Raw genomic sequence first — 144179 nt, forward strand, 5'->3', positions numbered from 1 at the left:
CCTGATATTCATGAATGTATATTCACTAAACTTTATTTTTATTTTTTTTAACTTGGGTTGGTTTGTCGTTGTTTTGACATTTTAAAAATGTAGGAAGCACCGTGCGGATGAGAGGATGAGAGGATGAAAGAAGGAGGGAAGGAAAGAGAGAGAGTGGCTAGACTCCATGTCTGTCTGTGTTTCTGGTGTTTTCCCTCCCTCCACCATGACTCTTCTCTCTCTCTCTTTTTTTTTGTCTCTGGGAGTGTCAATCCAATCCACCCATCAAACTCTGCTCTATATCTCCCTCAGTCTTTCATCCGCTCCTCGACGGTTTGTTGAGTCAACACATGCGGCAGCTACCGCAACTCGGCCGTCAAGACTTTGTTGTCCTTGTTTCGCGTTTTGTGCCCCGTTTCTTCTCCAGGATCATCACCAGTCACCGCTACTGCCAGACATTCAGCCCGGCTCGGCACAACTAACCCTCGAACAACCTTGCACATATTTAAATGAACATCCTATCTCTCAGATAATTAAGAAAACGGAATGGTATAAATAACAAATGTGGATGATGACACAAAGAACAGAAAAATGAATAAAACGGAAACACATGGAAGAAAATATAGAGGATAGAATGATGCACTGTAACAAATGTACTGTGCTGTACTACTGTTGTACTGTAGTAAACATAGTAAAACCATGTCCATGAGATAAAACCACAGTAGTTTTAATATTACTGTAAAAATCACAGTAGATGAAGGGTTACTGTAAAGAAAATCACAGTAACAGAATAGTACTGTAAATAGTACTTTGGATTTTGTCATACGTTTCACTCTTTATGTTTATGGGTTCTTAGCTCATAATTGTGACTTTTTACTCATAGAGACTTTTTATCGGACCATTACTTTGTATACGTCACTGTTACCCCGTTAAGCTTCTGTGTGCGATTGGACAATGACCGTTTGGTTGTGGGCTTTTCGAAGGATCAAAGAGGATCAAAAGAGCAGAGTTCAACAGTCTTCTATTGGGTCAATCACATCGCTGCAAAACTGGAAACGAATCGTGCGGCTACGGCTCCTGCATTTCTGACAGAATACCCCCCTCCATGGCTTATCAGTAGCACTTTGGTCACTTGCATGAGACTTTGTCTTGTGCTTGTGTTAATTTTGTTGCATTTGTGAATGTGTGTGTGGGCGTCATCTATGTTGATTGCTTTTTTTTGACTGAGAGGGTAAGTGACAGCGAAAACATCTCGAAGGAAGCAAGTAAAGAAGGAAGGAAAGAAGGAAATAAGTAAGATTGAAGGAAAGAAGAGAGTAAAGGACGAAGTAAAGAAATAAGCAAACAAGGAAGTAAAGGAGGAAGTAAAAGAGGAAGTAAGGATTTGAACCTGGAATTAAACCCAGAAATAAACAAGGAAGTAAAGGAGGAAGTAAACAAGGAAATAAACTGGAAGTAAAGGAGGAAGTAAACAAGGAAGTTAGGAAGTAAAACCTTGACGTAAACAAAGAAGTAAACCCAAAAGTATGGTAGTAAACAAGGAAGTAAAGGAGGAAGTAAAGAACGAAGTAAAGAAGTAAACAAGGAAGTACAAAGGAAGGAAAGAAGGAAGTAAGGACATATAAATATCAAGATATTCCAATAATATGAATTAAATAAATTTTAAAATTCCATTTTATCATTTCAAAAAAATCTGTCAATTAAATCAGACAAACTGTCTGAGACCCATTAAGTATAGACCTCCTGCATCATGTATCATGTATAAAGAATCAGCCTGATGTAGCAAATAGGCTCCACCGTCGTTTATTGGGTTGATTAAACAGTTAAATAAAGAAGTTGTTTTCTTTGAGAAACAGATGTCGGATCCTCTCTGGATTCTCAGAGGGAGGAAGTAAAAAGAGGAAGGACAGAGCAGACACCAGCGTTCAGCAGGAGGTCGACAGCGTCGTCCTCACCTCTAATTTAAGAGAGTAACAGAGTAATTACACACCAATTTTACCTCCACCTCCTCTCCTCAATGCTGCGACTCCTCCCAGACTCCCTCCTCCTCCTCCTCCTCCTCCTCCTCACCTCACCACACGCCTCCAGGTTTCTGAACCTTAACTTTTAAATTCTCACCGGAACCCTGAAACACACCAGTTAGAATAATAAAAAACAGAATATATAAAAAATAAATATATTAAATGTACAGAAATATTTACCGTTGTTGCACCAACTTTTTCACAAAGAATACGATCAACTTAAAGCGCAGACATGGTGGAGGTTGAATGTCATGACTCTAGTGGGAGTACTGCTCTTAAAAAAAACAAGTATTACACAAAAATAATATTATAATATAATACAATGTTACTAAGAAATAAAGAAAAGTTTCGAAATTAGGATGGCAGGAAGTTTATTAAAAAGATAAACTTTGTCCAAGGAGGACAAATAAAGGTCTGATTAAGAGAAGGAAAGGATGAAGGATCCCCAGAATCTCCTTGAGCCGAACTCGTCTGTTGAAACTTTGCACTATAAACTAAAAGAGACGCTCAAACGATATTGATCGCGGGAGCGGATGGGCCGAAAACAACAAGAGATTGTCATGGAAAGAGGGAAGAATCGGGAGGCGTGTTGCTTATTTTAACTTTTTAAATCTGCCTCCCGTTCGCTCAATTTCCCGAGACGGCCGAGGTAATTTAAATCGATTCCAAGTCCTTCAATTACAGACACACTGACAACAGTTTGGAGAGAGGGAAATGGATTTTTCTGCCCGCGCGCGAGCCAAGGCCAAATCTGAGGACCTCAGCGTTGAGGAGGCGCACCCACTCCTACGTTCCTCACGCGCTTTTGACGATTTAATCTTCACGTCGCCGTGTTGCCTTTCCTTCGTAAAAGCTGTCATATTTTTTTATTTTTTTTTATGATTTCGGAGAGAGAGGTGAGGCTGCAGAGAGGTGAGGCTCGCGCTCTGCGTTTGTTTGATCCCGCGACACGTTTTTGGAACTTATTCGTAAACGCTCGAAGTCACACTGCTCACGAGCACAGACACATCGATATATTGACGCACAAATGCAGCGCAGAATGGACACACACATGCACACAAACACACAGGCCTCGTGGTCCTTATCTGTCCGCCTCCTGCTCGACTGACGCACAGGCAGAAAATTGTAAATATTGAGCAACCTCTTGTCCCTGAAAGATGCAGTGCAACAGCCAGAGGCGGTTCACACCACTATCGCTTTTTTTTTTTTATGAACTAATACGTTCGTAGTTGTTGCTTCCAAATTACCCAATAAATATCCAATACTTCCTTGGAGACGGCCTTGACCCTGTTATCTGAAAGCATGCTTCTCACCAGCACGTCCCCCTCCCCCCACCCCAACACGCTTAAACACTGAAAGCAGCCTCACAAAGTGGCAATTACCGTTCTGACATCAATTCAGAGGCACATAAAAAAAAAGAAAAGAAAAAAAAACTGCCGTGTTGTGAGAAAGCAAAGTGAACAATTACAGAGACAAATAAAGTGAGCCGGTGAAAAATAAAACTCCCGCGGCATAATAATTCAGCTTAATTAAAGAGGCAGCCCATCCGGAGGGTCATTTAGAACAACCCCCCCTCCTTCCCCCTCCCGCGCCCCGCTCTGTCACGTCCGGAGGTATTAGCCGAGTTAAAAGCAGCGGGGCTGCGCAGATAGAAGTCTTCAGCCTGACCTCCAAAGCTTCTCTCCCCCCTCTCATCTATATTTATATGAAGGAGCGGCACTAATTTTGCCCAGTAAATCAGTGTGCACATTTGGTTGTGACCTCCAGCTTGACACTGAATTAAACAATATCAGGGCCCGAGAAGCCCGCTTTAACAAGCCTTAAATTCCTCCGTCCAATCCATCAGCGGGGATATTTCTGACACACGGAGGGAAGAGCATGAAATAAGGCAATTATTGAACCCTTCAGCCCATTTTTACGGCTCGGCTGGATTGGCTGGCTGGCGCGGTTGCGGTGCTGAGCCGCAGACCATCCTCTGGGTTCGCCTCTCGAGATGACTCTTAGCGATAGGGATGCTAGAAATTAATACACCGCAAATACATTTAAGCAGTTAGCGGACAATTTCCCCCCTAATACCACTTGGTGAAAACACAGCATGTCACTCCTACTGTAACTATAAGGACTGGGAGCGTGTAGCACACAGGAGCCCTTCTGGAGTCCTTCTGACTTTGTCCGGTACGAAAACAAGTTGCTGGCTGTGGTCTGAGAATCGACTTTCTGTGAGTGTTCGTCCCTGGTGCATACAGGACGAAGACGAAGAAGAAGAAGAAGAAGAAGTAGAAGGAGAAGAAGTGTGCGTGCGCGTCTTTCGCGGAGGTGGCAGTCGATCGTGTGAGTCTGGGTGTCCTCTCCGATTGCCTGACAGATAATCCATCACACAGTCAGTGTGTCTGACAGGAAGAGGTCTCAGTCAACTCTGAGGCCCAGTGCAGCGCTCACACAGGGGCCCCGCGAAGGACAGACGCTCCTTTCAAGTCTCTCCCGGGACAACGCACAGTTGAGTTTCATTAGAGGACAGAAAGTGGGTGATTTGAGGAGTTTAAGCATGTGTGTGTGTGTGTGTGTGTGTGCGCGCATCCGAGGACAAACAGCAGGAAAAAGACATAGGTCTTCAACAGGGGGTCCGTGACCAAATTGTTGGTTGATTAGACATTTTCTTTTTTTTTTTTTTTACCCACAAATTTACATTTCTTTAAATATACATTAACACAAATCCAACATATTTTAGTAAAAGGATAAATGGAGGCAGAAGACTTCATCTTTCATTCGGCACTTCACTCACTCTTCACTGATGAAGGAACTGTCTCAGTGTTTCACACAGAGCGCCACGCTAGCCCAGACCTGTCAATCTAAGCTTCCTGTACACAGCAGGGACACGCCCCCTATCGCTGCTGAGCCAATCACGAGGCCGCACATTACACGCTGACTCTGTCAGGTTCCTTGCAATTGGCTGAGAGCTCCCAGGTGAAATCCCAGACGGATGCTGCAATATTAGCATAAGAGAAGCTAACAGGGTATGATATATATATATATATATATATATCGGTATGTTTATGTTTACGATAGTTGCACATATTTGAAATAAAAAAAATTAATACTTGAATATCTTAATATTACATTCCAAATAATAATAATGTATATTTATAAATAGCACTAGGCTGAGTTTAAAGTAGAACACATATAGTAGGTAGAGGGTAACTACTTAAGCTCTCCATCAGTTTGGGGTCCTTGGCCTGAAAAAGACCCCTGGTTTAAAACATATAATATGCTGAAACTGATTTATTTATTTTTTTTTTTTTTGCAGATTCCATCAACATGAACGAGTTCTCGGTGAAAATTAATGTAACATATAAAAGGATCACTTCATTAATTAAAAAGTTTCAAAGTTAGTTGAGATTATGAATGTGTTGTTCAGGAGTGTTTGAGTAGCTCCGCTCGGCTCATTAAATCAATCTTGACATTTTCATTTTACAGCTCAACAGCTTTTTCATTTTATAATGTGTGACAGTATATAATAAGGAGATGCCTTTTATTCCATCATGTCTCAGTACAAAAGAGCTCCATCAAATCCTTGGATATCGGTTCCCCGGGAGGAAAATGAAGCGCCAGTTATTTGGAGGATCAGCTCTTTTCTGTCGCGTCTCAACCAAAACTTTTGACTTAACCCAGCAGGTCTACTGTAGTGCTGAGGACTGGCTGAGTCTGTTTAGTGAAATTACAGAAGTCATTTTAGGAAGCCAGAGAAAAAGAAGACGTTTAAAGAAAGAAAAATGAACACCGACATGTCACAGACTGAAGGAAAAACACCTGACAGTGAACCGAAGCAAATTAAATTTAGTTAAAATAACCATCAGGTCCGTTCTTTAACTGAATAAAATACTTTGTGGATTTTGTGCCTGATCCAGATCTTGTCATAATTAATGCTGCTTTTGTAACTCATTAGTTGTTTTTGCATTTTTCTAACCAGTAAAAATGTCAAGTGTTATGTTTTATATATGCATTTTTTTTTTTTTTTAGATCCTATATAAACAGAAGAATAGACTGGCCCGGCATAATGCACACAATCATGTGGGAAAAGCTGGACTGTGTTGTGGCTCCAAGGCACAGGACTGTGCAAACTGCTGAGTGTCCGCTCTCCCCGCGGACTTCACATTCATCCTGCAAAAAGTTACTTCCTCCACAAATACCGGCAGAGTGGCCAGAGGCGTCGCATACGAGTCCTTCTCGCTTTCCACGGGCAGCGAGGTGAACAAATACAAGGACGCCGTCTGAAAACATTTCTCTTTAATCTCTGTAATCATGTACACAGTGATCACACCGTCCTTCAGATGCCATGACGACATACATTCACGATTATTAAAAAAGGAAAAAAAAAAAAAAAAGAGGTAAGGACGATTATTTTTATTTGTTTTTCTTCTATTTAGTTTTCACAGCACTTCAATGTAAGACATGATTCCCAGAGGGGGCACATCATCTGCCCCTGTAGAGACGAAAATAAGGCTTTCTATGAGGTGATGACGTTAACAGGCCGACTGATCGGCAACTTGCCCCGGACTGGATTCACAGTTTACCGACGCGCTCCTGTCGAATCCTGCATTTAACTTCGCGCCGAGGCTGGATATGAACATGGAAAACATGTCTCCCAGTTAATATCAGAGAATACGAGAGAAAACTGGGTGGGGGGGGGGGGGGGGGCGCTTTAGACTTAGAAAAAGGAATGCACACGAGTGTCGCGTCTCCATCCGAGCTCTCTCAGATGCTCTGCGCTGACTTCCATGATGTAAAGTAAATAACGATTCTGAAAATATGAGCCGTTTTCGCCCCGATTAGTATTAATGACAAAAAATTATTAAAGAAATTAAAAGCAGCTACAATTTGCACTGCACAGAGGAAACGGGAGTAAAGGATTCAGAAAGGTGTTATAGCTGCTTATATATAACAGCTCGGTGATTTGCATTTAAAGGAAGTAAAAAATGTAGGATGGGGTTAAGCAAAAAAAAGAAAAAAGAATAAAGGCCTATGAGAGGAAAGGCGTCCGGAGGTGTGGATTTGTAGTGGAAGGCTGATGGTGATGATCTGTGGCTGTGACGCACAGCGTGGCATAGAAGGGGGACGGACGGATGGCGGTGAGGTCGCTATTTCTTGATGGCGGCCACGGCCTTCCTGGCGGCGTCATCCAGGTCGTCGGCTGCGGTGATGGGCAGGCCGCTCTCGGCCAGAATCCTCTTCGCCTCGTGGACGTTGGTCCCTGTCGAGACAAGACGAGGGAAAACACCGTCAAGACAGGAGACAGCGGGAATTACAAACAGGGTTGAAGCGGGGTCTGCCATCTGCACCGATGTTACAAACCAACGCTGTGTGAAAGACGCGGGGTTCCTCTGGAGGAATCAATCCACGCACACAGATGGATGGAGTTATGGGTCAGCGGTGCAACATTCGACTGTTGATCCGAGAGCGGCTTTGACTGGGAGCGACGGGCAAAAGGGCAATTTGTGTTTGTGTTGGTGTTTGTGTGTGTGTGTGTGCTTGTGCTCCCCCTCCGCCACCGGGCTGTGGCGAGGTCGGGGGTAGCAGGTGCTGGGTGATGCGGTTGTAGCCGCGGTCCTGGTAGACCCGCAAACAAGCAGAGAGAAACACACAAACACAAACACACACCCGGAGACATCCTGCACAGCCCTGAGGCTCTACAGGATAAACTGCCCCCTCCCTCCACCTCCCCTCAGAGCTCAGCCAAATGCAAGCCTGACAAGCCTGTCACAACACAGGGCAGGGGGCGCCACAGTGGACGGAAGGACTCACAGGGTGGAGAGGAGGGAAGAACGAGAAAGAGAGAGGGCAAGAGAGCAAAAGGTCGAATGAAGCCGAGTCGCCGCCGACACTGTTACGACAACTAAAACCGGCTGCTCACGTGGCATTTAGTGTATGGTTTGGATTTTCCATTCAGAAAAGGACATTTAATAAAAAATAACGATAATAAAAAATGGGGGGTTCTTTGATTTTCATTTTAAAATTAAAAAAATTTTTTGTCAGTATTCGAGAAGGAAGGGATAAATAAAACTTTAGAAAACGGTCGGTTTTCATTTTCTGCTTCTAAAAACAACAACAGCAAAAAAAAATAAAACCGTTACACAGAAACAAAAAAGCAACTGGAAGTTGTAGTTTTCAAAGTAAGAGCACATCCTCCTCCTCCTCCTCCCTCTTTTATTGTTTCTAAAAACAACGCACTGATCCATGTCCATCAACTTCTGTTATGCGGCGCCGTCCTCATGCGTGCTCTTACTTCGAAACCGTCGACTTCCAGTCGCACAATATGAAAAAACAGGCATGTTTTTTTTTTTTTAAAGTTTTGTTTATCCATTCTCAATAAAGAAAAATACCTTGAATTGCAATTTAAATTTTTGGAATTTAAAACAAAACTTACACAACCACTCATTTTTTATTATTTCAATGTTCTTTTCTGAACGGAAAATCCAATGACCAAAACATAAACAGACCGACGTCACACACTAAAGAAAAATCTGTCTGATCTGGTATAAGACATTCTCTGATCTATCTGTTCTGTTGACTCATTATTAACCTCCTGAGACCCAAACATCTGTTTGGAATACAAAATTAGACCATAACCATTAAGATCTTTAGGTATTTGGGATTAGTAAAACCTAAAAAGTATATAAAAAGAAATTAAGCATTATCTTTCAATAAATTATGTGGACACAGGGATTATTTCACCGTGTATGACAATTTAAATCACTATTATGTACCAAAATATAAAACTGTTTATTTTAATGCAAAAGCAGAATTTGAAACGACGAAATCCCAACGTCCTCAAACGTGTACTTGTGAATTTATTAGATCTGCATGTCATATCAAACTAGAAAAGTTACTAAACGTAAATAAACAAGTGTATTGACCCTTCACTACCAGTACATGGCAGACAAAAGTGTCTCCTTATGAGGACAGCAGGTCTAAATGAAGCAGAATGAACTGCCACAAACCGAAGACATAATGTCCCCATGTGAGGACGCAGAGTCTCAGTTAATGTAGATTAATGTTTTCCTTTCTAATTGCTTCAATTCTGGTAATTTATCATTCAGTTTTTTTCAGAATCTCTCCATTTGTGTTCTGCTGCCGCCCTGATAATCAATAGTTTATCCTAACTGTGTGAAAACAGTTTTTTTTTGTTTAAATGAGTCTTTCCTGAATGTAATCTTTAAATCTGAATATCTTTAGGACAAAAAGCCCATTTGGGAACTTTGTTGACTCATGATGTTTACTTTGCAGACTCTCTGCAGACTCAACGATTTAGTGTAATCTAATTTAAAAAGGTGTGCTGCTCTCGCAGCTTCTCCATTAGCATCCGTCTGTATTCACCGGACGTTAAATGAGTGGAGGCGCGAGTGTGTTTGTGTCAGGCGCTTACAGGCTGACCTTAGCTCTCCCGGTCCGCCGTGTAATTAAGACCGCATGATACGTGAATTCTCCGGAGGCCCGGCCACCCTGATCAATAGACCTTTCATGAGGAATTCTATTACCAGCGCCACTTAACGCCTAATATTTCATCTCTTTCGTCCAGCTGTACGATAAGTCATCAGCGCGGGCGCGTGCTCCAAACAATCAATCGTGCAACGCAATTAATTAGAATAAGAGCAGGAAGAGGCCTCGCTTTGGCACACAAACAGGGGATGGTGCGTCTGAAGTCGTTCCCTCGTTAAATAGCAGAGGGTAGTCGGTGCGCGTGTGTCGACTGGCGATGCTGTCAATCACAAAGAGGAGAGTGGGCCAGTGACTTTGCAACCGACGGGCTGATCCATACTGTTACACTGACGGACGATTAAAACGAATCTGAAGCGACGCGAGATAAAGCCGGAGAAGGCGGAGGGACCACGCGGGGCCCACGGCGTATACATAATGCAACGCCTATTCCGAAAAGACAAATAAGCCTGTGGAATGAAATGAAGTAAACAACACATGCATTTTTTTGGCTGCTTTATTTCCGAGCCATAAATATTCATGAGCGGCAGCAACAGCACGCGCCGCGTACGCTGCACCCGCGTCATCCGTGTAATGTGCGAGGGTGGAATCGCACATCTGTGGGAGTGACAAAGGAGGAATGTGCATGTGTGTGGGTGTTCTTTGGACGTGTGTGTGTGTGTGTGTGTGTGTGTGAAAGAGCTGACTTCCACTGTGAGCTGCAGGGAGCAGTGACGATTCACAGCAACAATAGCAGGGACTCAACTCGGCTGCATATGGCACCGCTAAGTGTGTGTGAAGTGTGTGTGTGTGTGTGTGTGTGTGTGTGTGTGTGAGTATGCTAAGTACATGAATGTGTGTGTTCACCTGCAGCCACTAGGTGCTGCCAGAGACCTACTCACAGTCTGGACAGGGACCTACAGTAGACACACACAGCATCATGTATAAAGCACGCACAGATACACATCACCACGTATATTTAAATGTATTTCATTGTAAACACGGTTGTTTTTTCGTGTACTTTAAATAGCAGAATTATACACCCGGGTTTGAAGAGCTTATTTAGCAGTTTCAGCGAGTTGTTAATTACTGCAAAATGTGAAACGTCTGGATTGTAAAACACTCGCTGCTCTGAACTTTTGTTTCCGCGAACGAGGAGCTGCTGGAAATTCAACCCTGTCACGGTTTTAACAGACTAGACGACAGCCCGGCTGAAAAAAAAAAAACAGCAAAACAACACAAAAGGCCGGCGCGGCACGTGTGATACGTCGCCACCTCGCAGCACACTTCCAGCGGCTCCGCGCTCCAATTAGCCAGTTCACTTGTGACTATTGCGAAAGCGTCACTTTAATCTGCGAGTCAATTACGGGCCGGCACGTTTGGGCAGGATAATAAGGTTTGGGGCCGAGCCAGAAGGACTTGTGTTGATGCTGCAGATCTTTAAATTGTGACTAATTCTGCCTTAACAAGCCGCGTTTAGTGAAGCTGACATCTGATGAGACGGAGGCTGCCGAAAAGACTCAGACATACGGAGGACGTTTATAGTTGTAAATGCCTCGCTGTGTCAAGGACATGAGAGAAGATGAGCTCCAGTAAGAGGTAACAAAAATAAAAAATAAAAAGACGTCCATTCACAAGGCTACTTGGTGTCAGTATTCAAATGTTTTTTTTTAGTGCAAACAGATGCACAAATGGCTTCCTGTCCTATGTGGTGTCAACGTGTCTACAGTAAAAGAGCCTGTTACCGTGTAATTATTACATTCGGCTATAATGACCAATCAGAAAAAGACGACACCGTGTCCATTTAAGTGATTTTTCACAATGTTTCTGACGGAAACAGAAAGGTGAAACATAGCACTTTAGAAAAGGTCTTTACTGAAAGTTATAATAAGCTTAATTGTTATGGCAACGAAAACATCTTTTATATTTGTGTGATTTACATTTGTTTCACAGTGCAAAGTTAAAAAGTCATTGGATGAATGCAGTTTGGAACAGGTGAAGGAGAATTCCTCATGGACCTTAAGTATCTTTGGCCTTTTTCGTGTTCAAGCTTCATCACTAAAAACTAGATCAGGCATAACATTATGACCTTATATTGTATAGGTCTCTCCGAGTCTGGTGTCTGGCAATAGGTTGTTGTTAGTGGAGGGCATGGGGGTCGTACAGGTTAAGGGGAGGGGCCTCTGTGGATCATCTCACAGACCCGTTCTTGTCACCATGCCATGGCTATGGGGTGGGTGGTACATGTCTAAGTAACACATACACCAAGGGCCTTCAACACTTTTTATATGTATCTTTTTAGTTTTCCCCAACAATTCCCCCCCTCAGACCTCCTACTGTTACACATGTTTGAAATAAAAAAAAGAATAATTATTTGAATATCTTAATGTTGAATGCAAAATGATAATAATAATGTATATTCATAAATAGCACTAGGCCGAGTTTAATATAGAACACATATAGTAGGTAGGGGGTCCCTACTTAATCTCTCCATCAGTCCTTGGCTTAAGAAACATTGAAGACCCCTGCCCTACATGAATGCCAGGACCGAAAGTTTCCCAACAGAACACTGAATTGTCACAAGATGGTCAATGTTATTTAGTTCTCCTGTCAGTGGTCATAATGTTATGGCTGATCGGTGTATACACCAGTTACGTCACATAACTTGTGTAAAAACATCTTTCTATCAGTGAATGTCATCATTCTGGTTCTGCCTTTGATTGTTAATCCTCATAATAATCAGCTCTAAACAGTGGGAGCTCCCCCCTCCTCCTCCCAAAAAAAAAATGATGAGGCCCGCTCCTGCGTGTCAAACATCAAATGCCTCTCATTTGAACACTGGGCAGAGCACTCCTCAACCATGCAGATGCTTCTTCCTTTGATGTGCTAGCCAACCATTAATCAGAGCGTTCGTGCCTCATTCGCGGTCTAGACTTGTTGTCTAAGAAAAAAAAAAAAAAAACACGCCGCGGCTGAGTATATCAGATCGAAAACGCATCTTAGACAGTGACGGCTTCATCCGGTCTATTACGTGTTCATCCGTGCCGACTCTCGCAGGCAGCCTCGCCGTGTTAACAAAAAAAACATCAGCCTATTTTGAATGTCTGCTCCTTTCTCGTCCGACCGAGCAAATGTTTCCCTTCAAAGACAGAAAGTCTGACCTGCTCAGATGTTACTGCAGACTTCCATATGCATGTGCTGCATGTTTGTGTGTGTGTGATGGTTTATGAGCAGCAGATGGCTGTAAGGGCTGAACGAGCCCTCTCAACCTTACTACAGGACATCTCTTTTTTAATTAAACGGGAGGTAAAATTTAAGGAGAAAGCAGCCTCCACTCCGTGACAGACAATTGGGGAATGGCTCAGCAGATCAATAGGCTGGGGAACAGAGTTAAGCGATTGCAGTCACCTTTTTTTCCCCCCTGCACCCTGAGGACTATTTAAGAGGATTTCTTTTTCCATAGCGGCAGACAACATCCTCACGGAGAAATACAATATGTCTATGTTCACTCTGTAGCCAAAGAGGGCAGTATAGCACTTCCTCAGGTGCGTCCTCGTATCCATACCTAAGATATGTGCACATGTGTGTTATATGCTCAATCTGATGCATGAACATAAACACCACAAGCAAACTGAACTCTCTATCAGCCCACATCAAATGCCCCATACACCCCCTACCAACTAATAAAATCCTATCAGCATCGAGACCACATGGCCCCTCTGCTCCACATGTGGGAATACATAACTCTCCACCAGTGCAATCAACCCTGGCCTTTTAAAAGAGCCTTTCCAATTAAAAGTGTGCCTGTTAATCCATTCTGATCCCGTTGAAGAGCGCTGGGCCGTTCTCGCTGCCCTGCAGTCGGCCTAGCAAGCTGAGCTGATTGATTCTGAACCAATCCTCTCCACGAGACCGCAGCCCAGGATGTAATGACCCACGACTAAAGCTTGAATTAGGCCCGGGCCAGGAAAAACACGGTCGGACCCTCCACCAGAAGTAACCTTGCGGTCTGTCTGTTAGTTAGGCTGAATCAAGCCGTTCGGCATGAGGATGTCTGGTGACTAAATAAGGACCTATTCTGATCGTCAGTCCCGTCACCTACGTGTCAACAAATCTGAGCAGTAGCGTTCGCTCTCCTCGCTGTCGCATGGAAGACTCTAATGAACTCTATGTTTAGCCGTGTGCTCAATCAGCGGAAGGTGTAAATTACACATATGTGCATCTTACACCTTTAGTATCTGAACTGGCACCGATGTTTATTTCTCTTCTTGTTAACTTGATTTGTGTTTTGATGCAGATGGAGTTTGAAACCAAACGCGTCTTTTGGAGGTAATATTACATATGTGTAGGAATTACACTCACCGGCCACTTTATTAGGTACACCTCGCTAGTAAAGGGTTGGATCCCCTTTTTCCTTCGGAACTGTCTTAATTTTTCGTGGCATACTTTCAACAAGGTGTTGGAAACATTCCTCAGAGAGTTTGGTCCATATTGACATGATAGCAGCATCATCATCTGATTACATGAGATCTGGTGACTGTGGAGGCCGTTGGAGTACAGTGAACTCATCGTCATGTTCAAGAAACCAGCCCGTCTGAGACCGACAACCACACCACGTTCAAAGTCACTTAAATCCCCTTTGTTCTCCATTCTGATGCTCTGTTTGAACTTCAGCGAGTTGTCTCGATCACCTCTACACGCCTAAATACACTGAACTGCAGCCATGTGATTGGCTGATTAACTATTTGTGTTAACAAGCAATTGAACAGGTGTACCTAATAAAGTGGCCAGTGAGCGTGTATCTTTGTCTTTAGGAGGAGCGCCATAAAATGACGGCGAAATACTTAACGCTTTATTTTTCTCTGAACAGTCGATGCCCATACTCTGCTACAGTTCCTCTACACACAGTCGGGTTCTCGAAAAAGCTTATGTGCCCTGACCTACAAACTATATTAGCAGAGTGTGTGCAGATGTACAGCGCAAAGTGCTACGGACTAACACACACACACACGCACGCACGCACGCACGCACGCACGCACGCACGCACGCACGCACGCACGCACGCACACACACACACACACACACGTGCACCTGCTCTGTGCTCTGGACACACCACTCAGCAGGATCTTGACAATTAAGCTAACCACCAACTGGCCCCGTGCCTCTGAGGAGTCACCGCAGTCATCCCACACACACAAACACACAACTGAGCAGGTTTCATTAGCATATACAGGTGAGAGGTGAGCCAATCAGTGGTGTCTCTAATGTTGCTCCGGCTGCCACTAATGACAGGTGCGGCAGAATGTGACACGCGTGAGAAATGCACCGCTGCTTTTACCGAGACTCTGGGCCACGATAAAGATGGACGGGGACACAGGGGCTCCAATGCATAAAACAAACTGGTGGGATATTTCACGAAAAAAAAGCATTTAATGCATGATGTGCTCTGTCAAGGGAGACGTTGTATTCATCAACATGAGTGACAAGTGACAGAGGTGTGAACTTGCATATTGCAGCTTTAAGCCTCGTGTCATTATCGAGCATCATGAAATCCTCATTAAGGTCAAGTGCTTCCATTATGGCCTAGATGCAGATCATCAGTGTGTGTTTCTGTGTTTGTGTGTGTGTGTGTGTGTCTGTGTGTTTGTGCATTGTGCGAGTGGCGGATTTCAGCTGGGACCGGCCTACTAAGAGGGTCAAAGAAACACAGATTTCTCTGGGTGAGCGAGAGTGCGCTCTACCTTCGAGCCTGACCACGAGCGGCACCTTCAGCTCCAGCTCTCGACAGGCTTTGGTGATTCCATTGGCGATGATGGCGCAGTTGACGATTCCCCCAAAGATGTTCACGAGTATGGCTTCCACCTGAAGAAAGGGAAATAGCGGGGAAACGATTAAAACAAGCGGCGAGGAAACTTGTCAACAGCAAGATGAATAAATAACAAGGGGATCGTGGCATATCTTCATCATCACTGGCAGGTGCTAGAACTGAAAAGTAAGAGATTAAACTGAGCCCTGAAATGCGTTTGGAAGTGATGCTGTGGGGAAAAGACTCACATTTGTAAGATTCCAGTAACTGGCAGATCCTTTGCAACCATCTCGTAATGAGAAGTGCACGTCTCTGATAGAGATGTAAAACGCTCTCAGATCAAAAACAACTGTTGCCCGATAACGGCGGAGCGGTCTCTTAGCCAGCGTTGTGGACAGTAGACTAGGTTATAAACCCTGAGGCTAAGCACCAGAAGAAATGTAACATTGTCACAGAGGAGCAATACATTGTTTGAACCTAAAAGGGCAACAGCAGAAAAAAGACACTACGGTGAGGCCAAATAATAAAGTCACATTTGAATAGGAAGTAGAGGCACGACAAACAGTTAGCTGAGCTGTTCGTCATGTTAAGTCTTTAAAACCGATGAGATGTGTTGCATAATGTACCGGATACAGGAATAAAAGACAATCAAGCACACACACTGTGGCCAGAAAATGCAAAACTGAATTCCCCACTTACTAGAGAAGCGGCTCCCTACCTGTGGTTCACGGCCACCCAAAGGGGGGCGCCAGAGATCACAGGAGAGGGGGGAACCAAAACTTGTCTGATCTTAGCTCACCATCAGTTTTAACCCGTTTCACCAGTCACCAGTTTTTAACCAGTATTGTGTCTGTCTATATACATGTACACTAGGCAGGTATTCTGACACTGGTACAAAAACATCAACATTAAGAGAAAAAAAAAATGTTGATGTAGGATATTGTCAGGTTTGAGCACTCAATTGAGTTCACCCACCAATGGAACGAGAGTAACACAGCTTTCCTTCTCTAAACTAACATCACTAGCCAGTCAGAAATAGCGTGTGAGTGGGTGTTGGAAAACGTGGTTGAGATCCAGCTGGAGCTGATGCTGCATTCAAGGCAACTTGTGAAAAAAAAAAAACAAACAAAAAAAACAGCTCCGAGTTGTCAAACTCAGGAAATTACTGCGTCCAAAATAAAACATATCTGCAAGCCGTGCACGTAAGATGCGCACTATCCCTCAGACGGTTCTTCTAGCGGCTCCGTTTACCTTCTTCTTCTTCTGCGACCGACTTTATTGGATGTTTTTGTTTCGGTGTCACAGCGCAGTGGTTGTGGAGCATGCGCACACGCATTATCCGATTGAAAACTTTACCATGTATACAGTTACCGTATACATGCCGGAGAAAATCAAATTCCAATCGCATTACCTGGGTGTCTTCAATCAGAGTAAAGTGTTTACATGCACTTAAGTTCTCCTGTTATAATCCGATTTTAAGGCAATAATTTGTTTTTTTCACTTGCATGTAAACGCACCAACTGTGAAACCGGCGTTTTTTCATCGAAGATGGAAAGTAAATTTACGAAGCTAACAGAACTGCAAACAAAGGACTTAAAAAATAGTAATAATAATAATGATAATAACCAATATTAAATGTTAGGATGTAAATTTGCAAGTTAGAGTTAGATTATGATCTGAAGTTGTTTGTGTATAAATTGAAACGGAATTAAATAGTTACTTTGCTTATCGAATAATTCTCCAAGGACAAAAAGGTTGGGAACCACTATCATAGAGGCCCCTAAGTTGCCATCCTGTGCTGACACAATTCCCTAACATCTATCAACTTCTGAGTTTTGAACATATGGTCTCATCATTTCTACAATGTTTACTTCATGTGGGTCAAAATGGAGGCATTTCAACTTTCTTACGAAATGAGCATATAGCTGATATCGCCAAGAAGCAAGGCGGCTAGCATGTGTGCGTGTGTGTATGTGTGTGTTTGCATGTGTGCATGTGTGCGATTACACTAGCAGTCGAGCACTTGGTAATTACCCTGGCTAGCTCAGTGGTAAAGTAGACTGAGAGCACACAGGATTAATCCTCCATGTTTGTTTATAATCACTGCTAATCTGTTAGCGCTGATTTGGATGAGCAGCTTGTGGGGGTGGGTGTGTGCACGCGCGCCTGTTGTGGATGTGTACGTTTTCAGCGTGGTTTAATGATGTTTACAGGGAAAGAAGATCAAGGACTTGGATAGCTATCAGAGCGACAGCCACGGCATTGTCCTCTACATGCTATCCAAATGAGCATCTTCTTATCAACAGCACAAAGTGACACAAGACCAAGAGAGAGAGCTCCAAAGTAAACACAGATGTAGCTGGTAGACTCCACAGAGACTCTGGTCCGCACTGAGAGCCGTTTCATGCTGATCACGCAGGGACGTGGCCAGAAATGTGGGGGAAAAGCGGCAAACTGTAGCTTTCAATTGGGGAAAAAAAGGAGAGAAAAAAAAGATGTTTCAACGGACGACAAAGAATCAAACGAATGAATCATGGCCTTCAGATTACACAAGTAATAATACATAATGAGGTGTTACATTTTGTCAGAAATAATGGAAGAGGTCAGGGCAAAAAAAGGCAGTCCATTTTTTTTTCCTAAAATACTAGAGTGCATTATCTTCCTTAAAAGATGGTCACTTAGCAAAAAAAAAAAAAAAAAAAAAATCAAATTATCTTTTTTATGAACTTCCACTGAAATGAGTTTAAACCAGGTTTGGCTCATTTCATTAGAGAGCTACAGCAGTGTGAGCCGACAGCTACATGTGATATTTGTTCGGAGCTCCATCAGACTATCCTTGTCCAAACTTATATTTTAAACGTCTGATAGAAGGAGTATTTCTGATATGAAAGTCATTATTTGGGAAATTCTTTATCCTCCTGAGACCCTGCGTCCTCATATGTGGACATTAAGTTTTTCATCATGGGACAAAACCTCATCAAATGCTACGGTTGGAACTTGTTTATTTATGATTATCAACTTTTCTAGTTTGATATGACGCACAGATTTAACGCATTCTGTCAACAGTAACGAGCTTCAACGTCGTTAATTAGCAAGTGCTCATTTGAGGACGTTGGAATTTCATTGTTTGCAATTCTGTCTTTGCTCAGCCATGTACATGTATTAAAATAAAGTGTTTTAGATTCTGTTGCACATTGGCGACTTTATTGTGTTATACAGTGAAATAATCTTCGTGTCCACACACGAGGACATTGCTTATTTTTCAAAAACGACTTCCTGTTCAAAGATGATGGTTACTTGTTTTTACGTATCCGGTCCTACTAATCCCAAATATCTTGGAGAAATTAAAAATGCATTGCAAAAGAAAAAGAAAAAAAGCTCAGGTCTCATGAGGATAAATTACGGTAGAAAACAAACGTTGTTTTGCAGTGTATCCTGCAAAACCGTACCTTTCATATGTTGCCATTTTAAAGGAACTCTCCATGTAGTATTTTAATTAGTTAGAGAAAAAACTCTCTTAAGCTTTGTTTGAAGTTGCGCATCACTTCTAGCTCCAGAGTCGACATCATAGCCTACAACGTCACCTCTCCAAATATGTAACTATGCATCGCAGACGGCAATTGTTGTGGTTGGTCCAAATGGTAGTTCCTTGTTTTAGTTGTCTTTATTGAACTGCTGAACCACACTTGCAGTATTAACTTCAACTCCCACATGAGTTGCTAAGTTCCACTCTCCACTGTGTGACCTACAGAATGAACCTGAATACAGCTGAGCTGACTAGTCGCAGACCATCATTTTAGTTTAATTACAGAACAGCTATAAACCAAGCATAAGCAAATTCAAAGCAGCAGACGCCACCACATCCTCACCCATTCTTTCACATGGGTCCAGCAAGTCACCCCAAGAAGACTGACCCATGTGAACCTCAGGGAATCCACACTGTTCATCAGTGTCTCTCGGACTGATACTGCAGTACTGGCAGGAATCTGCTTTTCAGTTTCTGGATGACCCATGAGTATCTTAAACTTGGGTCACCAGGCTCACAGCCAGATATTTACAAACCATTAGTTCTGGATGTCTTGTACCCCAGCCAAAAACTTTGCTTGTGGAATCTTGAAAGAGCTCCAAAAGCATTTACATCCAATACCAGTTAACAACAACGTAATTGTAACCTGTCATCAACTGTGTAGGTAGGTTGTAGCACTAGGAGGAAGCAATGCACCTAACCTAAGCTGGTTTTCCAACTGCCAAACAAAAGAAGGTGTTAGGCTGCAGCAGGTGCATGTTAGCGTTTACATGCTAATGTTTCTGTTTTGGCTCAGATAAGTGGTACAGATGGGGTGGCAGTCAGGTAATAAATAGCTGGACAAAATAATCCTCGGCCTATTCCTGCCTGGAAGACATTCACAGGCAGCTCAAGCAGCCTATAAAAAAATATAAGTGACAGGTAGTTCTGGGAAAGTGTAGGGACTGGGTATCTGCGAGTACATATAGAATATATTCTATATTCTGCCTCAGGGCACGTATGAGTGTGTGCTGGTGGGGTGTATGGGAGAGGAGAGGCAACACTGCTGCTACCAGCATGAATTTGTATGATGTCTTTTTTTTTCTTTTAACTATAAATATACCTGCAGATTACATATGATGTACATTAACAGTGGTGCTGGAATAGTAGGGACCAAATCCCTAAATTAATCTTTAGCATGACACCAGGAAACATGACAACAAACACTATATAATAGACTACTTCATGAGCAGAGGTTTATTTGAATTAATAGAATGTGTAAATTAGGGTTTTTTTGGGGGGAGGGAGAAACATCACACTGTGTATTTTAGCCCGTTTGGCGTCTCTTCTCTTACACCAGACTTACAAACACTATCTGTATTGCCACTGGGGGGCAGCAGAGATTTAGACGCCTTTCACAGCTCACTAGAGAAGGCTCTATTCTCACCCTATCTGCAGCCCATTTTTCAACTCTGTCTCTATTGGGAAGAACCATATTTCTTCCATTCATGCGTCTCCTATTGACACCGGTGTATATTAATGATACACGGGACATGATTTATGCTGCTTGACGCACAAGTAAATGCAGTTTACAGAAATATGGATGCGGTGAGGACTGAGTTGCCCTTTGCTGCAAGTTTGTTTTATTTATTTTTTTTCTCCGTTTTAGTTTACAAGAAAGTATACTCCCTATTGAACACTACCCTGCCTGTGCAAAGAGACAACTGTAAAGGTTTTCTGCCTGTTTCAGGGAGAGGTTACAGATCCAGAGCTTTAACAACAACTATCCACCACACTATCAGTTGTGGTTAAATACAGCACTGTGTGCACAGAGAGACGCCGCCTTAAACTAAAACATTGAGACACAAGTAGAACGACAAGCACGTGTGCATTTTACTTGTTTTCCATCGCGCAAACTCTCCTGAAAGAGGTCAATCAGCCACGAAATCCTGTAAACGTATGCTGCGGTCAAGTATAATGTTCCTTTGTGATAGACTGAACTCTAGATGTAAAATGCTCTGCTTCATTTTAGCAGGGTAAGGACCCATATGGCGTTACAAAACCACAATAACGAACCGGGCAAAAGAATGCGAGCCAAATTCAGGGTCAGTCCCCCTGGCTCGATGCCCTCTCCAATCAAAGGTCTAACACTTCTCCGCTCCATTCAGGCTCTCAGCGTCTCAGACATTCAGCTTTAAGGTATGAAATAGCGCCGCGCACTTCAATCTGTCGAAAATCTTCAACATCGCACTCTGGAGCGTTTTACCTCCTGTTACAGAACTACAGTCTCCTTCCTTTAAGGCATCCATTTCAGGTGAGCTAAGTTGGCAGCGGGGTGGCTTTCTTTCATCAGAGCTCAGCATAAAGGCATCAGGAATAATGTAGCAGCTCAGTCTTTTTAAGGGATCTTTGTGTGTTCTTTCAGACAGTGTTACAGCCTGAGCTCGTGCCTTCTTACCTGGGAGCCGGCGAAATGATTCAAATTTTAGAAAATGGGATCATTGCTGTCGGCATGCCAATACCCTGCCAAGGCTCTTTTCTTTTTCCTTTTCTTTTTCTTTTTTTGCGTCAAAGTCAGAAAAAGGGCCTTCACAGGAGAAACAGGCTTTTCTGGCTGCTATTATACGGCCCACTAACTGCATTTAGGACAAGAAAGAAATGTAACCCAGACAATTTGACATGCCCACGTGGACCTTCGTTGTACTCCTCATGTCTGCTTTCATGAAACGTGCAGTGGATACACTTTTTTTCCCCCACAAAACACGTCTGCGCCATTATATTGGACGCAGGCATGTTTCTTAACGTAATCACACTATAAATAAATCTGGAATACTGGAAACAATAACACATTTTTAGAAAGTTTTCATCCTCACTTCCGCTACTGATGAGCAGCAAACAAACAAACAAAACAACACGTACTTTTCTCCTCCAAATTTCAACCCACAGGGAATAAAGGCATTGTATTCCTCCTCATTCGGCGAGGCTCCTTGTTACGAGTTGTGCATGTGTTGCTAAATTATCACTCAAATACACATTTCCGTGCCCGTACCCCTGTTAAGCGCTGCTAATCTCTCTGCAGGAAAGAAAAGGGAAGGAATCTTGCTTTTCTTTGTTACCAGCAAGCAGACAGGCGTAGAAAAAGGCAGGGCTGGAGATGGGTGTGTGTGTCTCTCTGTGGCCTATTAAGGACTATTGTTCTGTCTTATCTACTGGAGACAGCCTGTACTGTCACCGCCTGCTCTGGCAGGACTTGTTTATTTGTTTTCGATCTGCTGGGGGCCCAGCGCTCGGCCCCGGGGCCACAGGTTAACATGCATGTCTTCCAAATCCAGCCAAGCCCGCTGGCTCTAATGACACATCTTGGAGTTACCAGACACCAGCGCGCCAGGAAGGATTATTCCGTTTCTGTTCATGTTTGAAATAAGATACGAGTGAATTACCTTAGATGGTCAGTAGGTTATTAAGAATTTCTTAGCTACCCAAAATTTACCCAACCCAGGCGATCCGAAGGGCAGGGGAGAAACTGAAGCGTGACCAAATTCAAAACATTTTTCCCTGCATGAAGGAACAATTTTTTCCAATAAAAATAACGAAAATTAAAAAATAACAATACCATCGACAATACGGCTTTCAGACAAAGGCAAGATTTTCTGTGAAAAATTAAATTGCTCCTACAATGGTACTTTAATTAGACTCTCAGAAGCAGGATATGTTTGTATAGACAAAGGAAAGTGTGCTCTTTGTCATACATATAAGGAAGGTCAAATAAGCAATGCAAGGAAAACCTCTCCACACGGCCGTCTTTCAAAGAACCATTGATACTTGGAGCATCAGTTCTGTCGAGCCGAGGATCTGCTTTGCCTCCGCAAATACAGTCCGAGAGAATATACGGAACGAGAACGCGGGAGCGACACAAAGAGAGACGGGGGGAAGAGAGGGTCTTGAAGTCAGAGAGTGAGGTGAAGTGAAACAGATGGAAGAAGAGAGATGGAGAAGAAAAGAGATGCGGAGAGGTGATGGGAAGTGGTGCAGGCCCTGGCTCCTATTGAAGGCTTGGATTGGCCCTGGCAAGGAGGGATAAGAGGGAAATAATTATCCGGCCTGCTGAAGCATGACAGCCCCTTCTTGGGACTGCAGAGAGACAGACAGAGCATTATGTCAAAGATTGGCCATGTCACTGGCAGAGACACCTTTTGACAGACAGCGACGTCTGAAGTTTCGCTAGACGGTAAAACCTCACGCAACAGGCAGCCGGATACCTGTCCGATTGATCCACGGTGGACACGAGTTTCCACCTGGAGGACACGAAGACAGTATTACAAAACCCTAGTCTATCTGATCCCGTTTTTTTTTTGTGCCTGTGGAATTGAATGCATTTGCATTGAATTGATGTTTTTTTTAAAAAAAAAATATGTTAATCACAATTCTGTAGATAGACAGACAATTTGCTTTGGGCACGTTATCCTAATTAACTTTTCAGACAACGAACTCCAGCCTGGACACCGCTCTGCATCTGCAATATGTGAGCTCCATCATCACACCCACCGGCGTATCTGTCCCGTCCAAGTGTACTTTAGGAGCACTCCAACCACCAGCGGGTTAAGGGTAGAAACCAATCAAAGCGAAGATGACTTTGCTTTCAGACATAAGAGGTTTGCAGGGAGGTACGGGGGGAAAGAGGGAGGGAAACGACAACAGGTAAAATCTGCCCGGCAGAACCCATGTTACCAGAGAATGGATCCTGGAGATGGACTTTACTTTGCCATGTCTCGTGCATGAGGGGTGGGCTTAAGGGATGGGACTCAACCCTTCTGACCTTATCCTCACAGTATTTTTCCAGTGCCTTTCAATCGGTTGAACATTGGTTCTGTAGAAGGCAAGCAAGGCTCATTTTCATGCATATACAATGAATCAATCTTCTCTACAGGCTTACTACAACAAGAGATCATTGCATTCACAGATTTGTACAAGATGTCTGACAGCGAAAACCAAACCAAAAACACTACTACTTTTTTTTTACTTTTTATTTTTTATCAAGTCTGTTCCAGCCTGGGCCAGTTGGTGTTGACAGTGGAGAGAAATCAAAGAGCATGTGGCGTTTAATGATTGTAATCATTTGCCTTCTGATTCAGTCGCTGCCAAGCATTCCCATTAAAATTAATTTAAACGTCTTTGACAGGTGTGAGTGGCGCAAACAGTACTCATTAAACAAAAGCGGCCTAATGTGACCAACAAAAATAGTGCAAAATCCAGTACGTGTTGCCACCGAGAGGATTATTTTTAAGTTCTTCCATTTTACGTCCCCTCACTGAATATTTAGTTTTTGATTTTCTTTTTCTCCGAAACTACCGGAGAAATCAGCGTGGAAGCTGTGATACATCTCATTTTCAGTTTTTACAACCGTCTTCCAACAGTTTCTGTTCTCGTGAGACTGGCGGTGGGTGACTGGTTGGGGGTGCCGCTGTGTGATTACCACTCTAGTTACTGTGTAAGGTAATATATCAGTCTAGCTGATCATGCCAACAGGAAAAAAAATGTGTGAATGACCTCTGGGAAAACCATCGTAGAGATTTTTCCCTATAGTATGGAGGGCCAATGTGAATTATATGAAAATGCCATTCTTTAGACCAGCGGGTCTTCAATGTTTATCAGGCCAAGGACCCCCAAACTGATTGAGAGATTAAGTAGTGACCCACTACCTACTATACAGTGGGGGAAATAAGTATTTGATCCCCTGCTGAATTTGTAAGTTTGCCCACTTCCATAGAAATGATCAGACTCTGGTTTTTATGGTTGTTTACTGGTTATGGGTATAGACAGAATATCAATCGAAAATGCATAAAAAACACACAAACTAAAAGTTATAAATTGTTATGTATTTTATTAAGGGAAATAAGTATTTGATCCCCAACAATTCACTTAGAATTCAGGCTCCTACAGATTGGCTGGTGCGCATGTGGCACACAGCTGTGCTCAGTCAACTAATTACCAATACTCCTGATCTTAACTCGTCATGTATATAAAGCACACCTGCTCTAAGAATCAGTTTCTTACATTCCAACTTCTACAGCACCATGGGCAAGACCAAAGAGCTGTCAAAAGATGTCAGGGACAAGATTGTAGACCTGCACAAGGCTGGTATAGGTTACAAAACCATCAGCAAAAGGCTTGGTGAGAAGGTGACAACTATTGGTGCCATTATTCGCAAGTGGAAGACCCATAAAAGGACCATCAACTGTCCTCGGTCTGGAGCTCCCCGCAAAATCTCGCCTCATGGAGTGAGGATGATGATGAGAAAGGTGAGGGAGCAGCCTAAAACAACACGGCAGGAGCTTGTTAATGATCTGGAAGCAGTTGGGACCTCCGTCACCAAGAAAACAGTTGGCAACACACTGCGCCGTTATGGATTGAACTCTTGCAGTGCCCGCAAGGTCCCCCTGCTCAAGAAGGCACATGTACAGGCCCGCCAGTTTGCCAGTGAACATCTAAATGACTCAGAGAAGGCTTGGGAGAAAGTGCTGTGGTCTGACGAAACCAAAGTTGAGCTATTTGGCATTAACTCGACCCGCCGTGTTTGGAGGATGAAAAAACGTGAGTATGACCCAAAGAACACCATACCCACGGTTAAGCATGGAGGTGGAAACATCATGTTTTGGGGCTGTTTTTCAGCAAAGGGTACAGGGCAACTTCACCGCATTATGGGGCCAATGAATGCAGCCATGTACTGTAACATCTTGGACAAAAACCTTCTTTCCTCAGCAAGAACACTGAAGATGCCTCGTGGGTGGGTTTTCCAACATGACAATGACCCAAAACATACTGTCAGGACAACAAAGGAGTGGCTCAAGAAGAAGCATATTAAGGTCATGGAGTGGCCTAGTCAGTCTCCAGACCTTAACTCGATCGAAAACCTGTGGAGGGAGCTGAAGCTCCGAGTTTCCAAGAGGCAGCCAAGAAACTTGAAGGATTTAGAGACTCTCTGTAAAGATGAATGGGCCAAAATCCCTCCTGCGCTGTGTGCAAACCTGGTGACCAACTACAAGAAACGTCTCATCGCTGTGCTTGCCAACAAAGGTTTCTCTACAAAGTACTGACTTGTGTTGTGCTTGGGGATCAAATACTTATTTCCCTTAATAAAAATACATAACAATTTATAACTTTTAGATTGTGTGTTTTTTATGCATTTTCGACTGATATTCTGTCTATACCCATAACCAGTAAACAACCATAAAAACCAGAGTCTGATCATTTCTATGGAAGTGGGCAAACTTACAAATTCAGCAGGGGATCAAATACTTATTTCCCCCACTGTATGTGCTCTATATTAAACTCATTATTATCATTTTGTATCCAAATAATATTTTTTTTATTGTGAACATTAGTAGCAATAGTCCAGCCGTGTAACTTTGCTAAAAGATGTTGGATTTGAAGAAAGACATTTAAAAATTGTGGGGGAAAATTTAAAAAAATACATATGAGAAATGTCTAATCAACCAAACATTTTGCGACTCCCCTGCAGTACCTCCGCAGACCCCCTGTTGAACACCTGTGCTTTAGACACACCATAGACGAGTGAAGAAGACCTGCTTAGATAGACTGTAGCTGTATTTTATTACTAAAACTCTGTGGTTTGTAATTCCTTGTTCTTGTACTGATTTTCATCTAGCAGCCAGACAGCCCTCTAGGTTTACATGCTGCATATTTTGGAACATATTTTGAAGTCTCTCACTGACAAAAGCAAGTTATTATTATTAGTTATTTTTTTAACTGTACAAAGACGTTAGTTATTTTAGAGTTATGTGCAAAGCTGAACCCTGAAATCATCTATGGACACCATAGATAAAGATAAAAACACAATATAAAATGCAGCAGCGATGTAGATGGATAGGGTGACATGTGCAAAAAATGTTTACCACCAACGAATCAGACATAACATGGTGAGGAGTTTGACAAAAAAAAAAAAGTTTGCTGTGGAAAAGTTCCAAGAACGTACTGTGAAGACATCCAAGTCACCATTTACATACGACTATTCATTGACAAAAGACGAGCTTTCATCTCGGCCCAGTTTGAATTTTAGACCAAGCTTTTGTCGCCTCAAGCGAAATGGAATATGTTAGTGAAGATTTCTTTGGTAAATCAGTAAATCTCAGCCATGCCGCTGTTTTACAGTCTCGGCTCTATTTTTCAGTAAAGCTACAGTATTTAATTTGTATCATGCTGCAGCACTAATAATGTACATATTTCATATATACCCCCCCACCCCTTAATGTCAGCAGGAAACTGTGTGAGCACTTGTGTTTTTGTAATGCACATTCCTCAAAGGCTGGAAGGTGTCTCTGAAGGTCAGCTCTACAAAATACACTTTGCCAGACTGCACACTTCCCTTTGTCATGGAGATGGATGCAGGGTGTGCACAGCGTTGGCTTGGAGGAACAGTAGGAACACACTTTTTTGATGAGAGATATGAAGGGCCTGTTAAGGGCCTGTTACTTGGAAAGCGGTGGGTAGTTCAAATGAAGCAGGTGCTGAGCGTGCTTTCAGTGTGCTACTCGCCGCTTGTGTTCACATTCTTTTATGTCACCAACAAATCCCTTTAAAGAACTTCTCAGGGAGTCTCACTGATGGATTGCCAGAGCGCTTTAAGCGACATCCTAAAGAAATAAACACTGCTGGGCAGAAAAATATAAAAACTGTTTGTTTTCTTCCTGTCCCATTTAAGGTGGCCTGTAAAACTGGAAAGCATTGTATGAAACCTTATACCAAAACTAATGGTGACGGCTTTATTTCTGAATGCAGGGGGGCACGGCGATCTTTAAAGAACACATTAATGGCCAATCACATGGCTACAGTTCAGTGCATTTAGGCATGTAGAGGAGATCAAAACAACTCGCTGGAGTCCAAGACCAGCAGGATAATGCACCATGTCACAAAGCTCATATCAATCCATTTAAAATGCTGTATTTTTAGTTGATACATTAACACTAGCTCTACTGGAAGATGTTTTACTTGCAAGAACACGGTCCTTTACTGTTATATTCCTACATTAATGGCATATCGCCTTTATAGGACGAAGTGGCGATAAATCAAAATACACATTAAGCTATTTCAATCATTTAATCTATATTCGTAGTTTATTTCAACACAGACTAATGATTTTCTTGTTAGGCTGCAATAAGACAAACATAAAGCTTACTGCTGTGCTCACGTGGTCAGTGAAGTGAAGGCAATCCAGATGAATGTATAAATATTTTTAACGACTCCCGAGCGGCTTTTTAAGAGATGCTTTATTTCGTTTTTAGTCAAGACATCAAACAGAAACTGTAAAATTTTAAGGGTTTGGAAACTGAAGGGAATGGGGTCGCGTCTTAGATAGCACTTAAAAGAAGATTGGCTAGATAAACATGAAGGCAAATTAAAGAATAACTTAAATATTTCCATTTAATATGTTTGATTAAAACTATATTCGACGATCTCTGTGTCCGATTGTGACATTTTACGCGACAGTTTTCAGAATTTTTAACATAATTTTTTTTCCCCATCATACTGAAGGTTACACAGATGAAAACTGGACACAAGGAGGAATGAGAACAGGTAGAATGAGAAAACAAAAAGGAAAGAGAAGCGATACGCGGCAACCGAGAGATGCCATGCATGACGCAGAGGAGAGACACCAACCTCTGCGGTGGACGGGAGGTTTGTCAGATGTCAGTGAGGGATGTAGAACTCGTCTCCTGCTGCTCACCTCAGGGTATCACAATGCCCCTGAACCCCACACACACATTTACCGGCAAGTGAGCGCGCACACACACACACCGAGGCGCACAGACAAACCCTTTTGCTGTGAATTGGGACTCAACAATTGGGAGCCAATGCGGGAGAGAAGTATTATTCATCCCTGGAGGGTGTCATGTCACCGCTGACAGGCAGACATAAATATTCCTCAACCCTTTCGCCAAGGGTTAATGGCTGTCCATCAGGTAGCAATGACACACAGAGGGTTGTGCGGGCCTTGAGTAGACACACACAGCATAAGCACTTTCATTGGAATAGCAAGGTCACTTAGAGATAGGGGAAAAAACATGGCAGGACTAGTGGCCACACGAGGCATGCACGGACACTCAGATTAAAACACAACACCGACCGCCCACGCAAAACACATGCAACTTTGCATTTGAGTGCAGCCCACACAGACTTTGTTGCCAAGACAAACTACAGCCTTCCTTCAGAAGTTGAGTGCGGTTCGGTGTCTGACTGCGTTGCTCAGTGCTCCGCTCAGAGCGAGAATTATTTTATTAAACTGAAGAAACGCATAATAGTTGGGGAATGGCATGCATAATCACCTCGGAGACCGGGTACAACAAACCAGCAGCTGAATATAAAAGAGCCAACATTTCCCACTTTGTTCCTAATGCCGCACGGCCAATCAAAATTAATTTATTCTAATGTATGCACACAGAAGGTCAATTATCCAAATGATTCCAGTTCAGATCGCACCTGATCTTGGGAGCCAATGAGCCATCGAAAGGGCAGATGGGTGTGCTTTGCAAGGCAAATCATCGCCCCAGCCCTCCTTTTTTTGTCACCTCCCCACCATTTACTTGTCTAAATGCGCTGGCCGTCCGCTCACCTTTAGTGAAGTGCACCTCACTAATGGGTAAACAACTTAACGTTTAACTGGTGAAGGAGGAGGCAGGTCACATAACAGGATACCAACGTATACTGTGGGAACACACTTCAACAGGGGCTCCGTGATCCCTAAGGGGTCGCAAAATCTTTGGTTGATTAGACATTTTTTATGTATTTTTGTCATTTTCACCCACAAATTTGAATTGCTTTAAATACATTAACATGAATCCGACATATTTTAGTGAAGGGATAAGGGATAGCTTAATATTGAAAGCAAAACGATGATAAATAATGTACATTCATAAACAGGACTAGGCCGAGTTTAATATATAACAAGTTAAAACAAGGCCAATGTTTAAAAGTAATACCAAAAAAAAAGTCAAATGGAGAGAAATGATAACAAGAAAAACATTCATTAAAAGCTGCACCCTTCAGCAAAATTTGTTCAGAAGAATGATTTTCTGGTTAATAATTCAGATTTAGATTCAACTTTATTGTTATTACACATGACATGTACCACCCACGTAGACCCGACCAGGGACCCCGGCCCCATAGCAATGACAGGATGCAGCCTGACATAGGACCAACTAAAAAAAAAAAAAAAAAAAAAGCAAAACATGCAAAACAGCACTAACAGCATTCTGTTACCAGACACCACAGGACACCCTCAGAAGGCCCATGTCTGTCCTCTGATGAGGCACAACTGTATTGGTAGATGGTCATAATGTTAAGCTTGATCCGTGTATACAGTATATATGAATTTAAGTGAAATCAAAATAGAGCAGTGCACACAATGACTACTGACAGGACTAAGAGCAATGACAGAAACAATGTGCCAGACGGTGCTATGCATATGCACAGGAAAATATCTAACAATGTGAAGTTGCATTAATTGGTCTCTAATTGCTCTCTGATTGGTCCCCCCCATACATTGCACAGAACTATAGCAACACAATGCAAACGTTTTCTAAGAATACATGAGAATGTGCAGTACCTTCGGGACTCATTAAAGCAGGGAGAGAATGCAACTGCGGTCAATTAAGCAATGAGGAGATGATTATTGTGTGTTCATCACGTGCAATGACCCCCATTATTACATAACTTACGGCCAGCAAAACAAAAACTGGAATAAACTAAGGTAAAAGTTAGTGTAAACCCACAGAGAGAGAGGGGGAGAGGGTGACAAAGATCAGACACTCCTTCCTACAAACCCACTGATTTGTAGTTCATTCTCGTCACTGACCAAATTGTGGCAGTTATTGAATGGCACTGTCTGTTTCTCCACGCCGCCGCGCTTCGCCCCAAATGAGTAATTTAGAAATTGATAGACAATTCGCAACCCCATTCCAGTCTTCTCCGGTCTTCAGGCTTTCAGGCTTTCACCCAGCCCCTTCCCGTGGGTCCTGCGAGGTCTCGGTGCGGCGGGTGCTAAATTGCCAGAAACGTCTAAACCCGGTCAAAAACAGATGGGCACAATCAGGGTTTAATTTGCAAAAAGCCCGACACGGATACGTACGCTGATTGGACACGTAAGCGTCACATTATTTGGTGCTGAACCGAGAGCTGCTGCATGAAAACGTTCCCTGTCCTCGAGACCTATTAAATAGAGAAGTGGTCTGCTCGCGTATGCAGATGCGAGGGGGTTTTGGGGGGTTGTCTCACAGGTGAGGGGAAGCGGAGGGGGGGTTAAGAAATGGCTCCGTGGCTGACATTTTGCCCTGCAGACTCTTGACGGAGCTCAGGAGAACAGAGCAGCATATCAATTAGCCATTAAGGGTTTGCTCAGGTATTAGAGGGATCAGAGAAACCAATAAAAGCCTCAGGAGGAAAGGAAGAAGCTGCCTAGATTCCCGATCGATGGAGGTCTCGTCTAGAAACTTGCTCCATGTCAGGAAGGCAATATAAGGGGGACAAATAATGTGACCTTTGAACTTGCTATTGTCATAATGACGACCTCTGACCTTCTGAAATTAAACCTTTCCCTGGTTTGTTTGAGACATCGAGGTTTTTTTTTTTTTTTTTTTTTTTAATCAGGCAGGTTACAAGCGTTTTTCACATAACCTGGTACACGGCAGGTTCATCCCAGAAATATAAATAATCTATTCTGGCATTTTTGAGTCGTTTATCCTTGCTAAAGGTTACACAGGAGAATACAGTGCAATCAAGAGTACCAACACGCTCTTGACTGGTTGAAATGTGAACGGTGACTGTTATACTGCCTGGTAACAACGGTGTTTGGTTGGACGGAGCGGACAAATTAGAAAGATGTCAAATGTGTCATTACTAGTTATGTGGTTTTGCTTTACGCAAACAAATCTGATGTCTCAAAAGCAGAATTTATAGTGCAGTAGGTGTGTTACAGTATCAGCTCAGACATTTACCGTGGGGATGTTAAAGTGCTTTGTCAACTACTGTAACCACGAGGTCAAGAACAGGGCTGTGTTTAAATACTGTTTTTTGATTCAAATTTAATTTCAATTATATGATCTTGATTCATAAAATCCTTGAGTACATTTTTTTAATGCCATTTTCTACATCATCTCGTGAAAAATTTAAACATTGCTTTTTTTTGCAAAACAATCTTATCGTGATCTGTGTATAGACGTAATTGACGTAACTGCATTGACGTAACTGCCGCCTGAGGCCACGCCCCCTGAGTGTCAAAAACACAGTGAAATGTATCAGTAAATACAGTGAGACCAGGAATTATGTGGACAATGGACTTGACAATGATCCATAAAAACTAGGATGGATTTGGAAAAGTGGATTAGCCTCGGCTAACCTCCACGCTCAACTGTCAATTTCTGCGCGATCATGGAGACATACCCTCTAGTACATGTCTATCCTAGATAATCAATCCAACTGAATATCTACAGAATAATACAAAGGTTAAACTACTCAAATAAATAAATTGCTACAACATCCATGTTAAGTCACTTCGAACTCTCCGTCTTTTCCTTGTAATCTTCAGTCATTTTACATTTCAGGGCGTTTTTGAAAATTTGTGTACAACAACATAAATTGAGTTCATCACAGAGACCATTCCCTAATTTCACACTGAGAAATGAAACACATCTGTTCTTGCTTTACATATTTAGTAAAGTACGTCTTCCTTCTCTTAATTTGAAAAAAAAGAAGAAGGTGAAAACCATCAGGGAGGCTTTTATTCCTCGCTCGAAAATAATAATCTACTGGTAAAATAATCTACTGGTAAATAACCCACAATATTTATTACTCATATAGCTCTTTTTTGTAGTTTATTTTTCATTGATGCAGTGATGGTCACTGAAAAGCAGCGTCTTTTATAGTCCCCTTTAGCTGGGACTTTAGCAATACAACCAACCATGTCCCCGTTTCCCTCACAGAACACACGTACATGCAATGAAAGAGGTAAAATAAGGTTGGGGGGTGCGCCTTCAGTCCCACATCTCATTCGTTCTGCCACCCACTGTAGTAAAACTCCATTTAATTCATTTTTTTCCACTCCATAAATCCTGCTGCTGGCACATTTAAAATCACCAGCGTGTTCTCCACTCCCGCTATCAGTGAACCAGTGAGTGAGGTGCCACACTCGCCTCCCGTCCCCACCTCTGCAGATAAAGTCTTTCAGTTTCTTAAGAATAAACAGGAACACTCCCACCATACTACTCTATCAACCCACTGTCCCATATACCAGTCAACCACAGATGGCTCCCACTAGCCGGTTTGTGTGCGTTCGCGTGTGCATGTGTGGCAGAAAGCGAATGGAAGTCGTCTTCGGCGAGATGAGCTCCAGTGATTACAGGCTGAGACAGTTTTCTAATTATTCTGTCAAACATCAATCCTGTGGGCTGATGCGGGCCGTCCTGTGGCCTGATGGACAGTGTAATCACTGCTAGAAGTCCCCCCCTCCCTCCCCTCCCCTCCCCTCCCCTCCACATCACCCCCACTCCTCCACCCAGTTTACCGCTCTCTGCACCCACTCCCTCAGTCTCTCCTCACCCTCTGCACTCTCTCATTTCCCTCTCTTTATTGCTCTTTTCAGCACAACCCTCACTTACTCCTTCTCTGCGAGTGCTCTTTTGCTCAACCCCCCCCACACACCTCCTCCCCCACACACAGCTATCCACGTGTTTGCTACCAGTTTTCACGAACGCGTAGAGCTGTTAAAAGTCGTACAGCCGGATGTAGGTGTAATGAGACACAGTGCAGACTGGTTAAACTGGAAAAAAAACACAGAGGACAAACAAAAGAAAGTCCTGATTAAACTTTGATTACAACTACCCAGACAGAAAATGACAGGACCTGCTACAGACTTAATGAGGAATTAAAATACATATATTTTTAGCATAGTGTGGGGGAGCAGAGAATGGGTTTTAAATATAGTTTGGACTAAAAGACTAAAGGACGAATTTTCAAACCACGAAACTCGGGTTTGAATCACAAGGCAGCGCTGACAACTAATCGTTGTGTGTCTATGACAACAGTTCATCCATATCTGTCCAGACTCATTTATGACGGAGAGCAAGATTACTCCACGAGTGAGGGTGATCAAAAACATGACAGCTACAACTCCGAGGGCACCGTCGGGACTGAAAGATGACGTGAGGAGGACAAAGGAGAAACCACATGATATCCCAACTAGAGGTAAAATATCGTTGAAAGCAAGACACAACTATGTCAGAACGAATCGATGTTGGATCGAACTGAATCCAAACCCAGTGAACTGGGTGCAGGAAATCCATCCTAGAAAGTTCAACCACAACTCCTCTCTGAAACCAACCACAGAGCGTTAGCGACTCTTGGGTGTTGGAGTTTTACATCCCTACCTTAGTGGACAAGGAAACACCACGCGACGTGATCCGTGCCACCGTTGCTATGCAACTCACCAACCCACTGGATCACCTTGGACACTGTTTTGCCAACTACTTTTGTACATTTGCTCATAATGTTAATTCTGTAAATCCTCTGATTACACTATTTATTGCAAATTATTGAGTGTGCAACAAAGCATCTGTGACCAAGTAATTCATACCAAGTCAGTCCCCCCCATGTGATAAAGCCCAACTTTAGAGAAAACAAAAAACAGACAGAACCAGGACCCTGAGCTTCAAAACTACTCTTTAAGAACCGTAAGGGTGATACCACAGAGGCTTTGTCCCCATTGGTTTACAATCAGTCCTGTTGGCAAAAGAGAGATTCAATGTCTCATCTAGTTTGAGAACCTGTAATGTCTGAGATTTTTCTGTAACTGCTCCCAAGTTTACCACACTTTTTGCAGACCAACATAATTCTGAGCTGCAGAACAATACACAGACACAGACATCCTTGAAAGCCGGAGCAGAACGTCAAGGACTAGATTTTCATAAAAACTTACCTTGCACAATTATATTTGCATGCTAACCCTCCTTATCGTCCGATTCTTGTTGAAGGACCAAAAAAATACTGAGATCAGTTCCATTATTTACCGTCTCTTTTTTTGTCTTTTTGTTTCTCCACTCAGCTACACATTCTATAATCACGGGAAATGATTTCCCTGCAGTCAGGCTACATGGACACATTTATAAAATAAAAAAAATAAAAAAAATGCATATCTGGGCACATCGTTCAGATTTACATAAACCACGCGGTGTCAAGGGAGAACCAGAGTTACAATATAAGCAGATGTTTTCTGAAGTTTTAACTGATGTCGCTGCAACTTTGACGGAAAGTATGCGCTTACCTCTTAATTATATCAAACCGTATCAAAGGGATGAGAGAACAGTAGATGTTACAGAACAGGGTTGAAGTGAACTTTCTTCAACAAACACGTCTACCGGGACGCATTAAGAATCCAATCAGGTGAGAGAACACTTTTACAGCGGCGGGTGCACGAGTCCACATTCTGATCTTTGCAAATCTCCAGGCTTTGTTTAGCATTTCATCACACACAGCACTGAGACTGTGTGATACAAGTACAAAACTAAATCTAAGTGAAAGGTCTCAGAGGTTGTTGTCTTGGCAACCAAACCAAATGTTGTATCACCCAATTATACCAGAATGGAAAGAGCAAAATGTAGGGTCATGAGGGATATTTTAAAAAAATGTAGAGTAGTGGTGTGACAGAGACTAAATCTAGGCCAAAAGACAGTAAGACAGAAAGGGCTTCTTTTGTCTACAGCTTGTCAAAAGACAATCGCATCATTTTCCACCTTATAATTTGAGATTTTGCAAATACGTAAATGAAACGGACGGACGCATCTTCAGTAATCTCCTCTGACTTTACAGTACTTCTCAGCTTTCCCAGTGAAAAATCTGTTGTCCATCTGTATCTCCCTCTGGCAGCAGCAGATAGTGACGGAGATAATAGCGTAGCGGAGCCATGTTCTACATCGCCTCTGCTGCTTGGTGAACAAGGCCGACTGCTGCAGCAGCACACATTCATGTCAGCTTGGACAGGGTACTAGGGATTAAACTGGATCATGCAATCTGATAGCGAATTCTTTCCACTGGCGGTCCCTTATCGGGATAGGAAGGACGAGAAATTCTGGATGACGTAGTCGTGTATGATGGCTAAACAGGGGTAATTCATTTGGTTAAAAAAAAGAAAAAAAAGATGCAAGGTAACTAGTATTTATTTTCAAATTGATTATTTCTTTTTGTAGATATGTTTCATGCTAATGTGGGTCTGTAGCTGTGGGTACGCCATGTGCGTTTGCACACGGATGCACCGCCGACCCGGAGCGCAGAAACAAAACTCAAGGGGGCGATTCTTCGAGGAGATATGACGAGGCGAACGCTTTATGTGAACCTCATCGTCTTTCCATTACGCTCGATAATAAAGAAGTGTGCGGATCAGACAAGAGGCTCGTATCAAATCAGGCCTGGAAAAGCCAATTACAGTGACAATAATCTCTCGCTGTACTGCTGCCGGCATGTCTTGCCGCACAAAGCAACAAACACCTGAAACATGACGAGGGGTTCGGGGGTGGGCCGGGGCGATGGCGGGGGCGGAGAAGAGATGTGATACTTAAACAGCAGAGAGCGTTGAGAAATGGTTACTGATTGGACTACACCGTTGGTAAATACATGGCATATTTTAAGAGCATATTTTGAATGTGTTTATACTGCTAGCTGTCTACTGAGGTATTATTGCTAGCTGTCTACTGAGGTATTATTGCTAGTTGTCTATTGAAGTATTATTGCTAGTTGTCTACTGAAGTATTATGTGTGATAAATTACACGCACTGTTACTGCAACTGCCCTTGTAAGTGTCACACTGAGGGTGTTATGGGGATGGATAGCGCACTGGTAGAGAGGAGCCGATGTCTCAACCCATGACTCTGTCCAAAGCCCAGAGGGCTTCAACAAGGGAGAGGGTCGGAGGGCAGTTGGATTTGGGAGGTGAGCCTGACTAAAACCAGAAGGTTAATGTGAGTTGTTAAGAGCCGACGGCCACCTTAGAACAAACAGGCTATGCACAACAACGTAATCTACGGACAAGACAACTGCACGGTATCTATGTATGCAGACTGAGAAGACTGTGCCGACATAGGAGCTAAAACATAAATATAACAAACAAAACAAATATTAGCTATTCTTAAATCATAAATAATTCATATATGAATGTATGTTTGTGCATGTGGATATGTGTAGGTATACTGACTGTATATGCCATGTGATCTATACTGTCCATACTGCATACATCCAATCTATATAATAGTATTACATGTTTTATATACTCATGGCTGAGGAGTTTCGGCAGTTCCTTCTCTTCTTTAAATTAACCTGAGGTGTTGTAATGATATGCGTGATATGCAATAGTCATAACCTGTACAAGTCAAAGCGCATTCCCTATTACTGGCTTATTTTTGCACTTCTGGTTAGATGCCAAACTGCATTCTGTTGTCTATGTAGCTGGACTATAAACTATGACAACAAATTTGAATCTGATCAAATATACCTAAGAGACATTTCATATCCTTGTCCTACAGTTTTAGGAATTCTAACCTCCAAAATACAGAAAAATGATTACAGACTTTTGCAGTCTACAAATGTGATTCCTCAGCATCTTTCTGAGTAAAACCAACAAAACCTTAAAGCTGCAGTGCACAAGTTTGGTCTCCTCCTTCTGGCTGCGAGAATAACTACACAAACACTGCAGACGTTTGCATATGACAGTCTCTCTTCTACCCTCAGTTCTCTCCAAGGAGAAAACGCTACACCAGTGTTACGAGTTCCCATTTGTCCTTGCTGTCAAGTTTTCTGTTTTGGACAGTTATTCTTCCTCTGAACTCTGAGTACTCTGAGTTTTATTTTTATCTGGAGCATCAGAACATTTCTTGGACACTTCCTAGGTTTTATTTCATTATTCCTGATGGCCAGAGTCAGTGAATTCATAGAACCAAAGTTACATTTGTAGGTCATGTCTCTCCACCATACTGTGGGCTACTCAGTCCTTTCCATCGTGCATTGCATCATTACTAGCACCTTCAACTGATGGACTCAATCGTCTTTGGCAAGGGCTTTGACTTATATGTAAAAGTCTTGCTCTAATACTTTAATGTTACTTGTATGGTTAGGAGCAGGAAGGTATTTCCAGCGTCACCTAAAATTGTACCAGTATATTTGAGATTTGCCAGTTTTACCTCACTGATACAAACATTTCGTTAGAGCTTTCTGCACTACTATCATTTTTAAATTGAATACTACACTCCACTGACTTTAAACTAAATGTTCAGTTAACCTGTCTCTGATAATAACGCTTTGACTGCGAAAACAATCCCAAAGTGACTCTCAAGGAGCTTTCCAAAACCACTAAAAGATACTAGAAGTGAGTGTTTTTGTTTGAGTTGAATGACACAGAGGAAGTGACGGTCAAGTTATTTTGTCTTCTAATGCTTTCACCTTCCTCGAGCCCAGTTGGCAAACGCACAACAGACAATTGACAAAGAGTTTGGCAGCTGTGGTCAGTCGGTCATTTAATGCTTTGACAACGTCGGCAAATTGTTCGTTTATAGACTTTTCTACTTTGCTAATTAATTCAAACATTCATCAGGTCCCATTGCAATTGACCGATGTTAACTAAACAGCAAGCACTTAAAAAGGCCACCTTAATTACAATAATAGTCCAAGTGGGCAGGAAAGATTGCAGTGTTTGTGGTGTCGTGCACGGCTCAGGTGGCACAAATGATCTCATCAACTGGGTGTTTGCGTGGCTTCACGTGATCCCACAGTGTGCGCACATAAGCGCCATGCCAGCGTGAAATTAGAGAGTGTCTAATAGTCACCCCTCAACCGCACCGTCCCTGAACGCTGTACACGGGTATCCGTGATGGTCAGACTCCCTCATATCTTGGACAGATGGAGCGAGAACTGGAATGGTGACAGCAGATGGTTTGGATGGAAGGAATCTCCATTTTTAATACTGACGGAGGGGAAAGAACGCAGTTTGTTGGGAACACCGGGCAGCAACAGCTCGTCACATTTAATATAAGGCATTATCCTGGGTGGCTGATCCATGACAATGTGGAAACCATGTGTGAAAAGTAAACACAGCAGCACACCATGGGATGACATTTACAGGCAGAGAGAATTGTGGGTAAGTAAATCTGCCGAGCCAATAGCTTTAGTTTATTTTAATTAATCTCTGGGTGCTTCTTGGTTAGAAGTGGGATGTAAAACACATGCAGATACATGCAATAGACAGTTCTACCAATGATTGACTGTGATCCCACTTTATATTGCACAACACTTAAAACTGTTTATGGGGATGTTGACAGTGGCTTCAAAAACTGTCACAAATAGAGATTAATCCTAGTTTAAAACAATGAACCATGTACAGAATCTTAAAATGTGATAGTCTTAAAACCTTTACCACATTTTTGTGGAGCAAAGTTGGTCAGAATTTGCTCTACTGGGAACTGATTATGCTCCAACAAAGATCTGCTGAGCCAATCAGAGTGTTTGGTGGAGTTTTATGCAGTAATATAATGGACACACGGGTCACGGGTAACTCTGCTAGGCTAAATATGTGAGCCATCAGGAGAAATACAATATGAAATATGGTCATTTCAGAATATATTTTTATTAATATATTAGTAAAATATTGATTAACATGAAACCCAAAGTAATAATCACAGCTGTGATCATTCTGCAAGCCGTACAACAGAAAATACATACTCTATATCAGAAAATGTCGAGCTGCTCCTATAGAACCGCATGAGAATAAATGAAGCCCTTCTTTACTATGCCCTTCCTCTGAGTGCTTGACTTCACAAGGTTGCTCAATCACATCCAGCTCCCCTCCCTGTGGCATCCACAAGTCCTATCTGATCGCTGGCTGGCTCCCCCCTGGCCCCATGGTGTGAACCAGGTGCTGTGATGACAAAATGCTCCTGGCAGCAATAAGAGAACAGAGAGAGCAGAGCTCAATTAGCCCGAGCTCCAATCCCAGATCCTCTATTGATTTCCCACGGATGAGGAATGGCAGACAGGAGAGAGCTCAATCAGACATACCCATGGGACCTGTCTCTCTCTCTCTCTCTTTCTCTGTGTGTGACTGCGCGTGACCCAACGGGGGATGAGTTGGTGCCACGACAAGGCGCCGAGATGAGGCGAATACGTAGCGGTCCGGGCTCTTTATGCATACACGACGGTTAAGTAACACTGTAGTCTGCTGATGGCATTGCGGAAAGTGACAGCGTTTAAAAGCTTGCTGAGCTGTTCTAACCCAAATCAAACAGAGAAGGAGACAGACACGGCACTAGCTCCCTGAAGGGCAAATCAATCTGACAAGTCATCAGCCCCATGGTATACCTTTGGACGTTTCCTTTCCTTCCTTAAATTAACCTTCAGTAGTGTAATGAGGGAAATAATGTATAAGAACTGACAGCTGTTTTTCTTGGAGTTCTTCCCTTCCGGCTTAAAGCTTCCTTCTAGGGAAAGGTACATATTTTCTGTCCAAATTCAAGATGTGTGCACATATTTACTTGGAGAACAGGGAAGGTATCTATACTTGTGAGTTGACACAGTGAGCCCCGTCGTCACCTCATGTGTAAGTGCCCTGTCTTATTATACAACTATGTAGATAAGCCACTTCCCAACGCGTTTGATAGGGGCCGGCTTCGCTCTCGCTTGCCTGCACGGACTGAGCTGTCTCTTTGCATTGCTGGCAGAGACTCCAGCCTGCTATGCAATACACAGATAAACCAACGCACATTATCCACTGTACCCTCGGATACAAGTCTTACACCTTTCTCTCTCTCTGTGTCCATGTGAATACTCGCTTTGTCCTCATTGCCCAGATGTGAAGCACGACTCTCCCTGAATGTCTTCAGCCAAAAGCTAAACGGCTTTTAGACATCGTGTTTAAGTGACTTCATTTTCATCCCTGATAACAACCCCAGGTGACCAAAGTCTGGCAGCCCTTGAACCCTGGTCGAGAGGAGCCTCAGACCGCACGCACGCACGCACGCACGCACGCACGCACGCACGCACGCACGCACGCACGCACACACACACGCACACACACACGCACACACACACACACACACACACACACACACACACACACACACACACACACACAGGCCACCGACGTGGCTTTGAGTCAAGCTACTGTGCCACCAGAGGTCTGTCACTCTGGCTGAAGTCCAAGGGGAGGATTGGAAACATAAACTGCTTAAAATGCACACCACAAACTGTGGTGTATTCATTTATGTGATACGCAAGCATGACCACACAGTGGAACCATTCTTGTTTGGGTGTTTCAGCGACACCACGCACATGCAGGTATTAATCCTGATGGCGTGGCATGCGTATGGGCCATGGCGCGGTAGACGCCATCGCTGTGACTCAAAATGCTAAAATGCTGGAGCGATGCCTGGTAGCAAGCGCGTCACGCGTTTTAACAAGATGGCAACAAAATATAAAAAGAAAGTTGCAAAAAATGAATGAAGCGTTTTTTGTTTTTTTTTTCCCAGGCATGTGATGCCTAAATGACTTGACAACTAATAATGTGGAAAGCAGCAAAAATACTGGGGAAAGTGAGAACCGAGGAAGCCTCTTCATGCCGACCGCACCGGTTTCAATCCAAAGAGGACAGATATTAGACGTCAGCCGCGATCCCATCACGTTACAACTAAAAGATATGATACACTTGATATATGTCAGGCGAGAAGGAGAGTCCACATTTGCTGCGAAATGAAACAGGCTACAGACTTTTCACAAACTAGATGCTGTCATGTGTCTCTACCAATCAACACTTCAGCAAAACAGACAAGCGCTTGTTGTGACTGCAATGTATAAACACTTAGTTTTGCAGTTCTTGTAGGTGCGATCACAACATATGAAAAGGAATGAGGAAATGTGATTAAAAAAAATAAAAAATAAGTGATGTCATGTATGTAAATATGCAGTGCAACAGACGTCAAAGCTAATCCCATCTGGCTAAGAGTTAGGCCAGAGCAGACGAGTCCTGAGCGCATTTATTTCCTTAATAAAAGACCTCACCCACGCTGCGTGCGTCTGTACACCCCCACTTCACCAAGGCTGTGTCTTCAACTTTTGTCCTGCACTATTCAAAGCTTTGAATGCACAGCCTTGAAGTCCATGTCCACGCACATGCGAACACTAAACACCCTCCTCGCTGCAATGCGATGAGCTGCATTTCATCGGACTAATGGTGGATACATTTCGAGGACCGGCGCAGGGTCGGCGCGCTCCGGGTTTGGCCGGTAACTGGAGTTTCGCACACTGCTGCAGTGATTTTAAAAAACGTGCCGGAGCAGGACAAGTCCCACGGCGCAAGAAAACCCAATCCCATACCTGTCACAGTGGGGTCTGTAATGCACCGTAAGCAAATCTGCAGGAAAAAAAACATTACATGAGGTGGAGCTATTCTCAAATAATGGCAACCCCACGAAATGGCCAACGTAACCGAAACAAAAAAATAAATAAAAAAAATACATCAACCAGAGAGCCACTGCTCCCACACGCTGTCTGCTGCACACGAGCAGTGTTCACTCTTCCTGTGGCTTGGCCTCACGGTAACAGTCCCAGTGTGTTGGTCCGACTAAGTATTTGTCCCTCCATGGCTGACGCCTTATTTAGTACTTGTGTAATACTCTGCGCACCGGGAATGAACTCCATTACCGGAGTAGCGTGCTTTTTTTTTTCTCTCTCCCCTTTTCCAACCGGCCCCGCATCGCATGTGTTTATAGCACAGGGGACCGGCGTCTCCCACGGGCCCTCGAGTGAAGGCGGAGAGGTGATTTCTTTAAAATAACACAGCGTGGTTCTCTCACATCACAGGCGACTCTTGTGATTAAAAGTTCTCGCAGTCCCCGGGGGGCGGCATGTGTGTAAAAAAAATACAAACACGTATTTACACCCATTTGCATTTCTTCACAGCTAAAGAGAGATGAGCGCTTTCCCTCAAAGTCGCATGCTGCAACACCCAAAGGAGTTGCTTTCCCTTCTTTCCTCGGAGGAGGATGTACCTTCCGCGACACATTTTTTTCCGGAAACACCTGGCTCGGGCTGGAGCCTCTGCCTTTCTGCGGCTCCATACATGTTGAAGCACATTAGACATGGGTTCAGACATCTCCATGTGGGCATGAGAAAGACAGTGCCTGGGATCCGGCAGGATTTAACTGGCAGGCATAAATCTGAAGGGAGCTCCGCACGCAGACTTTAATGGGATTTAGCCAGATGAAAAGCTACAGGAAGGAAAAGAGGGACACAAAGAAGGAAGGATTTTAAACGAAAGAACGAGAAAGAAATAAAGCAGAGGTAGAAAATTGTGTGATGACCGACGAGCAGGTGCCAGGCACCAAATGAGTAGCACTGAATAATACCAATAAGAGTCAAACAGAAGGCGATGCTGGAAAGGAAGCAATAGCGGCGCATTCCCTGAAGAGACGGAGATGAGACTTAGAGCTGACAGGGCTCAGGAGTGTCACTGGAACGAGGAGGAAAGTGGTTAAAGGGGGACCACAGGTGACTTAAGGCAGAGTCAGTGGGCTGGAAAGAAGTACAATTGTATGTATTTTTCTTTCAGGGCAATGGGGGCACACGTATTAATTCCGAAACACAAAAAAGCGAGAAGGGTTGAGAAAATCTAAAAATACACACACACGCGCGCAGGTGAGCCTCCGTGTTCACAACCGAGATCACACGCCACGCCAGCGGGAGCCGAAAGATGTTTGACGATCAGCGGCGTGATTATGCAACAACATTAACGGACGCACGCGAACACGCATCCGTGTTTGCCTGGGAGGCGGGTCACCCAGCTGAACTAATGTGCCAATCTGTGCCTCTTCCACCTCAGACTTCGCATGCCCGCTTCACCTGAAACAGTGCAGCTGCACGACAACCTGCAACTAGACAGAGACGGAAAAAACGCGCCCCGCAACACTCACCGGCCACTTTATTAGGTACGCATTGCTAGTAAAACGTTGGCCTTCAGAACTGTCTACACTTTCAAGCATGAGCACTGTTCAAAGGTGTTTTAATCTGCTGGTTTTCATAATTATGATATCTGATAATATCACCGTTACCGTTACTTATTTTATTTGTATTTGCCACTTTTCTTTTTTAGAAGTGGACAAGGGTCTGAGGTTAAGGGACACGCTGTAACATTTTCAGGAATTTGAGCGACAGCACTTAATCTGTTGGATTGGACCACACGGGCCGGTGTTTGTTCCCTTCATGCAACAGTGAGACTTGGCAGCCCCACGACCCTGTCGCCGGTTCAACATTTTTCCTTCTTTGGACTACTTTAAATTAGACGCCGACCACCACAGACCAGGGACGCCCCGCGAGAGCTGCAGTTCTGGAGATGCCCAGTCGCCTAACCACCACAATTTGGCTCGCGCGAGGGCCTCGCAAATCCTTCCCGCTCGCCCATTTTCCCTGCTTCCAACTTGGAGGACAAAATGTTCGCTCGCTGCCTATTACATCCCACCCGCTGACAGATGCCATGATAATGAGATAATCAGTGTTATTCATGTCACCTGTCAGTGGTCATTATGTTATGGCTGGTCGGAGTAAATTAGCCGTTTCCTCATCTCTTTTTTTTCCCTCATCAAACACTTCAGATTCCAGCACGCCGGTACATACAGTGCGGATGATTCGAGGTTAAAAAACAGCCTTCGAAATATTAACAAAGCTTCTCACACACTGACACGAGTCAGCATGGACGTTCGCACTTCACATTCATCTGGTCTCCTACCTCCTGCGTGTCACCAGACCCCTGCATGTGGTTATTTGGTGGACGGTTTTAAGTTTGCCAGAGCGTTTAAAATAGGTGCGAAACTGTTCCGCAGTGTGAAAAACCCGGGAAAATAATTTCACGGAAGGTGTTATGCATTAATGAAAGTTTAAATAACAATAAATGAAGCCTCTGTTTGCTTTTTTTGAGTAATAAATACACCCACAACAAGAGCGTATTTCAGAAATAATCAATCCCATAAAAATTACAGACAACAGCCGTGAGGCCCCGAGAACAAAATGGATGTGGAGTTGGACAAAACATCCATCTGCCACTTTCTTCACAGCAGCGGCACAAAGCAATAACGAGGTTATTTGGCTGTTGGTATTTGCTGCCTGCTCCTGCTCCTGCTCCATGCCTACAGGTGATGTGAGGGAAACCTCAATAAATTCAGCCAGTCTGTCAACAAACTGTTCCATACGTGGATATGAAGAAAGTGGAGCTATTTATTTTAGCATGGAAAATAAATATGTCCGTGCTCGAAAAGCCGGGGGCCTAAATTCAAACAAAGCCGGACGCTGTAGTAGACCCAGCTGAGCTACATAACATCGCACTTATTTAACACACACACACACACACACACACACACACACAAAGTGGGAACACACGCTGCTTTGTGATCCCGATTTTTTATTTATTTTTTTTCCTCCGAGTGGTTCCCACTCTAAATACATTATCCCCATTTCATGTTTCCTCTTCCCTTTTTCATCAGAAAATAATCATGTTTAAGGTAATGAAAGCTTTAAGGGAACATACTGGAGAAGGGAGCAAACAGGAACAAGGAGGCTTTGTCATCCCATGCTCCATCTCTGTTATTCAGTGCCAGCAATACACTCGCATCGCTTCCACTCCTCTCAGCACAATGAGCCCGAGACATCAAAGCAGAGACTGAGAGGGAGGGAGGGAGGGAGCAAGAAAGGCGGAGGGAGGGGGACAAAAGCGCAAAAGCGACTGAAGAAGAAAGACGGGGAGAAAAGACGCACACCAAAAATACTTGCTTTTTGTGGAAATGAATCGCATCATCACAGAGGAATATTTCCTACAGTACTGCCTCCCCGTCTGCTGAATGGACCTTATTGTGGGACGTGAACCATTTTAATCTGACTCAAGTGTTGCAGAGGTCGCGAATAAAAAAAAAAAATAAAAAAAAAATAAAGCACATAATAATGTACGATGGAGAACACGATTGGCCTTCCCTGCAGCGGCTTTCAACCACATTTTATTCACTACCAGGAGAAATAAGTATCTTCATAATACGTGTTACCGGAGCCATCAGCCAAAATGATATCGAGAAATATTAACGAAAACGTCTGGAAGTGCAAGTGTATCGGTCCATCTGGGACTTTAAGCTGTGAATAAATTATCTGAAAATTGTTACAGATTTGAAGGCGATGAGCGCAGACGCCCTGATATTTAAAGAAGATAAAACTTATTGACACTTGGCGTCAGCACCTTGGTAACCTGGAGCGCCACTTTTAATGTTCGCTTCTGCTCATGTTTTGGAGTTGAGGAGAGGTAATTTGTGGCAAAAAAAAAAAAAAAATGAGAGAAACTAAATGCAAATGAGCCGCTCTCTCTTATTGTGAGGTGATTAACATTCCCTCCGCAGATCGGAGCAGGTTTCTTAGCTCCCCTGGTTGAAATGCTAATGGCGCCTCCAACCCAGTTTAATGTCAATCCTATTCCACTTTTTTCACTGTTAGGGAGGAGCTGCCTGTCTCTATTTCCATACACAGCAGCAGGAGGGACATGCAGCGGGCTTACTCCCCCATCTGGATTTGGGGAATCAGCCCAAGACACAAAAAATAAAAGGAAAAGGAGAAACAGGAGGATAGGAGGAGGATAAATAAATTTATTTATTTTTCTGGGAGGCGGGGGAAGCATAATGAATATGGCGCTGCTGGTACCCAACCTGTTTTAAAAGGTTATTTTAATAGAGATGACGGACCCATACCAGGAGATAGTGAGGAGTCTTTGTAGATTCTCTCTCCCTTGTTGATTGCATTTCTTTTTCATCCGCAATATTCATTTTTGTTCCACTCCACACTCGACTGGCTCGAATTTATGAGGCCAAATCGATCACACAGCGGATATTTGAGTCAGGCAATGCATCACCTGCTGGGGTGTTAAGGTTAGTAGGTTTTTAACATCCATCTACAGAAGCGGCACTGGTCGGTCCGCTGCTGCGCTGTAAGTTGTTTCAATGAAAAATTCCAGAAATTACAACACCAAATTAGTTTTAGATCCGAATGAGTCGTCTGGTAATTTAATACTGATGAAATATCTAGTTTAAGAGGAGAATGTGCATCACTTTTTTTTTTTTTTTTTACAGTATCTGTATTCACTTGATCTCAAGATGTTAATAACAGGATAAGTTAATTTTGATAGACTATATATAAAGAGGTACCTTCTGAATAGTGTGCAACACATTCTTAATGGCATTTGCTGCTGAGTCAAAGCAGCATGTGTTAATAAAGGTTTAAAAAAAAAAAGGGATGGGGACTGAATTTCTATTCATTTCTGGTAACGCTTGCATGGTTGTGAGGAATACAGAGATGCTAACACAGAGGCGACCAGAGATGTGCCCAGTGATGTAGGAGTGACAGCAGTGGGGGAATTAGGGATGTGATGACTGTCAACACACAATCAGCTTGGCGGTATCGTTACAAGGCTCACATTGTTTAGCTTGGAGTTATTAGCTTTCCGAACATAGAGCAGAATCACTTGTAAAACACCCCAAGCTGCCACTCACGCAGAGGCTGCAAGAGCCGCTCTTTTGATTTAAAGTTTTCTATGTGCATACATTACGAGTTGCATATGCGGCCGTCTCTGTGCGCGTTGACGTGCGCGTGCGGACGCACGTGACGGCGAATCTTTAAAAGCCCGGTTTTATTGCAGAGCGCAGAGCGCCAATTTATCATGGCACGGCGACTGAAATGATGGCACATAATCACACAGCCTCCCGGAGCCTGTTTCCCCTCAGTGGAACATGGATATATGCCAAGGTCCCCGGTCTAATGAGCGCTGGTGTCTCTGTGACAAACCACTAACCAGATAGACAGGGCTCTACGAACGTGCCATGACAAGATACATGACTGCAATATCAAAGGACAACTGGTGGTAAGACAACTTTTTTTAAAAAAAGGAAGCAATTTGGCTTATGTGCTACTTTTTTTTTGGGGGGGGGGGGGGGCAGTTTGCTCCTACCTTTGGGTCAGCGGTGAGCAGCTTAAAAGCCTCATACACCTGTCTCTCTTGGACTCCGCCCCCCAGGTCCAGGAAGTTAGCCGGCTTTCCCCCGTGCAGGTCGATGATGTCACACGTGGCCATGGCTAAACCGGCTCCATTCACTGAAAACAGAGAAACAAGCCGTGAGTTGAAATAAGACGCCTAGCTTCATACAGCGGACGCAACTTTAGCCGCGTGAGGCAAAAATGTATTGATTTAAGTTACAATGAGGATAACGTCGTGGCGCTACAGTGCTACAGTTCTGCTACAGAAACTGAAACAAAAGGCTTCGGGAGGAAAATGGGGTCCCAGCAGACATGAGTTAATTAAAATAACATTACCGGCGCTGGAGGAAAGACATCATGTGCTGTATGAACCCCCACCAAGGAATCAAGCATTGAATTATCCACCAAATAAGAGCAAATAGCCGCAAATGTGTCACACTTAAAAAGTGAATCAGCTGGAAATCTTCTAATCATGGTCATTCAAATCAAGCTGCACAAGGAAAATGTGATTACAGCCCAACTCCCGGCTTCAAAAGGAAGGACCGTTAATAAAATGGGGTCCTGCGCAGCCTTTTCGCGTCATCACACAACCGGCCCCGCAACCCCTGCTGGGTGGTGTGGAAGCCGAGTGCACGAAAACGTCTTACCTCATTTGCTTTAGCCGAGCTGAACCGTTGTCCTGGCAAGCTCCCGAACCGAGGTCTCAATGAAAGGGAAATTTGCTTTAACAGCTGTCACTTTGGTGGCTAACAGAGCTCTCGAGGAAGCTGGGCGGCCTTAAAAGCCGTTGTTACTATGAGAGAGCCTGGGAGCTGGGGATGCAGGATGGGGCGCGTGAAAGCACGCGAAGAGGGGCGGGGGGTAGTGCTAACAGACATCTAATGTGTTTATGAGGCTACGGGGTAAGACGCGAGAGCACCTGTTAGTGCTGCTGTACACTGTAAAAGCTTTGATTTATGACAAGAGAGGGGGCCTTTAATGAGAATGCTAACAATCTGGCTCACTAGAGACTTTCAGGGCGGATTATGGCTAATTAGAACGCATTGGTTACGGCAGCATTCCTTCTGGAGCGCTCCGAAAAGCTGCTTGTGTTGCGGACTGGAGGAGAGCCCAGGCTGCCTTTAGTCTGACTAAGTTTTAACTGTGTCCGAGCTTTTTACTTATGTGACTTAAGAGACACATAACAGCCTTATGCCAGGAGGGGTGTGCTTTATGGGGGAGTTTATTTATTGGTTTGTGTGTGTGTGTGGGTGTGTGTGCATGAGTTCTGTTGGTGTTTGTACCGAAGCAGGCGATGTTTCCATCCAGTCCGATATACTTGAGGTCCCACTTGGCCGCCTGCACCTCTGTGGGGTCGCTCTCAGTCATGTCGTCCATGGCAAACACGGCTTTCTGGCGGAATTCGGCGTTGTCGTCAAAGTTGATCTTGGCATCAAAGCAAACCACTGGGGCAGAGACGAACAGTGACGAAAAAAAACAGACTTAAGCATAAAGAAAGCACAACAGTGAGTAGGAATAAGATGGCAAAGGGAGATAAAATGAAGACTTTAGACATATGAGAGCTTGTTAATGATCTTTTCTAAAACCTAAAAGTTAATCAACTGCAGGGCATCCCCTTGGCCTACTGGTCTTAATTATTTCAGAGGTTGGCTCTCTAATGTATGTAGTTTTGACACTTCCTCCAAGGGAGGCAATTACAATTAATGGACATTTTCTTGATACTTCAAAAAGTGAGATTTAATGAGAAGACTGGCACCATTGCCATGTTGATGTGGTTTGCATGCAGCTGCAGCCTGAAGTCATCCAGCCAACTTCAGATAAAACAGGTGGAAGCACCAAGTCTGGCTGACTTAGCTAGCAAAGGCCTAGCAACAACTGCCTTTTACACGTTAACTTGTTTGTTTAATTGTTTGTTCGAAACCTCTCTCATCAATGAAGCACCGTAAGTGACATCTGTTCATTAGAAATGAAAGGCCCTTAAAATATTCTGTCCTTGTAGCTTATAACTAAACAATAATTAACAAAAGAACTTATTTAATATGAGAACACCATGTGTGATTCTGTAATTAAATAACACATCAGCATGTGGTTAATTACTGATGCGATCAAGTTGATGTACACAGAGCCCTGTGAAGTTAAGTGTGTTTCCTCAATCAGTCTTTTTTTTTTTTTGTACCTTTAATACTGGAGATCATGGTGCGTAATGAAGCTTCCAGGGTTCGAGTTTTAATCTGAGTTTTGATCAAAACATCATAACTTGTGCAACTGTGTGCCCAAGTCATGATGCAGCTACATAAACCAGCACTGTTCCTGGTTCTGAAACAGCGGTATTTCCCCAGAATGATGTCGGTCTTTATTGGCAAAACTGAGATTGATGATCCGATGCATGTGGTGATGCATTTTATTGCCAGGTGTGAACACAGGTACTTAAAACTGGCCACTCGTGATCTGATTGCCCAGATCTGATGTTAACGCAAGGTCTGAATGGGGCCAAACTTGCACAGATTGTATTATTCGGAAAGGACTTTGCGACAGGCACTACAAAATATTAATTAGATTATCATGTCAGATCAGAGAGCGTTGCATGCGCCACTTCACGGGGGCGCCAATGTAAACGAAATGCAGACAATAGTGCAACAACACTCTAAAACTTCTTACTACTTTAGATGGATGGATATAAAAATAAAGGCAGAAGGCTAAACAAGTGCAGTGAGAAAATGTTTGGGGAGACGCTGTCAACACAAAGCGTCTACTCTTCACTGAGAACTGGAGGTGAGATTTTAACTGTCAGTTTCAATATCTGTCAACAGTGGTATGCTAGCTACTGTTAGCTAGCTCTGTGTCCTTGTAGACCATAGGTCTTCAACAGGGGGTCTGCAGTGGGGTTGCAAAATTTTTGGTTGATTAGACATTTTTTATATATATATACATATATTTTAATTTTCCCCCACAACTTTTAAATACACATTAACATGAATCCAACTTATTTTATTAAAGGGATAAATGGAGGCCGAAGTCGTTATGTTTCATTCAGCACTTCACTCATTCAGTGATACAGGAGCTGCCTCAAACACGCATCGTTTCACACAGAGCGTCACACTAGACCTGTTGCACATTTGAAATAAAAAGTAATAATATTTGAACCTAAGTTTAGCTTAATATTGAATGCAAAATGATGATAATAATGGACTTGGCCGACTTTAATATAGAACACATTAAGAAGGTATGGGTCCCTACTTATCTCTTTTGAGGGTCCTTGACCTGAAAAACGTTGTTTTATTGGCTGTCGTGAAAGTCCAGACTTAATCCATACCTCCATAGAGGTCCGAGCGTGCCGAGCAAGACCACAAAAATCCCCGTAGTATTAGCCCAACGTAAGAAACGTGACATGAAGCTGCAACTCTATCTCACAAATTCTAATTATTTTTGAAATATGAAGCCAACCAGCTGCTCGGGTTAGTTTGATGTTTATCATTCCGATAGACCAGCGTTTTCATTTAACTAAATCAAAAAAGCTCCCTTTATTAATTATTATGGTATTATCACAATGTCCCACAATCATTCTGCATTGACGTTTCTCTCTAAAGAACAGCACAGTACAGATGAACAGACAGACAGACAGAAAACCCACATAAAGCACTGAGAAAAGCAAACAAGAAAAATGAAACATGGAAATGTGCCTCTTACAGACATACAGGCAAACAGAAACATAAATAAAACACGTACAAAGACATACAGCATATGCAGCAGGCAGACTCTCCCGGGACTAGGGACTAGGCATACTCTGTCCTCCAGGTAAAGCAGTCCTCCCACTACACAATTGCTTGTGTTTTTGTTTTGACACATCTAATATTGCAGTCTGTCTACAAAATGAATTCAGTTATTATCAAATGAGACAAAGAAAAAGAAAAAGAAATAATATATATATATATATATAAATACAAATTTTCCACCCTTGAGAAATTTTCTGTTGAATGCCTGCCGGAAAACAGCTCTGCTCCCTTGCGACGTGTGAACAAATCGAACCAAGAATGAGTTGATGTTAATGTGGAGCCCGTCTGCGACGCCCGCTTCAATAACATCTACGTCTTCTTCCCGCTGGTCCGAGAGGAAACTCGCACCTCCGCGTATAAATCCGCAGAATGAAGGAGCCGTTTTCTTTATTAATATTCAGACAGAATCGTGAAATAAATCTATCTCGACTGCGTTTGACAAAGCACGCAGAACAAGGTATCTGTTTTTGAGGAGACCAAATAACATCAAAGGAGTGACGCGCGTCGAGTGCGTCGCGATGCGACTCAGATGGAAACATCACAGTAAATCTGTGTCTAGCGCCACACGCAAGACAATTACTCTTATTTCCTTAGCAGAAAAACAAAGTTCAGGAGAAGTTCAACAAAAGCAGCAGCGTAAGAGGTAAAATGATGCTTCTGACTATGTACGTTGTAGTTCTAATCGTAATGATGAGCGCTTGAAACGTTAGCCTGCTAACCTCCAGTTGTGTGATGTTCTGGTTTTGAGTGGCAGCAGGGAGACATTCACCATTTTCTTTGTTTTTCTTTGTGAATTAAAGCCTTTTCTTCACGGCAGGGAACACTTAATGAAGAAAAAAAAAACACATACAGAGGCTACAGATACTAAATTTAGGCAGCAATTTGAACCTGGGCGCAAAGCATTGTTAAACCGACATGCAAATGACTATGTAAAGTATTGCTAAAATTAACATTTTCAGACCAAATATGTATGTAAAAAAGATCCCAATATTTTTCTAAACAACTCATCTGGGATTCTTTCTGCTGACAGGCGACCAGAGAGGGAGAACTCTTTCGGGTGTTTTGAAATATGGTACAACAGAGAGACTGTCACTTGTTCAGAAAGGCCAACCGCTAATTTACAGCCCCAATTACCTAACATTTGTACCGCTATTTCACACAGCCTCGAGAGCATAACAGCAATAAGCCAAGGTCTGAATGCAAGCTCGTCTCGCACTTTATACTTGAAGCACAAAGCGTTGGCTCACAATGGAGACTTTATTTATTGCTCTAGTGCACATTACAAATTAATCATAAATCTAATTACTGAGAGAGAATTTCAAAAGATTGAACATGTAACAGACGAGGTGAACTGAGGATGATAGATAATGTCTTCTTCTTAAGGGCAGCACATGGTGCAGTGGTTAGCGCTGACAACCCAGGGCAAGAAGGTTCCTCTTCCTGCCACGGTCCAAAGACGCTTGTTAGGTTAACTGGTGAGTCGACATCTTCTACATTGGTTGTAAAGGTGCACGTGGCATGTTCAGGGTGTACCCCGCCTTTTACCCACAGATTACTGGGACTGGCTCAATAGTGGCCAAAAAGTAGCAGGAACAGCAAAATAAATCTACATCAAGCCATTGTTTTTTTTATAGGGCTGTGGTTGAGGATCTGTGGCCCTAGTTTCTTTGCAGTGTGCAGCATCGTTAGCACTACTTTTCTACTTTTTTTTTTTTTTTTTTTACATAAATCTTCTAATCCACTTCAGTACTAGTACTTATTATTATACTAATAATAAATACCAAAAGTTTGATTAATTTCTGACTTTTAACCCTTTATATGCCAGTATTTGCGATGGCATCACACAATTTTCAAAAAAAAATAATACAAAAATTGGAATATTTTCAATAATAAAAATTGAAAGTTGATGTTTCTTGGGGGGATTATTGGAGCCTTGGACATGTCAGTTATTATTAGCAACATTGATTTTGATGGGTTTTTATTTATTCATTTTTTTTTGTGGTGCCCGATTCAAAAATTCACTCCCATTAAAACCCATTGAAACTGCTGCTGCAAGTTTCACTTTGGCTTTTTTCACATTCAGGCTCATTCTCTCCGTCTTTCAAGTAACAGGATAAAAGATATAGCTGAAAAACCCTCAATTACACACACACGCACACAAACACACTCACACAGACACCCAGGTCAATGGAAAGATCTATGAACTCACTCGTCCCCATGACCTAACAACGTCATGACTTTGTCATAACAACCTGGGGAGCTGCAAATCGCAGTAGGGCAACAGTAACATTTTATTTTTAGTAAACAGCATTTCAAAGCGCGTGCACAGATTAATACAGACTACTGCCACCTGCTCGTAAAAACAGGTCTTTCTTTTCTGGTAGACAGTGTCGTAGCTTGTGTGTCTTCTGGTTTAACACTTGTGCCCAGATAGAGGCCAGGTGAGGTGACAATGAGCCTCCATTACCAGTGATTAAAGATCATTAATATATCTCTATACATAGAAATATAAAGTTACAGATATATAGTGTATAAAATAAAATTCAAATCATTTTGAAAAACCTGACGGCAGTTAAGTTGTTTTTTTCCTCAAGCTTTGCCGATTAGTAATTCTTTGACAATTGTACAATTAATGATGAATGTGTCTGAAGTTGCTGCTGAGGTAATTTGTAGTTTGTCATTGCTCGCTGACGATAGACTTTATGCCTTTGGATAATCATCAACACCCAGCAAACATCAACATGCTTTGACTATGGGAAGCTCTGTTCCCTGAAGTAATTTGGATTTTGATCCAGACAAAGTCATGCTGACAAGAAGCTGATGTCAATGTGTTGCAATTACGGCTCACATTCTCAGCTGCATCCAGACACGAGGAGGAAAGAAAAAAAAAAAGTGCATATGACACAGTCAGTGAATAATAGGTGGCTGTGTCTTCGCGCTGAAGTGTTTGAACCCCGTGTTTAAAATGTGGAAAGGATGCAGGGACAGTTAATAACAGGAGAACACACACGCACACACACACATAAACGACACAACGCAGAGGGAAGGCAACGCACACAAAGACGGGTATTTTCCACGGCACACGGTACCTTGTCCTTCGGGAGTCTCTCCGAGAGGATTGACTTCAACTTGAGTGGCGTCGACTTTCAGGAACAGATCATAGAGCCTCTTAATCTGATCCGCTGCCTGCGAGATCCACAGAGGACAGTCATTACCCGATGGTTCGGCTCAGAGCGGCTGGGCCGACCAAGGCCACACAGGCTTCTTAAAACATAGAAAATCCCCTTCAACATCCCACTGTCTGAGCATTGTTTTGGAAAAGAGAGTATACCTACGCATGAAAGAAAAACATTTCAAAAGGATTTCACATGATGTCACTATGCATATCGTTTATGTACAAGGGCTAGAGATCTAATCTTTTGTCTCTTTTTTTGTTTTTGTTTTTTATCATGAGGATTCAAACACTTATCTTTACTTACTTTTTAAATGCCATTTCTTTCTAAATAACAGAGGTGGTGCATTTATAAGATTTTAGTAACATTTGTGAGGGAAAAAAAGTGAAAACATTTACAGTTACTCAACTTCTCAGCTTTAGCAAACAACCATTGATAGAAGGTTGATAGAAAATGCTTCGCTAAACAGTGTGACGGAGCAAAAATGCCACCCGAGAAAACGTATTTAAACCACTATTTTTCTATGGGAACTTGTTTGGCGAGGAATAATGTAACGGATGTTTATTTATAAGTGAAATCCCGCATACAACTTCAAGTAATGAAAGCAACTCGACATCCCACTGAAAGACTTCTCGATGCTGTGTCCATGCACACACTCCACAGATTTTGCCTTCTTTCTGTCAGGCATACAAAAACAGTAAAGACACGCACATTCTCAACCGCATCTGATACAAAGCACCTGTCACCACACCGATCACGAGACAGTCACTGTATTTAGGAAAGGCGTAATTATCTCTGAACAGTCTGACAGCTGACTCACAGCAACCAAGCAAAAGCACAGTAACAATGCAGGCACCGATCATTTTCCGTTTCTCCCTTTGTCTGTTTAAAAATCAATGCCGTATCTTGCAGAGTCTTGCAAAGGAACTCGCCCACAATGGGATGAAACCAAAACTCGGATGTCTACAACTCCAGCAGGTTGCGGAGAGGCAGATTTATTTGGCAGATTTGTGCGGAAAACAAAAGAGTGATCTGATGCTGAGAGACGAAAAGACTCAACTCGTCTTAAGCTCACATATCCGTTCTGAATATGAACTTTCTGTGCAGTTTGGGTGACAAGAAAAAAAAAAAGTTTGTTTCGCCGTTCTAAAAATAGCTCGCACACTGAGCCTGGCTTTGTTTCTAACTGCATGATTCACTCGCAACATCAATGTGCTGCATGTTCTATCAAATAATGGTATCATTAGCGATGTCAGCTCCCTCAACCTGGCACAGTGCTGCGTGTCACTGCCAGATACCGACAATAGACCACCTGGCAAGAGGGCTTAGTGTAATGACACTTTACAACTTGCTTCTGGAAAAAATAATAATAGACAAAGTTTGGCGTGTTTGTGAATGGGCTTGCATCATTCGTTTGTGAGAATCTTTGCATTGCGATTTTAAAGCTCTCAGTGTGCCCATTACCTGTCTCTGCAGAGGTCCTTTGAAACCCAGATTAGTCGCCATGCGAAGTGCCTGGTCATCTCGCACGCCTTCAAATATGTCTATGACTTCCTGTAAGATTTGCAGTGAAAGTAAAGACAGAAATGGGGACAGGAAGTGAGCGAGAGACAGGACTCAAAAGCTAGAAAGGTGTGTGTTCATATTAAACTGCAACAATTAAGTAAACACAGACACAAAGATCATCAGACTCGTGTATTTTTGTCTTTTAGCCTCATTTTCAAACCCACCTTTAAGATAAGATGTGAGCTTAACTAAGAACACCTGAACCCTAAAATACATTTTTACAAAACATGCTTTTACATCATATTAGATACGTCTTTACACAACCTTTTCAATTGCATATTTTTCTAATAAATAAGTTTTGAGTGCGTATGCCACCATTATTGGCAGCTGTGATTGACAGTTAAGTTGTTGTTAAGAATGTCTTTCCCCAACCGTGTGATTTATGAACAGTTTCTCCGCCCGTAAACCACATTGAAAGTCATGTGGGGACATGTGTCATCCATATTTATACGCAGTCTCTGGTATAAACGAGGTGTGGAACATATTAATTCACCTTTTGCTGGCCTTTCGATCGGTCTGCTGACCACCAAGCACAGGTCAAGTTGCTATGTCACTAGAGGCAACAAGTGAGATGAGACATCGGAGAGATTTCAGTTGTAGAGTCTACAGGTATTAAATGGGTTTCTATGTGGTCCTGTATTGCTTTTTTTAAAATCTGACATAGCAATAGAAACATAGACTGATGGGACTTGAAAAAGGACATGTGGCCTCTGGTTAGTAGTGAGTAGACCAATCAGAAGACCAGTAAAGAGACAATATGAGTGGAGTGTTCGATACAGATGTTTGTGAACTGAGCTTTTATCTTTGATTGAAAGTAACGCCCCAGATTTGGTGTTTAAAAACTAATCTATGTAAATAATGACTGATAGGAATCTCAGCAGGATATTTAAAGTGTATAATATACTCTCACATTTGGTGCCTAGTAAAACCTAGACATGTAACAGCAGGAGACAGGCAGCTGTTAACAGCACAGAGAACATGCTGCCAAGTAGCTGTAAACAAAATCTAATTAATAGCGTTATAAAACAGAGAAGGCTTCTTTGTGGCGCGTATTTGTTCATGTTAAGCTCCAGTGTGTGGCTGTTCAGCTTCTGCTTTGTGTAGGACGATAAATTTAACTGCAATTAGCAGCGAGGATATGATCAGAGCACAGCTTCCATCTGTAAACCTCCCCGGGCAACTGATTTCAAGCCAAATAAAAAAATCTTTGTCAGTTATAAAGCACGGTCTTAAAGCAAAGTCAAATTCCAAGAGTTACACCGTGCCATATATTTTAAGTTTATTTCACTTATATATCACCTTAAAAGCAGAGAGCATTTGCACCAAAGTGCTTCACAACCAACATGTCATGTTAAATACAGATCAATGTATCAATAAATGAAAAGAGTGAGACACCAAGAGTGATCAGAAGAAAAAAATAAAAACTGGGCGTGTAAGGAATGAGAAGTTCAGAGATATATGAAGGGACGAGACCATCAAGGGATTTATAAACACACGGAAGAAAAGTGTAAGATGCACTAGCAGCCAGTGCAATGATGCAAGAATGGGAGTGATGTGGTCTCGCTTCTTTGACCTTGTTAATGGTGGCAGCATTTTGAACTAGTTGGAGATGGGAGGTGGAGGTCTGGGTAATACCTGAGTAGAGGGAGTTGCAGTAGTCCAGCCTGGTTGATATGAATGCGTGAATAACAGTTTCTAGGTCTGAGGGTGATAGGAAGTGCCTGATTTTTTAAAATAGTTCTGAGCTGACGGAAACTGGACCTGACAACATTTACACGCCTGTTGAAACTGAACTCACCATCAAATAAGACGCCCAAGTTATTCGTATATGGTGTGATGTAGGGGGAGAGGGGGGTTGAGTTTCTGGGCGGTAGCAGTAGTATGATGTGGGGGGAGCCAAAGAGTAAGACTTCTGTCTTGTCCTTATTTAGCTGATGAAAGTTCTGAGCCAACCAGTCTTTGATGTCTTCAAAACAGTTTTTTTTTTATTCGGGTGATGTCAGTCTGACTTTGAGAACTGAGGGGGAGGTAGATCTGCGTGTCATCGGCGTAGCAACTGAGGGAGATGTTGTGTCTTTGGATAATTTTTTCCAGCAGGAGTATATGTGTAGGTATTTTGTTACTTGATATTTCAGAGAGGAGTTTAAGACGAGACACGGTAGGTAGGAAAAAAACACCCAGTTATCAATTTTGAGATGAGTTTGCTTCATTAACATGTCTTCTATTTAAATAGTACCGTGAAAATGCACATTTAGATGTTCATTGCACTACACTCTGTCTATGTTTAGACTCTAATTTACTCCTAAATTCGCTAAAAGCTTTCTAAGTCGACTCTTACCACTGTGAGCATCGTCTCTACCCTGACATATAAGGTACTGTTGTGAAGCTCTTTTTCTCCTGCAGAAGTCTTCTGGTCCAAATATGGCCGTATCCTTTGTACTAGCAACCAATCGTGAAAGTAGAAAGACCGATCTGAAGCTAAACTCGCACTCTCATTGGTTGGTGTTGATTTCTGACAACATGATTCATTCAAAAGCAGCATGTGACTGGGTATTCTGCCGGTCACGTGACACTGTTGTCAGCACCTTGAATGAAGTCTGTGTTTATCATGTTGATATCTATCAGTTGAAAATTTTACCCTATTCACCTGTAGTGTCTCGTCTTAAACCAGACGTCATGTACCTTAAAGATGAGTTCTGGGGTGCTGGCGGCCACCTCCTCGATATCCATACCTCCCTGGGGACTTCCTACCATGACAGGACCATTACAGGATCGGTCCATTAGGATGGCAAAGTACGTCTCCCTGGTAATGTCCAGGGCCTCTGCAACCATCACCTGGACATGACACAGTAGTAGAGAGAAGGGTTCGATTGTGGCAGGCAGTAATGACACAGCTACACCTCACAGAGGAGGTACTACAAAATCTAATTTTCTTGGCTTCTGCAAATAGACAGCAAGCCCTTTCCAATTTATTTTCAACAGCATCTCAAAATATTAACACAATATTTAAATCAAGACTGAACCCAAAAGCAAGAAAGCGGGGTAGGGCTGCTAGAATCAACAAGGAGCTGCTCTGAGGAAGTATCATGTGCTGCAAATAAAACAAAGGGAGGCAAACAGGCAGGAATTGGATGCTCAGTCAGACAGAGAGAAGAAAGAGGAGGCAAGCAAAGAAAAAAAAACACGCTCATTTGAAAAAGAGGAAACAAACTTGACAGGAAACTATCGGTTCTGTGGTGCTTAATGGGCTGCAGATTTTCTGGATGCGCTGTTTGTTTGGACATGCACGAACGTGATGTTCTGCTTCCACCCTATTGCCCGGTGAATGAGGATGGATGGCCTTCTCTGCGCTCCGTGTTAACAGACAGTGCTTCAATCCTCTTGTCCAAATGTTGTTTTCCCAAGTCACTCAAACTTTCTCTTAGGTTGCCTGTTTCTTCTCTCAAACTAAACACATTCTATTCCCACGGTCTTGTTTCTTTATCCCGTCTAACCCGTTTTTGCCTCAGCCATCTTCTGCACCACCTGTCTCATCTTTCCCCAACTTCGCCCCCTCCATCAGTGCCGTGACAGCAAATCCATGTAGATGCAGAAGTGCTGCCCCTTTTCTGCGGTGTTGCCTGCTCTCTATGGGTTGAGGGTTGACGTGAGCTCCATTGGCAGTTTGATAACTAAGCTCTGGCTGTCTCAAACTCTCGGGACTGGCTATAGAGTTAGTGTACATCTGATCAAGCAGTGGCCGCTGTAGGAAGGTCGGATTTCTGGTAACACAATTACCGCAGATATCAGACTAAAGGTTGTCTGTCACTCACATTTTTAAGTTATTATTTTGTGATATGTTTGCCTTTCACCTCTGCCTCTGAGACACGGATTAATTCTGAGCTTGTTTGAATGCCTTTTGCCGTAGGTGCTTTCTAGAAAAATGACAAGTGCGACACTCATTTTATTCCACCTAAACTTTGCAGTATGAACACAGGTGGAGGTTTGGAGGGAAAACAGAGTAGCAGGGGTAAACAGAGATGAGGAGCGACAGAGAAGAAGAGAGCGGACCCCGCGCACACAAGCCACAGAGAGCCACGAGAAGGCTTCATCACCTGGAAACGTCTGTTTTGAGGAGGTGCTGCATGCAGCGTGCAAGCAAAGAAAATAATATTCCTGCTTGTTAGTGGCACAGAGAAACAGTTGTTTACCAAACACTTTAAATTCACAGTGGACCCGGTTCAATTTATGCAATGAGCCACAACACCAACAAGCGCAAAAGTAAACAACAGTGGACAGGGACTATTTAAAGCTAGCAACAACAACAAAAAAAAACCAAAAAACAACAACAAAAAAAAACACATGGAGCCAGACTGCATTCACAGACAGATTAATTTTACAGAACTGCATTACTGGTCTCAAAATGCCTTGAAATGAGGTCAGCGGAAAAACACAAACATGAAAAAAATGTCTTCCTCTAGTCTGTGCTCACCGTTTTTACTTTCACTCCATCTTTTGGTGTCTGCTTAGTAGTGAGGTTGAAACCCAGCATCTTATTGGCCAACTCACCAACCACCGCAGGGCTGAAGAGGAGAGGTTGGGGGTCAAAACATATCCTTTTAAACAGATCTTTATTACTGAAAATCGTGGAAAAACATTAAGTTAAACAATAAAAGGTAAAAATGGGATGAATTCACAAATATTTCTTCGCCTCTCAGTATCTTTGTTCAGTTGAAGAGGAATATGCCTGGGCCCTTCCTGGGCGTTAATGTAACATATTCTGACAAAGCACAGCTTTTGGTAGAGCTACACATCGTTGTGAACAAACCCTGAGTTATTTTCTCCATTTAAAAGCAGACTGCATGCTGAGGCTGCTTCTGTAAGCCTGCTCTGGTTTTGTAAGTGAATATAAATGAAGCTGGGGGTTGTACTCAACCTTTGATAGATGAGAGGAAGGTGAACTGTGCACTCATGTCACTATCTGGGGACAATGAACTTTAGTGCATCTCACTTTGAAAAAGTTTCGGGCCATTCAGAACCCTGAAGTAGGGTGATGATGATGCATGTCTGGGACAATTGTCATAAATCACCTTTTTGCCTTTAAGGCGGCAGTGAGTGTTGGGTACCCTTACTAAAAAAGACAGCCCTTTTTTTTTGGTACACGGGAACCTGGTGGAAGGAAATGTAGCGCACGAGCAAAGAAAACCTCATTCAAGTTGCCGTGTAACCTTTTGAAAAATACAGAAGATTTCAGAGTGAACCCTCATCAGAGGAATACATCCACCACACTTTGTAACGCTGAGCTAGAACAAAATAAAGCTCAGCCGTGGCACAAAACCCAATCAACCCGAGAGGGGAAAACACAGCGTGGGGCGCATAACACATCAGCCGACCTTAAAATTCAGTTTTCAACATTTAATTGAGGGTAGTTGTTCGAAGATGAGCCACTGGAAGAAAGAAAAAAAGGTCTGTTTGCAGCACCAAGTAATCATAACTGTTTTGCGCCTAGGGAGAATCCTTCAGAGAGCTCTTTAAGCATCCTCGTCGTAAAAGCTGATGTCGTTGTAGGAAATAACATGAATCTATCTCCTACAGTAACTGAGTGTGAAATGCACAGAGGCGCATACTTACTCCTTAGTTAAGTGCACTCCACCTTTAAGGCCACTGTCAAACACACCCTTTCCTCTCCCACCGGCCAGAATCTGAGCTTTCAGCACGATCTCCTTGGCATCTAGAAGACAGAACGATAGAGAGGGAAAAAAAGGGGAGAAGAAAGACAGAACATTAGAGTGCTTCCATGATCAGCACCTTGAATAAATGGGCCTTGAGTTTGCCCTCATTTGTCCATATGATTGTAGGAAGAAAGAAAAACATTGCAGTGTGTGAGACAGTGTGATACATCAGTAAACCATTTTAATCTCCTTAGAAGTGCATCCATTCACAATTACACTTCCTGCTCCGACTTACTATGTTGTATTGCAGGAACAGCTGAAAATATAAAAGGAAATAGACTTAAGAGATCTCTTAAACGGGACTCAAGAGTCTAGATCAGGGGGCAAGTTGTTCACTTTTTACCGCTAATTGCCTTGGCAACTATTCACCCAATAGTGAACGAGCGAGAGCTACACAACAACTGAATGACATTGAATGCCACACCACACTCATGGTTGTAACATCAACCAAAAACAATGAACTCCCACAGTGCATTGCAGCACACATACTCCTTGCTATCGAGTATTTAATTCAAATGCATTTTATTTTAGTTCATTTAGTTTTTTAAATACAATTCTAAATTTGAATTGACGGTGATCTTGTAACATTAAAATAAAATATGTTTAATTTTTTGTCGTTCAAAATACGTCACAACTGCCAATGTGCGACACCCACCGGCAGGTCCAGCCAACCATGTATTAATCCCTGTTATGTATGCATAAATAAAATTTGGTAGTTTTTTCATCTCATAAATCCAACACACTATAGTTTTTTTTTATACATAGCATAGATGAAAAAAACAATATATGTAGTGTTACATTCAACCTACTTTTTTGTTGAGTTCAAAACGTATTCGTATGCATAAATAAAATTTCGTTTTCTATGTAGCATTTCTTTCATTTCATTAATGAAACACACTATAGTTTTTTATACATAGGCCTAGCATAGAGGTAAAAACGATATATGCAGTGTTATCTTCATTTTAGATGTCGAAGAGGTTTTGTGGCTCCCAGTGTTTTCTTTTCTGTGGGAAATGGGTTCAAGTGGCTCTTTGGGTGTTAAAGGTTGTTGGCTCCTGGTCTAGATTCATATTAGCAGCTCTGTGAGGCTGCATAACTTTGGCTTGGGCTAAATTTGAATGATGCTAAGAGATGCCACGTCAACTAGAGACTGACTGATATATCGGGCGGCTGATAGGGCAGATATTTGCATCTTTTGCTGCTATTAGCATTGGCCGATACCTATATATTATTTTTCTCCCAGCAAGATTTACAGACAGATGCATCCACAGGCAACCCTGTGCTACTGGAGACACTGCAGACGCTGTGGACCTGTGCAGCCCATACATGGCCCCTCCCCCATTATCACAGTGTGTGCAGCCGGAAGCCGAAAAATGCTTGTGATCTACCTCTTATTATCTGTTTATTATGTATGTAAAAGAGTGTTAAATATTCAATAAATGTTTTTGATTAAATTTAGACTGGCAAGATTTGTTATCATTGTGTAATTTTTATCGTGTAAATGGAGGGAAAAAAGAAGTGTTCCCTCCCTTTCTACTGGCTCAGAAAAAGCGACGGCACATATCAGCCAAGGCCAATGTAAAAAATATCGCCACCAGTATCGACCCTTAAAATCCATATGTGTCGATCTCTAACGTAAACATGATTTGTAAGCGCATATCACCATTCAGATTGGAACAATTTAAAGCTTTTACAGGTTAGGGGATAACCTTACTCTTCTAAAGCCTTACGATCGAGGCATGAGTATGTGTTTCAAGGTTCATAATCCAAACAACAATGCAGGATAAGTAACTAATGTTAGTTAGGTAGCGAGTAGGTTGCTGTTGCAAAGCTAACATGTGATAAAGAACAAGACAATCTTTTTTTAAGCCCTCACAACAGCTGATAGCACTTTCCAGCAGTTGGTGGGCAAGTATAGTTTCAGGTGAAGTGGCTGGAGCCACTTCTCAGAGCCAGGACTGTGTGCAAACACCAGTTGAGATTATTTTTCTGGCCTAGAGTACACAGACAGCGAACCATGAGGAGATAATCATTGAATTCGACAATCATTGGATTAAAATGGCTTACTCCACTTTCGATAGACGTCCGTACATATTTTCTCAATGAAGTGAAACCTTTGCAGTTGGAGCAAGATGGATAACTAGGAGGTTATCACAGAGATCAATCATTTGTGTACTATAAACCTGAGTACATATATCCTGGAAATCTGTTCAACACGTTGGTTGTTGGGAAACTCACAGGACCACCAAAGCCTGTCAGATTCCACTATTTTGACCATGAATATTTACATAAAACTGCATAGTAATCCATTAAGTAGGGATGGTTCAATATGGAGCAAGAGATGAACAGCACAATTACCCAAATATTTTTTTTGACTGACAATATCAATAAAATACCAATGTAAAACTGTGTTTTTTCCTTTTTTCCAAAAAAGTTCTCATATAACTAGGGAAATTATACTTTTAGGCAACAGTATGGTTTCAGTATAGTTTCCTTACAACTGGAAATAAGCAAATGCTCAACTGTGGACAAACTTTCATGTGACCTTACTCCAATTATATAACCAGCCTTCATAAACCTTTGCTGTCACTGCCACCTTGCAAGAACTCACCCATCAGGAGGAGGCCCCTCAGCTGTCTAGTCGCTATTCTGCCCACAGTCTCCTCAACTCAAACAGAGCGAGGGCACTTGATGAAAGACGGTCTCTGGCTAGGTTATTATTATCTAGGTGGGGGAGTTCAACCATTGACAGGTGGCTGCCATCAGGGTGTGAAGTGGGTGGTTGAGAGAGTGGAAAAGGGATGATCTGCAAAGGCTAGAAAGACGCCTTGACCTTGGAGCTGGAGGCAAGCTCCACCCTCTCTTTAAAAAAACAACAACCACAAAAAAAAAAAAAAAAAAAAAAAAAAAAAAAAATCTATGGGCAGGGGTGAGCCGAGAGAGCCTAAAAGTGCAGTCTGCTCTGCTGCTGTAGTAAGAAAAAGACCCGGAGAAAATAGCCTCTGACAGGGTGGCAGGGATTAAACTAACACTGCATTAGTGAAGACTGTTCTGTGTGGAGAGTTAAAGGCGGAGGGAGGGGGAAGAACAGGAGCGCAAGAGAGAAAGAATAAGGGAATAAAGGTGTGCTCACATGCAAAAGGCTTTGAGGGGCGTTATAAATGAATAAATATGTTAATAAAAAAGCTGCTACAGCGCAAAATTAAAAAGGGTTCAAAGCAAGATGAGAAAGGGTGTCCTGCGGGCATGTGCAGCAGAGAGGGACAGCGCAGAGGAAATGGCTTTTGCTTCAAAAGAAGGGGGGGAAAAAAAGAAACAAGTGGAAGAACAAAGATGTGGCACAAGAACGAGATTGTATTGTTGAGGTATGAAGAAAGGTAAGGGAATTGACACCGGTAAAGGCTTTAAAAAAAGCAAAGACATATTAAATATATTAAAAGGCATGTAATGCGTTGGGAAAGGTAATGGGGTGAGAACGACGCAGGTGTTCATTCCTGCTGCACTAGTAATTGATAGCAAGCCTGCTTAATACTTGGCACAACATGATATTAAAGCAATTTCAGCAATTATGAAAGGAGCAGTGCGCTGATAACGAGGGGAAACTTTACGTGAGGAGAAACAAAACAAAAAGCGGATTTAATGCGATGAAAAGTGGCCATCGCAAAGGCCGCAACGGTGAAAAAAAAGAAAGAAAAAAAGAGCAGTTTCTGCAGAGTTGTAGCAAAATCTCTGATTAACATTAAAACACCGCTCTCAGTAGAAGTACATGGTAGGGATAATGATGTCCTCAAAGATCACAGTGAACATGGTGCATGGTAAAGAGCAGGGCGACCATTATCTGCTAGTATGACAGACGTGAGACGGCCTCCAACACTCAGACAAAGGTTGGGCCGTAATGAACGCGGAACAAAGCGAGGGGGGAAAAGAAGTGGTGTGGTATGTAAAATCAGAAACAAGTCGTGCTGTTGTGTGCGAGTTAGACACCGTGAAGACCGAGGGGAAAAAAGGGCGCATGCCTGATGTTAATCAGCAAAGACACCAGCGAGCACTGTCGAAGAGTAAGAGCTCAAGGTGTTCGTACAGTGGAGAAATGCAATATTAAATCTGTAAACTGAGGGGTCACACTAATGAAGGGTGGCGCAGATGTGTCGTATCGGGCGGCAATTCTGTATGAGACGCTTCCTTGCATGTATGTTTCGATTATTAAGTGCGCAATACACAGAGCGTAAATGTACCACATAAATGAATAATTTCCTCACTTGGTGCAGCCTCAATAATTAGAAACGTCTCCTGCGGAAAGCGGTTGGGTTATTAGTTGAACGAGAAGCCTTTTCTTTAGGGGGAGTATTGTTGCATAACCAGTTCTCCACTTCCATTTGGATCATACATTGCCCACTGTGAAGATGTGGAGCGAGATTTTCATCTCCGTTTATTTTCTATTTCTTGGGGACACAGGGGAGGAGATTAACACCGCACAACATCTCCAATCACATCACATGCAATCTCCGTAATGCGGTCATCATCCTCAGGCCTTAGTCATTTCCCGGTAATGAGTGCAAATCAACTCCCAGTCTGTTTGCCAGTGACAGCGGCTGGCAAAGGCGATGTTACTTCTACAATCAGTGTCTCTTTCACTCCTTTCTTTCCGTGCACTTTTGAGAGGCCTATTCTCCTCTCCCACCGCCTCCCTTTCCGCGTAACCCACAGTTTGCTTTGGTCTGATACTTAATTAAGCCTTCGAGGCTGTGCCATGAGGGGAATGCTGGCTGGTAAGGGACAGATGCAGGCTGCGTGCCAAACCAGAGAGAGGAAGATGGGGCTACCATCTGCAGGGAGAGGGAGAAATATCAGGGTGGCCCTCCCTTGCATCCATGTGTGCTGTAATGAAAGTAATGCGGCAACTAAATGGGGAAGACTAATCAACCTCTTGGGAGAGAAGAGAAAACAAACACCAGTGCAGACAGCCAGAATCAAACACCACGGATAGTCTGCACATTCCTATTGATAAATGTCATTATTATCAAGGGAAAGGAAAAAAAAAATCTTTGAATCTTCACTAATCAACACACATCCGTGATATGATGCAGGATAGTCTCGATTTCTATCAGACAGATGGAAATGAGTGTTTGGAAAAAAGAATAAGGTTAGAAATGCCACTCTAGAAGGCGATTCAAACAAGCCGAGTAGGAATAATTATACTTTCCCAGTATTTGGGGGGATTTAAGGATATTCTATTACTATAAGTAGACCAACAACAATCTGTGCTTCCATTTGCTTCCATCTAGTGGCACATGGCCGATCTTTAAATAACTTCAATTATGTTGTCAACTGCATATCGACAGCCACAGCAAGCTGTTGGAGCAAGGGTTTTGACTGGCTTCACCACAGGGCTTTTGGTGGTTTCACATCCCTAGTGGGAAAACGGACTCCACAACCTACCGTAGCAAGAAGTACCATAGGCAACACAGCAAATTAATGACTTAAAAAACACAACTAGTACCTAATAGGATTTACTCACTGTGTAAGCACAAAACTCTATAAATCTAATATATAAGTGCTCTGCTTTCCATTTAATGTACTTTAAAAGGTCACATTAGGCCAAAGCTTACTTCTCTACAATGTTCAGCGCAATAGCCTTGCCAGCACATTATGTTTTAATTACAATTAGGCGGCAGTGTGACCAGCACACAGAACAGGTCGTGTTTAATGATAAGACCCCTCGTAAGTAGATTTAGCCACAGCAGTAAAGCTGATATTATCTTGGACAAGTTTAGCTTTCCATAACTTTTACCTTTATCCAATTCTACCAGACTGTGAAAAGGTCAGACAAAGAGAACAGCTTCCTATCCACGCAGCGATGTCAGGTGAACCAGAACGAAAGACGGGAAAATAAAGCCGCCCTGTTCTGCATCTAACTTGACATATAACAGCCCCGGAAATCTTAAAGTTAAATCTGTTTCCTGTTCGTGCACGGTTGAAAAGTCCACCATTATTGATAAATCCAGACCGTACCCTGTAAAGACCTCCGGCGTGCGTGTCAGGGCCAGATGTATAGGTATAACAGGAACCAACAGACAGGTTTGGACGGCAAAAAAAATGCAAAGAAAACAACAGTTTAACCTATTTGTTTGCTACGAGTAAATATATCATTACCATCTCGCTGTGTTGTCTGGTTAGGCCCCTTGCCCCCGTGTCCGTCAACGCATCTAATCACACCAACTCAGTGCTACTCAGTGGAGGAGATTATCAGTGTCCCAGACCGACAGTGGCACCTCTGTGTGACATCTCCTCCACTCACTGCTTGCATGACAGCTGAGTCCTCATTAGAGGACAAGTTCACCTAGCTTTCAGACATAGACAGTACCTCTAATGACAACCCGAGATGGCCCTGGTCTCCCCTCAGTGACAGAGCGGTGCAGTTCAAACCCCTGGCTGAAAGTTTTTCATTGCCATGCAACCAGAGGGGTGACGGTAATGATAATGGTGCTGTGGAACGATGGGTGCTAAATGACCACCGGGATATCTGCAGGGGCCATCATTTGTCTCGGAACGTACCAGCTGCGGACACGTCGAGCCGGATCAGGAGAATGTTAACTATATCTCGGGTTGGAGGCAAGAGATCTACAGTTAATCTCCATATAAACATGTTTTAAATAAGTGACCGAGAGGCTACATACAATGAGCCGCTCAGTTTTCATTGCCGGCCGATCGGTTTTCATCAGTTCAGCCTGAACAATAGCAGAAAAAATAAATAAATGAAAAAAAGCCGTTCTGAAAGCTTCCAACATCTGCTGTTGATGCATTAATGGGCAGGAGGACTACTCGCAGTTCCATTTCCACTGATGAGTAATGAAGTGTGCCTAATGGCTGGAGTTCGCTTCAACAAAGCACAGTTGTGTTTGTACATTTCACTCCACTAATGCCGTTTCCATTCCTAGTCCCAACTTCACTGTACCCTATATTTACGCTGGGCACCCTGACAAACAGTAGGCACTTCTACTGACACATTAGTGTCGTCCTAATACGATGAGGGGATGTGCAAGAAATAATGCCACATCTCACCCGCAACATGAATAGGTTAGTGTGCGTAATGAGGAGGTGGAAACGCTAAGCTGCTTACAGAAATCAGCTCTTTGAGAGACAGGCAGCTTTACCCTGCAAAGCCTATTTACAGCTGTTAAGACAATTTCAGAAGCATTGCTTTTTCTTTACTGAAGGAAGGACCCACGAGCCGGTTAATGTAAGGGATAACAACAGGTCTTTGGAGAGGGCAGTTCGCTGGGCAGGCACACTCGTCTGTGTTTGAGCTTTTATATTCTCTCCAAAAAATTTTTTAGACAAGTCAACTGGATGTGTAGAGTTTCTTAAAGATGTTTCACCACTCATCCAGACAGCATCGTCCATTCTAAAGGACTGGTGGAGAGTTTAAAAAGGACCATCAGTAGGCGCAACCCATCAGAATATTGCTTGACTAGTGTCTGTTAACAACCAGATACTAGTGTTTTCACAGTTATCACACAGCCTGCGAGGGGTTCCCGGTTTGCCTGCGTGTAAGACGGCCGCTGTGTCTGTGTTAATAATCTTTTGTTTCACACCAGACCATCACCTCCTCTCTGCTCATTGTGTGCTATGTGCGTTATCTTGACAGGTAGTGGAGGCAGGAAAACTGCAGGCTAACATCTGTCTTCCTGCGTGACAGGCAAGCACTATGTAGGGAGGAGAGCTGTTCCGTCCATCAGCGGGAGCACTGCAGGAAGTCGGGTGGTGAGGCAAAGATACCTGCAGCTCACCGCAGCTTACACCATGCACCTCTTTATTCATCCTCTACAATGTGATCAAAGTGGCAGTAGAGTGTCATCTTTATTTTAGGGGCAATGCAGACAAAGGCAGTACGGTGGCTAAGGAGAGGAACGCAATGGCAGATATAAATGGAGACAAGAGGGGGGCTACAAAGAGTGGGACTTGTGCACAAGGGAAGGGAAAGGTCAGAATGAGCGGGTAAATGCGCAAGAAAGAGCAATGTTGTTTTGACGAGACATTACAAGTTAATAGCTATGTAAATGGACTTAAACCAATTTAACAAGTTATTAACATAAAGATTGCTTGGAAATCCGGCAATGTAAACAGCAGCAACATGGCTAATGGTTGTAAGTTTGTCAGTTTTATTTTTATTTTTATCCGTTTGCACAGCAGTATACATGAGGTTCGACAATTACATTACGGCCCAATATCTCAAACAAACAAACATGAAGCAGCAAAGTGAATCCAGGGAATACATATTACTCTAACTATTGCAGTTTGCATATTTGCAGTCAGCACTAAGAGAGAATATTAAAGGAAGTCATTCCAGCATAATTGGAAGCCGAAAGCTCGAGACAGGAACCAGTAAAGTTTGAAAATCTTCTTTAATGTTGAGGTGCTGAGACACAATGTTGTCTAGTATGCTATCTGATACAAAGCAGCAGTTAAGCGATAACAATATCCAAAGAACTGCATATTATTAGCAATTTGTAAATGCTAACAATATCCACAGAATTGCATGTTGTTACTGCTCAACTTCCATTCCCATGACCCACTTGTAATTAGGGATGGACATCGATAAGATTTTATTGATATAGACGTCATTATCAATTCTGCTTATCGATCCAAATGTGAATTTTTGGTCTAGAAAAAGCAGCCGTTGGTGGTTTCAGGTAAACAACAGCAATTTCATTGAGTTTCTAAACAAGATATAAGAGCTTGTGTAAGAAACATAGGAAACTGGCCACTGGATCCTCACTAGCACTGCTCTGCTGAGACTCGTTGACCGGAGATCGTCGAACACATGGCACTCCATGCATTTAATACGTGCGTCGTCGACAAATGCTTCGGCATGTTGGTGCTGTTGCCGCCCTTGCTTGAAATTACGGGGCTGCATAAATTACACATTGCGCTGTTACAGTCCCTTTTAGTGAAGTGAAGTCACGCTTTAGACCTTGTCGTCACGTGATGTAGATGATGCCCTTGGCCGTAAAAATTCTTCTTCTTGGCAATAACTGTTAGGTGCATTACCGCCACCATCTGGACTGGGATGTAAAGATTAGTCACAAAAGGTATCGATAATGGTATTGCAATTGCAATAGCAATGGCTATGGTAACCTCTTACTGATGGCAATGGAATGTCTGATGGCAGGAACAGCGACAAGATGGCAGGAATAAAAACACAGCATCCAGTAAAACCTGGACCGCAAATTCTTTTGAAGTTCAAGAACGAGTTATTGAAAGATCAGTTGCTGTAACAGACGAGCAGTTGCTTCAGTGTCCTCCGTCCAGAGAACCAATGAGAAGAAGCCACGACATATGCTCCAGCTGGAGTACATATGCACACTAACATCTTCTAACTTCTGAGAGGGTTGTCTTATCTCTCACTACTTCAGACAAAGACACAAGTGAAAGAGCCAAGACTACTCAGCGCTAACTGCTACTGTCAGCGCTTCTCACCAGAGACTCTGCCTCATTTTCTGAAAGGGGAAGATGAAAGTGGTCATAAAAGGCTCTTGAAATGTTGAAGTGGGGGCAGTGGGAATGAGAATGTAGGGGATGCACAGTGAAGAGAGGTCTGGCCATGTTCCATGTTTTAACCATGTTTGACAGTAAGATGTATTTCCCTCTCCCTAGTGGGAAGAAAATGGGCCCCATAAGCACATAATGTAGACAGTGCTGCCGTGTTTTTTTTTTGTTCTCATCACACTATTCAAGAGATTGGACTTTTCAAACATCTGTCATTGGTGTGACAGGATAGGTATCATACATACGGCGGTGAGTATAATAAAATTCAATGACTAAGAACCTGCGTCTTATGCAATATTGTTATCCAAATCAAGGCAGGAAGAACTGAAACTGAATTAAATACAGAGAGAAGCCACACAGAGGGAAAGCAATAGGGAGAAAATGTCAGTGCACCGCTTCTTTCAAATTCACTGCTCAATGGAGCATGGATCAGCCTTAATAAAACATGCAATTTAGGGCCCGTTTATCTGCCTAATGGCTCTATCATTGGGGAAGTGTTGGGACACAATAGCATAAAAGCGGTGAAGAGAACTCAAGCATTAATGTGCCACAGGAGCATATCAATACTCAACTCCCAGGGATAGGGCTTCAAAAAACTTCAAGGTCCTGCTACACTTTGAAAGAAATCAACAACCACATGAACAAAGCATAAGAAAAATAAATGAAATGCAACAAAGCACATGTTTGATTGGCACTCGTATCTTTTCACGAAAATAAGTTAGTTAAATTTATTAAAGGAGGTCCATAGAACCGAATCCTGATCTGTCTCATAGAGTTGACAATGCTTAATGTGATTTTAAAAGAAGAAAGTGTCACAGTGATCTTAACTAATTTGGTTGCCTTTTTACAAAGTAGAAAACTGTAATTTCCTTTATCCACAGTGTCTGCATCTGTGTGTGGAATCTAAAATGTTTCCACACATAACAGCTCCTCAGAGTGGCTGCGACTACAGATGCTCGCCATGTCTAAATATGCATTGAGATTGCAGGTGACATTTCGTTCTGAAGACTTTTCCCGGCAGACCCTGCTTGTGCAAGGAACACTGCACAATGCACCATCATCAGCTATGTCAGCTAAACCCTCCTACAGCTCCTTTGTAGTTATATGGGGATTTTGCTTTATACTATCCTGCCTGAAGCTATGCAGTCTTATCTAAATGCTATTCTTCATCTTCCAGGACTTTTCTTCCCTTCCTTAACTACCATTTCTTAATGACATTTTGGACAGTGAAAATTACCACTTGGACCACTTTCCCAACGTTCCACTACTTTGTAGGGATCCATTAGCTTCATTTTGAGATCCTTAGCCAGTTGTTTAGAAGAGAAGTCAGTCAGTAACGATAAGGGTTGAAGGGTCGGAATTACAACTCATAATTAATGCTGAATTATGAGTTGTGGAATTATTGTTAAAACGTCCTAATGAGAATTCTTTACAGGCCCCAACAATTTAGGCTTAATAAATTAATGCATTTGTGAGACTTTAAAAGTGCTAGGGTAACACATCTTTTGCACATGTCACAATTACTGTTTTATTATTTTTAAAACTGCGGATAGCTGCTAAGAATATGCAGTGTGAATACTGAGTTTGGACAAATAATTACAGGCTGGACCTTGACTTGAATAGTAGGTCTACTTTCCAGTGACGGGTGGAAGCCTAATCCTAAAACAGATTTGCGTTCATGTAACTATAAATATGGTCAACCTCCCTAAATGAGACTAAATAAACAAGGAACCTAGCACATAAGTTAGCCAGGATGGGTGAAAGGGGAAGACTCGGGTGAGCTGTGTCACAGATGGAAAGGGAAGTCCTCAAAGCAGCTTGGAGCGATGCCCACAGCAGAGAAGTGCATTTTGTGACAGATGGAACAAGCTAGGTAAGAGTGTTAGGTTGGCAGTGAAGCATATGGTACTTTCTAGATGATCTCACATAGTAACACCAGGCCCAGTCGGAGGTGTAAATGCTTCTCAGCACCCTCCCAGAGAGGGCTGAAACACCGGCAAAAGTGTGCTGTCTTATGCCTTATGTGAGTCGGTATTTCAGCAATGAGCTGTTCTAGCTTCAACACCAATGGGAACATAACCTCTTCTAAATATTAGGTTTGTACTATTAGGATTTCTTATCACAGGTAAAGGGGCAAACAAAAGCTCCTCTCCTCTAAACACTCATGGTGGAATTCACTTCAACTTACTTCAACATTTTTACCCTTTTCTCAGACACAATAAGTGCATTATCTCCACATTCAGTTGTGCGCAAACATTTGGACAAATTTTAATTGACTGCTGTGTTTTATTTCATGGACCAAAATACAGAAATAAAAAGGGTAATTTGGCATCTGCTAAACTCTGGCCACCCTTCTACTTGTTGCGTGTCAGATTTCATTAACCCTTAATTGAATCCTTACATAGGAATACTTACAAAGTATGTCAAGAATGGTAATTATGTGGTGTCCTCAATCCCAAGGGCCTTTTGCACCAGCTTAATGAAAAAAGCAGTTCATCAGATTAAACTGACTGCCCTGCCAAAGAAACAAAATTATTGAACTAAAGGGAGTATGTACCATCAGAGTCCCCTCTCTTAATGCTCAAAGACAGACTCATAGCGCTGCCACATCAGTTCATTTTCAGTCTACATCCCACACAGCCTGAACCATTACTGAAACAGAATCTCTCCTTACGTTCTGTCTCCATATAGGCTACTGGATAGAGTCTATCCAGAAGGTTTGTGCAGTCTCTCAGTACTCTTTCACGCATGAATGCTCGCTGATGGTGTAGACTGTAAAAGACTTTTCACTCTACTCCTATCCCTGACGAGGTGTAAGATTTAGTCAGACGTAGCATTGCCTGTTGTGGTGCAACAGGTATTCATTCTACGCATGTCTTGAAACTTATTTTATACTCAGATCTTTCTTAAGATTTGTACTTTCGTAAAGCTGTTGCAAATGGCCTCACATTTAGAAAAGTGATACCTTTAAAAGGAAGGCTGTCAGAAGATACTCAAGTACTTCTAGGCTTGCAATATCCACTGTGCAAAGTGTCAGTAACCCTTCATGGGGCAAGGAAACATATATGGTAACTTCGGCACACGTTTTAAATCGGGTCCCTGTGCCACTGAGTGAGGTTTAGAATCATGTGGTCTTCATTCAGCCAATCAGCGAAAATCATTGAGAGGGAAACATTCTCAGGTCAAATCAGGGACAGGCCTCTGCGTGAACGCTGAGCGTAACTGATGTACCATGGAGAAGTGGCCTAATGTTGTCTAATGTGATAATGTGTATGTTGACAAGTACCAGAATCAGCACTTATGTTCTAATGCTCTAAAATACATGTTTACATTTGTTTACAGCTCTAGGGCAAGTATATTTATGTTAAATATATGAATCTTGATTTTCTCCATGTAAATAAAAGAAAACTGTAAACGGTTTTCTGATGGCTTATTTTAAGATAAAACACATTTGACCTCTGCTGTGCAAAAGGCCAAAGAAAAACCTCTTCATAACTGTAAATGAATAGCAGAGGTTTGCCTAAATCTGTATCTGCGGTACCAGCCGAAAACCATTATTTATCTAACTAACAAAAGTAAACAGAAGAAGGTATACCATCCTCTCAAACCAAAGTGAATATGGAGTGCTTTACGGCCTGGGCACATACTGGCCTTCTTATCAGTTACAAATACTACAGTCATCCTTCATGCATAGCCTAGGCTTTCTCAAACAGCAGTTATCTATTATACATCTAACTCATGTATTGTACCTTAAATTCACACCTAATGCCAAGATTTCACCGTGAAGGCATTAATGCTAAGGCACACATGACACAATACACTTTTGTTAAGTACTGAGTGGAAAGATGTTTCCTCTGGCTTTACAATGAGATCTGTCTCAATGTGCAGATCACAGGTCACAGTCATGGAGGGGGTCTAAACTGCCATAGATTGGAAACAGTCACTTTAAGAAAAATACAGTAACAGTGTCCTTGCCCTTGGGCTTCTTTCATTTACACTTCAGGGGAGCCACAATCTAGGCATCACTGAGCACTATACATCGAATCGCCTATAAAATGTCTTGCGCTTTTGACTCAGGAGCTGATGTTTACCTCAGCCAACAATCTCTGAGTGCGTTCACGCATGCCGACGAAAGACAGCATAGCGTGGCAAATTGAAACTGATGGAGATGAGTTTGTGGAGGAGAGCAGATCTTATAGATGCCTACCCTTTCCCTCTCCGTCTTGCATTGCAAAAATCCCAAGCATAACTAAATCAGCCAGTCGCCCGCATAAGAGACACACACACCTGCCTCATCAAAGAGTTGGCTAATGTCAAGGTAGCTTGCTATTATTCAGTAAGCCAACATATCAAACTAACTATCCCTCTAATAAGCACACACGAGATTTGACAACCATGCATAAAAGCTGTTTACACTGAATATTCATAGCACAGTGAAATAAATTAAAATGTTTCCTCCCTCTCTTAGTTGTCATTCTGGCAGAGACTGCTACACACAATGAGGAGAAAAAGCACAGCAGAGGCAGACTGAGGTGAACAAGGAGAGGGGAAAATTAAGGTAACCTCAGAAACGGAAGACAGGACTAAAACAGAAAAATACAGAAAAATGTGAGTGCAGCACAATTTGTCTGAGAAAACTCAGGAAGACGACAATGGCAGAGACAAACATTTTCCCGTCTCATCTGATATGAAGTGTACATATACACAAGTATATGTTTCTCCCATTCATCACAGAGGCTCAGCATGCGGTTAAGATAAGAATCCAAGGGGACGCTTTCTTCCATCACCGCTTTGTCAATGAATGATTTCTGTGGGAGGCAGGCAGTACAGCAGAGAAGAGGGGCTCTCGTAGCGAGGAAATAGAAGGAAAATGTGGTTTTGATTTAGGATTCAGACTGAAAATCCATCAAGATTTGCTCAACAGATGCATCTGTCAAGCGGGTGGCGACACACAAAGTGGACTGCATAATCATATTCTCTTTGGTTGTAGCAGGGCAGAGGTATGTGTGTATATTTGTGTGCATGTGCATGGCAAATCTGCTTCGAAGGCAAACACGAAATCTATATTCATTACCGAAGCTGCTCTGATATCTCAAAACTGCTAGAAATCAACAAGGTCTTCATAACGATGTGTGCACAGAAGTCTTGGGTGCTGTAATAGAAGAAAGGGGATGATTTAACGCTCTTCAGTTTGTTTGTTTTTCAATCCTCCTTATAATGCTATTTCATAAGTAAAGATATTCAGTCTTCTTCAATCTTTGGTATAGCTACCCTTAGCTCTTTTAAGACCACGCCATGGACAAGAAGGTGCTTGGTAAACCAAATCAGACACAGGGCTAACTGAGACGGAGAGTGCAGCTGGGACAAATGTAAAAATCCCAATTGACTATCGAAGGATGAAGATCAAGAGTATTTCAGACTGAAGGAACTTGTGAAGGTTAAACTCCTAAGTGATACTGGTATAATAACTGTATTAGGGCTCTTAGTAAGATCTCAAGAGAGTGCCGTTCTTGAAACAGCCAAGCCACATAACCCTCAAAGCCTCAGGCCTCTGGTAGGGAACCGTATTTTGAGAAAGATACTGCCCTTGTATTTAAGTGCTCAATAAAGGGCTGAACATTGACTTTCTCATTAGGATGGACTGACAACATTAACATTAACTAGTTTCACCCATCTTGTGACATTTGGTTTTTCTATACAAGTGGATACTATCATTAATTGGTGTGTGACATTAGCAACTCTTTATGTGAAAGTGCTTTTAAGTGCTCCCTTACCCAAGTCCTTGTCCAATCAATCCATCAACCCAAAGAAACTGAAGTATGAGTTCACCACTCTGACAAAGCATCCTTGGTTGTATATATTTTAAATCAGGTGTTAAAGTACCACAAAAAAGTGAGGCTTTTCTTTGGGTTCACATTTTAGGAAGTGACGGTGAGACCTGATTCGCGTAAGCCAATCATCTCATATAGCATGTTTACAGTAAAACTAATAATCATCATATTGTTATAGCCAGGGTGGTAAAAGTACTGGGCATCCAAATGTGTGATGAGGTGAGAGACGGTACATATCCATAAATGGGATACATATTAACCTTAAAGGACGGATATCTTAAAGTTATGTTAAGTAACTTTGAGATCCAGAAGTTTATTTTTCCAAACTACAGCTCAGATAACACACACACACACACGCTATGAAAAAATAGTTTGGGCTTGAAAGTGACGGATGTGGGTCAATGCATTTGGACAGACGGCTTTAGTTAGCGCGCCGCTCTCTCAGCGTACCAGTGCAGCACACGTTACGAAAGCTGTGGACATTCTGACGACTCCCTGCAGGATTCACCCAGTATGGTGCCACAGAAACCAAACCCTACTTTCCATGAGCCATTAGCTGGTTGTAAATCACCCATCTGCCACAATGTAAACTCACCCCCCAAGAGTTGTCATTCAAGTTAGAGGGGCTCAATGGTCCATGTCGGACAATTTTTTTTTTTTAATGTTTTGATTAAAAAAAAGTGGAAATATTTTAAGTTATTTGCCCTCAGCGGTAATAGAACAAATCAATCGATGTCCACTTTAAGAGACTTGGATGACTTTGCTGCACAGGAGAGGAGTAATTTCTATATAGCATCTTTGCGATTGAACTGTCAACTTAACCACTTTACAGTTAAGCCGAGTCTCCATGGTTAAGTGAGTGTAGCTGAGGGGAGAATGCTCTTTGGTGTGCACAACTCTGTGTTTGAATGCTCCTGTAGGCAAGCCTACCCCTATGAATGCCATTTGTCTATTTGTCTGTGCTTCCATGCTTGACTAGCTCATTGTGCTTTGTGATCAGGGAACTAGTGCCCCACAGAAATCCATCCGTCACTCTTGGTCTGCAAAGATAGACCAGCCATCTACATCAATCACTCATAACATTACGACCATGTCCTAATATTGTGTAGGTTTCCCTTGGGCCTTCAAACAGCTGTGATGCATATGAGAATGGACATGGGCCTTCTCAGAGTGTCCTGTGGTGTCCGGCAACAGCTCCCACCAACAGTTAATTTGAAGGCCAGGGCACCACCTTGTTTTTCGTGTGTTCTTGGATCAGGGTGCCCGTGTTGGTCTAGGTGTGTGGTACATGTCTAAGAAACATCCACACGAATGCCAAGCAGAACATTGTGTTGTCACAAGATGGCCAGTGTTTTTGTATAGAGCCCTATCATGTGTCCTCCACAGTGGAAATCCTAGAGACCGAGCTTCATACCCTGTCTTCCCCTCACACCCTTGGGGTCAACGCCTGGCAAGTCCCACTGCGTGTATGGGCTCAACAGATCTTAACTAAAGAGGTTATTAACCTCCCTCTATCACATTTATGTGTGACCTAACGTGGCTTGTGAGAAGCCCATTCACAGACCCAGTTTGGATCCGACGAAATGAAGCATGAGAAGATGCTCACTTGCATGCTTGCACTTGCATTAGTGAGCCAGCCATAATCACCAGACATAAAGAGTACGACACACACACAAACACAAAGACACCAACCAACGCTCAAGTTAAGGCAGCTCTGAAGTACGCTGTAGGGTCCAAAGGGCTGATTTACCGAACTGATCGCAAATTACTGCAAAGATTTGCGTTGGCGCATGTTTTCAGTTTAACTGGGAATATGCTAGCAGCCATGACATAACGTAAGTGGTCAAAGTCACAGTGCTGTTAATTTGAATACGCTGCTGCTAATTAGGGCCTGATGGTGAGCTATTTAACACATCGCACAAAACAAAGCAGAAGTCCTTAGCTTAAAACATTGGCTCAAGAAACCAATGAATAAAGATTTAAAGAGAAGAGAAGAGATCGGTAAATCAAGAGTTGATTCTGTTTTATTATGCATTCTGTTCCTTTCTAAATCCTGTCTCGAGTTTTCTGTCTGCACATTCCATCCTCTATCAAGCAATATAGGTGTTGTCATGAAAATACTCCCTATTCAGTTTATCTTTGTCTGCTTCACAACCAGGGCCATTGAAAGCAGCACCCCAGGCAATTGAGCCCAAAGACGGCGCTAGGAGTGGCACCTCGCTGGCTGACAACCAACCTTGATACACTATCAGAAAACTACTGCTGCAGCAGGAGAGGACACTGACTACAATATAAGGCCAAGTGTGTAAATATACACTTTATGTGCTGGGCATGTTCATGTTGCTACCACAGCGAAAGTAGGGTGCAGAAGACCAAGCTATGTGTGGGCGCGTAAATGTGTTAAACCATGTTTGCTGATGCGAGTGCAATGTAATTGTGGAGATTTGTACCACAAGTATAAAATTAAAGCTTCAGTCATTCCCTGCATGGCTTTGTGTGTGCGCGCGCGGGGGCAATAATCCAAATTGTAACCAAGGATTAAAAATAAATGAATTAAAAACAAACAAAAAAACATAAAAAAAAACAAAAAACACGTTGAGCGTAAGAAACTCAATACGAGAGGTTGTGAAACAAATTAGCGCGGATGAGTGCCGTGATGAAAAACAGACCAGGCATACCAACTAAGCTCGAAAATCACAGGCTCCCACACATAAGCAAGCAGCATACAGACGCGATTAAACCTGATAAAACTTCAACCCTTATTAACCACAACCATATGCACCTCATGTGGCGGGGCCGAAAAGCCATGCAGCACAAATAGGACTGTTAAGGTTTAACTGTGAACATCATTACAATTACATGTACCATAAAACCTACTCACACTAAGGTAATAAAGAGTTAGCTAATGACTCGGTGCATCTGTGGCAAAAAAAACTGCACTGAAGGCAGGTACTAGATCTATACAAATTCTGCAGTAAGTGAAGTAACCTCATGATTGACGGACAAATTATGTTATTCCAGACTAGTTAGAAATAAAAGCAATGCAAATTGGGTCCAAACAATAAGGTTTCAAGGATCAAAGACAACAAACAGTCCTCGGCCCTACATAAAAGAAAAAACACTCTTTCCTTCAAGTTGTCAGCATGATTTAGGTATAAGGATCTTATTTCTCAGGTTACACTGACACCTGAAGGATTTAATCCATTCGGATCGAACTGTAATGATCTGGATCTCTTGACAGATGTGAATACAAATATCTCACATGGGCCAGCACCAAGCTACTATGACTAGGAACCTTGAGGGGGGTGGTCTGAGCTCGGTCCCATACAAACTATGGACCAGTTAATATGATAAAACTACAACCTATACACTGCAAGTTTGAGCCAAGCCTCTCTCATAGCCATTTGTCCTGTCTTACGTGCAAAGCTTAAAGCAGTGCATTCTTTCCAAAGACACACTCTACTGGTATAGTTATGCCTCGTACATTGACCAGAAAATTATCATGGTTAGGAGTAAATGTCAACTCTGTTGTTCCATACTAATTTGCATAACAATGTTTCTCTCACAGATATAGCTGCGGTATCTGTTCAAGACACAGGACCGTGTTCCGATTTATATTTTCTTGCTTCCACACCAGATACACATGATATTAGGTAAATATGTGCAGTGGTTCGCTTGAAATTTTCTCTTAAATGAAGCAAACCAATTGGAAAACAGTCATTTGAATGATTGTATATCAACTCTTGAAATCCATGGATCGTTTTTTAAAATATATGCCGTTTCCTGCATCCTCTTGCCAGAAATATCACTGAGCATCATGAGACTGGCTTCCCAGATCATTATTGAACAACTGACCCTTTGTTGGCCCTCTAATTTGCCAAGTACAACTTCTTCTGTTCTGATATATGTATTTATAAAATACAAGGAAAAACTGTGTGGGCACAGCGGAGGATCATAAAATCTGTCATGTTCATAATGTTCATACCCATCACACAAGGCAAGTTGCAAAGGGCTTACTTGTTGTGCCTCTCGTGAAATCATGCTCAATGCAAAGGACAGTGTTATATAGAGCCACGTCTTCATGGAATACTGGATAATATCAGAAGCATAGATTCTGCAAGCGTTTTTGAAAAATGTCTTAAAAGGCAATGCTTTAACAGGCAGACAGCGCAGATGAGCTTTGAGCTGTTATTTTCCAGGGTTTGTTATAACTGATTTTGTCATTGTTACTGTAACTGTTCTTGGTGTGCTGTTGTATTGATTTTGGTCTTGTTCTTTTTGTTCGATATTATTATTATTATTATTATTATTGTTGTATGGCTGTTATGTGTACCAGGCAGCTTTTTATATCTTTTGGAAGTTCAACTTGATTTCATGTGTGTTTGATTATTTTATGTGTATTTTAACAGACCCCAGAAAGAGTAGCTGTTTTTTTTTTTTCCACTTTTTCCAATGGGAATGGATCCCTACACTTTGCTATTGCCAATCTAGCAACAGTAGACACTCAGACCCTCTGGTTGGCGGTCAGCAGACCAATGGGAAGGCCAACAAAGGGTTAATTTCAAATGATACCTGATCCTTTTAAGGCATACTGCTCCTGTAGACGTGCCACATGACTCTTTGTGTATATGCCCCTTCTACTCACTCAGTCTCTTCGCAGCCTCCAGGGCCTCAGAAGCTGTGTCAGCTACATAGAAGCGTTGGACGGCGACGCCGCCCTCCTGCATCAGCTTCTTGCTCTGGTACTCTTGTAGATTCAGCCATCTTCTGGGACTCGACCAGGTACACTGAATGAGAAGAGAGAGTGTGACTTGCAGACAGTTAAGACCACTGGGTGACCATTTTGAAGGCTTCAATTGTGGCTAGTGATAACAATTTTCCCTCTTCAGCTCAACATCTCACCACGGATGTGCACTCTCCGCTGAGATATTTTACATTATACAACCCCAAAACATGTCTAGCACCTGCCCCGAGAGTGTAAAGGTTATATTATCTGCGCCTCCCTCTCCCTCATCCTCCCATCTTCCTCTCTTTTTCCTATAATGAGGCAGGTAGCCGGGGTCTAAGCCGGAGGACAGCTCAGGAGCCGTTTGCTCCGTGAGCAGACACCGGCCCTGTCAGCTCCAGCTGTTGTCGCTATTAAAAAGAAATTGGCTTTTTAATGTGACAGAGAGGCTGTGTTAGAGTTACAAACCCTCCTTCACCAGCACACACTGCCGGCATAGGTGCGTTCGTGTAAGCGTATGGGCAAGTTTGTGTGCGTGCAAATGTGCTCAAAGGAAAAGTCTTCAGGGAGTCATTAAGAAAAGAAAAGCTATTAAAGTAAAGGGAAAACAAGGAGTCTGAGGTAAATTATGGTTCGGCATGTAAATGATGTTTCAATGTGTCTCGTTTCTCACCCACTGAAGATTAAACCAACATGATAACAACATCAGGATTGCAACACAATATATTATGCTGACCATGTCAAGTTAAATTGGCTTGCCACCATTAAATCTTTCAGGGACACACAAGACATGCTTTATTAATTTACTCAAATATTCAGCAGATATATTCACCAATCGGGCATAATATTATGACTGATGATACTGATATTGTGACTGATTATGATACTGATATTGTGTAGGTCTCCCATGCCTTTAAAACAGTTGTGTCATCAGACTGTGGACATAGGCCCTCTGAGGGTGTCCTGTGGTGTCTAGTCTTTGAGCCTTTGGGTCCTATGGGTTGAGGGGAAGGGCCTCTGTGGATCAGGCTTGCTCCAGTTTATCCCACAGATACTTGATCAGTTTAGGATCTAGTGAATTTGGAGGCCAGGTCAACACCTTGTGTTCTTCCTAAATAGCTTTTGTGCCGAGCTGCATCCTGCTGAGGATGTGTCATCACAATGGGGTGAGCGTGTTTGCTCTGGTCTTGTCTAGGTGGGTGGTACATGCCCAAGTAACATCCACACGAATCCCAGGTCCAAAAGTTTCCTGGCAGGACACTGAACTGTCACAAGATGGTCAATGTTATTCTCTTCACCTGGCAGTGGTTTTAATGTTGCGACTGATCAGAGTAGACATAACGTACAATATGATGTAAAGACATTCTTGTATAGTTTGTTGCAGATACCACCATTATCGGGAACTACGGAAATATAGTTTGTAGTCAAGTGTGAGGAGGAGACATTCAGCAGAATCGAACGCTACATTACACCAACTGGGCTTAAGTCAACATTGTCAAAACGAAGCTCTTAGATGAAGCAGACAGCTGGTTCATGATAATTCTGTGCTTGACAGTGTGAAAGAAAATATTTCAGGGGAGACAAACACACAACCTAAACTGTGCCAAAAGCGTCGAGCTGTGAATTACACCTTGAAATCAAATTTACATCTTTTTAAAATGGACTGACAAAACACGACCTACTGATGCTCTTTCTAGATGGATTTCAGATTTCTGGGCTTGGATGTCACAAAACCTTTTAAGGTGCAGATAAGACGAACTGAAATTTGAGTAATAAGTTTGAAGCAAGAGACTGGCCGGAGAAATTAGATTTTGTAGGATTCATGCAGAGCCGGTAGACAAGAAACCATGCTATCATTTTTGATAGCTGAGATTTCTACAGTATTAGGCTCCAGGACCTACGGCTTAAAGAAGCATCTTCTGTTGTTAAGAGCTTGTTGAGTGCATCCCAAAGATATTTGATCAGTTTGAGATCTAGGGAGTGTTGGACAACAACTTGGGCTATATTTTATGTTCTTTTAAACCAAGCAGGTTTTATGGTGTGAGAGGGCTGCATTGTCCTAACTTATAAGACCACTGCTGTCATTGCTAACATGTGGATCAGCATCAACTTCTAGGCAGGTGGTTCATGGGAAAGTGAACTCCAGATCCAAATGTTTAGCAGAGGTCTAGTCTCATTGTAATACGATGACCCATGTTATACCAGGATAACCATGGTTTTAGTTGTTTTCTTTTCAACGTTAAAATATAGCACACTAATTGTGATGTTTCCCTCCAACAAATTGTACAGACAAGAGACCAAATAGTGTCAAAGCTGCTAATATATGTTAAAATATTCACTGGCAAAACATACTTAATGTATTTGCATGTGTAAATAAAAACCACATAAACATATTATATGTATATGTGCAAACTGCAGCACATGAATAAATAATGACGAATGAATTCAAGAGTAATAGAGGAGCTGATCGAGAACAAAATACAAATTTGAAGCGCTGCCACGGTAGAAACTAAGTGTCATAACCAAAGTTGGCGTGCGAGACTGTGAATGCACATTTGGTGTATTTGTGGTTTTAGGCTCCAGCTTGGTTCAGTGGTGCACGGGGCACGTTAAGGCCACTCTTTGTCATTTAATGCCATTAGTCACTCCATCATTCACAAAGGGGAAAGAAAGGGAACACAAGGGTAGGAGCATTGGAACTGAGTATGTTGTGATGGAGCGAGTGAAACACAACCCCAACTAACCCTTAATGGTTATTAGTCATTAAAGAGTAATGAGCTTGACATGATCACTTAATAGGCAAGCGGCAGGCCAAAGCCTCTATTTCATCTAAAACCAAGTACAATCAAACGCATGGCTGGTAATCCACCACGCATGCCAGGACCGACCCTGTTTGTGCCCCAGCACACTAGATTAGCATGCTTTCTCCATTCCAACTCTCGTGAGAGCCTGTCGGGAGGGTTCATTAAAGTCAAAATGGGTTGTTTTCTAGAAAAACAGTGCACGCTGATATATACTGGCCTCTTCTTTTGCATAACTGAATACAATAACGAGGGGCATCCGCAGGTCACCTCTGCAATACTTTACTATTTGCGTATTTGACTTATTGCAGCTTATATGTGTATATGTGGACCTATGCAAGTCAATCTCCCAAAGCACACTATAACAGTGAATACTGATGATGTGACTCTTTTGCAGCAGTGTCGAGGGGTTCAAAGGCAGGGCAAGAAATTGACTGCAACACATCTGTATAGGAACAAAACCTGTAAAAGTTAGAATTTTGCCGAATGGAAAATGAACATAGAGAATACGGACCTGCTGACCAAAACGTGTCTGGTGTGTAGGACTTAAAGGATCCACTCATTTTTTTTCCACCTGTCAGTCAACCCCACATGTCGACTTTAGTGGAACAAATTCGCAAAGCCTTAACAAGCCTAGTTGCCAAACAAGCTTTCTCTGTTTTGTGGACTCATTTGACTGCTGTCAGGTACCTGCAGGGCCTTCGCTCTTAAAAAATGCACTTCCCCTGCCGTCCAACTCTTTGCCTACGGAAGATCAGCTCTGCTGCCTGAATGCATGTCTCCATCTGTCAGTCTCTTGGTCTATGTTATGCTTAAAACAAAATGGCAAATGAGAGCCAGTCAAGGGACCTAGTTAAACAAATTTTCAACAGATAGTCTCATCGCAAAGTCATAGACATATATAACCACTGTGGCTGGGGATTGCTACTAATTTCCTTCATCGATTTGAGTGCGATACCCAAGGTTTGGAGTCGATTCAATTCAATATCGCTTCAGTTTAGCATCTCATTTTGCTTGGTTAAGCAGATCTCCACAAGACTAATGCTGTTTTTGTTTTGTGAGATTTGTTGTATTTGCACAATATCTTACCTCTAACTGGAACATCTTGCAAATGGCTTTGCTCTTGTCTGTTACACTAAATTCAAAATGCTGCCAGGCATCAGCTTTCAGGCCTGACAGTGCTCTCAGAGTTGTAGCTTCCGTCATGTTTTGCATCTCCCTTACATGTGGATTAGTGTCGTTGCGGGGTCTTGCAAGACAAAGTCATGCGAAAGCAGTCTGGCGAGACCGCAGCTAGACGTCTAACAAGAGGATGCAAGACATGGTTTTCTTCTTCTTTTTGAAATCGATCCAAGGATTTTATTAACCTATATTGGATATTACAAAAACAACCGTTTTTTTTTTTTTTTTTTTTTTTTTTTTATCTAAATCTAGCGCTTTTAACAAGATCGGTTAAGTTTTGGTCTTTGTGAACTGTTCTGGTCAAGCTTGCAGCTGAGCAATACCACTGTGAAAGAATAAAAGATGAATGCTCATTGTAATTTTCAAAAGACTATGTTAGTTTCACCTTCGAATGTCACTTAAGGTTTGCCTTCAAAGAGTTCAAATGTCTAGTCTAAGACGCTAGAATCATGTAATGTTTACAAAGACAAAGTCCTTGGATCTGAGAAGCTACTGCACAAGACACAAGATCAGCTAATTGATGGAGCAACATATCGAAGCTCTAAATACATACAATTATTTCGAACTGTAATCTCAACAGAAACTTGAAATGAAATTCAAGCTGAATAAGATTTGGCAAATCACAAAACATGCACCGCAGGGAGAAGTGAAACAGTGCAGGAAAACACGAGAAAGGTTGGATTTCCCCATCATTTAGTTAACAGGAACATTGCAAACAACTGGTGGACGACAAGAACAATCATATCCGGGGGGATGTGATCCTTTGCAAAGTAAGAGTCTTCCCAAACTAGCAAAACTAGAAACTTAAACCAACACATATCAGCTGGCTGCTATAGTTCCTGTCACGCAAAGAAAGGGAGACTGGGATGAAAAAGCTATACAGGCTTTCCAAAATAGCAACTGCTGCTTACTGAAGAAGTCAGGAGGGGCTGGAGGTGGCCCTCCAGGCGCTGACAGTTACCTTGGGCAATATGACAGAGAATGGAAAGGAACCTAGGGCAATTTCTACGTTGTACCAGACCCACAGCCTGTGTTAAAGATGGCCTCTTGCTAACTCTAATAACAATACACCTTCACATGTATTCTGCATGGAACTGATCCAGAAATGTAACTCACAACTGACAATGAGTGAATGTTGACTGATTCCCCATAAGGGCACATTTCAATTATTAATTTAACAAATAGGACTTTTCTAAATGGCAACGTAGCGCTGCAGACCAAAAAAGAAAAATTCTTATTGAAGAGACGCTGTAACGATGCAGGTAACACAACTCAAGCACCTGTTTCATTATACATACACAGCCCCTCTGATGATGACTGCAGCCAGTGTAGCCTAGTTTAGTCTTCTCCCGCTATTAACACACACTTTCATTTGTTTCTTGGTTTCACTGCCAACTTATCTTGTCTAACAAGTTCAGCACAACCCAGTTTCCGAAAAAGGTTAGGATGCTGTGTAAAATGGAAATAAATAAACACAGAACAGAACTACTGGCAATCGACTTAACTGAAAATAGTACAACATGTTGCAACACATTGGGGCTGAGAAATATTAGTGCCTTTTGAAAAGTGTATATTAAATAGGCGTTATGCCAGTAACACAACTCAAAAACGTTGAGCAAAAACAGAGAAGTTGTGTAATGTTGGAAAACACCTGTTGACTTTGAGTCCCCTCGTCATCTTTAATTTGGAAAGACTCTCCGTGACATTAGTCTTAGAAAATGTTTTCAAAGTAATGAAGGTGAGGGGTTCACTTCTGAACAAAAAGTTCAACCATTTAAGAATAACATTTTCCAATTTAACACTGTAGAGGATTTGGGGTTTTCATTATCTGCGGTACACAAGAGTCAGATGATACAGAGAAATCTCTGTACAAAACACGCAGGGTGGAAACCAATTTTGAATAGCTACGATCTTCAGGTTCCACAGAAAAAATGGAAAACTGTCCTGTGGTTGAACAAATTCAAACTTTGAACTGGTTTTGGAAATCAAGGCTGTCGGGACTTAAGAGGAGATAGATCTTCCGGTTTGTTTCTTCATGCACCCATCATGGCAGGTGTAACAAGTCTTGCTTATGTCAGTAAATCAAAAATACTGAGTAAGAAGCTGCATATGACTGAATGATAAATATAAAATACAAAGAATAGTGCTATTCAGAACACATGTATGTTTCACCAGTATAGTATTCCTAATATACATGTTTAAAAGTTGTGGATGGCCAAGTATCTAGAACCAACCATATGTAACCACACAATATCTGAAGGCACTTCAGGTGCAAAACAAAACTAATGAGTAACAAATTGCATTTTTTTTTTTTCTTGATGATGACTCCATAAATATTATTTTTAGTTAGTGCATATGAGGCGTGTAATTGTTTTTGTTTGTTCGTCTCTGAAATATTTACAATGCATAAAGCAGCACACTGACTTTGCTCGTGATCATGCAGGTTACGCTATGAGGTGGAAAGCAAAAGCAAAAACGGATGAAAATTAAAATGCAAGAGCGATATACATTCATAACTGATGAATTATCAACTGAAGGCATAAGTTATTTTGTAAACTGCTAGCTGATGCTAGAGATGTGAAGGGTCATGCTTTGCATTAATAACAGCTGATTAATCTATCGATTATTACTCAACTGTTTACTTTTACTTTCAGTAAATCCATTGACTATCTTTTGGTCAATTAATCTATTCCATAATAAACAGAATTTCCTCTTTTTCACGCTATACATTTTTTACATAATGACATATTTTAACATGAACACATGCCAAACTTTAACTTTCACTTAATCCTCCTATTCATTACCAAGTTCAAATTTATTCTTTGTAATTAGGAAAGATGTCATTTAGTATATTGTGTCACTACTTAACAGTTAAGCTGTTTTCCTTTGTTTTTACTTACACTACAGCACGACACCTTTCACTCTATGGCATAGAGTGACTCTATGTACACTTAGCCCAATTTGGGTTCACCTATAACCTAACGTGCATGTCTCTGGAATGAGAGAGGACAAGCAAACTCCACACAGAGAGGCCCCTGCCAGCTATCAAATTCAAACCCGGAGCCTTCCTGCTGTGAGGCTTCCTACTTCTCCTCTGTGCCACCCACCGCTGCATTATTTATCCGCTAAAGGTTGTTTACACCCACGTAACGCGAGAGGAAATCTATGTTGTTTAGTTTTAAAAGTCTGTATTAACAAAAACAAACTGCTTAAAACTTGCAAATGCACCACAAAACAGTATCGCCATGCTTAAGATTAGCATCAGCTCTAAGGGGGTCTTTACTGAGTTAAAAAAAAGGGTGCAATGCAACTCCCAGACTTTGAATGCTGACCAAAAATAGTCCAAATGCTGATGTTGCGGTCTTGTTTTTTGGAGGTCAGAAAGCCTGAGGGTCTTTTCCGTTAAGGTGCTTGAGTTCAGCGACTGTGCTACTGGATGGGTGGTTTAACTTTTAGTTACTGGGTCCCTGTTTAACCCTTTAACATTTCCCTGGGTTGTATATATACGAGACAGCAGCTTTATGAAGAAATCAGAGCTCTGTACTCCAGTTGTGTTTGAGTAAATTCTGCATGCAATATGTAAGCTTCTTCTGATTTCATTGATAAATCATTACAGGATTCATCCAACACAGCCAACACATTTTTTTTCAAAACAAAAAAATTCAGGCAAATCCAACAACTTATTTTTTAACTGTGTGCCAACTTTGATTACTCAAGAACAATACCGCGTAGAGTGATTCTGACTTTTGTGCTAGAGACTTTTAGTCTTGACTTTCAAAAGAGATCAGACCATGCATGAGCTCCAAAATGTTCAAATACAGCATTCAATATGTCCTAAATGTTTTTTTGTGTTTGTTTTGATATTATAAGGTTGTACAGATTTCTCATGCTTTTGATTGTTGGGTTTGGGCTTTTCAGGTATTTTCAGCATTCTAGATAGCAGGACTCAAGAAAATCTTTGGGTGGACAGACTTTAGAAAAAGCCAAAGCATGTGGAGCTCCCCCTGGTGGCTAGCTACAGTATAGAAGAAGTATTTTCACGCGTCAGTTTTTCTCAGAAATTTATTTTTATTATAATAACGCAGCTCCACTCTCGGACAGCACTGGACAGACTCTGGCTCAAAAGTCGCAAGATGGTGCTGCCCGGATCCCTAGAGTCATATCGTTATTTTGACCAACGGGAGGAAGTGGGGACGCGTAATCCATTTTTCCTACAGTTTAATGTTTTCAAAGCAAATCGACAAATGATTAAGTAAATGCATTAATGACACTGACTACTTCCTAGATATTTGCGATAGAAAACTCACCGTTGCTGCCTGAATCAAGGGCATTTTGGTACGTTAGTGGTTAAGGCACCACCATACAAGGATCAGGCAAAGGAGCTTGCAAAAGGTGACCCTTTAGGAATTGCACTAGAGAAGATTTGTTATGTTTCACTGTTATTTATCTCAATTCATCCACTGACTGAATCAATCAATGTAAGCCCCTGTGCTCCCGTCTACTTCAAGACCCCCTCCACTTCGGTTGGTTGGTTTGTGGTAGACTTTCACTCGACAGCCAACAGCTAAAATGGAAACTAGTAGATTGGAGAGCAAATTGTGAATATACTAAGGAACATCATTTCTTCTTTTCCATTGGAAATGGCGACTTTTCAAATCAAGCCTTTAGGCGTACATCTACAAGAAATAAGAATATGAGGGTGTACAGCCAAGGCCAATATTGACTGCTCATGTCAATCTGGGTCAGGCATAACTGGTTATTTAATGATGTACACGGAACGTCCATATTAGTATTCAAGTACACTGTGCGATTGTGTACATTTATCCGGAACACTGTAGCTTGACTTTGGAGGCGTGCTGTGCCTGAGGCAGAAGACAGTTTTGAAGAAAACCATGACCAGTTCATGTCAGCTCAGGAAAAAAAAAGTTGAAAAGAAAAGAACAGTTTCCGAGCTCCATATATTTCTACATACAGACATTTACCTGATTATTTGAAACCCAGGTCTATTCATACAACACTGTACCCAATCCAACAGTTTACTATGACGCACATTACAAGATAAAACCATTTAGTTTTTGAGAAAGAGGAATAAAGAAAATCATTAAAATGGGAAATTTACAACTTTACGAAATCCTTTTCCACCCAGCAACTCTGCATATTATGCAACTCTGTACTTACACAATTAAAATTTACTGATGAATTTGCAAACTTAAGAACAGAAACAGGATAACGAGATCACTCTTCCCACAGAAAACACTAATATCAAAACTCAAGCGATGCAGGCGTGACTGTCTCAACACCAGCGACAAACTGAGCCTAGAAATAAAAAGGAGGCAACCTGTGGCTTTATCAGCAAACACATCCGGTGATATATGTTCTTATTATAAATAGATCTTAACCCACAAAACCATGCAACGCCAGGTTTCTGTCATCAAAATGAATCTCCTTTAAGATATCCTTAAAGGGGAACAACTCCATTCAAAAATAAAAAGGTTGCACGAAAAGGGAATTTTCGTGCATTAACGGTTAAGGCACAAAGCAAAACAAAAGGGGTTTACCTTTACCAGTCACAATACAATACATCACAGTGAACCTGAATGTCCTCAGTGTGTACCATAAATGTAAAAAAGGAAGGAAGGGGAAATGATACATGACCATGATCATGGTCAGGCACTTCTCCTATGACGCCGTCTGATAGGAAAGTTCTGATACCGCCGTGGTCCTGACAGGAGAGCACTAATCCGAGCGCTATACATCTGCCCCGGAAGAAAACAGCAAATAGCGGATGACAGTATGGCAGCAATTCAGGCAGGCGAGCAGGCAGCTGGCCTGTAGTCTCCCGAGACACTCTCTCTACAGTAATTATCATCAGCAGCACTCGAGAGACAGCCCTACCCAGTCCGTCTACCTAAGTACTGCTCTACTTATTCCTAATGCACACACAAAGAAGACCAGAATAGACACACACGGGATGCGCCGAGCACACTGGTGAAGAGACACTGGCATAAACAAAGTTGTATGCCACGGGCCCAAGATGGGATAAAGAATTCACTACCAACTCTGCTACACACAAAAGCACTTAACTCATACATGCATCCAGGAGGAAAAAAAAAAAAAAGTGGTGGCAGGAGAGATGGAGTGGTGACAACGACAACAACAATACTCTCGATTAATAGTAAGTAACAGTAAGTAACAGTACGTAAGTAAGTAAGTTACTATTGCCAAACCAGCAATCAGATTAAAGTTACTTATCCAAATTACTGTGCGTTACTATTTTTCCATTTGTTTGTCCATTTAAATCACATTGGCAGGCTCATGTGAAGCTGAATGTACTTACTTTTTAGTTACTCTGTAAAGGAGTAATCACTTATCGGACTACTTTTTTCAAGGTAACTGTGGCAACACTGTCGCTTAACATATGGAAGTAAGGACGAGGGAGCCAGACAAACACGTTTAAGACACATTTTAATTTTTGTGAATCAAAACCTCTCTCTCCAGTTACAGTCATGATCTCCCTTAGACTTCTGTAAATGCATTTTGCTATTGATGCAAAAGTGCCCAAAAGAGCTTTACTACAAAATTCAAATGAGGCAGAGGTGAAGCCGAAGTCCCATTCACAAAGCACTTATTCAGAGAAAGAATTTTGCTTTTAGCAGGCTGGCAGCAAGAGTCTTGACATTCTGCCAGTGATCTCGAAATGTCATGGCAATGTAGCATGAGGTGGATATTAGGCTGTTCTTTTTTTTTTTTTTTACTTTAAGTCTACAATATAATATACTACTTTCCCAAAGATCTTAAAGGTGCATGTTTTGATCACAGTTTCCAAGTTTGAACAAACTCAGAGTAGGTTGACAGACAAAGCACGGTATAGCTGGATATGCATGTGATTGGCGTCTTAAACTGAAATAAAAACCACTTAATCAAAGAAATGAGCTCCTATTAGCTTAAAATATACTGGGAACGCCTTCACAATTACTCACAATTATGTTAAAAAAAAAAAAAAAATAATGTAATTTAGTTAAGTACATCTAGTTGCGCAGAAAAAAAAGTCCATCATCTGCAAGACATATAATATTATTATTCATTGCTGTTATGCAAAGATGTCAATTGGAAGCCTAATTGTGAATCTGTATGATTGTGTTTTTTAATAACATGACACTGAAAATCATTGCTTTAAAATATAGAGCACAAGTTTTAAACAAATTCTGAATTACACAGTCACATTCCAGTGCATTCGTTTTCACTGGAGTTCCTAATAAACCGGCAAGTGAGTGTCCAATCTAATGGTCAAGATTAATGCAAAGATTATTTATTAAGCTGCTGATGCACTAAAGTGTATTCCTACACCTAAACTGACATGTGAAAGTTCACAATAGGGGAAAAGAAAAGTTGGAACCTTGAAATGTGCTGAATAAACTTCGATGCCATAAAGTCGCGCTCTCTTCACGGAGCAGTTTCAGCGGTTGTTCCCCGACACAAAGACGCAGATGGGACAGGCAGTGCTATGACAGCAGATGCATCAGATCGCCAAGTCCTTGTCGCAGCTGTGCTGATCCACGGGTGGAACTGAAGGACAAAGTCTCGGTATATGCAGCACTATTCCCAAACTACTTCTTCAGCTTGACCATATGGTGTTCGGCACAGCGTCATGCAACATCAGGACTTGCACAAAACTACGTCGTCTTATGACCGTTTGAGAGCAGGATGCACAATGTCAAATCACTCTTGTTGTGAGAAGTGTCATCGCAGTGAGGGGATGTCTGATCGCGGCACTTTGCAAAGTCGTTTCAAGACACTACTTTGTCATCCGTCCTTCTGTTAAACCTAAGCAGTCAATATCCTAGGGCTAATTTAAACCAGTTGTCTTTATAGCTATGAGAGATTGGAACAATGTCAAAAAGTCGCCATCTGACAGAGTGGTTGTGGCTCCCCTGGAAATTTATTAGAGCCATAAGCCTTAATTTACAGGAGAAGGTTACAAAGCAGGCAATCACCAGTGATCAGGCCCCATAAACAGCAGCCAGTCAGTGCTGCGCCGCTCGTCAATCCGTCCCTCAAAAATTCAACGAGGTGACGGCGCAGGTCAAAAAACGCATTTGTAACTTGGACGTGGAGCTAGATAGGATCCGGCTAATAGTGAATATGTGATTCTACCATGGTAGTTGGTAACACAAAGAGGACATTATCCGTCAGCCAAGGCTATTTATCTAACAAAGGACTCCAGCACTGTGCTTTTAACAACCCAGACCAACCATCTTTTAGTAATGTCATAAAAATCATACATGGCGGCAGTAAATGATTATGAACACCAATCATCACACATAAAATGTCAAATAACATAATATAATCATCATATAATTAACAATGGCTCATTTGGACAATAATGAAATACTCATTTTGGCAATACAGCAGACCTAGAAGAGAGAAGTCCATGACATTATTTTATTATTGAAATGATAAGCAGATTAACTCACTGACACATAACTAATTGCCATTTTTTAATAGCGAAGTCATTAGAGTAACTTCTAAAGAAAATGTGAGGACGAATACCCACACTTTCAATGGCGAATGACTTGTCGTACAAGGGAACGTAATATTTAGAGTTTTTCTGACATTAAATTATACTCAGAAATCGTCTAACATGTTTGCAAACCAGTAAAACAACCCAATAAAACTATCCAACTCTGCGACAGTTAAGTAGAAATTCTTATTTTTCTATACACGAACAAGTACTTAAACTCGGTATTTGATGGAAACTGTTGCGTCTCACCGTGAGCGGCATGACAATAAGGTGCCCACTGCTCTGCTAGTGACAAAGTGAAGCATGTTGAAAATAGCGCTTTGATTGATGATGCGGAAGCCGCACGCAAAGTGGTAGCTGCTGCGTGAGCCAATCAATACCTTATAGGACACCTTGACAGGAGCTTTCATCACTCACCGCCTCACAGAAGTCAATAAAAATTAACAAATTACCTCATGGTGTTTTTTTTTCTACACAGTTTATACATAATGGATATAGATAAAGCTTTTATGTGCATCATGAAGAGCTGCATTAAGGCAGTAAACTGCAGCACTGACAGTGCGCCACCATTAAGAGGTCTTGAACACAGCGTGGCTCCTTTCAGAGAAAATGTCAATAGGTCAATTTCCCGGATTGATTCCTAGGAGAGTCTAGGCAAAACTAAAGAAAGGCTGTGGGTATTTAAACGCCATTGAGGATAAGCCATAATTTTAAGCAGGCATATTCATGAGGACACTACAAATCTGTATTGACGCGGCCCACGTGACTTTCCTTTAAGAACTGAAGAGAAGTTTACTGGAGTCCAAACAGGAGTGTTTCAAAAGGGCTTCAAGATCATTTTAAGACTATGAATGTCATCCAAGTGATTTCCTTCAAAGGGCCGCAGATTATCCCCAGACTGTCAAAACCTGGGATGACCTGCTTTATTGAATGGTTTCTTCAGCTACCAGAAAAAGGACACTTTTTGGCCAACTGAAAGCATGATGTAGGTGCTTTCTTTTTTGGGGGGCGAAGTTGAGGATAACAGCGGCAGTCAACACTAGTCACACCAGCATGGTAAAACTCAGTTTGTGAGTCCTGGTAACACGCCATTTGGATTTCATTATGGAGCACGGTTCAACCGATAGGGAGGTGTGGGGAAAAAAAGCTCTGCACGCAGTTGGACGGTCTACAACTACAGTAATTTTGTTGGAAAGTAATTAAACTCAACAGATCTCAGGTGACGCATAGGAGTATAACTCTTCTGTTGCCCACATTTTCATTGGGCCGACAGACCTTTGCCTGATCACAATCAGTTCCCAATGAAAGTGTCCCAACCAACTTTTCACCACAAAAAAAAGCGTGGGCAGTGAAGTTGGCCTGGCTTCAAGGCTAATACACTAGTACGAAGTATATGGAGGCAAATCCAAGCAAACATTTCATTAAGTCAAAAAAAAAAAAAAAGAATTGAAGTTGAAAGCTCAAATTACGATCTTGAACTTTCAAAACTATGCCATTGTACTCAAACTAAAAGTAAGTGTAGGGGAGGCTTCTCTCAGCCAAAAAATTTAGTTCTGGAATTCTTTTGAGTAAAATTACTCATTTTCATTTTTCACTTTCATTTATATTTTGATATTTGAGTTCTTTTCTCTCTCTTTTGACTTTTAGATTGTATTTTTTCACTTCTACTCTTTTGGCTCCGATTTGGTATTCGGGCGTGGAATCATGAGTGGCAGCATGAAAAAGACGGCTGAGGACCTTCCTCAGTCACGTTTCCCTCCTGAAAGAATTTTCTAATTTGGCCGAGAGTGTCTCCATACTAGTAGAGCAGTTCAGTACTTTCTTCACTACGGGCTAGACTCCCAAGAGGCCAACTGAAACTTGTCCTAAACAGTTACTTAGAACATTTACCAAAATATACTGAATACTATTACTGCACTCATCATCACCATTTGCATTTGAACTCGTATTTTGTGCGCGTCATCAAGGACGCTGCTCAGTCTTCAGTCTAATCTTCAGAGTCCAAATTGTCCAAGTCCGGACGCCCAAGTACACAGGTCTGAAGTTCGCTTGGTTGGTATTGACTCATCCCTGAGAAGACTGAAGACCACTGTGTGAACTACGGGGACAGTTTATATTATAGTACGTGAGACTAGGTTCTAACAGTGGTAACTGTGTTGTTGGAGGTATTAAGTGACACGTCTTCTGGTGTTTTGTTGCAGTTGTTGATCAGTGCCATTTCAACTTTCTACAACCAATAAGCTTACGGATTGACAGCTTTTTTTGTGTGTGTAGAAATGAACATTAGGTAAGACAGCAGAGCAAATAATTAGAATTAATGCATACATTTGCATACCATTTACCACATTTACATATCAGTTCTGCAGTACTTGGTCTTTAATTTGCATATTTCTTCATGCCCAAACAAAGTGTCTAACTTTCACCTGTGCAAAGCCACGCATTTTGATCTACACCACAGCCAGTGGACAGCTGGAGTTTCTAGAGGCACTGAATATCACATTTTATGAAGCAGTATCCCCAGATGTCTAGTGAGGTTAAAATCCTCATTACTTGTCATGGCCAGACCCCAACCCTGTGAAATGACACTGCCTAATTAGTGACGACAAATGACTGTAGAGTTAATTAACCAGAATGCTCCTTAAGGGGCATTATCAAATGTTTAAGAAATTAACAGATTGCCAGTTCACCAATTCTATGTAATTGATTTGTTCCCATTCAGGTTATGAACTCCTCTTTTCCCCCATCCATTTAGCTAACCATCCGCGAATAATTTAAAGGGGAACTTTACAGTGTCCACTTCCATGAGCACAGGCTGAATTACAGAGAGCAGTCTTCAGAGGAACGGTCACACTCATTTCCATACTGATTTCAGTAGGATGTTTCTCTGCTAATGAAGTGGCGTTTTGCTACTTAACGGCAACTCATAAATACAGACTGTCGCACAATTGAAGGAGCACTGCACAGTGAGCTGTGACAATAATAAGGCAAATGCAAAGAAGCAGAATTTCTTCATAAACATGCCATAATAAACACGGACATATTTCCATTTCATTTCTGCCATGTATCGGGAGCATGCCTCATGAAGCATTGGCTGGCTAATTCAAAATGCCTGGTCTCCTCTAACTAATAAGTGTTGATGGCAGGAGTTACCCCATCTATCCTCAGCTCTGGCACCACCTCCGTAGATTTGGATGAGAAGAAATGGCATGTCATAGTAGTAAGTAATCCTAAGGTCATTTTGGCTTTGAATTCGAAAAGAAGAAAAGCAAAACAGCTGAAGGTTAACCAGCTGCAATTAAAAAGTTAGGTGAATGAGAGTGTTCAGGTTGATTAGGCTACATTTCTGCTTTATCTGGCTTTAAAAGTCCTGGATATTTCTTTGCGCAGCTCATAATGATGGATCATATTTTTTTTTAAAAAAACATAAAACCATTCAGCTATTAAAAAAAGAGAAACAAATTATAAAATGCTCTTTGTACGGCATAAAAGATGCGCTTTTTGGTCTCATTACTGCTACTACGCACTTATAGATTTCTATGCCCTTGCCTCTTAAAAGCTGAGGTCATGCCCAGGCCATTTAAGCATAGAGAGAAGTGACATCTGCCTGTTACAGAGCTGGGGATAGAACAGTAGAGCAGAGATAGAGGCGGGAGCAGCAGAGCATGGCTCCTGGATTTAGATCAGTGAGATTTGCATCATTGGCAGGTCTTTAGGCAGGGCAGGTCTAATCTCCCGCAGACAGGCTTAAGAAAGGAATGTTGTGTCTCCACAGATAGGGATTTCAGTAATTAGCATAGTTAATAAGAGGAGGGCACAGGGAGTCATATTCAAAGGTGTGGGTATTAAAGGGGAGATAACACACCCACAAGAAGGAGGTAATACAAGGATGCACAACTGTGGTAAAGTTCACACCCACAAATGTGGACTTGGAGCGACAATACATTAATTGCGATCATAAACCATTTGAGCTTCAAAAGTGAAGAGCTAATGTTAAAGTGGAAATCAGGATGGTTGATGATGTGACAACTTTAGTCAATAATGGAAACAGTACGTCAGAGGTTTTGTGAAGAGGTCAGACAATAGCTTTTTTGTTTTTTCCCTCATCAAGAATTGTGATCTAATTTTATGATGGGCAGTGTGAAAAGTGCTGGTTAATGTGCTGAGAAGCTGGAGGTGTGCATCCTGTCATCTGCAGCTCCTCATCTAGTGGCTCACTGTGGTCGCTACTTCTTGTTCCATTAATCCCTGCAATACTTAAGACTTATCCGTGGTCTCCCCTCACAGACGCCTTTTTGATGAACGGTAGATGTGAGCAGTCAGATCACTAAACTTATTTTCACTAGTGCTTGATAAAAATCAACTGGTATTTTACCAATTAAGTGCTTTTAAAGTGAAGCTACAACAGAAGCAAAATGTTCGTATCCAGATTACATCAGCAATAACTCAATTCAGAATTATTCCACACCCGGATTATGATATGTACAGAAATACATTCCTTTGTTGGCCAAAGGTTCAGTCACCACCTTTTACAGTGACAGATAAATGGCATTTTTAATTGAAACTTTAATAAGAACCCTGATTGTGCAGTTTGTGTTACTTTTTAGTAAGTACATTACATTTTAATTATAAGTGTCTTCAAATCTTTAACCCTAATTATTGCACCAGTGCCACAGATGAACACACCACAAGGTTTTGACATCCAGCCAAATTATCTGGGGCTTTATAACTAAAACTATTGATAGGGTACAATTTTTAACTTTCAAGTGAGTTTTTTTTTTAATGGTGTCTTTATCAACAGTAGCCTGTTTACACTCACACAGTAATTCAAAGCTGCCTTTATTGTAAGGGAACCATTACAGGCAGCGGGTTGGACCCTCAAAATGTTCGTTCTCTGACAGTGTCGATCAGATAACCATAACCTGCACAATGTTAACACATGATGGCAATTCTATGATGGTATTTCGAAATCTAAATCAAAACTTGCGTTTGAATGTCTCATTTCCAAGATGATGGATAAGCTGAACATAATATTCAATATACTGCGCTTTGCATGAATTACAGCTGTCTGCAATCACTGACATTGCTTTCTCAACCAATTTCCAGCATATCACTCCCACTTTTCCCTCATTATCTACACCAGAGCAACAGAAGAAGTTAAGGTGATGGGAGTGCACTCACTCATTGCATTCTCCATTTCAGAGGCTGGCAACATTTCCTAATGACTGCAGCCCCTCTAAATTATTGAAAAAGCCTAAGCACCTCACCAGCTACAGAAATGGCTATTAACCTTGTTGAGCGATATTCAAATCCAGTTAGAGTTAACTTCGTCCTCCAGTATCCCTCGCGGGGAGGAAATGTAAATGTGTTCTTGCTGAGACAGATGGGGAAGCCTCCCGTCGTTTGAAGTTCCAGCAAAAGAAGTCGTTGCAAGCAGAGGACTCTCCACGCCCCTCTGTAAAATATTCAGGACCGAGTCTCATTGAGCCACTTTTCTTCCTAGTGCACACCTTCAAACCATGCTGGGCTTTCAACACCGTCGGGTTATTACGACCATCGTACAAAAAAAAAAAATCAAAACTTAGCTTAACGTTTATTTCACCACTGTGCCCCGACAATGAAAAACAGCCTGAGGATTATCTCGCTGCGCAGACAAGAATTGGGGAGATTTGATTTATGAGAGTAAAAAGAATCCCACTCCCCCCTTTATGAGCATCCTGGTGCCTAACCATCCGAATATTGTGATGTCCTCTGCATTGTTGTTGACAAATCGTCGCAAATTGAATTCCGTAGCTTAGCAGGCACACTGTCAAAGATTATTTGATTCTATTGCAGCGTTACCTGGCTGTCAATCAGTTCAGGCTGTGATATGGCGCTAAAGACCAGAGAGGATCTCAGATCATTACTCTTATCACCTGGCACGAAAAGGAGAGAAAGAGACAGAGAGAGAGGGAAAGAGTGACAGAAGAGGAAGACAAGCCGGTAAAAGAGTCTGTAAATCTGAGATTAGAAGTTTTGTAAGAGTTTACCATTCATGGATATGCCACTGCTACAAGTAAAACTAAAGTGGCTTTACACTGAAATGTTAAATGTGTCTTGGGTGTAGATTATGTAGGAACACACTACAATGTAGGTGTGAAACGCAAAGGTTGGAAATCCTGCACATGAAAGGAAAGAAATCCAACATGTAGAATGATTTAAAACTAATGATTTCATACCACTCGTTTATGTGGACAACTCATTTTTGCATTTTATATTTGCAAACCAATTTCGCTATATAATAGGCTATTTGTGTAATCAAATGGAAGATTTGGCAGAATATAATACAGAACTTCTACATAATCCTAATTATTTCTATTTGGTTTTACTCTGCCACATCTAAAAAACTACTTCACTGTATTTAACAGGTTCTCAGAGGCCCTAAGTTTTGCCTGTAAGAACAGATTTGACAATCTTTGTCATTCTGAACTGGGATTTTGAAGATACTGGATCAAATGACATTTATTAAGCTGACTGAGAGAAAGTGTGTCCTCAGTGGTTAATCAATAAAAATAAAATAGTGTGACTCAGTGTATTCTTCAAAAAAACATTTTTTTCAATCGTTAATTTATAGTAGTGGATTAATTGCTTGAACCACTAAATAGCAGATGGAAGCTCATCTAATAAACGTTTCAACTTTAATCAAACTAAAGCTTGACATATTTAAACACATTCATGAACGAAAATCCTATTTCAAACTGTATAAATAATAGTATTCAAAAAAAGTAGTGATCAGGAAAGTGTAATTAGGAAAGATGGGACTTTACTGTACTATTACTCTACAGAGTGTTAAGTATGACTTAACCTCGATGACTTCTGCTGATTGTAACCGGATATGCAACCGTATTGTGTAACTCGCAGACACAGGGAGAACATGTAAAAACCAGATAAAAAGACCCCGGTTGGCCAGCATGTTCACATCCAGATGCTCCATGCTATGCTATGATGCAAAACGCTTTCTATTGCTCAGAAAGCGTCTCTCTCTTGTTCCCCCTCCCAAAGCCGCCTCCACACACACCGGTCACTATATATGTGTCACTAATATAGATATATATATATACACACATACATAGCTAGCTATACAGTAGTTTAAATTTTAGTAAGCGTGCAACCTCTTCTGGGATATCGGCGTTTTTGATTAACCGCTCATATTACTGTCATCCACAGGATGAAATTATTTACAATGATGTGTCTCAAGCACCTCTGCATAGAGCGCCATGAATCAATATCATCAATGACTGCGACGAGATGGTGTAGCACTAAAAACACACCAGCGATTTACGGTTACTGGAAAAAGCGTATCGTCAGTTTTCACAGGACAGGTCTAAATCCAGGTGTTGCAAAACACTCAGGACCTTCAACTTACTGGGTAATTTCAGAAAATGTATTAACAGCAGAAAATGCAACCTCAAGTTCACATTTCCTGCTTTTGTGCAAACACTTTTGTTACAATCAACTACCAGTGCGCAATCAATAAGGGAATAATTTGGGAATTATGGCAGCCCAATCTTACAACGGCATGTCTACACTGCAGGCTTAGAGTGAACAGCACATTAGCACAGCGGCAGCAGCTCCGGTGCTCTGTGTACATATGTCTACACAGGAGGCGTTCTGGCAAATTACTGAGTTGTAAAGTCACCCACATTTTGGAAGCGCTCAGAGCCAAAAACACAATCCCTACAGTTAAGGAGGATACACATATAGAAATAAGCTTGAAGCGTAAAAATATGCTTTGGCTTGGGTTTACAATACAAGTGAAAGGAAAGCCATTACTTGGCTTTTACGACTTTGTCTCACGGCGCAGAGCGAACCACCTTCTCATCAATGCAGCTAAAACTAAAGAGATTATAGTCGAATTCCGGTGGTCCGGGCCCCCACCTGCAGCCTGGAGCCATCAACGGGGAGTGTGTAGAGGTGGTTGACACCTATAAGTAGCTCGGTCTACAGCTGGATCGCACACTGGACTGGTCGGTTGACACAAAATCGGTATATAAAAAGGTCAGAGTCGTCTCCATCTCCTCAGGAGGAGGCTATGGTTGTTTAACACCTGCTGGAAGCTGCTGGATATGTTCTACCAGATTATCTTTGCCAGCGCCCTCTTCTGCGTTGTGGTGTGCTGGGTGCAGTATACTTATATATAGCTAGCTACTGGACACTGTGCCGCGACAACGGGCCGGATCATTTTCAATGCAGCACCTCTAAACACGCACGGTGCAACCGTGAGGCGAGGTGAAGATGGAAAGGCCTGAAAAAAGAAGCAGCAGAACGAGAGGCCAAATAAAAGGCGTCATGTCGGTTGTCTGGGTTTGGGCGACCAAACGTCCCCGATTTCTGGAGACAGTCCCCGTTTTGGATGACCTGTCCCCCGGCTAAAGCTGTCCCAGAAAATGTCCTGGATCACTGCATTAATTCCTCTCTCAACCAGTAGAAAATGGTACCGTGATACCGTCAGAATTTTGAAAAATACCGCCCTACCCTCATCCAACCCAGAACTTAAATTAACCAGAGACAAATATTTACATGCTTTATGGGTGGTTGGTTAAACTGTTAAGTTCTATTATCATTGTTTTCTAAAAGGTATAAGATAACAGCATGAAAAAAAGGAACCAGCAATCAGAAAGACCTATGTGCTGAAGCACACAAAAATTCATACCCTAGCTTTTTCATTAGGAATATACTGAACAAGGATTCGGGCCAGGATTGAAAACAGTTTGAATGAATGTTTTTCCCTGTTCATTTTGCTCTAGGCACAAGAGCCATTAAAAACACCTTATTCAACTGCATATAAAATCTGTTCCAAAGGTCAAGATAAAAGCATCAGTACTAAAAATCTATTGGGACGACACAGCAAAAGGAGCTGTGAAAAGGCGACGTGAGATTGCAAAAGGTCAACTGAGCGGTTAACACAGAGGCAGAGAGTAAGCCTACTTGGCTGGATTTATGTTTACAGTGTCAACAGGTCCCTGTTTTGTACTTCCTGTATGGACATCCGTACAGCCATTACAAATATTTGTACGGACACACAAGAACACATCTGGGACTGCGACTGAGCAGAAAAATATCAGACGCCACGTCTGCAGCAGAACACGCCGATTTATTCATGTTGTTGCCCCGAAGCTTTGAAATTCATTACGAAAACACAACTCCGCTTTATTTTCTGTAAGACTGTATTTGTTTGCTAGTCACTATTAGGCAGGGAGATTCATTTCAGACTGATCTTTAAGGCTTCGACGGCATTAGTTTAATACTGTTTGTAATCATTAGGCCAAATGCTTTGTTTGCTAAATGGATGACGATGCAACTGTAATCATTTGCCATTGTGTGCACACAGACGGACCTAATCGGATGAATGCTGTAAGCTCTTGTTTCGGCTCACAAACAGGCCAAAGTGCAGGAGTTAACCTTTTCACTGTGGTCTTATCTGAAATTGAGTTGCTTGGTGGCAAGTAGTGTTCAAGAACAGCATGCCTCCAAAGGTTTTGTTTCCCCCTTACTTTCATTTTCCATGTCTTGGACGTTAACACGTGCTAAACTTTTAAAAAAAAAATGTTGTAATAATGTTTAAGACTAGCACATACACAAAAATGTACAAACGTTGCATGATGACGCCAAAAGTGATAGATAAAATCTGTACTAAGCAAAATTTACACACACAAAAAAGCATTTGTGAAGTGTTCAGGAGCGTTTCTTTTTTCTTTTCTTTTTTATAAAAAAAAAAAACTCGATTTACTACAATGGAGCACTGCTAATGCACTTGAAGGTTACAGCGTGGAGAGGCGTTACACCACCAGTGAACTGTCACACTGTTCAACTTTGATCTGTCAGACTCTCCACCGTTACCCTGCTAGCACGGTGGCTACGCTAACGGCTCCCGGAGCCGGTGGCAACGGACGTACAACAGCGCAACCTGCCAGACACACGCATTCCCAGTAACACCACCCGCAACGCTACCTTGACTTTGTCGAGAAGTATGTGCTTCGAGGTAGCTGTCCTCAGTCCTCTCGCTGCAGCCTGGGATGCCATGGATGCCGCCATGTTTGACACGCAAACCCGAACAGAGGTGACGTTGGAGCTAACGCGAGACATTCATAGGCCAAGAGGCGCGTGTGGGCGGGGCTTCAAAAAAAACGAGCCACATTCAAGACACAGCTTTATTTATAGGAGCATCTCACACACAGGGCAATTCAATGTGCTTGACAAGAAAAAGGTGAACATACAATTAAAAAGCAAACAACGGTTATAATCAATAAGTAATGGTCGGAACAATAAAAAGCTGGACTAAAGTAGGGCATAAGATAAGAGTTAAAATTATCATAAATTATTTAATATTGTAAATGCTAAAATGCGTTTAAAAAAGCTCACACATAAGCACTTCAAAAGAGAAACGTTTTTAAATATATACACACTTAGACAGACATTACCTGTCATTTAGAAATACTGCAACAGCACAGAGGAGCAGTCCTTTGTGTACGAGGAGGATGGAAATATTAGAATGAGTTCAGGAGTCTGTCTGGAGTCTGCGGGAAGAAACTGTTTTTGAATCTGGCTGTTTTGGTCCATGGGCTCCCAGGTGGGAGCTGGGAGGGGTATGTAGTAATGTCCCGAGCCCTTGTCAGCCCTTGAGCCCTTGTTAGCCCTTGTCACTAGTAGCTGTTTTCACATCTGTTGGTAGTTTGTTCCATCTGTGTGCAGCATTACAGATAAATGCTGCTTCACGCTGTTTGGTCTGAACTCTGGGCTCGACTATCTGACCTGGGTCCATCAAATTGAATCATCAAATCAAATCAAACTTTATTTATATAGCACTTTTCATACAAAATGCAAATTACAAAGTGCTTCACACAAAATAAAAACAAAACATAGGACACTACAACAAATAATTAAAACCAACCCACATGCACACACGCGCGTTCACACATGCTCGCGCACAGCATGGTAGAAAGACACACCTCCCAGTGCAGAGGGCCCCCGTAAGGAAAAACTGGAGCTAAAAACTAAGAGATTAAAAGACAGTAAGAAAGGATAAAAAAAATAATACAATAATGCAATAAATACAATAATGATAAAATATATAAAAGAAGAACTCATAGCTCTGCTGAGTTTATTTTCAGTTATCATGTCAGTGACCATTCAATTATTTGTTGAGCAGTAGCAGAACGTTGAAATCTATTTTACAGCTGACTGGGAGCCAGTGTAAAGACTGCTCTGATATCGTTGCTCTGGTCAACACTCCAGCTGCAGCATTTTCAATGAGCAGCAGCTATTTTATCCTCTTTTGAGGGAGTCCAGTTAGAAGAACGTTAGAGGAGTCAAGTCTACATTCAGACATTCAGACAGTCCTAACCTCACATGTAGCACTCATTATTTATGCAAGTGCAGACATGGACTACATCTGGTGGACAAATCTACATTTAAAATATCCTGTCGCGGGATAATTATACTTATTTATTCATATTTACGAAAAATCTAGCGCAGACTTCAATTGCACAATCGTAGATTAAAATTCAAATATCAATACGCCCATAGAAAATGTGCTGTACACCTTGGCAACAGAAAGAAAGGCAAGGAAATTAGTAACCTGTAGCCGTGGGGGAAATCATGTATAGTATGTTTTTTTATATATAAACATGTTCAAAATGCACATTTAAATCATTCAATCAATTTACATGGATTGAGCAGATGCTAAAAGGCCCGTCATGGATGTTGAACGTCGGATGCGCTCCGGCTAAATCCAGCGTGTGACCTTGCGAGCAGGACAAACAATCACTGTGCTCAGCTGAAAGGTATTGGTAGGGAGTCGAGTTAGAGAGCGTGGGATGTGTGAGCTGATCTTGTCTGAATAGCTAAGTAGCCCACTCACATAGTCCTCCAGAGCCCTCATTACACGCCGCATCTTGAAAGGGCAGAGAGGGCAAACCGATCATAAAGAGCAGTGATTATGACAGAGGGAGAGAGAGAGGGATGAGACACTCACTTAGAAACCATCAGTGTCAGCAGGCTGGAGAGGACAGGACGGAGGGGAGGAGAGGATGATGAACAGCTACAACCAAGAGATCTTTCCCTGAGCACTGTTATGGTCGCATAACCAAGTCTACATGATAAAACCTTGAAAAACTTTTAAAAATGTGCAAATGTGAACCACTTTCATGTCAACTGGGAGAGAATTTCCCCTCATGTTTATTTAATGCTTTTGCTCTTAACCCCCTTTTTGTGGATGAGAGCTTTTGATAGTCAGTCATCCATATTGCACGCAGTAATATATTCTTTGGCCTGCCGACCTTTTTAATGCAGCCACGGTAGGATCACAAATGAAGTGAAAAGTGCTGCACTAGCATAATGTCTCGGTATGTCAACAAATCCTGCCCAACGTGTAAAACGCCTGCCCTGTCTCTTTGTGTCAGTCAAGAGCAGCATGCTAAACCTAAGTCTAAGAAATCACTAGCCAAGCAGGATAACTAAAAGATGATTCACTTGAGAATTCTCTGGCTTTTCTTTGCTTTTCTTCCCCCCCTTTTGTCTCGCCAGGGACTTTTTTTTTCCTCTCAAGGGAATTGATATTCAGACAGGATTGTCAGAATATCAATGGCCTTAACTAATGCAATTCAACATTTCTCATCTGAGTTACTGTCCCGTCTGTCAGAACAAAAACTGTGTTTTTGTGTGTCGTGATAGCAATCATGTCATTATTTTGCGAGAATAAAAAGCAACTAGCGCTGGCTTTTCAGGTTTAAAGTTAAGACAGAATTTGGATTTCGCTTTTAATGGGCACTTCACAAAGAAGCCACGAAGACGCTGCAGTAATATCTAAGTTTCATTCAACAAGTCATCAAAACCACACACATAAAGAAAACCCTCAGGCAACTTGTTCCGGTGCAGCTGCGAGACATGGTCGACACACAACTGGACCCCCTCCAGTTTGCCTACCAGCCACGACTTAGAGTTGAGGATGCCATCATCTTCCTTCTCACCTGCGTATATGGTCATCTGGACAAACTAGCGAGCACTGTGAGGGTCACATTCTCTCAATTTTTCGGTGCTTTTAACACCATTAGGCCGACTCTTCTGGGTGAGAAGCTTAAAGGTCTCATATTATGCAAAATTCACTTCATAAAGGTTTTCTAACAGTGATATGCGTCCCCATAGGCTATGTATGAGGCCCGAGAAGTGAAAGAATCCTGTCACTTCCCTCACTTGCTTGTTCCGCTTTTTAGCGACTGTGCTCAAACAGGTGTATCTGAGATTTTTCCATTCATAATGTCATGCAGGGAAATAACCACTCCCTCCTGTAGTGGATACTGCCTCTGACCCACCCTCCAGACAAATGAGCTCGCCCTCTAAAAATACAGAGTGGGCGCCATTTTTTTCTCCTCGCAAATCCTCACGAATCCACAAGGTACGAGCAAAGCACGGCCGTTGCTCTGTTGCTGACTGCATCAACAAACCTTAACAATTACCCTTACAGTTAGCGGAAGCTAGCGTTAGCTACATGGTAGTAACTGTAACAGCATTCAGAAGCGACCTGCTGCACCTGATGAACTTTTTCAGGAACTTCTCCTTCTGTGTCAGATTCTGGATCAAACTGGTAAAGTTGAATGATGGCTTTTCTACCAGCCATAGTCATAGATCCGTTAATCATTAACGTGTGATAACGTCAGCGAAAGTCACATCCTCTCCCTGAGAGAGGGCGTGGAGTAGGCGTGGACAAACAAAGCTCATTAGCATTTAAAGGTACAGACACAGAAACAGCGTGTTGTCAGCATATCTTACTAGAGCGACTTTTTGACTGGCTGAAATTCTGGACCAAGGCTGAATTTGGGGTAATACACACACAAAATGATGATGTTGGACCTCTGACACTTATTTGACATTGTTGAAAAAATGTATAATATGGGACCTTTAAAATTATGCAGGTCGATCTGGTGTCCTACATCTGACTACCCCGCTGGAAGACCACAGCATGTATAGCTTCAAAACGGTGTGTCAAACAGGGTGGTCAGAAGAACTGGGGCTCCACAGGGTACAGTCCTCTCCCCCTTCCGCTTCACCATCTGCACAGCTTCCTGCAGCTGAATGTGACAAAGACAAAGGAACTGGTTGTTGACATGAGGAGGAAAAATGTAATGATATTTAATATGGTTTATTATAAATTATGTTTAAAATGTAACATATTCCAGGGAATGTGGTATTTATCATCATGAGGTGATTGCACTAGAAAAGAACAATTAACACAAATATTTAAAATAAAATTGAATTTAATAATAAGTCCAACTTCTGTGTTGGCTATACTTTCGAATAGTTCTCTCCGTTGGGGACTTAAATTGGGTAAAGCATCCGCAATTTTTAATGACTACCTAAATTGATTTTCTCAAACAAACTCTTCTTCAGCGATCTCTCTCACAACACTGCATTTAAAAGCAGCCCACTTCTTAGCCCCGACTTCAGCCTAGAGAGTTAGTGACTAATGTGCACAGACGGTTTGTTGTCGTACCACCAGAGAAGAAGAGAGCGAGACTACTTTATAAACAAATCCCTCTTTTTTTATTCCTCAGAGCAGGACTAGCTCCTTTAGGTCGAGGATTTTCTTTCTGGGGACGTTTTTTTTTCAACTGCCATGCACCTGTGAAGAAAAAAAAAAAAAAAAGATGTCTCCCTTGTGCACCCTCATTATTTTTTACGCTAACATCAGATGCAGTAGGTCATTCACTACAGAGGATACTACAGAGGATAGGATGGGTGAGGTCTGTGTCCAACAGTTTGTCTCACTGACTGTGTGATGTCTTACACAGGGTTACACTGAGGCAGAAACTGAACCTGAAGGTTTGTCCTCTGTTTCCATCATGTTTTATTGATCTCCATTAGGGCCATAACAGTATGTAATGCCCTAGTCTTTCATGCGCTGTATAAGGAGAGCATCACATTATTTTCTTCACTTGCTAAATGCCCAAATTTTACATCTATGGCCCCTGTTCTACAGTGTGTTATCTGCTCATGGACCTTGGGGAAATGACTACATCCATCTACGCTGTTATCCCAGGAGTAACAGACAATCATCAAGACTATATATACAGTATGGGAAGGTATAAACCTGATAAAAATAGATGTTAGAGGACTACGTCTGTGTTCATAAGAAGCAGTCGCGCAAGATACTGGGGCTAAAATTGAAAAGACAAACAATATGCTCCGCTCTCAGTGCTGCTCTGCGGGTATAACATATGTGATAACATTCTGATGATATTCCATGTTGTTACTGGCTCTGTGGGTGATAATAATGTTTCATTTTTTTCTTGTCCTATCTTTCCCTTCCTCCTCTCCGTCTCCCCAGAGGAACGTGAGCGATTGTGGAGGCAGAGCAACTAATTTGCGGTTTCCCTCAATAATCTATTGTCAGTTCCCACTCGGCGAGCTGCAAGCCAGTGGAACACCAGAGATGAAGAGCCACAGCTCTCAGCAGGCTGTGTGGTCAGCTCCAACTCCTCCCTCGCACCTAAATAGCAGCTAACAATTCGCAGCTAAAGGCTTACGCCCTCCTTCCCAGAGTGAGGGCAACACTGTCGATCTCTGTTCGTCTTTCACTTTTTACTTCAGACTCAGGTGTCTCTGTCTTTCTGCGTTTCCACTCTCGTTACTCAGTTTTGGGCTAGTTATTCCAAAAACGCGATGCATTATTTGTTACTTCTCACTGTCATTTTTTAAGTAGTTAGTTACATCATAATTTTACTGTCTTTGAATTGTAAAGCGTTACATTACTTTTGCAACTTTCACCAAAATAACTGGATATATGGATTTCGCGTTCTCATTAGATCTTATTGCATTCATTGTAGCTCATGTACACATCCAGAAGATGATGACTGAGCTAGGCTCAATGCTAACAACAGTACAATACAATGGCTGCAGTTACAGCTCATGGCGCAATGCATGTTGTGATAGAGATACTGTAAATTTAGGCGTATTCATATTGAAATCAATGCTGTTAGAAGCTACTGCTGTATATTGTAACCTATGTAACCTTTTTCTCTGGTGAACTGAAAATAATGAGCATATGCCCATCTTGTGAATGTCCGACTCTGCTGCTGCAGTCATCTTCTCCTCAATCAGCGATTATCTAGCACTAACTGGAAGTTAACATTTGATTTTTTTCTTTTCTGCTAATCTAAAATCTGTATAAAAACACATATTAATTTTACAAATCCACTGTAACACACGTTACTGACAATTTTGTGTAATGTCTTACATTGCCGCGTTACAGCAAAAATAATGCATTACAGTAATTGCATTGCTTTTTTAACGAGCTTGCGCTCTTTGCCTGCCCTTCATTGTTTTCCCAGTGCGTCTTTGTTTCTACTTCCTCTATTCCTAACCATGTGGGCGTTCATGTATCTTCTTTTCTCTGACCTGCCTGTTAACCACGCTGCTTCCCAGATGTGAACTCAAAATCTGCATAGCCCCCCCCCCCCCCCTCCCCTCCCCATCCCCTCAACTCCCGGACCCCCTCCGAACGTCAGCAAGACCATGACAGCGAGGCTTTGCCCATCTCATTAATGTGACTGGCTGGACAGCATAGCAGATCGCCAGAGAGAGGCGGAAGAATCCTCAAGCATCCAAAAGCTCTCCTCCTCTGTCTGCCTGTCGTACACTCGCACGGAGCCGGGACACTTTAATGACCCCCTCTCTGGCAGAATGCAGATAGGTCCTTTCATTTTATTCACCTTGCACTCTCACATCATCTCGCAGCCTTTTAGAAAGGCAGAGATAGCCAACTTACAAAGTTTGACCTCTGTGAATATATATATACGATGCACTGAGGTCAAAAGTACTGGTAGTGCATGCAAGTGTAAGAGCACATCTATACACACAAGCTCTAAAAGTAAGTATTCAGCCTTGTAACGCAACTGTGATCCCGCTGAAATCTCGAGTCTTGGACTCCGTGTTTACATATAGATTTATGTGGCTTTAGCTAGCCAGAGAGCAGTTTTGTTTCTATCTGACAGAATACCAAATGAGTGAGAGAGATGGGGAATTAATGCACTTAACTGCTGAGTCAACAGGCACAGACTCTAGCAGCTTAGTTGCGCAGACAGCAAGCAGACTGCCTCACAGGGAAATTAAAATCGGCAAGAAAGATGTTACCGAGCGCGCGGAGTGACAGAGAACGGGCGAAAAGAGAAAGCGAAGGGGCGGAGAGGGGGTCATGGCCACTCTGTGCTCAGCACATCTCTTGATATGACAGACGGCAAACATAATTAGTCATCATTTTCCACGCTAACCCTTGGAGTTCCCAATGTCACGGAGATGCATATGTATAAGTCTGAGCGCATCCTGCCATCCGCTCCCAAAGAGTTGGAAAAGATTATGACGCAGGAAATGTATTCTACTCCAGAAGGAGAGCGGGGCAGACTTTCCCCCCGTGTTGACTGCCATACCCCGGCATTATCCACCATAACTTTCACTTTTCTGCCGTAAAATCCATAACAGACGAAGAACATAAGATTGCCAAAGCTTGGCTCGTGTCTGCTGTGAATGTCAGTGCTGGAGAGTAAATCAATACAGCAACAGGAGCTGCCACATCTTAGCTATCTCTCCCCCCCAGATGTCTGTCAGCTACACTCAGCTGGAGGCCCTCCATTAATGTGCTGTGGAATAACATAGTCAGCCCCATGCTTGGAGACAGATGCATCAAACAGCGCTTGTGAAGTATTGGGTCTATGTGTGTGATGTTCCTGCAGGTTTTGCAGCAGTTCCCTGGATGGAAATAACCAGCCTGGATCAAAGCAGGAGAGATATAATATTGTGATATCACATGAGAGAAGCAGTCTTGGAGGTGACTGATCTGTTAATCACGTATGCACGACGGTAAATGCATGTAACAACGAGGCGGGGGACCTCAGTACAGCAGCGATGCCATGCAGATCCTGTGCATTAAGGGCTTTTGCTGCAGTGCAGCGGGAGGGGGCTATAGAGGCCTTTTTTGTGTTTCCACAAAGGAAAACCGAATGCTGACAAACTCTCAACTTCAACAGCATGAAGAGAGGTGACATCTGAAGCTCTGTCTTCAAATATGGCCATGTTTTATTTCAGGCTTCTCTATCACACGCTGCATGGCTCACTGCCCTGGGGAGCGAGGAATTCAAAACCCAAATAAAAACAAACAGACAAACACGCGCAGACACCCCTGAACGCGCACGGACATCCCTGAACACGCACGCCCTCAACACACACACAAACACAAGCAGCCTTTAGATGTGCATATGAGAGTAAGAGGAGCCAGATACCCTTCACAAGCCTCCGAGCACATGCTGTGCCACCTTCGTCACCTTCGAGGAGGACCGGGTCAAGCTTGAAAACTTTTAGCTGCTCGTCTCCTGCCTTTCATTCCCCCCTTACGAACCTCCCGCGTGTCAGCACCATCCCCACCTGTGACCTCGACGGAGCAGCAGGACGCCTCTCATCCATTTCTCTCTGAAGGTGATACCTTCACACGGACAATGAGACGCGGAGGCGGACAGATGGGGCCGTGTTGGCCAGCCTCGAAAAAAACATAAAGTAAACATGATAGTTGCACGCGAGGCTTCGGGCATGCCTCGACACACAGAGTGTCCTTTTTGAGCGACTTCATGACTATGATCAGCGGGAGCACGCTCACCATCCCAGGACAAGCATGAAAAATGCATGCAGGTGGAAGGGTGGGAAATGTCAATAGAGAAATCAAAGCAATCAGGTTGGTGCTGAAGGGGATATTGGTGTGATAAATCATGTTCTTCCTGACGAAGGTCACGGAGGTGGGAAGAGGGGGCGGAGGAGGGGGCCGGGACGGGAAGGTGGGAAGAGGGGCACGCATGGCAAGGTGCCGTGTGCTCACAGCACACGCCTCAGGGAATGGCTTGAAGAGACACGTTATTCAAGGGCGCGATTCGGAGTGTGACTCTTGATGCAAAGTCATCGGTGGCACAGTGACCTCTGAAGGGCCCCGTTCTCTGTGTGTGTTATTTCTTTGATTTAAGCCTCGTGTTACTGCCTCTCTCGCTCTATTTCTCTTTCTCTCCTGGGAAATGATGACAGATACACCCATGGGCTTGAGATTAGCTCAAAAAGGATATTATTGCCTACATCGGAAAGGCTGCTATACGCCGCAAGATCGTTGATGGATAATGGTTCCTAAAATGAGTTTTGGGGCAAAAATAATATTCAAATGCATTTCTCAGGAGTGAAAATATTTTCTGTTGCTGCTGTTTCAGCACGCCGACACATGATGACCAAACTTCTTGGTTTTCATCACATAATATTGTTGGAAATAGCGGTTGGATATTTGCCATATACTGCCATTCCCAGTTGCCAAGCGAAGTATTACTTAAATAATGGAACGACCGCAAGCGGATGCAAATGTCTTCTCAATAGCTAACACCTACAGTTCACGCAGACCTTCTACCTTAACGGCTGATGAATAACTAAGGCACAGTAACGCTCTCCTTGCGGATGAGGGAAAGCGAAAGAGGGAGTTATCTGAGGCTCCATTAACCTTGTTTGTGTAGAAGCACCTCCACTATCCTAAGCCCACATCGCAAGGGGATCCTCAGGGGACCCTCCACTAATTAACCTTGTGGAGACACCCTCAGTAGAGGGAGACTGGGACCGGAATAATAAGGAGGCCTTTGCCAGGCCATTAGCAGGAAGATTAACACATCCAACTTTCAAGTAGCTTTTTGACACAAAACCAATATTTGTCTGAACTGGCTTGGGCCGTGGTGTGACACGGTCAAATTATAAGTGACACGTGCGTTTCAGCCTCCCACGAAGCTCACCCGTCACACAGAGCTGTTTCCGTTCAGCCCTCGTACACTCATGTGAGCATCTGCGAATAATACGCACATTTTAATATATGCATTATCTGATCTGATGCTCATCTCATCATTCACTGGAAAACCTTGATAAATTACAGCTCAATCTGAGTTACAGAAACGCTGGGGAAGAAATACACGCGCACATTCACATCTACAGGCAGTTTTGACTTATTAATTCCCTTGACCTGCGTGTGTGGACTGTGTGATCAGAAGTAAACACCCCGCAGCACAGAGCTGGTAGTTTAATTTCATTGTGGTATTATACTTTTCTTGAGTGGAGTCAACTGCGAAAAAGTGAATTATTTAAATCTTTGTTTTGGTTGATTAACGGTCCAGTTCATGTGGTTTTCATGGTCAGAGTACGAACGGCTCCAGAATCTGACCTTTAAAAAAACAGAGAGTGGTAAAAGTTAACAGTGAACGCTCCACTGAAAACTGAACAAAGAAGAGACGTACCTTTGAAATCGGTTACACAGTACGTTTACATGTGTGTGAAAAAAATGAATTATTGCCTTTATCTGACTGTAACTAGACAACTGGATAACCTAACACTTAAGTGCATGTAAACACTTTACTCGAAATCGGAATTCTCCTTATCCAATTAAGACACCCAGATAATGCGATTGGAAATAATTTTTTTCCAGCATGTATACGCTTAATCGGACTTTAACTGGACAACCCGCGTGTGCATGCGGCACAACCGCTGCGCTTGAGTATGAACCCAGAACAAAAACATCCAAGAAAGCCGGTCGCAGAAGAAGAAGAAGGTAAACAGAGCCGGTAGAAGAACCATCTTATCTAAACCATAAGTAGTGTGCACATTACGTATGAGATTAAAAAACTATTATCCATCTTGTTGTTGTTTGAAATGCCGGTCTGCCACATTAACGACTCCAGTTGTTTATTGTATGACGTAATATGTCAACTGATAAGGTGGCCGTATTAACCTGCTGAAAAGACACATATCGCCACCTAGTGTCGAGGAGGAGGTCATTTATTCGATTTTCTCCATTGCATGTAAACTGAGACAAGGAATGCATTCAGAAAGTCGAATATTGAGCATAGCTCCATTAAGCTGTGCATGTAAATGCACTGATTTTCACAGATCAGTAGATGAGCTGTCCAGGAGTCATCTTCAGATAAGTAAGTTAAAACATTAAATTAGATTTTCTTATTTGCAAATATTCGCAAATAAAAGCTATTGATAAGTCATCCCCCATTCCTGTATCACTGCTGAAACATCACCAGTGACATGGTATCTTTGAGGTAATATTGTACATCCTTTTTATGAATCTGAATCATAAAACGTTCACTCATTGGTGCATTCAAATGAACGAAATAGAATACTCTTCCATTGTGCACATCGCAGTCGTGTAGGAGAGAAGAGATAAAATATGTTCCTCGAAGATTTGAAAACTGTCAGCATATACATGCATGTCTGGAAGCAGGGGAACGTTTGGTTTTATCTCCAATTGCTTGACACGCTGGGATTTCTGCCGGTCGCGTTATGAAAATGTTTACAAAGATGAATGTGACTCTGTTTCACCGCCTCTTTATCGGGACAAGCCATCACATCGATGGCTTTGTGTATGATATGACTCAGCCTTTATCTTTTCCTTTATTTCCGCCTTCCTTCTGTGTGTTTTACTCCAACTTTATCTGCAAAACACACCTGCACAATGTTTGAGGGGGGGTTGCCGCATCCCTATCTTGTATCTTTTTGGCAAACTTTGCAGCAGAATAAGGAAGTTCTGCACTTCAACCCTGGAGAAAATCCACAGAAATCAGAAAAACCCAAGACAGCACTTTGAGACTTCAAAAGAAAGGGACACAATGCATTTGAATATCTTTTATGACTTTTTTATAACATTTTTTATTCAAACGCTACCCACGGGGAGAGAGATGTCATATCTGAAAGGTGAGTGGCTGTTAGTCACACTTCAGTAAGGGCACAGAGGAGGTGGTCAGGGCTGAAAGCTGTAAGAATTATCACCCCTTAACCCCTCATTGATTCAGACGTATTTTATTGTGTTATGCAGCACTGTGAATTTCAGGAGAAAGGGTGTCAGAGTGACTTTGTATAGTGGAGCTGGGCGACAGCATGGTGCGTGCTCAGAGACCTTCTGGGCTTCATGCATAATGCTCTTTGTGTTTCCTGGGAAGGATGGACGAGTGACAGGGAGGACTGAGTCCCTTCCAGAATCTCAAATGGATTACTCTCACTTGCTCCCTTGCCTTGCCTAGCTCTACCCCTCTCTCTTTTATGCTATTTGCTGGAAACAGCCAACATCATTGATGTGGCCTTTTCCCGTGTGTCGCATGAGAACAAAGGAACGGCGCTTCCTTGGCATGCTTTTGCTGTCTTTCTCTCCCGCACTGTCCGTGTTTATCCTCTTCACTTTTATCTCACCGTTTTAATGATTTATATTTCAAGAATGTCTGACCGGAGCCTGAACTGCGTCTTAAGTGTCCCTTCAAAAGGGACATTTGTGTCAATTATTTCCATGCTAAACACTTACAAGACAAGACATGACTGGACATTAAATAATTAAGGGTGACTGTTTTGCTTAATTTGCCACTTATTTATCATCCGCCTCCCCGATGGATGTACATTCCTGAAACCGCCTCACCTTGAACACAAATGGTTTGTCGATATAGCAGTGAAATTTGATCAACTTGACACACACGGCCTGACTTCCAAATTCATTAGAAAAACCTGGTCGTACAATATTCCTAAATTTCATTATGCTGTGTTTCATTACATAACAGCACATTGCCCATTAGCCCGTTGCACCCACATTTACAACGCCATGAATTATGTATCAGCTTCCTTTCATCACAGCTGGAACGCTCTCCCTGATGTGCAAATTACACTCAGGAAAACAAACACAACCCAAGCTAAGTTGGTCCACTTCAGCACAGAATCTACACCTTCAACCCAGCCCACACACCCAAGATGGTGCAGAGTTATGGAGTAACTACATATGGTTACAGTTAAAAATTAAATCCGTTGGACACCAGAATACAACTCTTAAAATCAGTAGATTACTTAAAATAACTGCCATTTTAAGTGTGCATGCTTTGACATTTAAATCACCTCAAAAATTCTCAAGCTAGTAGTTCAAAATTATGCACCAGAGTCTATTTGCATACCATCACCGTAGTAGCAAGGGAATGCATGCAGTGTAGGCTGTCCACACAAAACATGAGTAGATTGAGTTGCATACAACCAGGAATTGATTTGTTTTTTTATGGGCTGTGACGCACCAAGTTTACAAAGGTGCCATCAGTGAGAGCAGGTGTGGCCCTGGCTTTTGTGGACCGTGTCACACCAGTGGCGATGATCTGACCCCTCTTCATGGGAATTCCATTTACGGGTCCGCCACACAAACAGAGGAATGGGAGTGTCCAAAAAAATAAATAAATAAATAAATAAATAAATTATATATATATATATATATATATATATATATCAATTGGGCAGAGAACGAAGGCTTTATCTCATCTGAACATTCCAGTACAATTCCTCTGTATGGTGGTTTATAGCTCTTCGTGGCTGGCTGTTGGTTTGCTGTATGTTGAATGCAACATTTTGACCCTGAAACAGTTTTAATGTGACACGGTGGATAAGGGAATAAACTAATTCATGGTTACCATGTTTAGATATAGCAAAAATAAATGGCCAAGTCAGTAGAACTGCTACTTGGTGCTTACCACCAAAAAACTGCTGCATGCAGGTGAACTACTGGTCTCTGAGGGGTGACCAAGCGCTTTGTTCACCCGTACTTTTGTTCGATTGTTGTGCAGTCTAAATCATTCCAGGGACACCGTCTTAAGTGCAGTTCAGAAATGGAACAGATCTGTACTTTGAACTTTCAAAGCTTCTTTGAACCTGTTTGGTTGAGAGGTCTGAATGGGACCCACTATGTGTTTATTGTGGTGCATCCAGGACAAATGTACGCTCCAGATTACAAACATACTCGTCCTCCTTTATTTTTGAGTGTGTACAATTTTCAGTTTGTTGTGCAGTGTCTGTTTAAAATAGATATATACACTAATCAGCCACAACATTAAAACTACTGACAAGAGAAGTGAATATCATTGATCATCTTGTGACAATACAATGTTCTGTGTGGATGTTACTTAGACAAGTGCTACCCACCTAGACCAGACCAGACACCATCACCCCATAGCAATGACACAGCAGGATACAGCCTGATCCAGATACAAACAAAAACACTTTAGGAACAGCTCATGAGCTGGCCTTCAAATTCACTAAAACTGCACAGTTCCACCTGTAGAATCCAGCAGTATGTGTCCCTTTTATTTTCTGTGCTGGAATATGGTGTAGGGGAAGGAGTTAGAGTAGTATTAGTTGCTACTATGTCTTGACTATATATTTTTTAATCTTTTGGATATCAGACTTTAAAAACATCCCAACGCAAAACATTGCCTTCACTCAACTTCTTGTGCTGTCACTGCCCATTATGTACGTCAGCATAGAGTAGATACAGAATTCAAGACACCACCTGGTTTAAAATTCTGTGCATTGCTATTTCACTGACAATAAGTTGCAGTTAATAGATAACTGCTGCCCATAACTGGCCCCGGGAGGTGGCCCTTAGGGCAAAGGACATATTAACAACAGATATATACTTACAGCAATGCCCCATCCACACAATCTCTCAAAGCCCGAGACTCCCTGTAGTGCTTTATAATGCTCACAGCTATCCAGGTCAGCCACTACCTACATTCACACTCTAGCCGAGCCCACAAGAAGAGATTAGTGAAACATAAATCAGAAAAGTGAGAGAGGAATGGACCCCTGGCGTAATGCAGAGGCGATTATGAACTCAAATGGGCACTCTTTTCAATAAAAAACATGAAATATGATGTGGCTTTAGGAGAGTTGAAAGACACTTACAAGAACATTAACAAAAGGTGTTCTCTGAGGTTAGGGCATGGTTACAAGACCACTTCAATCTATTACAGTGTCAAGTTCACATTCAGTACCTAGACTGAATGAATATCCTGCATTATTTTCTTCATATGCCTTCGTGGCAACAATAGGAAAATATGTTTGTTTGTTTTTTGTTTGTTCTCTAAATTAGCATTTACAAATATTTATTTCCAAAAAGCATTTATGAAAAAAAATATACAATATGCATTTCGGTACTCCAGAATCTCTTCTTCTCTCTTCCGTGTGAAAAGTGATTATTTGTGTATCGTGTTTTTTTAGTTTTTCCTAAATGTGTTTTGTGTGTGTCTATGTCAGACTGCATCCTGTTGGGGATGGCTGCTGCCATGAAAGAGTGACTTTGCTATGGGGTGGGGGTGCCTGGTCTAGTCTAGGTGGGTGGTACATGTCTAAGTAACATCCACATTAATGCCATGTCCAAGTTTCCCAGCAGAACGCTGTATTGTTATTTAGTTCCCCTTTCAGTGGTTTTAATGTTGTGGCCGATCGATGTGTATATCCATTGAAAGGAGACAGTGTCCAACAAATTAAAATGAGAGGATTCATACTCAAAAATAAAGGAGAATGAGTATGTAATGCACATTTGTCCCAGATGCACCACAACAGACACATAATGGGTCCCCTTCAGACCCAGAAGCGTACACTTCGTCTTACCAAAAGGTACAAAGAAGCTTTGAAAGTTCAAAGTACAGATTTGTTCCATTTCTGCCTGCACTTAAGATGATGTTCCTGGAATGACTTAAATTGCACAACAATTGTACAATAGTACAGGTGAACAAAGCACTTGGTCGCCCCTCAGAGACCAGCAGTTCACCTGCACGCAGCAGTTTTTTGGTAGGAAGTAGCAGTTCTACTGACTGCTTTGTGCCTGTGGACTTCATCTGTCTTCAGGATCCGCAGGCCCAGAAACAAGGTTCAAGCTAAATCAATTTAATTGTTTATTATTATTTTAAAGGAAATAATCTTTATTTTATTCATTTACTTCTGAATTGTTTTTATTTTTTACATTATTTAACATGGGAATGATAAATTGATTCATACCTTTACACACTTTGTCACATAACGTGTAACGACTCAACACTAAATGTCATGGAAATGTATTCACCCCACCTTTCAAATACATAAAATTATATGTGGTCAGGAGCTCAACACCAGGTGCCATAAATCCGTGGTCCCCAACCCCTGGGCCGTGGACCCGTACCGGTCCATGGGTCAATTAGTACTGGGCCGCTTTTATGTCAAAGGCATGTTTAACCTTTACTATTACGACCAGAGAGTGTGGAGCTGAGAGGCAGTTACTCATTTTACGATGTTCGCATGATGTTACGAGGACGCTTTTAATGAAGTGGATTCAGGTTTATTATTATATTTAGAAAATACCAGTTTTTAGTCGTATCATTTTACCTACATAACTTACATTGTTTCTGTTTTATTTAGTATCGGATTCTGAACAATGTTTTATTTTGGAAAATTACCAGATTCTCTCCACCACATCTGTCTATGACTCACTCTTGATGAAGGTCAAGATGCTTGCCTCGGTCACATGGCCACTTTCTTGCTCCCGCCAGTAACACATAATCCAATGCCGCTTAAGTGAAACATCCAAGCTAGCAAAAAGAACAAAAAACAAACGTCTTTGGAAAGTTTCTTTGTGCAGGGTAATGTCTCCCATTACCCCTAGATGGGTCTGTCTTGTTGCAGAGAAACAGCCACTGATTTATCGTTATGGTGAGTTGTATTTTTCATGCACTTTATATTTGTTTTTGGGGTGTATCTTATGTTGAAGGCACGTTTAACCTTTACTATTACGACCAGAGATTGTGGGGCTGAGAGGCCGTTACTCATGTTACGATGTTGGTGCGATGTTACGAGGACGCTGTTAATAAAATTGCATACACAGTGGATTTACATTTGTTATTATATTTAGAAAATACCAGTTTTTAGTCGTATCATTTTATTTTGTTGTATTTATCCGCCACACCGTAAAAGCTGGTCCGTGAAAATATTGTCTGACATTAAACTGGTCCGTGGCGCAAAAAAAGTTTGGGGACCGCTGCCATAAATGATAACCTCACTAAAGTAACTCATTTAAACCTCCAAAGAGTGTTGTTCTCTTTGAAGTGTACAGGAGCCATCAGGTCAAGGCCCAAAAAGGTTGTAGATGCCTACAAGTCTGGCAAGGGATTTAAAAATATCTCTAAAACATTTGAAATTAATCCTCAATTTGGACTGAAAGACAACACACATTTATCATGGCAGCACACTTAGGAACAGGCTCTGAGTACAAGATCAATAGACATTGGGGCCTAACACACTAGGCATGACTCCAAGACTAAGGGCTGTGCAAAGACGACACTGAAACAAGCCAGTGTATAACAACAGGTTCTAAGATGCATGCAGACATGTCATACGCCATAACCAAGTTGTTACCATTGTGTACAGTAACATCTGTGTATGGGCTGGGATCCCGTGGGACTTCCAGATTCAGATTGACAAACCAGTGTTGCCTAACCAACAGGGCACGGTAGTGGTAAACAGTTCAAGAGGCCCGAAGTCGCCCCAAGCACTAGCAAGGGAGAAGGAATACGAGTAGATCAATAAAAAACAAAAGTTTAAAGGAGAGCTAGGTATTGAGTAAAAGATGAAGCCAACACTGGTGATAAGAACATTTTGGCCAGTTATCAACAAACTGGTTCTAGCAATTTCCAGGACCAACATCTGAGATATCTGAGCAGAGTCCTAGGAACAGCTAATATACCACCCACCCATGCCTCTGATGAATACTGGAGCTTGTATAAACTGGCTGGTGGTAGTGGGGACATTTTGTTTTATTATCATTATTAAAATTTGTGGATGGATGCAAAGAGCAAAAATGCACAAAGAGATGATGCCCCCTCCATGGACGCCTATCTTCTACCCGGCCCCAACAGCAGCTGTTTCTGACTTACTAGGGTGAATTCAACAGGACTGACAGCCTGGAAGCCAGCCCACAGAAATGTTGTGGTGGGATATCGGTCTGCTGTTGCTCTGTTTGGAACTGATTACGCCCTGCCAAATCACTTGAGCAGGCTTTACGCGATGACGACCAGAGTTGTAATCATGCACGTCATTTGAGTGCCGTAGAGTTCCATTTGTTTACAACAAAATAGCTGTGATTGGTCGGAGGAATATTCAATTGAATTCAGAGCTATTTTTCTTTTTTTCTCTGTATCAGTTGAAAGCTGCCCCATAATGAAAACCAAACAGCGTGATACCAGACTCATATTCTGATGAGAACTGAATCTGGTTTGGTCACGCTACGGAAGTGAGGTAAGATTAGAGTCCATATATATTGTTTGCTAGCTGGTAAAGTTGAGTGCTCAAGTATGTGATATTCAGTAAATAAAAATGATGTGGATTACACAATATAGGCCCAGCGTACTTCCATGCAGCCTTCACTAGTCCCAGCTGCACACATTGGCTTTATTCTCTGCTAAAGTCTATCACAGTCACACTAGCCACTGAGGAAATACACACTACTTAATTGAATGAGGGATGACGTAAACTATATGAAATTGCTCATTCTGAAGACAAACGTCCATCAGTCGTGGAAGTGTGACATACTAATGCACCCGTTTAAAAAAAACCTGATAAAATCACTGGCGCCAAACAAGAAAACCACATTCGTCAGCAATGCAGTGACAGTTCATTCAAAGGTCCGTACCTGAGAATTCACACTTTCACCACATTTTCGCAAGTTGCAGCTCAGAGAAAAGGTGTTTTGCAGTCGCCATCTCTGCATAAACATTGGATGGCTTGGGTAATTGGCAACACTCAAAGTGCGCCTTCACAGAGTGTGAAGGACAGATTTTGTATGTTTACCATTACCTAGGAACGGATTTGAACCTTAATAGAAAGACTGCACTGACATAACTGATAACCCTGAAACTTATGGCAAGAAAAGAAAAAGAAAAGGCTGATTAAAAAAAGGATGTCAACATTTTCAGGGCCTGTAGGAATTTCTTGTCGTTTAAAGTGCATGCGTCACGTAAATGGTCTTGCATTTATAAAAGATTTTGGCTCAGCGGGTAGAGTAGGTAGTCCACGAAAAAGTAGGTTTGATCCCCGGATCCACAGCTTGGCTCTGGTGTGTGAATTTTTTGGTTTTTTGAAAAGATCAAATCTTTGCTCATCCAAAAATGTCAAAAGAAATCCAACAATTTCCAAGGGATGTTCCTTTTTATTTTCACACAAAAAATATATATATAAGAAGAAAAGTAAGAAGGCTTTGCCCTTTGCTGAATCTCTCTCCCTGACAGTGTATAATCCAATCCCTGATTCATATCAATGGACCCTTTGCATCAAATAACTATGTCAGATTTGCCACCATTCACAGATTTTCACAGCCAAGCTTACAATCGCTATCTCATCCTTGACGCAGGCCAAGGAGGGTGCTGATGCATGCTCAGAGAATCCCATCAGACACGCCTTTCCAGCTCAGCCCCTGTTCATCTCCCTCCTTTAGCATTGCTCTGATTAGGGCTCTAAATTGGATTCCCCTACACCTCTATCATTTTTATGCTGCTTTGTGTTCGTGCAGCCTCCCGTACGCCTCCCACTCACACACCACCTCTCACTCCATCTGCCTCAAATTTTCAGGTGTTTGTACTCGCGCGAACTCAGCTTTCGCTTCACTGACGGCCTGACATTTTAGCAGACTGCGCTATTGTAACAATATGCCAAGCAGTGCAGATGATTTGACAACTGAGGGGATTTTCTGCCATTGTACGAGATAATATAGAGAATATTTTCGCTTCCTTTCAAGATTCTGTGGACCCACTGAGTTTAAGATTCTTACCTTTCAGTATGTGATCGGGGGCAACTGAATTTGTTAAGTTGCTACACAATACCCCACAATCTCTCATCGCTTCATCCGTCGTCTCAAGTGATTAACATAAGGTAACGTGTAACTGAGGCAACCAAAAAAATTAAGCTAGAGCAGGGGTCTTCAATGTTTTTCAGGCCACGGACTCCCAAACTGATGAAGAGATGAAGTTGGGACCCCCTACCTACTATATGTGTTCTATATTAAATTCAAATATTCATTTTTTTATAGACAATAGTAGGGTGGCTGTGCAACTGTTTTAAATTTAAATAAACATATAAAAAAAATGTCTAATCAACCAATGATTTTGTGCCCCGCCCCCCTCCCGTACCTCAGTGGAAGCCCTAGGGGTCACGGACCCCCTGTTAAAGTCCTATGAGCTAGAGCATGTAGCTGTAATGGAGAATGTGTGTGAGAAAGTGCGAAATAATGTGTTCCTGTCCAGGCATCCTGGCATTCATGATTTGTCACAGCGTAGTGGTTTAATTATTCTGTATATGTGCAGTAACAGTATGTTAGCAATGGTAACACAGTGGTGTACATCATTGTAAATACTGTCCCAGCTATGAGATATTCACTTATTATGGCAGTAGCTTCTCTATTGTTCCCTCTAAAAGTAAAGTCATTAAGGAATTAACATAATCCAGTTCAGAATACGTAGGACTGAAACAATCCCTGCCTTTGATGATGCTAATTCTAGCCCAACTTAATCCCTTTATGTTGGCCGTACGCACCAAGGTCTCCCACCTACAGATACTTTATTAAACTTCCATTTCTCTGGGCAGCTGCCAGTCCTCAGCCCACCGCTTGGAAAGGCAGAGCAAAAGATTTTATTGTTTTTGAGGAGGCAGAGCCTGGAGGTAGGTGATGAGCGGGGTCACCAGCTGAACAAGCCAAGCGTGCTGTCATGTTGCCCTCGCCTCCACTCCACTACTCTGCTTCCAGCGCATATTTCTGCTGCAAACACAGACTTAAAAACCGGGCACACGATGAATCCACAAGCAGAACACATGTACTGCGTGCACATGCACATATAGAAGTTCAGGGAACATTAAAGAGTTCTCTCGGTTTATTGAGCAAAACAAAAGTGTTTCATCTTCGGCTTAATGACCGGGTGAGGACTCCACGCAGGAATGCATCATATAAAAATTGTTGGATTTTTCTAAATGTGTGTGTGTAACTATGAAACACATAATACACTTTTTGGCAGTTCAAATGCGTTCAAAGTGAACTCAAAGATTCAAACTTTACTCTGACAGGAACTGGAGCAGCCAACTCTCAAGACCTTTTGGACTTTGGACAGCAAGGTTTTTCTATTGAATTTCTGGGAGAGATCTTCCTTCTGTTGTTTGTATGGATGGTAGCAAGGCTGCCGACCTTCCTTATTATGACCAATATGCTCGAGCAAGAAAACTTTGACTGCACCCTGCTCCCCTGCAGCAGTGTGATAAATAGCAAACTGTATCAATAAAATGCATGCTCAAACATGAGCGGCTGCTAGCATCGAAGAATATCCCATCTGCTTGGAAATTAGCAAAACTGTTTGTGTGAGCTTAATATTGTCATATTAGAGAGAGTCTCAAATCAGGGGCACCATGTTAGATACGTCGGAGGGAAGATTCTACAGTGCAACCCTATGGGGCGGATGTGCTATATTTTCACCATTAACGTGTCTATAAATTGCTAAACGTCTGTCAATATGTAAAAGGTCCTCATCAGTCACGGAGCCGTGTTAACCTTCTCCTGAGTCTCCCGTGTTCAAATCATCGCCCTTAAAAGTTTAAAATTACTCAGAAATATTATAAATAATCAGGAATAGTGAAAATTAAACTAGTGTTTCTGTTATTTAGTGTTATCATTATAACATTAGCACGGTAGTCATAACAGTATATATGTTGGTAGCTGCTATTTTTCCAAGCCTTTAGTCTAGATAACTAGCTAGCATGAGGCTAGCATAAGGCTTGGTTAACTTCAAACTTAATTCATTTGTAAAGCGCTGTTCATCGTCTTTGAGATCAAGGTACACATTAATGATGGTATGACTTTATTTTTCCTATATTAAATCTTAACAAACGTCAAAATGAGAAATTGACATTTACCTCACATAATAGGGAGAATTCAGGTGCTATCCAATTTTCTCTTTTAACCTTAATTTTCTCCAATTTCGTTCACGGGGGGGAAATGGTCGAGTTTTTCCCCCTTTTCTGGACCCGTGCTGCAACTGTAGACTGAGCATTGCGGCATATTTTAACTATTAATCCAATTGTATTCTCTGTTATTGCCACTTCTCTATGGGTGAATATCAGTTAGATGTATCTAACATGGCGCCATTGAAAGATGTGACTCCATTCCCTAGTCGGTCAGACTATCTCTAAGATATGGCTCCAGGGGTGGGCAGAGGCGTCGTGACTTGGACCAGGTCCAAGAAAGCTTAACTAGGGTCAAAGAGGGATTTGGCTCAAACCGCCTCGTTTGGATTTGTTTACGTTGACACCACTCAGCTATTCAAGTGTGCAGGGGACAGATCGTGCTCCCGAACCAACATTCTGTTACTCACTCTGCAAGCTCCAACTCTTCAGCCAGTGACTGTGTCTCAGCATTTCCCTGGCGATAAGGACATACTATCGGTTCACCGAGGGGAAAGTCACACAAATTATCTCTCTACAGGCGACACAGCCAAACACCAAGGCCTATTCATCATTTTTGGATTTCTTATAACGCTTCCACCCTTCTGAGAATCCTTACCAAGCAGAGAAGAATGAATAACCTGATAAGCATAGCATTATTCTCACCTTCCACTCTGCAAACGCATTGTTTGGTGTGAAACCTGCACTAAAAAGACTCGGATACATGCTGCTGCTCTGTGATATCACAGATATCAGAATATTTTTAATCAGGGATATTTTTGAGTCTGGCAGTAGGTGACACTTACAGTACACAAAATCGGGACTTTCTTGAGTATCTTGAATTCAAATATCCACATATATATATATATGCCATTAAATGCACATTATTAATTAATACTGGGGTCTCTTGCACATCTTGAAATGACACCTGAAGAAATGTGAGGCTTTCCTGACAATCTCATACAATAGTAACAAGTCGACCGCCTCAGATCCAACTCAGATCACAAAACAATAAGTTTCAGCATAGCGGTAGCTTCCTAAATTAAGATTCCGACCGACTCCCTTTTAATAAATTTTAATCATGTTTGCTCATTGCCTGCGCCGACTATTCCTGGTGTATAATTGTAAGTTTTGCTGTCTCTTGCGTGGCCTGAAGGAGAGACTGTTCAGCGCTGAACAAAATCCAATCCATGCCTAATAAACACCTGCCACAAGATTTGATAAAAAAAAAAAAAAATCACCTTCCTAATTAAGGGGAATTGTCTTTTGCTTTTCCATCTCAGGCTTTCATTTATTTTGTCCACTCTCCAGCGTGTCATCTTTTGGTCAGCCGTGGTGGAAACTGGGCTTTCTTCGTCTCAGAGCACTTTTCCTGGCCATGACAGCTCCTCTCAGGGGAGTGACACTCATTCCAGTCTGGCGAAGTGAGAGCAGAGCCCAGAATACACTTCTCACACTGTACTGTGGCTGACTATACACCGGGGCAGAAGAGACTAGCGCCTCACCTTTACTCGACCTTGTTTAGACTAAGTTGCTCTCAGTGGGGAGTGGCCGGATGCTGCTGCTGCTGCTGCTGCTGCTGCTGCTGTAAAAAGAAATACTCCTTGCCAGAACCGAGACCCACGGCAGCTCACAGTGAACACGGGACGGCTGACGCACACAGACATCTCCTCAGGGTGACTGAACAGCAGAACAGGCTGAAGTCACAAGAGTAAAGCATTTACGTGAGTCATTAATCACAACCAGATATAGGATCAGTAAATTGTCCAAACACTAAATCCCGTTACAGTGCCATTCACAATAGGAAGGTGATTCTGAAGGGTCTGCCACATCAATGCCCTTTTTGACTTTCAAATCAGAGGGTGCCGGGAAATTCATGCCAGAGAAGAAAAGAAAGGCTTTGTGCAGGTAGATGAACTCTCCGACTTGTCACACACACACACACACACACAGCCTTTTCATACCTGGGCGCAAATCACATCATGAACATGAACTACTCAAAATCCCATCATTTCTTCGTAGCAGGCCTGAGCCGGGCATTATGATTGATCAGCACTGGGTTTTCAGTCATTCAGCTTTGTCGGCCTTGCCCACCTATGTGGATGCTTGCTTTTCATTTTGTATTTTTTTTGCATACTTTATGCTAAAGGAACACTGGAAGGATGACAGCCTGTCACAGTCCACATAATCACATTCAAATCCACACCTGTTGATACATAAATGCAGGAGCAACATGAAAACTTCACAAGCCCCGAGCCTTCTAGCTCAGTGTGTGGGCAGCGCTGCCCACTCAGTCTCAAAACATCTCTCCTTGCTTTCGTGAAAATATATGCATTATGCATACATTAATGTGCTATCGCTTGGTTACATCTGTAGATCTATTTAGGCTTTCCGTGGAGAAGCAGTGTGGAAAGTTACAGTATGTGACAACAACCGGCGAAGTTTACACTTCCAATCAGCCTGATGTCATGTTGAGGAGAGATTCCAACTTGATACTTTACTTCATTAGTTTATTGTGACGTGGACAGTCACTATTAATGAAATGTGCAAAGTGTCAGTAAAAAGGGCAGCTTTAGCTAATGAAGCTAATTTCCAGATGTAATCCGCCACCCAGGTGGTAAAGGGCATCATACAGTGAAATACGCTACAAGATATTATTAACATAGGTTAAAAAGAGGGAAAGAAAACAATAAAAGATATTATTTAAAAAACAACAGCAATTTACATATATGATCCAGGTCATACAAGGACAGAAGAGACACAGAAGAACACATCTAATTATAGTTTACATTTACAGTATATACAGAGATATGTATAGAGAGAGTCCCCCATCAATCCCTGCTCTTACAATAATAATACTTAACAGGAACACCCCTATCGTTAATTCATTCAGGTTTCCAGGGTCTTAAATTGTTATTCTGAAAGTCTAATTTATGTTTTCTGTTTTTTACACTTTTTTTTTACGCTTATTTTTAAGTGCGAAGAGCAAAGAAACCGGAGTCAAATTCCTTGTGTGTTCCACACATACTTGGCCAATGAAGATGATTCTGATTCTGAGATACATCAGTGACAACACTGAATTCATTCAATAGAAAGAAAAAGAATCCTGTTTTTCTACCACCATATTTCTTGGAAGCAGGTCGTGTCATGCGATGTTTGCCACACTTGGGATACAAATGCGAGAGAATGAATTCATTCTGATCAGTGTAAACGTGATTTGGTTTTAATTTTCCCTTTGAGCAAATTAAAAACCCAACCTCTGAATCTGTTCACAGGAGGGAAAGGTGTCAAAGTCCCATCCAGGGAAGCATGGTCTGATTGAGGTGGTTACTGGAGCATTTGTATTCTGAATATTAGTCAAATACTGGCATCAATGAAGATTCAGGAATTGGAAAATAATAGTACTGTAAATGGTGTATGTACTTTAATTCCTTATCTTTATGTTGTATCATGAGGTTGTGTGTCACACTTTAGACGAGAGAATCTCTCACTCATGGCATTTTTTTTTTTTTTTTAGGTGAAAATCTCCCGTGCTTGTACCCGAGCTGCGGTGCCAAGAATTAAAATGTTCAGCGAAAAAGGATACAGAGGTGGAACATTACACAAGGTTGTAGAAAAGAGTCAGGATCCTCCAGGCACTTGGTAATGTTCTGACCTCAGTGTAAATCCATCAGTGCCTTTTTCTGTTAATGAACTGATCTATGATTTACACTGTCAGTGCGGCTCATTTCCTGCCGCCGCCGCTGCTGCCGCCGCCGCCGCCGCCTCCTGCAAAGTGCTGACGGGGGCCTCTCTGTGTTCGTCAGACCTTTTGTGTTATTGTGAGTAAGCTGATTTGTGTTATTCATCCTAAATCCCCAATCCTGTCTGTTTGTCGGTAGATAACGGTGGGTCAGTGCACTTGCGAGGAGGAAAAAAGGCATTCAGGGAAAAGTTTTATTACAAAACCAATTATTAAGCACCTCCGCTTGTGAGGAAACGGCGCACGGATCTTGTCCCTTTCAATGTGATTCATCACACATAATTGAAATGTCTTGTGCAGCACATATTTACACAATTACTGAATGTAAAGAATGGTTTACATTAGCATTAAGTTGATTCACTTGACTTAAGAGTTAAAAACAAAGAGGAGTCCCCCCCCCTCCCCCAACATCTTTATTTCCATAAGCAAAACAAATCCCCGAGAGCTCTCATGTCTGTGGTCACAGGGTGTGACGAGAAAAGGCAAAGAGCTGTGAAACAACTGCGGCATGAAGTGAACATCCTGAGGTTTAATGAGGCTTAATGTTGCAGATGTATGTCTCCTGCTCGTGCGAACACACCACACAACTTGGCACGGTTTTGAAAAATGGGATTAGCCTGTGTGTGTGTGTGTATGTGGGGGGGTTCTGCCTATTGCTGGAGAAGTTGAAAAAACACAAATAATCGATTCCAGACAGATATAAATGATATATATGATGCAAACGATCTGATTATGATAAAATATCCACGTTTGCCAAAGCTTTTGATTTTCCCACCTCTATCCCTGCTGTTCTACCTGGACTTTCTCTTTTTCCACCACGTGACACCTAAATGAGCTCCGAAAGTGGCCGTGTACATGCAGCTGTCACTTAGGAACACATAAAAAGGCTCGCATTATCGCAGCTTGTCGGATGTGAACAGCCAAGCTACCGCTTGCGCCACAGTTGACATCAACATGTTCAAGATTTCTGCCTGAACATAACGTGAGCTGTTCTTTGTGCACCTTATCAAGTGGGGGTTTGATTTGTTCACGAAGGTTGTTTGTGAACAGTTTTGCTCAATCTGTGCTCAGCATTGTTAGGCTTTGAAACTCATTGTGCTGTCTTTGGCCGTCGCTACCTTGCCGGTGCAATGGGCAAAGAGGTGGAGCGTGAATGGAGCTGAGGCAGGCGGGTGGGACAGACAGACAGACAGACAGCTAACTACCTTTGATGGCATCCACCTGTCACTACGGGTGGTAACTTTTATGTATTATGCATGTAATTATGCATGACTTGCAGCCTTGATATAATTCAAACAATTGAGTTATATAGAAATTAAAATTCCAGACAGCTGTTTCGAATTTGGAAACTAATAAACAGTTCCTTGTGCGAGAAGTGAAAGCTGAATTCGGAATTTCAACATGGACGTCCTTGTCCTCGGCGTCATGCTTTCGAAGCCAGCCATCGGATGAGCTGCAGCTTTTGTGCCTTTTCGTGCTGGCTTCATCTTTAAGCCCCAGATGTTTCTGCTGGACAACACTCCTCCCTGGGACTTTGCTTCGTTCTGTTATTTCCCTCCACCCAGATCTCTATTACAGAGTACATTATAGCTCCTAATATTTTTGCTCAGTCAGATACTATCAGCTTGTGAAGATGTGTTTTCCGCTCAGATTAAATGGATGATTATAGGAGATGTGCGCACTTGAAGCTTTGCACGCCTCAGAGGAAAAAGGCAGCTCATTAAAAGTACCCGCTGCCATACAGGTGAGCTGTAAGTGTGCCTTTGCGGAGCTGCATATGAAAGGTCAGGTGTGAGCCAGGAAGTGAGTCGGTAAAAATGTAGCGGGTGTTTGGAAATAAAAAGCTCATTCTGTGTGTTTGGTCAAAATAATTTGCTGAAAGTTTGTGGGTTTGCTGCATTCAGAGATCTCACATCGAGAGGAATAAACACTTTAGATGTTGGGATGTGGGTTTGTCTAGCAGTGTGGAGCGGAAGCTGAACCAAATTGGACGATGGGTGTCCGAAGGAACAAAGAGGCATGAAGAAAAAAAAAATAAATGAAAACCAAAGTGAATGTGAAAAAGCAGCGAATGGAAGTCGGTTGCATGTCACTTTCGTTATCAGACGGCACGGCTCCCGTTTTTGTTCCGCGCTCAGTTCTCAGCCACGGAAACGCCACGATAACGATGTGCGGCCTCGTCTTCCCGCAACACTATTAATTATTTTTTGACCGTGGGTGGTGAGGTCACTGTAAAATGACACGGCTCCAGTGTGATTTCCCTAATAGACAGACAACAAACTAAATAGCAGTTCGTGCGCGCGTGCGCTTGCCGTGCCATTGCGTAACGGTGACAGACGGGCCGGCGACGAGGGAGCGAGGGAATCCTAACTAAATTTGGGGATAACGGCAGATGCTCCGCTGTCTGCCAAACGTCTCCCGAGGAACCTGTCTAGGAGGGTGGAGGAACGGTCTGAGCGGATGTTTCAAACACGGCCCGTCTTTTGCGTGTCGTGACCCAGCTACCTGATTCCACCCTTTCCCGCGGCCCGCTGTGCTACCTCTCCTGACCCGCGGCTGCATCGCCATCACGTCCGCCTTCCCACACTCACAGCCGGACGCCGTCGGACAAACACGTCCCTGTGTAGCTCGACAGAGAGCCTCAAGGATAAATGGCCCTGAGTGCTGACAATGGCTGTAATTTTATAAAGAGGGAGAGGAGCCGTGTGTCTTTATCCAGCTAACCTGATTACAGGCCTTCTCTTTGCTTTTGTGAGCACACAGTGTAATCTAAAAGCAACACCTGGGCCACTAGGCGATGCAAAACAGACGACGTGCCAAAGCACTGGCACACCCCCAAAATGAATTAAGGTGGACTATTCAGGTCTGTCCTGACCTTGGGGAGATGTGCACACTGGTCTCTGCTCATGGAGAAACACGCCGAATACAGCCTTTTATTACCCAGCCACTGTGAAATGCGTAATGTATGTTAATCCATCGGGGAGTCGGATGAGAGACGGGTTCTGGAGGGATGAAATTATGGTGTCAAGAGAGGAGAAGAAGTGGTTTAAACGGGACGGCGGAGTAGACCAGTCGAGGGGGAAAGAGACATTGAGAAAATGATAGAAAGGTGACAGAATCAGGCAGACGCACACATCCAACTGGGCGCAGATAGAGAGAGCCAGGATAGACAGATGGAAGGGCAAGGGCACATTCACATTGAGGCTGAAAAGCCTTCTATTCTGATTTTTGTCACACATCATGTGTGACACAGATCTGATATATTCTTGTCAATGTGACGCAAAGCACAGCGTGACTTCTTCTTTTTTTTTCTTTTTTTTTATTGAACTCAAGGACCACAAAAAATACAGGTTGGGAAAATCAGGTCCTGACACAACTTGACAGCGCTAGACTGACAATATGGGAAGACTGCGGCTCACCTGAGACAACTGACATAATGTTTTGTCTCTGTCTGCCGCGGCCGTGCCTGCTCTGAAGGCCCAGACGCGCCAAACCGACATCAAGGAGCCACTGCCAATGAAATCTGTGTGTGACATCACCTCACAACGCCGGCATCTGAGCCAGAAAGTTGCAGCTGTAAACACGCGCACTACAGCCAACGGCCAGCTGGCACATGGGTGGGTGCGCATTTTTGTTTTTCTCATTTACAAAGCAGAGTAGCACAGCAGAGTGATGTAGAACTTTAGAAACTGTGGTGTTTGAAGCAAATGAGAAAAAAGGACGGGGAGGTGAGACAAGAAGCCTCGGCGTTCACGGAAAGTCTATGAGCAATTTATAAAAACTGCCAGAGTAAAAGGAAGTAACTCACGTTTTGTGGTGCATTTAGCACTCAATTGAGTCAGTGAACGACAGGGCGGTTTATATGAACATTTACGATAATCTTATTGCCAGTCCTTCTTAAATGTGTGATGCGTAGCAGCAGAAGAAGAAGACAAAGAAAATAAACCCCAGTAATTTCTGAATACTTTGATGTGAGAAAAACAACAAAGTGGAGGGCTAAATGAGGGGAACGTGTCTGGCAAATTGCGGTAAACGCGGGCCGTCCATTCTTCAATCGGGACTGGAGGTAAGGCTTTAACTGTCAGTTTAATTTCTCTCTACAGTACTACGCTGGCTAGTGTCGAGCCTCCAGGGCTGGAAAACTTGACAGTACCACTGATGCGACTAGAAGTGTGAACGCAGACACAAAGAGCTGATCTAAACACGGCTAGGGATCCATCCCATGGCTCGGCTCACACCGACCCTTCCTGTCTCCACCTATCGAATGGGACGGCGAGAGGCGCCTGGGCTGCACCAGTAGCTGCGGGATCGGGTGGCTTTTTCTTCCCAGGGCCCCCGGGCCATACGATCCTGTCCCGCCCTCCTTCCTCCCTCATCTCTCCCACAACTGATCAGCATGCACGCTGCCGCGCGCTTGTCCGCTTGCCAGGCAGAGTGAAGGAGAGGATCCTCTGTAATCTACGGCCATGACTTTGAGGAGCCCGGTTGTTACCTCCCATTCCCTCTCACCTCACCCTCTTCCCCACAGTCATAATCCTGGAGCTGTCAGCGCGCCGAGAGTTATTCTCTGAGCAGCGAGAGACCATTTTGTCACAGAGATGAAAAGTGGGGAAAAAGAATGTGGGCAGCCGAGGCCTATAAACTTGTTTTATTGCATTGCAGAGGGACGCTTCCGCGGAGCACATGCCTTTAATTAATGATACCCCCACATGACACGGCGCTACTTTGTGCCGCACGTCCAACGTCTAGAGGGGTGCATGGACTTCATGCAGCGTTGGGGAGGTTTCCACTCGCGGCCCACGCCTGCTCGCATCCACCCGTGAGCTGAACAAATGAAATGCAAACGTCTGCTGCAATATTGGCCTTATTATTCTCAGCGCATTCTCCGTTTATGTGTAATAAGATAGCAAGACCTTCAAGGATAGCATCTCCGCGCTGCGAAAACGGAGTCCTGTTCTAAAAGGCAAGTGCCGCGAAACGGGGGCTTTTGACCCTGATTTATACGATTTGTCTAACAGCACCCCGTCCAATTTTCCCATTGTTAGCGTTACATGTTCGGCTGCCGCGACGTTATCACTCTGTATATAGACACTACTTCATTACCATAAGCTAATACGGTTGACAATACAATGTGGAATGCATTGCGAATGCATAACTGCTTGTCAGAGGGGAAATGAAAAATACATGTGATTCAGGTAGAGAAAGTGCAGGCTAACATCAAAGCCATCACACAAAAGAAAGGAAGGACTGGCTGCATGAAAGATTGATGAGGCACTTAAAACTAAGATTAAAAAAGTATAGAGGAAAACAAAAAGGATTCTTTTATAACTCATCATAGAGAACAGAGGGGCTTCGCTTTCACAAGGTAACTCCTGAAATATAGATTACTGGATCTGCGACCTGGAATGACCGGTATGCTGTACCAAGTCCGTCTCTCTCAACTGTGATGGTTCTTGATATTGGGTCATGTATTATGGATGCAACAGCTCATGGATGTGGGACGAGTTCCCTGCCTTCTGTTGTTTTATTAATCCGTCGGTATTTGATCTCACACCTTTGACCTGGGATCTTGGTGTTAGATAGCTTGTAGGTGGGCTGCGGACAAGCCACACGACGCGAAAAATAAAGGGACAGGCATTGGTTTGTTTTGTTTTTTTGAGGGGGGAGGGGGGCAAGCGTCGCCGGCAGCAAAAGCTTTTCAGACGCGTTGAGAAGTCCGTTACTGATAGGACGCATATGAGTCTCTGTTGGCATAAGATGGAGGATTTATTGCTGCAAGGGCCTTCTTTTAAAGTGTTCAGACAGTTTGGTGCCTGGTGTGTGAAATGTAGGATGTCAATACTGAAACTAGACTCTCTCTCTCACACACACACACACACACACACACACACACTGACGGATGTAGATGCTGTAGACGTGCACCTTGAACTTGAATCGCTTGCTCATCAGTCCTTGTTATGTCTTATATATATATATATATATATACTGTATATGTACGCTGACATTTTATTTTATTCTATTTTTAATTCATGTTTTTTTTTTTTATTTTACATTTATTTGAATTTTGAATGGGTTTTTCAATGTGCGCTCATGTTTAACTTTTAAACGTAGAGGAAACAGAGAGTCGGACATACGCGGACAGCTGCGAGTCTGTTATTGAGGACAATTATTCAATTAACTTCCCTGTTGATACTGGAGGGTTCACGTCCAAGTAATAATTGAGCTGTCTCTGCCTTTGTCACCGGGTGTGACAAAAACGGTCTCGACTCAAACATGTCCAACACTAAAGAACTGCTAATTCGTTTTTGCAGGAATCAAAGCAAACCTGCTGCTGACGTTCCTCCGCGGCACGGAGGTGGACATTGTGGAATCCCACAAATACTCGGGTACTGTCTTTGAGTCACAATTAAAATTTGATGTCGATGCAGAGGCGACAACAAAAGGATTCATCTTCTCGGAAAGCCTTTAAGGCATCACAGTATATAAAGTGCGGACACACAGCGGCCAGTGACGAGTGCGTCCTGACATGTTGCCGTTACACTCTCCGTTCGTACTGTAAATCCCCTCGAGGGTGGAATTAGTCGCGTTAATACCAAATTTTTAATTCCATCAGATAGCGAAGAGAGGGGAATAGAAAAGCGGTTATCCAACTGCAAGAGCTGGAACACGGATCATGCATTTTTAATGAGCACATGGTAGGATCAGACGTAGAAAAAGGCCTAAACATCTCTGGGATATTTAGTTCCAGCAAAAGCCACAAAATGAAATGTACAAATGTTTTGGGTTGTGAAGTAAACAGCAGCGGTGGGAGTGAGGGAGTCTGGCTCGTCTGAGTGTGACCTTTAGATGGTTTTTATATCGAACAACAGGGGTCCTGCTCATGTGGCGCTGATCTCAATGCCTGGGTTTTTACAGCAGAGAGGGTCTGAAGGCATACAAAAACACGCGCACGGACGCTTTTAATCTGATTCTTTAGGCGTTAAACACACGCAGGCGTCGTGTCTGAGGGTATTAGAGGGATATTTACTCTGCCTTCACCATAAATATAATTTGAATTTGTGGTGGGTGTTCAAAAAGAAAATGGGTGGAGGCGGTTCAGAGGTTTGCCCTGTGTTTTTTAATCCTATAGCTTGAAGGATGTACGTACAGAAAGATGACCCTGAGTAATAGAAAATTCAGAATTGAACTGATGTCCTTTTAAATGTCAACTGGAACGAGCGCATTTCTCTGAGCATGTGTCAGACTAAGGAACGGATTCTACAAAATTAAAAGTAAAGCGTGACTATGTTTGTTTACTGAAAACTGCTGGTTGTGTAATAGGACAATAGAAATGCAGACAATGTAAACTGGAGGACCTAATCTGAGTAAGTGGAGGTCCTCCAGCAGTGAACACAGTCCTACAGTATAAAGCTATTATGTATAGAGAATATAATAATATAATAATACAGGTTGTTTTTGATACAGTAGTCGTTGCCAGCTTAAAGTGATGTTTCACCTATAATGTATTATTTATGAAAGACTAATCCTTAAGAGATTCTCATGGATCCTTATGGTTGTAAAATGTTGTTGCCTTCATAGAAAAGAAGATGTAGTGAGATCAGTATTAATAAAAAAAAATAAATAAATCTTCACATGATCGCAATTTTCCCTGTTTTTGATAGACTATGGCTGAATGCTAACATAATACTAAGACATTAGTTTTATAGTTGTAATAATCCTTAAATACTTGTTTAAATTCGAATGTTTAAATCGAGTGGAGGACTCCAGAGCTGAATTAAAGTTAAGGGTGCCAAAAAAACAAAACAAAACAAAACTCACTTCTTCAAATGTTCTAAGTACATAGATTACTAAGTTATCATGGCTAGCATACTAATGTTATAATAATAATACTAATGATAATTCTAAATACAAGTAAGACCCATTTAATTTTCTCTATTTCTGTATTTATCATTTTTCTGAGTAATTTCAAACTTTTAACGGTGATGGATGAACACGGAGACTGAGGAGAAGGTAAACACAGCTCCGTGACTGAAGAGGTGATTGGGCTACATTTTACAGGCTCATATAAGATCTTTAAAGAAAGCAAACCCTAATACATCGATTTAAGCAGACGTGGAATCTTCCCTCCGATGAAGCAAGCATGGCGCCCATGATTTGAGTTGGCCAGACCCTCTCTAACATACAGCTCTTAGTTTTTTGAATTTAATTTTGCGGAAAACAACAGAGTGGGGCCCTTAAATGAAATTTGGGCTGCTTTAGGATTTGTTTTTGTGTGCTGGTTTGATACAAAACCAATGTGTTTACTCCTCCCAAGACAGCGCGCACATATGTTTATGCGTGAGTGCACTGAATGTGCTTTCTAAGAAGTAGACAAGGTCCATTTGTGCTCCAGTCAGTGGATCACATGACCTCATCAAAAGGCTTCCTGGTAGTCAGTAGCCGTGAGTGGTTGTGTCAGTGTTTGTTGCTGGACGACTTCTGCGCTTTGACTGTGTTGTTTTATACTCTAAAGCAATCTGGGAGGTTAAAGCACGAATCAAACTGTTTCAGACAGTTCAGACACCATTTTTGAACGGTTTGTGGGCTGGAAACCATCAGCTGTATCTGTCAAAACAGTGACCATCACACTGGACCATATACACTCAAGAGATGCACAAAAGCACAAGGTGTACTAATATACAGACAGATTGGATTTAAACTGACATTACCTTCGAATTTTAACACTGTTTGGGTAACGTTAATGCTAGCGTGTAGTTTTGAACTAAAATAACCCATGAATAAAAAATAACCCAGAATGTGTGAGGAAAAAATTGAAGCACCTGCTGTTAGGAGGATTGTAAGAAAATGGGTTCAGTATTTAATTAGGTGAACATTAGGTGAGCGGTATTGTCTCTCACTGGAATGAATCAACTCAGTTCTTTATATGGAGTCAATGGTTCAAGTAAATATAAAATAAAAATTTGAAATGTACAGTAAATATCCAATTTACTGCTATGGTGCATTAGTCCACATAAGGTTTAGTTGCTGTGAATGTAAAACCTGAAAAAAAGAGGCTGAAAACAACAGCATTTGTTTCTTTTCTTTCATTGTGTTACAGGTTTTCTCAGTCGATTTGACACATTTCTCAGGTCAGAACTGAAATTATCAAAACGACCTGTTCAGTTGTCACATTGGTGCGTCACTTGTGCACACCGAAGAAGCAGTTGCAAATGCTTTGGTACATCCATGCAAATGATAATGTACAACTCTCTTCTGTTTCCTACATTATTGATTTCTTATGTCATGTTGATCAAAATGTATTATAACGGGTCTCTGTTGAATAGTCTCACCCCCCACAACATTTGGGCATTAGTTCATTGGTGAAGTCCTCACATGCAAAATGTGATATAACACCAACCATAGCCGACATCAGAACATCCCTCCTCCGACAACATGACGAAGCAATTTGACTGTCTCATCCATACACAGTGACACAAGGACTTGTCATTCTGATGGCATTCTGACATGTTCGTTGGCACAGATATTTACTTTTGAGAAACAAACTAAGAATTTTGAGCAAGAGGCTGGCTTTTGGGTTGGTAATCCCTGGTGTTTTGCTATTTGTGCAAATTGCTGAGAAACGCACATACTGTTTTGCAAATGTCGAGGATGATTGGAGAATTGTACCGAGAAAGTGACTGAGAAAAACTGTAAAACCTTCTGACTACAATGAACTTATTGGGATTAACTCTATTTATTATATAAACAAGATACGGGGGCACACTGTTGGCAGTTGCAGTTTACATTATGCATGAATGCTTGTCAGCAAACAGTACACGAGACAAAAGATTTATTAGTAGTACACATGTGTGTATATGCACACACATCCATTTCCAACTTTGAGTCAAAACAACAAAGTTGTTCCATAGCTGACAGGTCGGAACATCCCCAACATATAATTGTGACGCTCTGTCATATTCAGGTGCATAAGTGATCGCTAAGTCCTGGATGAAACGGGTTTTAAACAGTTGCGGTGCCAGTGGGCTTGTAAGTTTGCTATCAGCTTGAGCGCAAATGTGTAACCTTTTAAACAAAGGCTCTAATGCTCTGCCTCAGGCTACACTTGCCAGCTTGCTTTCTTGTCAAGGCGGAGAGGAAAAGCGCAGAAGAGAGAAGTGCGCGTAGATGAAGAAAAAGAACACTGGTGACAAGTCGAACTTCTGACAGACAGACACCGAGTAGCTGATAGCATTCTCTCTATTTACATGTCTGGAATATGCATTTCCACATCAAACACCTTCTTTCTTTCACATTCGCGTCTAAAAAGCCGCGTGCTTTCATGAGACGCCGTCTGAAGCCGGAGAAAAGACAAATAACAACAGGAATCCTGTCCCGTAAGCATACAGTATCTGCACGCGGTGTACACCCAGGAATATGCAAAGACACGTATGCACAATCAGCCAGGCTAGACGACAACAGACTAACAAATATTTAGCTTTGACGGCAGCCCTTGGCGGAGGTGGATCCCTCTCTTTGTTCAGGAGTATCTTTGAATTCTGACCTTGAAAAACCTGTCTACGTATTCAGATGATCCCTGCTTATGCACGCGTTTGCTCTGTTCCCGTATAAAACTGCGCGCGTGCACTTAGAGACACCGCGTCGTTGCTTGGACAGATTTCCCGTCTCACATTCGGGCTGCTTCCCGTGTGCTTGTGAAACGTCTGCCATCGGATTTCCGCTCGCAGATTCATCACTGCCACCTTGCAGGCACACGCGCCTCACAGCGTTTATCAGGGTGCGCCCACTCCTGACCCCTCGCTCCCGGCATCAGAATTAGCTGGCAAATTCCCCAAAAAGTGTAGGAAAGAAGAGAAGCTGCAGTGAGCTCTGACATTTTTAAAAGCCGTGAACTGCAGTTGAGTGTTACTGTTTTGTATGTCAAATATTCTCCCTTTAGCCTCCGTCTCGGTCTCCTGAGCATCCAGCTGAGCGCCGGAACTGTGTCTCTCTGATAGGCTGAGGAGATCTCACGGCAAAGTTTTGTTATGAACATCACCACAGTTTATTCACAATCTCATTTACTGCCACACTGTGATTACCGGAGACTGAAATCGAAAAATTCATACCTCGCGTACCTTAGGTGCGCACCGTGCAGCAGAGCACACATAAACTTTCAACCTCTGAGGATTACCGAACAAACACATTAGGACCTTTTAAATGCATCTGTTCAATACTCGTCTAAGATTAGGATGTTTATCCGCACCACGTTCGGTCAATACATAATGCATTCTGTCATGTTAATTAATACTGCCGAGCAAGTGTTACTAATGAGTTTTAGTAAATTAAAATGAGGCGCGCGGTGGAAAAGTTGATTACTGATGAACGTATCTGGTGGGTTCGTTTGGATTTCACAGCATTTTTTTTTTTTTTTTTTTTCAAGGCAGGAGAATTTAATAATATAATGCATCCTCATGACTGGCCACTGGTGAAACTGAGACTGAGACTGGTGACTTGTATACTCCGTGAACCACATATCATCAAAAAATACACTTATTTTTAATGTGTCTCTGTTGTTATTATTATTGTGTTGTTATATTGACCATTTATCCTGATGTGAATTTTGTATTTTCTAAAGTTAGTTTTATGCTCGATGTCTAATCTAACCACAATGCCTTGCAGTGTAATGAGCTTGTCATTTTAATTTAATTTAATTCAGTTCATTTCAATTGAGCTTTAATTATATAGTGCCAAGATTATTCGAAATAGTTTCAAGATCCTTCACAGAGCCCAGGGCCTGAAACCCAGAGGGAAGGCACTAACGTGGCAAAGGACAAACCGGAAGATGGGAAGAAACTGTAAGCAGAACTCTGTCTCTCCACTCAGCTGAGTAGAGAGACAGAGGAAAAAAAGGGAGGGAGGAGAGGTGGAGAAGCACGGAGATAATTTCATGCATGTGTCTGGGTGCAGGGTGCGCACAGAATATAAAGATAATACACACAGTACATGAGACCCATGTTTAGTCACTGTGTTTTACTGCCTTTTATCACCCAATTTGGTTTCATTGTGTTTCCTGCTTTATTAGGTTTTTCTCTTTGCTTGAAGTTACTTTGCCAAAACATCCGTGAGTCGTCCCAGCCTGTTTCCACGTACCCTTTTTTTCGCTTTGACTTTTGATCACCCTGTTTGTGTTTTGATTGAATTCCCTCTCGTTTTGGATTTCTGTTTCTGGGCCCGCTGACTTCTTCAGCACCTTTTGTTCTTTAGTTTTTTAAAGCAATCCCTAAATCTGACTTAGAGTTGCTCATCCTGTTTCCCTTGACCGTCCTCCCTTCCCCGGCTACACACTGCGACAACTCACAGATGATTCATGGAACAGGGAGGATTGGTAATGAGCAAAAAGGATGGATAATGGCAGCAGTGAAAGTAGCAGTGGGTATCCAATGCACTCATAAAGTTGCTGTTGTAAGAGCGAACAAGGGCACAGAGACAGAAAACTATGTCAGGGATGATAGCCCTCATATTACAGGTGAGGCTGCCATAATGTATAAATACATCCATAATCAGGTTGAAGTGTGTAACTGTTAGCTAACTGTTCGCTAACTTAAAGACATGGTGGCAAAGTCTGTATAGTGGCCATGAGCTGCTCATCTCAGATCTTTTAAAGCAGGGAAAGCAACCATTTTAAGAAAAGAAAGAAAAAACTCCTGTCCCTGTGTTTGTGTTCATGAGCGTATCCATTGTACCTGGTGTAAAGAAATCAATCAGTGCAGATACCATTGCACACAAATACTATAAAGTTGAACGTAACGCGTGTTAACGTCAGGTATCAACGCTGGCATTGTTCCCTTAAATCCCAGCATTAATATCAGAAATGAGCACATCAACGATGTAAGATAATGTCTCCCTCATGCATGGCTGATCTCAAATCATGTGACTAACTACAGATCCGTCTTCAGACGTATGTTAGTTACAGGAAAAAAATTCCTGGCGGCCATCGATCCCGAGCCAGAGGACCCGGAGGCAGAAATGTCTTTATTGTATTTCGCCTAAACAGCCCTTTCATCTTACTTACAGTATTGACAGCGCACGGGGAGAGAAAATAAGACATAGAAGGAGAGAGCCGGTGAAGCACTTTTCTCTACAATAATTCGTCCTGATCACTGCTTCTCAAGACGAATTCGAGAGGGTTTGTGTGCTCCCCCGCCATATGTGAATATTAGAAAGTCGCTAAACCACAATTCATCCGGGGCGAAGGATTAAACACAATGGTTGTGACAGCCTTATATGAAGCACAAAAGACGCAGCGTGAGAGAGAGAGAAAGAGAGAGAGAGAGAGAGAGCAAACAGAGGTTTTTTATTGCAACACATCCAAATATATCCAGGCGATGTGTTACCAAATATGCAGGACCTATTTATGTCAGCGAGCATCAGAGCATCCCACTTACAGACAGAAAGTGCTGCTTCGACTCCTCGGCACGCAGCCTGCATGTCACGTATATGAAGGAGACAGCTGTATTGTTTAGAGAGCCGAGCCCACCTTTTAACCCACATTATATGGCTAGATTACGTCCCTGAATACCATCTTCATTCATTCCCGTGGCCAGAAGACACAATGACTAACTCAAATGACCCTTGACTGAGTTAAAAGGAAACGAGCCTCCAGGGCAGAATCTACTCAGTATAGTTCGTTTCTTTTCCTCTTAGTATAGCGATGACTATAGGAAAGTAGAAGCAAAGTTTGGCGAGATTTCCTACTGTGGTGTTATCACAGTGTGCTTAAAGATAGCGGGGTGTTTGCAGGAGGGATAGTTAAGATCCAGAGGTACAGGATTGGGAGGGTAGATGTTGTTCTGCATGCAAAACTCTATGGTTCCTCACAGGTGCGGAAGAGGCGCACGACGCGGAGACATCAGA

At 42.3% G+C, this 144179-nt stretch overlaps 1 protein-coding gene across 1 annotated transcript; it reads right to left on the bottom strand.

Annotated features, from left to right (window-relative positions):
* Nucleotides 1-6269: 6269 nt before the first annotated feature.
* On the bottom strand, nucleotides 6270-104807 carry suclg2 (succinate-CoA ligase GDP-forming subunit beta). The gene is made up of 11 exons (XM_047583802.1): nucleotides 104693-104807; nucleotides 82121-82262; nucleotides 61995-62094; nucleotides 60856-60946; nucleotides 59067-59219; nucleotides 56283-56372; nucleotides 54735-54831; nucleotides 49156-49317; nucleotides 47847-47989; nucleotides 15212-15332; nucleotides 6270-7248 (listed from the first exon to the last, which is right to left on the bottom strand). The coding sequence occupies exons 1-11, from the start codon at nucleotides 104774-104776 to the stop codon at nucleotides 7136-7138; spliced, it is 1296 nt and encodes a 431-aa protein (XP_047439758.1). The 5' UTR covers nucleotides 104777-104807; the 3' UTR covers nucleotides 6270-7135.
* Between the last annotated feature and the right edge of the window lie 39372 nt (nucleotides 104808-144179).

The sequence above is a fragment of the Mugil cephalus genome, chromosome 4 (assembly GCF_022458985.1).
Source record: "Mugil cephalus isolate CIBA_MC_2020 chromosome 4, CIBA_Mcephalus_1.1, whole genome shotgun sequence".
Classification (NCBI taxonomy): Eukaryota; Metazoa; Chordata; class Actinopteri; order Mugiliformes; family Mugilidae; genus Mugil; species Mugil cephalus.

Excerpts from the sequence above, each read along its gene's own strand:
- suclg2 (XM_047583802.1), bottom strand. The coding sequence starts at position 104,776 with ATGGCGGCATCCATGGCATCCCAGGCTGCAGCGAGAGGACTGAGGACA. Across the intron at positions 82,263-104,692 it reads TACTTCTCGACAAAGTCAAG|TGTACCTGGTCGAGTCCCAG; the intron begins GTAGCGTTGCGG and ends CTTCTCATTCAG. Across the intron at positions 62,095-82,120 it reads GGAGGCTGCGAAGAGACTGA|ATGCCAAGGAGATCGTGCTG; the intron begins GTGAGTAGAAGG and ends TCTGTCTTCTAG.